General features: G+C 41.5%; 1 protein-coding gene and 1 pseudogene across 1 annotated transcript; one reads left to right on the top strand and one right to left on the bottom strand.

The window, feature by feature from the left end:
- The first annotated feature begins 73405 nt into the window (after window positions 1-73405).
- ATP6V1C1 (ATPase H+ transporting V1 subunit C1) lies at window positions 73406-110249 on the top strand. The gene is made up of 13 exons (XM_061123631.1): window positions 73406-73560; window positions 85376-85542; window positions 86761-86828; window positions 92773-92858; window positions 95535-95629; window positions 97303-97394; window positions 98679-98777; window positions 100636-100704; window positions 104822-104914; window positions 105007-105100; window positions 106515-106612; window positions 107804-107930; window positions 109324-110249. Exons 2-13 carry the CDS (start codon window positions 85411-85413, stop codon window positions 109417-109419), a joined length of 1149 nt encoding a protein of 382 aa, XP_060979614.1. The 5' UTR covers window positions 73406-73560; window positions 85376-85410; the 3' UTR covers window positions 109420-110249.
- Window positions 110250-123919: 13670 nt separating this feature from the next.
- LOC133042220 (small nuclear ribonucleoprotein Sm D2-like) lies at window positions 123920-124314 on the bottom strand (annotated as a pseudogene).
- Window positions 124315-144179: the final 19865 nt, after the last annotated feature.

The following is a 144179-nucleotide window of genomic DNA, read 5'->3' as shown; positions in this document are numbered from 1 at the left end:
CGGAGATTGAGGCATGTTTATAGACTGAAAGGAAAGTGCCTGGAGACGTGGTAAGAGTGATGATTAATGGAGCAAGGTCCAGGAAGATAAGGCCAAACCCTGGAGTTGGCAGTATGTCAGCAGTGCTGGGGGTGGGGGGAGGCAGCCAGATGGAAGTAGACGAAGCAAGGACTTAAGAGCCTCCAGCAAGCAATGCATGAGAGGCAGGCACAGCCAGGTGGAACCAGCTGACCGCAGAGACATCAGAAAGGGATATAGGGTAGGACCGGATGCAAATCGTGTTTTGGAAAACAAAGTTCAGAAGCTGGTAGACCAAAGGCTTAGGGGACTGTGTCCCACGTAACATGAATGCATTGAACTAGAAACAATACCTTAAACCAACTTCAGCTGAATTCCCGAGAGCAGCCTGACTTTTTCCTTTCCTCAAATCTTCACAGGAGTGGATGCTTGGCCTCAAATTAGTAACTTATTTATAATCTTTATTATGAGCCAAAAAGATTCTGGGTTTGCGATTGGCATTTAACAATTCTGAGTTACGTTCTGATGAGGACAGCTGCTTGCTCCCCGCATTCGCCACCTTGTATCACCTACTTTATACATGTGCTCAGCTCGCTGAAATGCCTCGGCCCCTGGACCTTCACACAGATGCCCGAGTGAGGCTGGGCCCGTGGGTGACCTGTCTTAACACCTGTGTCTCAGCCAGGAAGCTTCACAGCTGGGATTTAAATCCATATCTGCCAGACACTGAAGTCAAGAGCTCGGCCACCATGCAAACACACCTATTCCCCCGTCCTTCAGATGGATTTCGTTCTAAAGGGTCTTACAGGAACGGTAAGATGAAGAGCTTGTAAGATGCTCAGAAAACAGAAGGGATATAGTTGATGTCTTCATTGGTTTTTCTTCAAAATACATAAAATACCTTATTTTTAAATTTTAAGAATTTTTCTGCTAAATAAAATTCAAATGCTGATTTCAGATAAATTTTAAAAGGGTGATGTTGGGACTTCCCTGGTGGTCCAGTGGCTAAAACTCCACACTCCTAATGCAAGGGGCCTGGATTCAGTCCCTAGTCAGGCAACTAGATCTGGCATGTTGCAATTAAGACCCAGGTAGCCAAATTATATATGCATATAATTTTTGAAAGGGTGATTTTACTACACAGAATTAACTGTCACACCCTGACTCTGTTTTCTCCCAGACTTTCTATAGACATACGCAGTGTGTATATGTATATATGTGTGTGTGGATATATTTCTTCACATAAAGAGTATCTATCATAGTGAACATATAGACACATAGAAATATAGTTTCAACACCATTTTTGATGGCTGCCTTGAAATACTTTATAAAGGCTTATCTGTGCCACAAAGTGCTTGGGAAGATAAATGATCATAAATAAGAATGTCTTGCAATTTTCTTAATAGATACTGGGAGGAAATCTGTTCATATTTTTAAATAACTTGTATTGGGGTGCCATGACTGTTTAATGTGAACCTGGCTGATGATGAGAGATGGAGGGTGGTAGGGGAGAAGTGGTTAAGGGCACAGGCTCTCAGAAGCCAGACTGCCTGGGCTTGAATCCCAGCCCCCAGTTCCCCATTTATTAGCCATGTGACCTTGAGCAAGTTGCTTATTCTCTCTGTGCCTGTTTCCTGATCTGTATATAGGAGAATGATAGTACCTAAATGAGTTAGTTCATTCAAAGTGCTTAGAACAGTGCCTGGCTCCTAGTGACATTCAATCCATGTTTGTGTTTCAAAATACATTTGCTTGTATTATGTAAATATTCAAGTGACTGAGTCATTTCATCCAAAATACCCAGAGTTAGTTTGACACAGGTGAGGAAGATATAGAAGTGTTTTGGGTTGATGCCGGAGGTGGGAAATGAGAATCTGTATTTTTACAGAACTTTACAAGTGAGTGAGTTTTAGGATCAGCTGGGTTCACAATACACTGGCCTAGAACACTGGACACAAATGAACAGAAGTTGGATGGTGGGTGAGGTTGGATTTAGAAGAGTTTGAGATACCGCCCCCCACCGCCCAGACACAGTAGTCCTTTATTTGTAGTAACGCAGGGTGATATGAGATTTAAAACTGGAACTTTGTCAGCTGAGAATCAGTTGAGATAAAAATGGCCAAAGCCATGAAAAGGTGGAAGAAACCTGCAAGTAGAATAGGCTTCTTTCTGAAGTTAATCAGTACCTTTTTGGGTAGGGATTTTTTTTTTTCTTCTTTTTGTGCCATTTGGTTTGTATTCAGAGATATATTTTTGTTTATTTAGCATGTGTTGGGCACTGTGCAGTTTTTATGTGTGGTTTTTGTGCTTTATTTCATGTAGACTTCCAGGCCAGGAAGTTAGTTGTTTGGAGTATTGTTCCCATTTCACAAATGACAAAACTAAAATTTGGAGAAGTTAAATAATTTGCACATGGTACAATATCCATTTCCCCTTTCTTTAATAATACAGTACTAATTTTATTTGGGGTGGTGAAAAAACTACATTTCCAGTGTCCCTTGTAGTTAGGTGATCAAGTGCCTACATTCTAGCCAAGGAGATGCAAAAGGAAATACTATGTGGCCCTTCTGGGACGATTCTTTAAAGAGTATTGACTCTGTCATAAGATCCTTCTCCATTCCTTCTTCCTGAAGCCTGAAATGCAGATGTGGTGACAGGAGCTTCAGTAGGTATTTTGCAATTTGAAGATATAAAGCATGTATTAGCTGGTGATGGAAAAAGAAGGGACTTTGGTCTCTGATGACTGCAGAACTGCAGTACCCACCTTGGGCTGCCTGTCTTTGACTTATATAAAAGATAAATAAACTCCTGTCTTAACAAGTCCCTCTTAACAGGCAAACATGATGCTAACTATAATAATAGTTTGTGCTTATAGTATGCTTTATTAAAGCTAACTAAATGCCAGACACTTTTCTAAGTGGTTTGTACAAATCGACTCATTTCAATCTTCACAACAACCTTATGATGTAGGGGTTGAAACAGAGAAGGTCAGTGACTTGCCCAAGGTCACACGGTTGAAAAAGAGCCAGCAAATTCACAGCTAATAGGAATCAGACGTGGGAGTAAAACTCAGGTCTGTCTAACACCCAGGAGCATAACAATTATACTATTTGGCTTCTTTCATGCTCAGTATGATGTAGCAAGCTTTGTGGTTTTCCTGACCTAAACTTTACCTTCTGCTATAGTTCACAAAATAGAGGACTCCCAGCAGACAGCCATTAAAAGGAGGCCTACAGTTTCTCCACATGATCAAAACAGCCCCCTTAGGACCCATCTCAGAGCCCTAAATCTTGAGTAAAACTTCCATAAGAAATGTCAAAAAGCTAACTATTTTAAAAAAGCATTCACGTAATCCTGCTTGCCATTGCTTCCATCACAAAACTGTTTAGCTTTTTAAAAATATCAAATTGTTGAATGGAGGGATCCATCCATCCATCCATTCAACATTCAAGCACCTGCTCTGAGCCAGCCACTCTCCCAGGTGCTGGGACATTGCAAGACTGACCGCAAGGAGAGGAGAGTCAGGTAACCCACAAGAGAATACCAGGCACAAACAGGCGCTGCAAAGGAAAGAAGTGTGTGGGAGAGGAAGAGATACCTGAGCTGAGACTTGAAAGAGAGAAGGAAGTTCCTTGAGAGGAGCAGGAAGGGGTCTTGAAGGCTGCTGCTGCTGCTGCTAAGTCGCTTCGGTCGTGTCTGACTCTGTGTGACCCCACCAGGCTCTGCCATCCCTGGGATTCTTCAGGCAAGAACACTGGAGTGGGTTGCCATTACCTTCTCCGATGAAGGAAAGTGAAAAGTGAAGGTGAAGTCGCTCAGTCGTGTCCGACTCTTCGCGGCCCCATGGACTGCAGCTTACCAGGCTCCTCCGTCCATGAGGTTTTCCAGGCAAGAGTACTGGAGTGGGGTGCCATCGTCTTCTCCGCTTGAAGGCTGAGGGAACAGCAATTCCTTGGGGGTTGGAACGAGTGTGGCCTGTGGAAGGGATAGACAGAATCTCCTTGGGATTGGGACATGAAGCTAGGGAGAGAGGCCATGAGGTGAGGTCAGAAAGTCTGATGGGCTGGGTCATGCCAGGCGGGAAAGCCAGGTTTGGGGATTTTATTCTACATGATGGAGGATTTAGGATTCCTAAATTCCAGCCAGGAAAGAGAGTTTTAGGCAGTATGGTAGACATTTGTCACTGGCTAGCCAGCATTCAAAAGCCCTTCTCATTTTGGGGAATCACAAAACTAATGTGAGGCAGAATCCTAGCTCCAAGGCTTATAGAAGCCAAAGATAAAAGAACGTATTTTCTCTGCTCTCCAGCGGCAAACAGAATAAGGCCAAACCATGCTCCTCCTTGGGGCTCTGAATCATGAGGTCATTTATCAAAGATGCAAGGTCAGTTAGAAATCATTCAGGTGACAGTGCTACAGTCAGGAGGGCATGGGGATGAACGTTTAGGGGCAGCAGAGTCCAGCATATGGTGACCAATGTCCACTGGCACCTGGATGCCCCTAAGTGTCCTGTGAAAAGGAATCAGGGGCAAAATCCTCAACAAACCATTCTAGGAGATTCCTCCATACGTTGCTTTTCCATCTTCCTCTTGATGTTCCGAGTTCCAGTCACTCTCAGTAAATCCTTCTGTTAAAAGTCAGCCAGTGCTGGTTTCTGTGGTTTGAAAGCGAGCATCTTAACTAGTACAGCTCGGGTGTGATGCAATCTGAAGCCCACTTTCAAAAGATAACTAACCGCTAAGTGGCAAATGGATTAGAAGGGGTGTCAGTCAGGGATCAATCAGAAACAGTAATCACACTCGATATTTCAAATAGAGAGGCTTTAATATAAAGAATTGCTTTCACAGGCATTAGAAGGTTGAAAGAGGAAAAGGAAAAGAAAATAAAAAAGAAGACTGTAGTAATCCAGGGATTAATAATTGCAAGAAGCAGCTCTGACCTCCTAAGACTGGAGAACAGGTGTGTCACCTGTACAGAGTTGCTTGGCAGAAGGGCTCTAGGGGACTGGTGCTTGCATCTCTGAAGGAAACACTGTCCTGCTCAGATCTCTGAGGGGTTGCTGTCTAATTGGGGGCTTCCACAAAAGAGACCGCCACCAGGGACACAGCTCTGCAGGTGAGGGAGTGTGGCATGACTGCTACTGGCAGCTGGGGGTGCTGGGCCCAGTTGGGGTGCTGGGCGCAGTGGCGGTGCTGGGCACAGTTGGGGTGCTGGGCACAGTTGAAGTCTCTAGAAGCAGAAGCCAATTATATGCTGCTGTGGAGCAACCTTGAAAAGCAGGAAGTGAAAAACAAGAAGAGAGTCTCTTCTCTTTTCCCTCCACTTTTCTTTCTCCTTTTAATGCCACACACCTAAGGGAGAAGGAAATGGCAACCCACTCCAGTATTCTTGCCTAGAGAATCCTGCGGATGGAGGAGCCTGGTGGGCTGCTGTCCATGGGGTCGCATAGAGTCAGACATGACTGAAGTGGCTTAGCATGCATGCATGCATTGGAGAAGGCAATGGCAACCCACTCCAGGATCCTTGCCTGGAGAATCCCAGGGACAGAGGAACTTGGTGGGCTGTCGTCTATGGGGTCACACAAAGTCGGACACGACTGAAACAACACGACTGAAGTGACTTAGCAGCAGCAGAACCTAACAGAAAGCCAGCTTAGCTGGGAGGTGGGGAGATTTCCTTTGCATCATTCCAAACCCATATTACAGAGAAGAGCTTATCCTGGAAAACGTGAAAGAAGTGTTAGTCGTTCAGTCCCAACTCTTTGTGACCCCATGGACTGCAGCCCGCCAGGCTCCTCTTTCCGCGGGATTCTCCAGGCAAGAATGCTGGAGTGGGTTGCCATTCTCTTCTCCAGGGGATCTTCCCAACCCAGGGATCGAACCCTGGTCTATTGCATTGCAGGCAGATTCTTTACTGTCTGAGCCACCAGGGTATCCCGGAAACCAGGATAAATATCCAGCAGAGGAGCATCAGGTCCAGTTAAAAGATCACCGCAGTCACCCAGGAGAGAGAGGATAGCGGCATGGACCAGCGCACCAGCGGTGAAGATGGAACAAACAGGGCAAAAAGACAGCACCCACTGGGGCAGAGCTGCAGCTCCCGGTGTGATACTTGGTGTCACAAACGGATCTATCGATCCGTCGCAAGCTCAGTTCCCCTGGCCAGTGGACGCCTTGGCAGCTCGGGCGTGTCACACCTCACACCGCTGTCCGCACGCAGCTCCCACACTGGCGTGCAGGAGCGCATGCGCAAGGGATCCTCACGACCCGGGAGGAGACCGCCCTAAAGGTGCCGGCAAAGCCCCTGACCGCAAGCCCTGGCTGGAGCAGTCCAAGAATATGACCATCTGCAGTGTACTCGGGCCCTCACCCTAACCCCAAGGAAGAAGTGACCCAGTATTTGAGGAAGTTCGATTACTCAAATGAGTACTGTTCTCAGTTGCTTTGATATATGTGAATATCAGTCGGATCCAGAAACAGCAGGCCCTCCATCTCTAAGCAGCATACCCTCCTTTCAGTGGGCAGTTCGGTCTTCTCTGTGTGTGTGTTAGTCACTCAGTCGTGTCTGACTGTGTGCGACCCCGTGGACTGCAGCCCTCCAGGCTCCCTTGTCCAGGGAATTCTCCGGGCGAGGATACTGGAGTGGGTTGCCAAGTTTCATTCTACAGGTCTTCTCTCTACATTAGAACAGTTTCTGGAGCGACAAACACGTGTTCATATTAGTCATTATGATGTTAAATGAGAAAACAGATGGCAGGAAGTTGATTTGAGATTAGAGAGAAAATGGACAAGAATTTCCTCTGCGAGCTTAGATATGAATTTAATATTTACATTGTCTGTACACCTCCTAGATGTCTGATCTTTGGCAGCAGTAAGAGCTCAATTAGGGACGGAGAAGCACCCAGAGATTCAAGCCCAGAGAGGCTGCTAGAATGCCGAGACCTGACGGGGAGGGAGAGAGCTGCAGTCAAGGATGAGGGGCCACAAGTGGGAGCTAAGCCACAGGAAGAAACAGGTAGAGGGGGATAAACGACCTGCCCAGTCTTTCCACTTACTCTCAATCTCCTGCCGTACCTCCCAACCAGAAACCAGAGCGTCAAGGAGTCCAGATAGTGCAGTAGATGGAGATCAGCCTGCCAGGCGCAGGGAGATAGGGGCAAACAGAGAATATGCAACATATACATTTTAGACAATGAATGTTTTCTCTACTTCATTATATTTGTATAGCCTTGAACTATCTAAGGTAGTTTCATATCAATTATTTCTTTTTATACTCAAGAATGCTGTGATGATTACTTTTAAACCTCAACTTGACTACCTCACAGGGTGCCCAGATATTTGGTCAAACTTTGGGGGCTGCTGTGAGGGTGTTTCTGAATGAAATGAACATTTGAATCCATGAAGTGAGTGAAGCAGACTGCCCTCCCTAATGTGGGTGGGCCTCGTTTAATCTGATAAAGACCTGAACAGAATAAAAATGACTGACTCTCCCTCAAATAAGAGGGAACCTGACTGCCTTGGACATGAGCGTGAGTTTTTTCCCTGCATTTGGACCTTAATTGAGATATTAGCTCTTCCTGAGCCTTGAACCTGCTGGCTTTTGGACTAGAAATACACCATCAGCTGTTTCTGGGTCCTCAGCTTGCTGACTACAGACATGGACACTGATCAACCTCCATGATTGTATCAGCCAATTCTTTGTAATAACTAAATCTCTCTCTCTCTTTATACTCTTACTGACTTTGTTTCTCTGGAGAATCCTGGCTAATTCAAGTGCATTTTGATGTAAGCAGGGCAAGTATTATCTTCAGAAAAAAGCAAATACAGCATTTTGGAAACCTCAGGACACAAATTAAAATACATTAGGTTGGCCTAAAAGTTCATTTGGGTTTTTCTGTAATATGTTCTGGAAAAACTCAAATGAATTTTTTGGCCAACCCAATAGGGCTTAGCTCTCCTTCTTTTGCTATGCCTATTTAAACTGTGTTTACTCTGTTTATCAAACTCTCAATAGAGGCAAAGTTTTTATACTTTCTTCTAAGACAGCATCTACTCACTCACCCAAGTAAAACCTTGAAACTCCCTTACTCTCATTTCCATGTCCAAAATTGTGGCCCAACTTTCCAAATATCTCTTTAATCTACTCTCTTCCACGTTCCTCCACAATCTAACCCTTTTCTTCCTTGGAGTAATTATGTATTTGTAATTCTGCCTAATTACATACTGTGTGATTGTTCATGAGATTTGTCTCCTACACTGAGTTCAGGTCCACAACCCACTGTTGTGATTCCAGCTCTTGCCACACACAGAAGTCTCAAAATATTTGCTGTTAGGTTAACCGGTCTTCCTGTCAAATCTCTTACTGTCTCTAATCATACTGCCAAGAGTGAACTTTTAATATGCAAATCTGATCTTTCCACTTTTCTGTCTAAAAGCTCCCTTTGGTTTAGCAGAAGTTACAGTTATGAACCAGAGGCCTGTGAGCTTGTCTAAGGATGTTTTGTTTTAGCTCCCACAATGGTTTTTTTTTTTTTTTTTTTTTAACATAATTGCCAACTTTAAAAAAAATCCGATAAAAATCAGACATTCCAGCTCTTCCCAACAAGATTTGGCAACCTGGGTAAGTTTCAATGTCTTATGCTGACTTCTAGGGCCTTCCAACGGTCTCACCCTGCCTGCAGCTCCTCCTTCAGTGCCTCCTGGGCTCCAGATTCACGCAGGCTGTTTACAGGAGGTGATGTGCCTTCTTTTCTCTGTGATTTTGTCCTGGGAAATCTCTAAGGCCCTTCTGACCAATGTCCACACCTCCTCATCCACCTTTGGACTCATTCAGCCTACAAGACCCCACTTGGCTCACCTCCTCTGGGAAGGCTTTCTCCCTGACAGTAGTCATTCCTTCTTAAAGTACAACTCACTTCATTTTGGAATTATTTGTAACCTGTATGACCCCTTTCACCAGATTAAAGTGCCAATATAATCACATCTCTCCTGAGCATTAAATAAATAGCTCACAGCCGCCCTTCCCCAATCGCTGGGATCCCCAGTCGCCCACATTCAAGAAATACAACTGGAAAACCTCGTCAATGCCCTGGTACATCCCTGTTTTTCCACTGTGACAGATTCTGTTACTCTACAGGGTGGAGAGTGAAAGTTGATTTTGTAAAATAGTGTGTGTTTGTCTACTACTGAGATGATAGTCTTGCAAGTTAATATTCCTCACTGGCCACACAGTCCTCTGGGACAAGATGACTTCATTCCTTCAGTGTTGTCCTCAGATGGAAGTGTAGCTCTTTAACTTACAATCTTGTGCTCACTCTTTCTCTCAAACCCACCCTCCACACCAGGTTGGCTGGGACATGAGGGTCTGCCCGGGGACTCCCCCTTTGCTCCTGGTAAGTTCTCTCTGAGACTTTTTCCTCCTGTCTCACCAGCAGACCTCAATAAAGATCATCCCATTTATCAGAGAGGTTATAATAATAGCATTGAACTTCACAAAGGAGAGGGTCCTAGTCTCTATGCTTCTCCTCTCAGGAGGCTCCTTGTCTGCTATGCAAAAATATCCTCTTTCTCCACAGCAGACCAGCTCTATACACTGTGACACTTGAATTGTGATGCAATTGCACCAGAGGCCTCAGCTGATCCCACCAGGACCTGAGGGCTGGGGTGACCCTTCAGTGCCTGTCTCCAGTGGAGGCGAGGAGGCTGACCATTGTACCCTCTCAATGTTCAGTCATTAACCAGTCACGGCATGTAGACTACCCAACTCTGGAGGACATAACCTTGGAAGAAGCAGCTTCCATCTGCCAAGGGCAATTCCTGAAGGTAGGCTCATCCATGAGCCTTTAAAATGAACACACTATACATGGGGGCAAGTGTCTCAGGCTTAGCAGGGGGCCTGCCAGTGCACTAGTGTCCTCTCTACACCTGTCTGGGCACAATCGGTGTATTGCTCTGTCTCCTCCCCTGTACTCTAAGCAGAAACCAGGCATGCCCAAGAGTCCATGAAATAATGAATCCACTCCATTGGTAACCATCAGATAAATCAATAAATGCATACATGAAAGAGTAAATATTATACACTGTTGGTGGGAATGCAAACTAGTACCGCCACTATGGAGAACAGTGTGGAGATTCCTTAAAAAACTGGAAACAGAACTGCCACATGACCCAGCAATCCCACTCCTGGGCATACACACCAAGGAAACCAGATCTGAAAGAGACACGTGCACCCCAATGTTCATCGCAGCACTGTTTATAATAGCCAGGACATGGAAGCAACCTAGATGCCCGTCAGCGGACGAATGGATAAGGAAGCTGTGGTACATATACACAATGGAATATTGCTCAGCCATTAAAAAGAATTTATTTGAATCAGTTCTAACGAGGTGGATGAAACTGGAGCCCATTATACAGAGTGAAGTCAGCCAGAAAGATAAAGACCAATACAGTATACTAACGCATATATATGGAATTTAAAAAGATGGTAATGATAACCCTATATGCAGGACAGAAAAAGAGACACAGATGTACAGAACAGACTTTTAGACTCTGTGGGAGAAGGCGAGGGTGGGATGTTCTGAGAGAACAGCATTGAAACAAGTATACTATCAAGGGTGAAACAGATCACCAGCCCAGGTTGGATGCATGAGACGGGTGCTCAGGGTTGGTGCACTGGGAAGACCCAGAGGGATCGGATGGGGAGGGAGGCGGGAGGGGGGATCGGGATGAGGAACACATGTAAATCCATGGCTGATTCATGTCAATGTATGGCAAAAACCACTACAATATTGTAAAGTAATTAGCCTCCAACTAATAAAAAGAAAAAAAAAAAAAAAAGAAAGAGTAAATATTAGCCCAATAACTCTGTAATAAATTATTGGCTGCATTTATGTATAACTTTGCATATGCAAATTATTCTGCTAAAAATATATGTTATAAATATGTAAGTGCTGCAAGCAATAATTTTTAACAAAATCTGTCATCAAAATGAATTAATAATTTAGTGGGCACAAACTAGGAGCATGACCTTGCATTAGTCAACCTTCCTAGAATGCATCTGCCTTAATAATGGAACTATTTAAAGGTTTCAGAGCTGGCATCTTAATTCATCTCTTAAATTACTTTTTAAACCTTCTAGTGTGTTAGATAAATATCCACTCATCATGCCTAAAACCTGTTTTCATTATATAGAGTTTCCAAAGTTTATTGAGTGTTTTATCCTTGCTAAGAAATTTTTTGATCTTGGCTGTTTTTGCATCTCTTCTAATGTTTGTAATTTCCTTGCCAGTAGTCCAGTTTCTCATGGACATTTGTTGTTTTAACTCTCCAGAATAGCAGCTCCTTGCTTCTGGGATAAGCTCCACCAAATATCCATCTGACCCTAGTGAGTGGGAGCTGACAATCATAGAACCCTGCCCCCAGACCACAGTAATTGGCCCAGGGTTGAGCACACGACTCAAACTGAACCAATCATAGTTCTTCCCTGGGAATATTTTTTACTGTGGGGCTGGGGAAAGGGGAAGAATCTGGGAAAGAAGAGAGTTTTTCCCTCTTTGCTTGCAAAGTTGGTTGATAAACTGGGATCACGGCTACCAGAGGCCAATGCAAACCCCATGAAGGAACCTTCCTTCAACAGGAGAAATGACATCAACCCAAGGAAATAAACAGGGTGAAAGGTGGGGAGTCCTGGGACCTTTCAAATTGTTGGTTCCAGGAACTGAAATTTCAGAGACTATCTGTTTCCTAATCTCCACAGCTTAGCTCATCCTTCATTCTAAGAGATATCTCAGCCAGCTGCCAAAAATCTCCCTTTTAGCTTAAGCTAGTTTAAGTTGTATTTTATCACTTCTGACTCCAGAGAGTTCTCTCCACCCTCTACACCTCCTCTTCCCACACACATTTGCTAGGATCACTTTGTAGAATTCATTGTTTTTATGTGCTGTGCGTAGTCACTCAGTCATGTCCAACTCTTTGTGACTCCATGGACTGTAGCCTGCCAGGTTCCTCTATCCATGGGGATTCTCTAGGCAAAATACTGGAGTGGGTTGCCATGCCCTCCTCCAGGGGATCTTCCCAACCCAGGGATCAAACCCAGGTCTCTCGCATTGCAGACAGATTCATTGTTTTTATAGGTTAATCTGAATACTAACCTTGTAAACCTTGAGTTGTCAAGGAAGGTCACCTATACCAGACAGATGGATGGTAGAGATAAGAGCATCAACTCAAGAGTCTCAGGTTCATATCCTACCTTCATCATCAACCAGCTAAGTGACATTGGGTAAAGCATCTAAATTGTCTGTGCCTTAGTTTCTCATCTGTACAATCAACAAAACAATTGAAGGGTCATTGTGCACCTTAAACGGGATTACCTCTTTTTAAATAGGATTATATCTTGAAAGCCCTAGGACAGCCTGGAATATATTAATAACAAGAACTGAATAAATATAGCTACTATGGCCTTTTTCCTCTCTCTTGTCATTAATGTCTCCCATAGCACAATCACCCTGTGGGATTCAGTACATACTGATTCAATTCAGAACTTCATATTTCTTTCATTTTTACTTTCAGATTGTTAAAAAAAAATGTTTATCATTGACATTTCAAAGCCTTTCTGTTGGACCACATGCTACATCTTTTTCTTTTTGCCAGTGATTCAGTGCTGATTTTTGTTCTTTGGTATTTTTTTTTCTCAGTTTTTTGTATGTTGTTTTTAACAGTATCTCCTATTCCTATCCCCCAACAGCATTCTCCTCTGTCCATATAAAATGCTTCTTATTATTACCCACACACTGAAACATTCCTACTACGAGGAGCAATTTGCTGTATGTTTATTTTCTTTGGAATCCCCTCTCTTTTATAGAGGCAGGATTACTTATCGACCTATGATGGAGCTCTTCCCAGTTGGGTTAGGGCATGCTGCAAACTGCTGCTATCATCACAAGGCCTTGTAATAAATGCTTTTTTTCGCCAGGACACAAACCACAGTCAAAATGGTCTTCCTGAGTTCTGAAGGTCAAGCAATTAGGATTTTCTCAGGCTTTTAGAAGCGTGGAAGCAAGCCTTTTCCTTGGAGAGCATATGTCAGTCATTCTTTAGGTAAGTTGGTGGCACCTGGGGTCTAGTCCTGGCTCTGTGACCTCCTGTCGGGGTAGCCAACCTCTAGGAGACTCAACTTCCTTGTGTGTAACATGAGTTTACAGCAGAATTACCTTGACTCTGTGTGACCATTGAAAGAGTTTGGCAGCTTGTGAATTGTAAGGTGCTAAAAAATAGGAGATTCTGTTAATGCAAATGTTGGTAAGAATCCATCACAGATATAAAGCATGGGTTGGTTCTCTTTCATTTACTTTGCACAGTGCTGTGAAGAGCCACATTGAGGGTCTTCCTGAGGAAGATAGACAAAGTCAGGTGCTCGCATCCCCAGTCCTCTTGGAAGTTCCAGAGAAAAGACACATCGAGGAATCATTTCAGCTTGTGATCAGTTTTAAGAAGAGGGTTTAAAAGAAGCATAGAATAACCCAGGTTATACCCTCTTCAGTGGGCCTTCCCTGATCCCACCTTCACTGTCGTCCCAGCCAGGCCTGGTGGGGTCATCTGGAAACTCTCATTCCCCGCGTGGCTCAAGTGAGACAGAGTTTTCTAGTGCTCGCCTCCAGCCCCACACCTTTCCCCTCTGTTCAGTTGCTGTGTAGGCTCAGATTTTCCCTGCCTGCAAAGTGGGGATAGTTAAATCTATAGCACAGGCCTCGACAGGACAATGTGGGAACACAGAGAGGTGACTCACGCTGCCTGGAGAAGTGGAGACAACTTCACAGGGGAGCTAATTTTAGAGCTAAATCCTAGAGGCGAAGGAGGTGTGGCCCCCAGGTATAATATTGGAAAGGAACCCCACTTCCAGCCCCCACATAGAGGGAACAGCAGTGCGTTTGACAAAGGCATGAAGGAGCTTGCTCCCTTCAGAAAGCAGCGGGTAGCTGATCATGGCTGGAGTAAGGGCTGCTTGGGCGGGCAAGGAGCAGCCTGGTAGCAGTAAGCTGATGGCTGAGGAGTGGTCCACTGGAATCCCAGCTGGGCCCACCTGCAACCCCTCCAGCCCCATTGCTTCCCCTGAAGCTGGGAAGAGGCATCACTCTTCCGTCCCGAAGAATAGCTGATTTTGTCTTATGCTCTTTCAGACAACCTCTGATAGGAGTTAAAAAAACCTTTTGAGGGGAGTTTCCTGATCAGTCTTTGAAGCATTGTGGTAGCTTCATCTCCATCTCTTTTAACCTCAGCATCTAGCATGAGTCCTTCTGTAGTCTGTCTCTCCAGGGACAGAGGGCCTATTATGCAGATGAGACTCTGGCACCTTGCTGTGACAGCCCAGAGCTCCCAAGGTCAGTGTTCAGATCAGGGTTTTGGTCCTCTACTACTATGTACTGGCTGGAAAGGAGCCAGCAATTCCTCCCGGCCTCAGTTTTCACATTGGTTAAAGGGCTTTTGTGAGAAACAGATCATGTGTGGACTTCTCTGTCTTTCTCAGTTATATTATCTTAGTGAAAGACATCACCATTCACTCAGTGACTAAGACCAGAAACCAGGGGTGGTTCTTCCTTCTTCCTTCTTGCTAATACCCACCAACAGGCCCTGTCAGTTCTGCCTCCACTTCTACTTCCTTAGTCCCAGTAGATATCCCCTCTCATTTGACTATTAGACTTTTGCTGTTGTCTCCCAACTGCTTTTCTTGATCTCGTGTGGCCTGGGCTTGCAACAGCTTGGAGCGGGGTTTGGGTTCCCAGCCAGAAACTGAGGGTGGGTCAAGGTGGTGAAACCACCAGATTCTAGCCACTAGACCAGTGGTCAGTGATAAGGGGCCTGGCCCTTCAGCTTTGCAGAGAAGAGTTCCCACAAAGATGGAAAGTAGTGAAGTGAGTAATGCATTTATTAGGAGGAAGAGAGTACAGTACTTGGGAATAGACATACGGGCAGACTCAGAAGGAGGGTCTCTGAGTCATGCCCTTGTGGCAGTTTGAATTACTTTTATGGGTTGTTTTTTCCAGATTTCCTTTGGCCAATCATTTTGGTTTGCCTGGTTCACAGTCCCTATTTAGTCTATCTCAGGATCCTCCCATGTGTGCACAGGCATCTCTTAGGCAAGATGGGTTTTACTGAAGAGGCGTCTGGGTAGAACATCACTTGCCATGACTCCCCTTTGGCTTCCAAGGAGCCTTTCTGCACAAGTGTGGTTGGGGAGGTCTCTCAACTTCGACAACGAGAAATATGTGGTCTGGGCAGGGTCCAGCCTCCTTGCATTAATTGTCCTGATATTCTTGTCTTGGAGTTTTGGTCAGTAAAGAATGAATCTCCAATTGCTTTACCCTGGGGTGGGTGGGGTCATCTGACTCCTGCCTCATCCTTTCATTTATAACCTATACCCCTTAGCTAGGGTAATTGTTTTAAAATGTTTATCAGGGGAGTTCTCTGGCAGTCCAGTGGGTAGGACTCCATCCTTTCACTACAGGGAGCACAAATTTGATCCCTGGTTGGGGAAATAGGATCCCACAAGTTGCAGAAAAAAAAGTTAAGCAGATGTATCACACTGCAGCTGAAGACTCTCCCAGCAGTCTCCATCTCATTTTTAGTAAACTCCAAAGTCCTTATCTTGGCCTCAAGGCCCTGTGTGAGTTGGCCTTTGCCTTCCTGTGCCCCATTCTCAGCATGACTTACTATCCACCCCCACTAGCCTTTGGATCATTCCTAGAACATGCCCAGTGCCAATTTCTTTCAAGCCTTGAGAACTTGGTTCTTCCCATTCCCTCCGCCTGAAATACTTTTCCCCTGGGTTTTCATATATCTGGTTCCTTCTGGTTGAAATGTCCCTTCTTTGGGTGGTCTATCGTGTCCTCTTGTCTAGAATAGGTCCCTCCATTTTTCTCCATCGCAGGACTCCTTTCCTCATAGGTTACTCACAGCTTATCATTACTGATTTACTTACTTGCTGTCTCAGATCAGGCTCCCTTGGAATAGATCCTGAGAAGAGGGTTCAAGTGCAATGATTTATTAAAGAAATGCTCCCAGGGAAACAAGTAAGGGTGTGGGGGAAGCAGAACAGGGATGAGGAAGCAGGGAAATAAAGATGGAATTTCCATAAGGTAAAGTCCCAAAAATTTCAAATAAGGAAAGTCCCAGTCTCAACTCGGTCCCATAGGAGAGCCGTCCAGTGCAGGTCTTGCCTCTAAGCTTACCCCAACTTGAAGCAAATGAGCAGCATGTTCATATTCCCACTCCAATCAGTCATTGGCTAAGGGCAACTGGGGGTGGGGTCAACTCCCAACCACTTTTAACTCCTTCCAGATGCCCAAGAGAAGGCTGCTGGAGAATTGCAGGCATGACCATCATAGCAAATTCACACAGGAACCAGGGCAGAGGCACCCAGAAATAGTGTTAAGGGATCCCAAGGAGCAAGACTGGGGTATACTGGCTACACTCACTTATTGACTGCATCCTGTGCTAGAAAGGAAACCCCGTCTTCCTGTTTACTGTTCTATCTCTAATGCTATTTGCATAGTACCTGCCACATAGCTGGTAATCATTGCATTTTTTGAATGAGTGAATGAATGAAGTTTCTGGTATAATATGTGGCATATAGAGAATGTTCAATTAATATTATGGGAAAAAATTAATATTATTAGAAGCAACATGAGTCTGTATGCTTTTTCAGCTTGCTCTTAGGTTTCCAATCAATAGAGAGGGATATCTAGGCATATGGCTTCAGAAACATGGGTTATGTTTCTGAAAAAAAGAGAAAAAAATCAGCTCTGGGAAGAAAGAGACTGACCCTGGAGAAAACATCTGAGCTATTAATAAATAGAATCTCAAGTGTAGTTGAAGGCAAGTAATAGTGGTGGGATGGGGGGTGGTTGGTGCACTGGGAGCTGAGAGCTCCACTAGAGAGTCCATGGACCTAACAAAAGATCCCTCATGATGCAAAGAAGACCCTGTGTGCCGCCACTGAGACCAGTCAAATAAATAAATGAATATTTTAAAAAATTAACAGAGGATGGCTAGGTAAACTGGAATTTCAGATAAACAATGAATACTTTTTAATATAAGCATGGCTCACACGATACTTGCAACATACTTATACTGAAAAAAAAAATTGTTCATTGTTTATCTGAAATTATCTGAACTTTGTCTATTTTATCTGGCAATCCCACTTGAGTTGGGGTGAGGGACCAGGTCTTTTTGCCCTGTGTTGACTCATCTCTGGATTCAGATGCCCCAGTGAAAAGGGTATGACCTTGGGTAATGAGGCTCTTCAGCTGCGGCAATTTTGAGGCTGGCTGATAGCCGAGCGCTGTCTGCCTGCAGCCCGTTCAACAGCTGAGAAAAGAAATCCTTCAGACTTGAAAGGGAATTTGAAGAGACCGTCACAGTATCGACTGCAGAAACAGTCTTTTGATAACTTATTTACTGGAAGAAGATGGTGTTCACAAAATCAACCGGAGGGGTAGAGAATCAGTTTCAGGAAATAGCCATGAGAGCCAAGCAGCGGGTTAAACATGCCGAGGACACGCCACAGGAGCAATCTGAGATACTCGGGTGCTGCTGCAAAACCTATTTTCACCATTCAATGGAACCTGGACCCTGCTGCTGCCATATTGAATAGTGTCAGTCCTTTGAGATGACAAGTCCTGCTATGCATATCTGATTTGAGTCACATGGTCCACCTTCCAGCTTCTGTAGGGGCAGGAATTGTCCTACTTCCCATCCAGTAGTTCACAAATGAGGATTCTCCTAAAAAAAATTAAGAGTGTATCAGGGCTTGGTGCTTGGGAAAACATTAGGAGATGGCAATGTCTCTAAGAGCACCTCTTGGTTTGGATAAATCCTCTTCCATTGGCACCAAGGAATGTCATCACAAGACATAGAGAAAACCATGTATAATTACTTAAGAACTGATTTTTTCAAATAAATGTTAGTTGCTCAGTCATGTCCGATTCTTTGCAACCATGTAGGCTATAGCCTGCCAGGCTCCTCTGTCCATGGGATTCTCCAGACAAGAATACTGGAGTGGGTAGCTATTCCCTTCTCCAGGGGGGATCTTCCTGACCCAGGGATCAAACCTGGTTCTTCTGAATTGTAGGAGATTCTTTCCCGTCTGAGCCACCAGGAAAGCCCAATTTTCTCAAATATAAATGCAAATAGCAGGGGGGTAACTCTAAAACCTCCAGAAGCAGCAATGAATCTAATTATGTAAATACTTTACCCAAACACAAATGTGACTTTCCAGTCACAAGGAATGGAACAAGGAATGTAAGTTTTTAATATAAGGGACATTTTACAAATAACTGAGTTTGGAAGAGCATCATAGCAAAGGTGTATAGGAGCTTTTTCAGAACAGATCTTAATGAGTAGATGTGACTTGGTAGGGTTACTGGCCTTCACAAGTCAGTTCTGCTGATTCTGGAGTTATTTTTGTCTAACTTCATCCATGTATCCAGTCATCCCTCCATCATCCATGCATCCATCCAACATTCATTCAACAGATGTTTATTGATCATCTAATATAACAAACTGTCACAGAGGAGCCTAAGGAGACATGGCAGTTATTCTGGTTGGGAACCTGGAGCAGGAAACAGGACATTGAGTAAAATCTAAGAAAATCTGAGTAAGTTACAGACTTGAGTTAATAATAATTTAATATTGGTTGATTAGTTGTAACACATGTAGCATAATAGTACAATATGTTACTAATAGAACTGAGGTATATGTAAAATCTTCTGTAATCAAAAACCATTAAAAAATAACATTTATTTTCAAAAAATTCAATTATGACTCTTTTTTTTTTTCAATTATGACTCTTGATTCATCTTTTAAAAAGTGTCTTTTCTTGCTTCATTTTGGACATAAGAAACAAGTTTATCCCCTTCCTCTTTCCCCACAAATCAATGTTAACTTCTTTGTGTTATCACTTATTTCTTGGTGCTCATAAAATATGATATATATATATATATATATATATATAAAAAATACATAGTTATATATTTGTACTGGCAAATATTCACTTTTTAAAAAGTATATATTTATTTTTACTTATTTATTTTGGCTGTGCAGGTCTTAGTTGTGGCACGTGGAATCCTTGTTGCCACGTGTGGGATTGGGGATTTATAGCTACTGCATGTGGGATTCTAGTTTCTGGACCAGGGATCAAACTCTGGCCTGCTGCACTGGGAACTCAGAGTCTTAGTCACTGGATCCCCAGGGAAGTCCCTTTATGTGTGTGGGGGTTTTTTTTCACTGCGATGGGGCTTTGTTGTTACTGGAAGCCTTTCTCTAGTTGTAGAGCATGGGCTTCTTATTGTGGTGGCTTCTCTTGTTGTGGAGCATGGGCTCTAGGGAGTGTGGACTCTAGTTGTGGTGCAGAAGCTTAGTCTCCCCAAGGCATGTGGGATCTTCCCAGACCAGGGATCAAACCTGTATCCCTGCATTGGCAGGCAGATTCTTAACTACTGGACCACCAAGGAAGTCCTGTGTTATTTTTTAAATGAAATTATATTCACCTCTCTAGATCTCACTCAACAACAACCAACATGAAAATCTTTCCAAGTCAATGTCAATATAATTCATTCTTTTCAATAAATGAATACCATTCCTCACATGAGATGTACTATAACTGGTATATCAATGGACATTCATGTTGTTTCCAATATTTTGCATCAACAAATGATTCAGTGAACATCTTCTTTCTTTGGAATAACTTCCTTAGAAAAGGATTACTGTATCAGGCAGTCTATTTTTATTGTTTGATCTTTTATTAAAATTTACATACAGAAAAAATATACATTAAAATATTACATACATAAGTTGCATAACTTGATGAAATTTTGCAGTCTGAATCCCCTATGTCACCAATACCTCGATCAAAGTCCTTTTCCCTCCAAGCCCTGTGGCTGCCATAGATGGTGTCAAACTGCACTTGTCTGACCTGGGACGCAGAATCCAAAGACCATTCACAGCAGCCCAGAGGTGCCCTCTTTATCACTCAACTCTTCCTGCTTTTATGAAAGTGCATCATATTCCTTTGTGTATTTTCTTCCTAGCAATCAGAGCATTGTAAGCCCTCAAGAAACATTTGCTGATTGATTGTTAAAATGATAAAAACAGGTACCTTCTTCTTCTAAAAACACTTCTAAAGTTTCCTGGGGTTTGAAACTGGATGTTTTCTTGCATGCAGAGCCAGGCAAAAAAAAAAAAAGGTGGCATTTGGAACCAGAAGACTTGAACTCAAGCTTTACCTGTATGATATTGGAAAATAAACACGATGTCTCTGGGTCACATATTGTTTAACATGTAATAAAGAGAAAAAAGAAGATTAACAATTATTCCTACCTACATATTATAAATTTAGAGAATGTATGTAAAAAGCTGTTTGTAAACTGACAAATGTTATTTAAGTATTAATTAATATAACATCTATTAATCTCTTAATATGTGCTTTCATGCTAAATTGCTTCAGTTGTGTCCGACTCTTCACAATCCCTTGGACTACAGTCCACTGGGCTCCTCTGTCCATGGGATTCTCCAGGCAAGAATATACTGGAGTGACTTGTCATACCCTCCACCAGGGGATCTTCCTGACCTAGGGATCGAACCCACGTCTCTTAGGTCTCCTGCATTGACAGGCAGATTCTTGACCACTAGTGCCACCTGGGAAGCCCTTAATATGTGCATAACTATTCATTATTAAAATACTTCACAAGTTTTGTTTCTAATTCCACATTCAAACAAATACTCTATTCCTTGAAGAAATATATATTGCCTTCCTCTTGTTGATTAGAAAAGAAACTGAAAAATAGTTTTCTTTGCTACTTTATTTTTTTCTCACTTTAAAAATAGCAATCACCAGAAGAGGCTCCTAAAAGCTTAATAGATTTTTTAGCCACACCACCGTGGCTTGTGGGATCTTAGTTCCCCAACCAGGGATCAAACCAGGCCCTCAGCAGTGAGAGCTCAGAGTCCTAACAACTAGACTGCCGAGAATTTCCCAAAGCTTAACACTTTTTGTGGATGATTAAAGAGTAAAATTTCAGTGGCCTTCTGATTGGATCTGACCTTCTGAGGGCTAACCTCTTATGCCTGCCCAGTCAACCCCTCACATCTGCCTTCTGCATCTTCTTCCCATTGTGTGCATGCATGCTAAGTCGATTCAGTCACATCTAGCTCTTTGTGACCCTATGGACTGTAGCCTGCCAGGCTCCTCTGTCCATGGGTGTTCTCCAGGCAAGAATATTGGAGTGGATTGCCATGCCCTCCTCCAGGGGATCTCCCTGACCTAGGGATTGAACTTGCGTCTCTTATGTCTTCTTCTGGTGGGTTCTTTACCACGAGGGCCATCTTCCTAGTGAAAGCCCCATCTTCCCGTTACCTCCCTAGAAAGGCTATCTGTGCCCCCAGGTTCATTCAGCTATTTGACCTTGGGCTGTAGTAGCTGCCTGCTCCTTCCTCCCAAGGATCATTCCCCCATATTTCAGTTATTCTAATACCAGGTCACAATTTGTGATATGTACCTTCTGTGCATGGATACAGGATATTTACATAACATTTTAATTTTTTAATTGAGATATAATTGAGATATAAACTTACATTTTGTAAGTTTAGGGTGTACATGGTGATTTGATACATTTACATATTGCAATATGATTACCACTTTTGAGTTAGCTCACACACACCCAACACCCTTCTATCTCATCATATGATTATCATTTCTTTTTTAAGTGGAGCATACTGTTTTTATTTAATTTTGTTTTTTTTAAATATTAATTTTGCATTGGGGTATAACTGATTAACAATGTTGTGATAGTTTCAGGTGAGCAGGGAAGGGACTCAGTCACACATACGCATGTATCCATTTTCCCTCAAATTCCCCTCCCATCCAGGTTGCCATGAAACATTGAGCAGAGTTCTAAGTGCTATACAGTAGGTCCTTGTTGGTTATCCATGTTAAATCTAGCAGTGTGTACATGTCCATCACAAACTCTCTAACTATCCCTCCCCCACCATCCTTCCCCCTGGCAACCATAAGCTGGTTCTAGAAGTCTTGAGTCTGTTTCTATTTTGTAAGTACATTCATTTGTATCATTTCTTTTTAGATTCCAGATATAAGGGATGTCATGTAGTATTTCTCCTCTGTCTGACTGACTTCACTCAGTATAGCACTCTCTAGGTCCATCCATGTTGCTGCAAACCAGCATTATTTCAGTCTTTTTCATGGCTGAATAATATTCTACCATATATATATGTACTACATCTTCTTTATCCATTCTTCTGTTGATGAACATTTAGATTGCTTCCATGTCTTGGCTATTGTAAACAGTTAATTTAGCTTATTTTATAAACTTAAATATATCTGTACATTAATCCACTTTGTGTGCTAAGTCACTTTAGTTGTGTCTGACTCCTTATGACCCCATGGATGATAGTCCACCAGCTTCCTCTGTCCATGGGATTCTCCAGACAAGCATAATGGAGTGGGTTGCCATTAATCCACTTTGCCTGTATTTTATGCATATAAAATACATTTACTTTGAAAACTATATGTCACAGCTCTAAATGGAGAATAGTGTTACAGCTAACTGTAAACATAGTACAATAAACACAAAATAATGTCATTAAATTTCAGCTGGATACTGGGGGAGACCCTGAGCCCCCAGGCTGTTTTATGTTAAAAAGAAGAGTAATAAGCATTAGAAAAGTCTTAAAGGCAACTAGGACCTAAATGAGACTTCCTTCTTAAAGTCATCAGAGAAGAGTTAAAAGGAAATTTTGAGAGAGACTGCTAAGGCAGCCCACAGAATGGAGTCAAGTGATTGTAGCGCCCCTCAGTGGTGGGGGCAGCGGATGGATGGCCTTTGCTAGGACTAGAAACGAGGACAACACACCTAAATCTTAAAGGAAAGGGAATCCATAGACACTAGCTTTAAATCATTCATATAGTACAGCACACACACATACACACAAAACTACAGCACCAAGGCTGGAGGAGAGGAGAAAAATTAAATGACCCCTTTCCCCCTTGACTGCCATGCAACTCTGAGTCACTTCTTTAGAAAACAGGCATGAAAATATCCAATTAAAGTGCATTGCTAATCTGGTGGAGCATCAAGAACCAGGTGCTCACGTAACCGGTTCCCTATTCAGAATGAAAATACCACCAAGAAAAAGTCAGCAGGCGTAAGTGATTCTATGTCCAGCTTCCTACAGTTTCCTTCGTCTTGTCACCCATTACCTTTCGAAATCTTCCAGGGCAGGGGTTTCGCTTTCTCTAGCTCCTTTGATACTCCTTGCAGCAACCAATGACGTGTCCTGCAGGCAAGGAGTCTAGATTGATACTGAGATGTGTTGGCCAAAATCTTCAAAGCTACACGGGAAGTGGGGTTTGAGTGCGGGGTGGCGGAGTTGGGGTGGTGTTAAATGGGAGGACTCTCTTTAGGTTCTCTTTATTTGCCCAGAGTCATCTTGGGAGCACTCTAATCAAGCTCCTGCATTAGAAAAGCTAATCGACATTTGATGGCTGGCACTTGAGTAAATCATATGCATTAGCCTAAATTAAAGTGGAAATCTTCAGGGCTTTTCCCACTCTCTTTGGTAAGAAAGTGACCTAGTTAAGGGACAGGTAGCCAAGGCAGGAGGATCAAAGCCCACCTGGTTACCATGTTTGGGAGGGCCTTCAAGCTTAGGGTGGTTTTTCTGTGCTGAAATAATTAAAAAAATTTTTTTCATGACACAAGAAATTAGGTGAAATTCAAATTTCAGCATCCAGTGTCAGCTGTATTGGCATACAGCCACACTGATTCATTCCTCTATGCTCTCCTGTCACAATGGCAGAGCTGAGTAGGTGTGATTGAGACGGTATGGCCCATGAAGCCCAAGTATTTGTTTATCTGGTTTTTCATAGAAAAAGTTTGCTGACACCTTATCTAGATCATTAGTTTCTACTTTGGCTGCACATTGGAATCATTTGGGAGACAAAAATTACTGAAATTACTAATGCTTTGTCTGACAGATTCTGATTAAATATTCTAAACTGGGACCTTTAAAAACTTTCTATTGCTTAAAATGTGCAGCCAAGTTCAACAACAGTAGACCGAAACTGGTGCTTGTCAAACTGTGATGTGACATAAATTTCCTTGAGAGCTTGTTAAAATGCAAATTCTGATTTAGTAGTTCTATGGAGTGGCCTGAGATTTTGCGTTTTTGATAAACTCCCAGGAAGAAAGGGGAAAAAAACCCCAAACTCCCTATGTACACACTTCTATGTTTAAAGTGGATAACCAGTGAGGACCTAATGTATAGCACATGGAACGCCGCTCAGTGCTATGTGGCAGCTTGGGTGGGAGGGGGGTTTGGGGGAGAATGGATACATGTACATGTATGGCTGAGTCCCCTCACTGTTCACCTAAAACTATCACAATATTGTTAATCAGCCATGCTATGATGTTCTGTGCTAAGTCGCTTTAGTCATGTCTTTTTGTGATCCTATGGACCGTAGCCCACCAGACTCCTGTCCATGGCATTCTCCCGGCCAGAATACTGGAGTGGGTTACCATGCTCTCCTCCAAGGGATCTTTCCAACCCAGGGATCGAACCTCCGTCTCTAAAGCTGCATTGGCAAGCATGCTCTTTACAACTAGCGCCACCTGGGAAGCCCCTCACCAGTTACACCCCCATACAAAATAAAAAAAATTTTAAATGGTGGGGGGAACCCTTTTTTATGTGTCTTTTTGTTGTTTAGTCACTAAGTCACGCCCTACTCTTTGTGACCCCATATGACTGAAGCCCACAAGGCTCCTCTGTCCATGGGATTTCCCAGGCAAAAATAATACTGGAGTGGATTGCCATTTCCTTCTCCAGGGGATCTTCCTGACCCAGGAATCCAACCCGCATCTCTTGCATAGGCAATTGAATTCTTTACCACTGAGCCACCTGGGAAGCCCAATGTGTCTTTTAGGTATCTTTTAATCTACCTTTTTTTTTTTTAAACTTTTTATTTTGTATTGGAGTATAGCCAATTAACAATGTTGTGATAGTTTCAGTTGAACAGTGAAGGGCCTCAGCCATACATACACATGTATCCATTCTCCCCCAAACCCTGCACCCATCCAGAATGCTGCATAACATTGAACAGAGCTCGTGTGCTATACAATAGGTTCTGGTTAGTTATCCATTTTAAATGAGCAGTGTATATATGACCATTCCAAACTCCCTAACTGTCCCTTCCCCCCAGCAACCATAAAATTTTTTTCCTGGCTGCACCACACAACGTGTGTTTCTTAGTTCTCCGATCAGGGATTGAAACCACATGCCTTCCATTTGAAGTGCAGAGCCCTAACCAATGAACAGGGAAGCCCCTAACCTACCTTCTCTTAAAGGTAGGTCAAAAAGATGCCACAGAACAAATGTGGCTTATATCACAGATTTCAGCAATCTCCGGAGACTAGAAATCCACCCCGAATGCAGAAAGGAATTTTGACCCTTTCCCAGGAAACAAATGGTTTTGAATACCTGCCTTCACATGGATCCATTAAGACTTCTCATTTTTGCTGAAGCAATGAAAGAATAATTACAGCTTGCCTCGTTCACCCTCCCATTCCTTGGAGAAAGTTTTTGAGGAGTATGTATAATGAAGTCCTCTGTTGCTTAATGGCTTTGAAATTGTGGATTAACAATCGAACCAAGTCTGTGACTGGGAAAAGGGCTTCCTTGATTGGCTAGGGTGAAACATTAGGAATTAACTAGGAGGAATAGAATGTCCTTCAGGGCATGAAATGTTCTCAGTTAGCCTGAGTCATTTGAAAGCCCATACTAAGAAAGAAGACACTATCAGATTCCATGAAGACTTTTCTAACCTTCTCCACCCTTTGCTATGAAGAGGATTAGGAATGTGGAATTTCCGAATTTCTTTCCCTTATTTTATTGTTAAATTGGTGGATTTATCTTTTTAAATACTTTTGCCTGCCTAATTATCTAAGGATTACTGAGCGTTTATCATTTTAAATCTATTTAATATTGAGATCTACTTAATCTTCTGAAAAATGTGTTAAAACGATAATGATGTTTTCTACGGAAAAAAGTGTCAATTCCTCTTTCCTTGTCTTTGAAATGAAAAGCCATTTCAAGGAAATTATTTTGTTACAGCTCCAATATGCATAGGAGAAAAATCTTTTCTCCCTAAGTGTAGGCGATCTGCCTTTGAGATGCAGGTGACCTAACAGTGATTGAAAGGGCTCCTGGTGGCTCAGTGGTAAAGAACCTGCCTGCCAATGCAAGGAGATGCAGGAGACATGAGTTCAATTCCTGCTTCGGAAAGATTCCCTAGAATAGGAAATGGCAAACCGCTGCAGTATTCTTGCCTGGAAAATTCTATGGAAGAGAAGCCTGACAGGTTACAGTCTGTAGGGTAGGGAAGAGTTGGACACGACTCAACGACTAAGCACATACATGCAGCAGTGATTGAAACAATGACTCAGCCCTAAATTTCACCCTGCAACTGCTAAAGCCCATACAGAAAGGAGACCCCAGGAAGCCGTGAGACTATGGAATTCGGGAAGAAAGGTGGCTTTTAAGGGACAAGGAAGCTCATCTGGAAACATCCCTGCATTAGCCAGCATCCAATCAGGAGCTGATGCAAGTTTATACACACCCGTGCACCCTCCCCTTCTCCACCCCCAATTACTGCTCTTCTTGGAATCTCTTTAATCAGATGAAGGAAAATGATAGAGTGTTGAGAAGCAGAAGTTAAAGAAATTCATATAGTTTTATTGAGATATAATTCACATACCATAAAATTCACCTGTTGAGAGTGTACCATCCTGTGGAATTTAGTATATTTTCAGAGTTGTGCAACCATCACTACTACCTGGATAAAGAACATGTGGTACATGTATACAATGGAATGTTACTCAGCCCATTAAAAAGAGTGAAACAGCGCCATTTGTGGGCAACATGGACGGACCTAGAGTGTCATACTGAGTGAAGTAAGTCAGAGAAGGAGAAATATTGAATGGCATCCCTTATATGTGGAATCTAAAAAGAAATGATACCAATGAACTTACAAAACAGAAGAAGACTCATAGACTTAGATAACTTAAGAACACTTTTATCCCTGGAAAGAAACTCTGTGTCTCTTAGCACCTACCCCTCACTTCTCTCCTCTCTCTGCCCACTGCTGCTGCTGCTGCTAAGTCGCTTCGGTCGTGTCCAACTCTGTGCGACCCCATAGACGGCAGCCCACCAGACTCCTCTGTCCCTGGGATTCTCCAGGCAAGAACACACTGATCTACTTTCTGTCTCTACAGAATTGAGGAAGAAGGCTTTTGTAGCCAGAATCCTGGGTGCTGGTTTTAAAAGGTGGGACCCTCAGCTGCCTCTTTCACTCCTTCATTTCTCTGGGCCTGTTTCCTCAGCTGCCAGATGGGTGGCTCTCAGTCTTAGCTGCTTTAAGGGAGGAAAAGTTTTCCTCTACCCCTCGAGGTTCTCTTCTCTGGTCTAGTAATTAAATCGACATACAATTGATTAATAGGAGAAAAACAAATTTAACTGCATATGTAGGGGAGCCCTTGTAAGTATATGAGATCTAGGGACTTCCCTGGTGGTCTAGTGGTTAAGAAACCACCTTCCAACGCAGGGGAACCAGTTTGATTCCTGGTTGGGGAACTAAGATCCCACATGCTGAAGGGCAATTAAACCTGCCCAGTGTAACTACGGAGCCCAAGTACCGCAATTATTGAGAAACCCACAGTGCTACAATGAAAGATCCTGCGAGCCTCAAAAAAAAATCACCAATATGACAGCCAAAGACATGCTGGACCGTTGAGTCTCGTATGCCATCCTGAGCTAAGGAATGGGAAAGGGGCCTGTGACTTCAAGAGGAGGAGGATAGATCCACAGAATGATGAGTAGATATTTGGTAATCAGATGTTTGCCTGCCATGCAGCAAGGTCAGTCATTCCAGATAAAAGTTATCTCTGAGCCAGTACCCTGGTCTGAATCTTTTAGGTAGTTAATGGAGAGATAAAAGATTTTCCTGAGTCAGCAGAGTCTTGAATGCTGTCAGCTCGAAATAACCCACAAGCCACAGTGGTATATTTTGGAGTCTGTCATTCTGCTCCCCTTAACTGTAGGATCAGTTGGGGAGGGAATAAAACTCATTATTTTGTAATAATCTATAAGGTAAAAGAATCTGGAAAAAATATATATGTGTATATATATATATATATATATGCATATATTTACATACAAATGCATCAGTTTGCCATACACCTGAAACTAACACAACACTATAAATCAACTATACTTCAATTTTTAAAAATACTTTTAAAAATTCAGAGAAATCAGGGGGGTAGGAGGGGTGTTCGGGATGGGGGGACACAGGTATACCCGTGGCTGATTCATGTCAAGGTATGGCAAAAACCACCACAATATTGTAAAGTAATTAGCCTCCAATTATAATAAATTAATTTTTTAAAAAGAAAAAAACTCAGGGAAATAAAAAAATCAGTTGGGGACCTTTGAAAAAGTGCTGATGTTCAGTCTCACCCCCCAACCCTAGGACTCTAATTCACTAGCTCTGGGGTGGGGCTTAGGCACTGGAGATTTTTTTAATGCCCTGTAAGGGAGATTTACTCCAAGGTCTTGTTATCAAATGTGGTTCTGGGACCAGCTGGTGGCTTGTTAGCAGTGCAGACACCAAGGTCTCTCCCAGACCCACTGAGTCAGCATCTGGGCTTTAATAAGACCCCAGGGGGTTTGTGCGCACGTTGAAGTTTGGGAAGCTCTGATTTCTTGTCCTCCCTCCAGCTCTAACAGCCTGTAGTTCTGTGATCCCTGTTCCTGCCTTCGTGGGCCATCAGGTGATTTTCGTAATCAGTTCTCACAAACCAGAATTTACTCCACACTGGAAAACTAGCTCCCAGTTTGCTCACTGAACGGGATATAGGAATAGGATATTGGCGAGGTTTTACAAGAAGTTTGCTCAGTGATAACTAATTACACAGTAATTTGGAAGAACATCAAGTCATTTTAGAGTTGTTTTATCTGCTGTCCAGAAAAGAAAAAAAAGTATGTATTTAGGTGTCAACCTGTTGGCAATTTAGAAGTACTCTGTACTTGGCAAAGATCACGTTATCAGGCAGGTCAGGTCATTAGTTTCCATGTGAAGCAGTGTAAGCAGAGTTTCTTGGCCACAGCTGCATGTTAGAATCACTTGGGGAGCTTTTAAAACTACAGACATCCAGTCCTGCCCCATCCAGACCAGCTAAGTCAGAACCTTGGAAGTTTTTAAAGTTACCCAAGGTGATGACAATATTCAAACTTGAGAATCACTGATGTAGAAGTTGTTATGTTGTTTGGGATGTACGAAACACTGGAGGTTTTGTACTTCGCTAAGGTCTAGGGCTGTGTTTCCAATGCCTAGTGGCGATCTATTCAGTAAGCATGTGCTGAACCTCTTCATGTCTCAAGCCCCACCCGCAGGACTTGAGAGATGGAGCCAGGCACCTAGACAGACACTCAGAGAAGGTAAGCGCCTCAGCCCCTTGCTTGAGCATGCTCAGGACAATGGCGCCCTCTGCCCTGTATCCTTCTCCAGGGTTCCGCAGGCAGGGGAAAGTGCACTGACATTTTAAACAGGACTTCCCGTCTCTGCCTGTTGATTTAAGGAGGTAGGTCATTGGTTATGCAGATCTGACTCTTCCTCTTGGTCCTCACGTCCGTGATGATGACACTAAGAATTTAACCAGCCAACAGATGTGTCCTGCAGACTTCCCTGGCCTTCACTTCGGTGGTTAAGACTCCAAGCTTCCACTGCAGGAAGCACAGGTTCTATCCCTGGTTGGTGAACTAAGATCCCACATGCTGCATGGTGCAGCCAGAAACAAAACAAAACAAAACCCAAAACAAATATGTACTGAGAAGTTCCAATAATTTGGCCACATGACTCGAACAGCTGACTCATTGGAAAAGACCTTGATACTGGAAACGATTTAAGGCAAAAGGAGAAGGGGGCAGCAGAGGATGAGACGGTTCACATCACCGACTCAATGGACATGCATTTGAGCAAACTCCAGGAGGCAGTGGAGGACAGAGGAGCCTGATGTCCTGCAGCCCATGGGGTCGCAAAGAGTTGGACACGATTGAGAGATTGAACAACAACCAAAGAGGGGCTGACGGAAGAGGCCTCCAGGATCTGACTGATGAAATAAGGCATCCACAACGGAATAGTTCACAAATAGTGCAAGGCAGGATATCGTTGAGGGTTCTGTTGGTGGTAAAACTAGCAAGGACTCCAGAAATTCAGAGGAAGAGAAATTGGTGCCCACTGGAATAGTATGGAAATAGTGCGCAGCAGAGAGGGCTCATGGATTGGTGGGGGAGCGTGTTCTTGTGACTACTTATTACAGAGAATACTATTGTTTACATTTGCCATGAGCCAGGTATTGTGCTAAATGATTGCTATGTACTGTCTTATTTACTCAAGTGCGTAAGGTGAAAATCCTAACAATCTACACTGTATAGAGGGTGAGACTGAGACACAGAAAAGTTAAATAACATGCCCAAGATTACCTTGAATTTGGCATATACGGCTCCCAAGTCCATGTACTCTATCACAATATATTGAATGATAGCCACATAGCATCTATTAGTGTGTGCCAACAAGCAGGTTCCTAACATTTTACATACATTATCTCATTTAATTCTCAAGACCATGCTTTCTGGTGGACAATTCCATTATTCTCAAGTTCTGAGTAAGAGAATTTGAGCACAGAGGAGTTAAGTTACTTGCCTGAGGTCTAGGGTTGCCAGCTAAAATACAGTTAAATTAGATAAATAATAAATAATAGGCTAGCCTATATACTGAATAAGACTTACTCATACTGAGTGGAGTAGGAAATGGCAACCTACTCCAGTATTCTTGCCTGGAAAATTCCGTGGACAGAGTGCTCATACTGAAAGTTATTCATTGTTTATCTGACCAATTGAAATAAGTGTACTGTTTGCATATGTTCTTTTTTAAAAAAATTTTTATTTCCTTACTCATTTGTTTTTGGCTGTGCCGGGCATTCCTTGCCACACATGGGCTCTCTCTGGTTGGGGTGCTTGGGTTTCTCGTTGCGGTGGCGTCTCTGGCTGTGGAGCACAGGCTCTAGGAAGCCTGGTCTTCAGTAGTTGCAGCATATGGGCTCAGTAGTTGTGGCTCAGGGGCTTAGTTGCTCCGTGGCATGTGGAATCTTCCCAGACCAGGGATCAAACCTGTGCCCTCTGCATTGGCAGGCGGGATTCCTAACCACTGGACTACCGGGAAAGTCCACATTTGTTTGTTTGTGCTCAATCTGGCCATCCTACTGAGGTCACCCTGCTGGCAGGTGGTAAAGCAAGATTTAAATCAGGTGGTATGACTCTAGGGCCCACACGCTTTACCAGTGTGGCCGGAGCCGTGGGTCTCCATGAATACCAGCGTGTTTGGGGGGACGTGAGCTGGTTGCCTTCTTGGCTCTGAGGATTCGGTCGAGCAGGAGTGGGAAGCAGCAGTGGACTTTTCCACCCACCCGCTTATCCTGCTGCTGCTGCTACTGTCCCCACCTGCTGGTGGCACAAGAATGAAAGGAGCTGGGTGATGCCATCCCTGCCCTAGTAACAGATGCTTGGTTCTGATGCCAAATACAGAAGGAACAGGAAAAAATAAGAGCTTGCAAAAAACAAGAGACAGAGTTGGTATGAGATTCTGCAGACACTGTCACACCCACACCTTCCTTCTTAAAATAATTCTTATTTATGTGGCTGCGCTGGGTCTCAGTTGCGGCTCTTGGGATCTTCCATCTGTGTTGTGGCATGTGGGATCTAGTCCTCCAACTAAGGGTCGAAACTGAGTTCCTTGAACTGGGAGCATAGACCACCTGGGAGCTCCCACACCTCTCTATATATCACGGGACCACCCAAGGGAGTAAATACTTGTACACCGAAAACAATCATAATAACTTGTGGCAAAAGCACAGAGGCTGCAGTTACATGACCGTCTTGTGGACCATGGTTGACCAGGGAATAGAACTCACCAGGGAGCCTTCCAACCACTCAGCTCCCTGGCCACGTGGCCAGGAGTGTTGCTTGGGCCAGGAGGCCTGAGGACGGGTGACATCTCCAGGGTGAGTATTGAGTTCAGCCCCAGAACTGAGTGCCAAGGAAAGCTGGCTCAGCATAATAAGCAACAGGGGTGCTGCAGTTGCAGAAAACAAACTTTGTGATGGTTCAAGGGGGTGAGCGCTTTCCTAATTGAACATCAAGCAAATATAGAACAAATTTGAGAGCTTAATGGGACCAGTGTGATACTCAGGAAGAGGCAATAAGCATTAGCCATAAGAAGATATAAGCAGAAGCAGATCAGCTGTTCCCTACTGTGGAAGAACTGGGATTCATAAAAGAATTCGTCATATGTAAAAACCTCTACACACAGTTGTGTTTGATAAAGCTAGGCACTATATTGTATAGTTTACATTTAGTAGTGTTTTTAAATTATTTTATTTCCTTTTGTTGTTTTCCAGAGATCTGAGTTAAAGAGCCCCTTCAAGTTAGAATATACACAAGCAGTACTTGAAACGGCTGCATTGTGGCCCAAAGATGCCGAGCACTGGCAGTTTAGATCTCGTTTCAAGAGGATTTTGAAAATTTGTTAACCAGTTGCCTTACTCCCAGTCTCCCCGTCCTCCAGTAATTTCTCCATACCCGCAGAGCTAGAGTCATTCTTCTGAAGTCTGGAGGGTTTAGATCATGATCAATTATATAAAAGAGAAAATTGCAAAAGATTTCAATGTTATTGCCATCTCTTCTCAAACTGTGATCCAAATTCTTCCTTCATGATCTTTCCTTCCCATCACAGGCTAAACCCATTTTCTCTTTGTAAATTACCTGTTTAAACTGTGCAAGTGTCTCCATTTCCATCAATATTTTAGTCCTTTTTAAAAAAAATCTCTAATATTTAAAAAACATTTATTTGAGTATACTTGATTTACAATATTGTGTTAGTTTTGGATGTACAGCAAAGTGAGTCAGTGACATGTATACATATTTCTTTAGGTCTGGGGCTTACTTTCATTGAACCAAACTTGGGTCCTCTCACTGATACCCAGCAGAACTAATCTACTGACACCAAGGTCGTGGAGAAGGAAAGTATGGGGTTTACTGCAGGGGCAAGCAAGGGAAACTGGCAGCTCATGCTCAAAGACCTGAACTCTTTTGGGAGGATTTTTGAAGACAGTGTGAGGGACGGGGTCACATGATGTATGATCAGCTCAGGAGCACAGTTCTGCGACTGGCTGACAGTTAAGTAACAGGGTGATGTTTCAGGAATCTCAGTCATCAGTCTTCTGGTTCCAACTAGTCTGGGATCTTGAACTCTTGATCAGCATGCGGTTAATTTCTTCCACCTGGTGGGGGTTTTAGAATTTGCAGACCAACTCAAGGATGTGGCTCAGACTATTATCTATAGCCCCTGAAGAGGAGCTAAAGGTCCTTGACTATTTTATGGCTAAACCGTTATTATTTTGTCTTGCTTGACTGTTGTTTCTGTATTATTATTATTTTTTACTTCTCTGATTAAATTTTTCTTTTTGGAATTCAGGGAAGGCCTGGGAGTCTAAAGCTTTTCTACAGGCAAGAGGTTGGGGTGGGGGGAGTGGAGGAGATGGGGGGCAGTGGAAGAGATGGTGGGGAGTGAAGGAGATGGAGGGAGGAATGGGGTGGCGATGGGGGGGGTAGTCTGTCCCCAGGAAGACCCCACAGGATCCTGCTGTGTTTCACTATCTCACCCTCTGCAGGACAATAGCCAGCTAATCACCAGCCCTCCATGCCTTTACAAACGTTGTTCCTTTTTTTCTGGGCCCTTCAGTGATGTTCAGGCCGGAGCTGGCTCTCACTAGCTCATGCAACCTTGTCCCAACCCTGTTTAGTGACGTCATGTTGGTACCTTGAAATCTGCTCTAGCAGGAGGATTTACACCATGGAGATTAGTAAATGCTGCACATCAGGGCTTTCTCCCCCTTCCTGGAGGGCCGACTGTCACATTAACCACCATGTCATTGTCCTCTCCTACTTTTTCCCTGGAAAATTCCCATTTATCTTTTGAGACAGTGTGTTTCTTTGTGAAGCTTTCTTTGACTCCCACAGAGGAATGGGGCAAAGAAAGCAACTCCTCTGTGCCAAGAATCTGGGCTGAGTGCTTTACATACATAATTCTCATTCCTCTATTAAAACAATTGTGTCCCATTATAATTATTTGTTTGTGATTGCCCCTCTGATAAGTGCTAAGGGCAAAGATTGCAGTCTATATTGATGTTTCAAACCCCGGGGACTTTAAAAGTATCTTTTATAAGTGATGGATTCTTAGTGAATGTCAAGTATTTAATTAAGAACTAGGAGGAAGAACTGCGTAGCTTTGCTTTATCTGTCTCTGTTCTTCTAGAGAGGATTCACTTACATTACAAGTAAAACTAAGTATTTTACCAGGATCTCCTGTTGAGTGATTAAAAAAAAACTACAACAAACCAATTTATGCAAAGCTATCATCAGGGTAATACTTGTGGCCTGTTTGCTGATGTAGGTGGTGCTGTAGGAAATGATATCAGTCGCTCAGTCATCGTCTGACTCTTTGCCACCCCACGGACTGTAGTCCACCAGGTTCCTCTGACCATGAAACTTCCCAGGCAAGAATACTGGAGTGGGTAGCCATTTTCTTCTCCAGGGGATCTTCCTGACCCAGGGATTGAACCCTCATCTCCTGCATTGGAAGTTAGATTCTCTACCTCTGAGCCACCTGAGAAGCCCCAGGAACTGATATATAAAGGTGGAAATTTTAGGTCTATGGGAGGCAGGTGGGGAAGGCATTTTTTGGTTAAACCAGTCTTGTTAAACCTGCGAGGGCAGTGGAGGTGCTTAGCTTAGTACTGAAACAGAGTGGGACCCTACGGTCCTTGTCCACCCCCATCTCCCATGTCCTCTGCCTGCCTTTTGTCTGTAGAAAACTTTAGTCAAAGAATAAGTTTAATCAGAGAACTGCAAAGCGCTGAAACAAAGGAAAAGAGTCAGAGGAGACTAAATAATAATAATGTAGTCATTAAGCATAGTCAAGGACTATTAGTTCTTTCTCAAGAGCTATAGATAATATTCTGAGCCATATCCTGTGAGCTGTCTTACAGATACCAAAACACCATGTGGAGAAATTAACTACTTGATAACAAGGCTGTACCCTGGACATGAGCTGCATTCGGAGAACTGGCTGCAAATAAATGAGAACAAATGGACCCTGGAACTGAAGATTAACTGCACCGGAAATAGCCAAGATGATGCTGGTCAGACCATTGATGACCAGTTTGAAGATGACTGTTAGAGATGACCGTGCTGTTTCTGCAAGTATCCCTGTCCCCCCAACTCTGCCTATAAAAGCTCTCACCCCCTTGCTTGTTGGCAGGGAGATGGGGGGAGTAGGCCTTTGGTCGCCCACCCCCCACCCCCCACAGTTGCTGGCATCTGAAATAAAGCAAACTTTCCTTTCCACCAACCTGGCTTTTTTAGTGGCTTTTGAGAGGCAAGCAGCCACCCCGCCCCGCCCCACTCTTTCGGTAACAATGCCTGGCCAGAAATATGGACTTAAATAGTAGCGTCCACCACATCCTCCATCCTCATCCTCTTCTTCTCCTTCATCATCATTAGCCTCATATTCATAGAATTCAGCAGTGATGAACAGGGCTAAACTAAGCTAAAAAAAAATTCAACTGACGCGAAGCTGTATTTAGAAGCTCGTAATTCTCTTTGTTTCTGCGGAGCCCTATACCAAGGTCACAGGTGTGGAGCCCTATATCAAGGTCACAAGATAAAAATCTCTGGAATTGACCAAGCCCCATAGCAACTGTCACCATGAGCCTCTGGTTCTAAACCAACCAGTTCCCTGACCCCATAGGAGGAGGTAAAACGCCCACCCTAGGATAGCATCCTAACCAGTCATCTAACACCACCATTCCAGTAGGAATTTTCTCTGTCTTGAGGCTATAAAAATTGGCTGCAAGCCTGTCAAACCATTTGGCTGTCCCTTGAGCTGGCCCACTGTTCTAGAAGCATCTCCCACTGTAATAAACTTTATTCTCCTCTCGTTCAGCCTCATGTTTGGGAATTCTTTTCCAACCCATGACTGGACCACAACACTTTCCCCTCTTACTTTTCCTTAAGTTTATTAAAGCATCAAAACATTGTGAAGAAAGCTTTTTTCTTTTTTTCTGTGACTATTGGGATGCTTTGTAAATATGACTCATCTACTCTCACCTCCCAGTAAGTGAGCAGACAGTAAAGGTTAACCTGGTTTGAATAGATGCTGTGAGATGATTGGCTGAAAGGCACTTTCATGTAATTTATTCAAGTCAACTTAACTGAAAGGGAGGATGTAGGTAAATTATGTCACACCCATCCTTAAGGAAGCCGAAGCTGCAGTAGTTTGCTTGCTGTATTGTGATCTTACCACTGCCGTAATAAGTATTTGCAGCAACAGTATTCTTTGGCTTTTGTCTGAAGGTCAGACAGTTGCAGCAATAAAGATCAGAACAAAGATTACTGTGGGCCTTAGAAGGGGCTTCCCTGGTAGCTCACATGGTCAAGAATCCTACAATGCAGGATACCTGGGTTCAGTTCCTGGGTTTGATCCCTTGGAGAAGGGCATGACAACCCACTCCAGTATTCTTGTCTGGAAAATCCCATGGACAGGTGGAGCCTGGCGGGCTATAGTCCATGGGGTCGAAAAGAGTCGGACATGACTGAATGACTGACACGGTCACATTCAGAGGGGGCTCCAGGGAAGAGATGAGGCCTGGAGCTCAGGTGGAGATGGGTTATGAAGGAGGCCCTGAAGGAAGGAAGGAACTGGTGTCAGTGTCTGAAGCAGCATCTCCAGCTGTCTGTTTTGCAAAATGGCATTTGGCAAAAAGCATTCCAAGACCACAGAGGTTTGGAAAATGCTGCGTATACCATCTTGCATGTGACTCTGAGAACATCTGAAGTTAAGAGATCTGAATTGCTTCGTTTAACCTAAGTTTCTCAAAAGTGCTTGATTGTAGAATCTGCTTCGGGGAAATAACTATTAGCATCTTTCAGAATAGTCAAGTCCCACAGAAGCTTATTGGGAAGCGTTAACTTACAGGATTATGTTTCTGAAACTAGTATTTATGCCTCTTTTGTGGCCTCAAAAGAACCATCTTACTCCTCAGTTCTTGCTACCTCATGATCACATTTTCAGCAAAACTTCTCTTGTTTTATTTTTCCCCTTCATTTCCAACTCCCACTTTCCACCCTAAGTACCCATTTTCATGTTTCATGTATTTCCTTAAATATGCCTTCCCTTATCTTATAAAATATACTGTTTTTTGTGTATATGCTATACATTTTATTTTTTCTTGCTAACTTGTTTTTCTAATCCATTGTTATGTTTTAAAGAGCTAAGCTTGTTGTTGTCCATTAATCACCTTTGTTATCTTTATCTACTGCATGAGATTCCAAAGTACACAATCCACCCATTTTTACTCTACTCATGGACCCAAGTTTGGTGGCATCTTGAGTGACCTTGACATTGGGACCCTAGAATAGAGAAGAGATTTATCTGTCATATAAATCGTTTGAAGAGTTTTCTTCTTTAAATAAAAAACCTGGCAGTTTTGGCAAGGTGACCTGACCAAGTCCTAGTAATGATGAAGAATGAATATCAGAAGCAGTCTTCAGATAATTTACTAGAGCAGTGACTGAAAATCACCTAGGTCAGACTGCCCAATTCTGTCATCCAGCACTGTCAACTTCATGCAATTTTCAAGAAAATGCCTTTGACCTTAATGTGACTTCTGAAAATAGAACATCTTCTTTAAAATGTAGAAAGGAAAAGAAAAGGTCCTTTACAGATCTATGCAAGTGGGCTAGGGCTGAGTGTGAGCAGGCTGAGTGTGAGCGGTCTGCCCAGATGAGCAGGTCAGGGGTGCAGGGGGATTGGAACAAGGTCTCAAAGAGCCTCATGGAAAGCTCACAATGAGACCCTGACTTTCTGGTGCTTACCCACTCCTGGGATTACCTGCTTCCTATTTAAGGCACTAAACAAAGTATTTAATATGAGCCACAGCTTCAGGTGCTTACTGTGGAAAAAGATCACGGCAACTGGGTGAGTCAAGAGGAACGCCAGCTTCACAGGAAGCTAGTGTTGAACAGGAAGTATCATAGAGTTCAAGAACTTCTAAGCAATAGTGGCAACTCTTCCAAGTAATTAAAGTACCTGGAATTTGTTCTCAACCTCAAGGTTCACTTTCTTCACAGAGTGATTGTGAAACCCCTCCCAGTACTCTCCCAAAGTTCTGAAGAACCATGAGAATTGCATGTCCAGGCAAAGGGGATGACAGGACACATGGTTTCAGCCTAAACTGTAAAACGGGAGTCCCCAACCTCCAGGATCTCATGCCTGATGATCTAAAGTGGAGCTGATGTAATAATAATAGAAGCAAAATGCACAATAAATGTAGTGTGCTTGAAACATCCTGAAACCATCTCCACACACACCACCCCCCCACCCCCCCTCCACCCCCCCGTCCTTTGAAAAGTTGTCTTCCATGAAATCGGTCCCTGGTGCCAAAAAGGTTGGGAACCGCTGCTTTAAAAAACATATATAATGAAAATGTAGGAATTTCTTAAATTTCAACATTCTTTTGATTCCTGCCATAGCCAAGATTCATGAATATTATTGATAAAGAGACAATTGAACTTAGAGAATAAGTTTTGAGTATGTACAAATGGAGAGACATTGTAATTGGAATTAACAACCACCAACAGTATAAACTCTTAAAGGCAACGAGGCAGAATATGTTTACTGAGCAACAGGAGAAAAGGAACTGAGATGAACCACACAGAGAGACTTCTGGATGAGCATGTCTGAGGTTTTTTTTTACCGATTTACTACAAAGGAAGGGGGAGTTGATATCAAAAAAATGTCGATGTTATTTGTAGAGTTGCTTTCTATCCTTAACTCAGTCATTCAGCACCTAAAATACAGGAAACACGCAGCAAACATTTTTAGAATGAATAAATTTAAGTAACTTAAGTTATTGGATAGAGTTAATGTTATTTATGTACTTGTTTGTTTGTGTGCATTGGGCTTTCCTGGTGGCATTACTAAGACTTTTTTTTTTTTTAACTGCAGATGGAGGTTCACAGGGAAGTTGAGAAGAAGGTGCAGAGATTTCCCATATACTCCTGCCTACCCCACACAAAACCTTCTCCATTTCCAACATCCCCCACCAGAGGGGTACATCTCTTGCAACTGATGAACCCTTATGGACACATCATAATCACCCAAAGTCCATAATTCATCTTAGGGTTCATTCTTGGTGTGGTACAAATGTATAATGGTATGTGACCATCATTTTAGTATCATACAGAATATTTTTTCCACTCTAAAAATCCTCTGTGCTTCACCTATTCATTCCTTCCCACCCATGCAGCTCCCTCCCAAACCCCAGACAACCACTGATCTTTTTCTTGTTTCCATAATTTTGCCTTTTTCATAACGTCATATAGTTGGAATCATGCAATACATAGCCTTTGCAGGTTGGTTTCTTCCACTTGGTAGTATGCATTAAAGGTTCCTCCATTTCTTTTCATGGTTCATTTCTTTAGTGCTGAATAATATTCTGTAGTCTGGCTGTACCACGGTTGATTATCCAGTTAGCTACTGAAAGACATCTTGATTGCTTCCAAGTTTTGGCAGTGATGAATAGAGCTGCTGTGAACATTCGTGTGCAGGTTTTTGTGTGGACATAACTTTTCAACTCTCTGGTAAATACCAAACGGTGCAATTGCTGGGTTGTGTGGTAAGAGTATCCTTAGTTTGTTAGAAACTGCCAAAGCGTCTTCTGAAGTGGCTGTACCAAGTTCACTTTATTATATACATTTATAAAGCTGTAATGCAAAGAACCCGTTTAAATACTGATCATGTGAGCCACACCTAACAACTGTAGTCAAGGGACTTCCTTGGTGGTCCTGTGGTTAAGACTTTGCATTTCCAATGCAGGAGGCGCCTGTTCCATCTCTGGTCGGAAAACTAAGATCCCACATGCTGTGCAGTGCAGCCCCCCAAAAACCATAGCAAAATTAAAAAAAAAAACCACCTGTAGTCAAGACTAGTGACCACAGTAGGCAGCTAGCTTACAGGGGGTGGTCTTAACTAGGCATATTTTTGGTGAGATCTTTTGCATGTTGGATTATCCTAGGGGAGAAAAAGCCATACACTGGGCCTCGTATCAATGTTTGATTATAGGATTAGATTCATATGGTGTCTCTTAAATCACAGGAACAAACACTCCTCTGTCTCAAGAGTGAGATTTCCAAGTTCGTGTCCTCAGTACAGGACCTTTTGTTCTGTCCCAGTCTGCAGAGTCAAATGGGCTGCTCTGAGACTAGCCTCCGGGGTAACACCGTCCTCTGCCACATGTGCGTCTCTGCAGCCAAACAGCCAGGCTTGCCAGAGGTTCCGGCAGAACGACGCAGCAGCCTTCTGCTCCTTTGACGCATTGCTGATGCTTGTGGGAAGAGGGACAGATGCGAGGGCCTGGCTTCCAGCCCCAGCAACAATAGTAATGACTGATGAGGAATATTTATGTTATATATTTACTCGGATGCTTGGAAATGAGCTTTAGAAAAATCAATAAAAGTAACATAAACTGTGGGAGAAGATTGAGATTAATCAAGTCCTTGTCTTTGGTATGGAACAATAATTATCCCATAACGCTACCCATTTTAAAGGGAAAAAAAAAAAAACAGATTTTTTTTTAAAAACAGCTTTTTAAAAGTGTTTCTACTCAGGCAAAAGTCTAAAATGTGATCAATCTTCCTCTTACCATATATATGTATACATACAGACACACACACATACTATTACACATACACCTATATCTATATGAATACATGTATTATACATATAATCTATATGTATATACGTACACACATCTATTTCAATGTCTTATTGGGAATATAGGGAGGTAGAGAAAATGTAAGTTATGATCTTTGACCATTTCTGAGAAAGATTTTTGCCCTGAGGCACTCAGAAAGTTCCGCTAATAAACCCCTGCTGCTGGGTTACTTAGGGGAGCAGTCTGCATAGGGAGTCAGAACACCTGGACGTGCCTTGGCACAGTGCAACACAGAAGTTGTAACCTCGTGGGAGTCATCCCTTTCCACCGACTCTGTTTCTCCTTATTTATTTATTGGGCTGTGGTGCACGGGATCTCTCACTGCAGCGCATAGACTCTCCTGTTTTGGCACGCAGGCTCAGTAGCTGTGGCTCGAGGGCTTAGTTGCTCGGAGGCTTGTGGGATTTTAGTTCCCCAACCAGGGGTTGAACCCACATCCCTTGCATTGCCAGGTAGATTCTCAACCCCTGGACCACTAGGGAAGTCCTGAGGATTCTGTTTCTTTTGTTGCACGATGAAGGGCTTGGACTAGAGACTCCTTGAAGATTCAGCTCCATCTAAGACCTGGACTCGGACTCTCGACCAGTCTCCCTCCCAGGAGTATCTGAGTGAAGAACGTGTGGACCTTGGTGGTGTTCTTGGCCTCTGGCATCTGGTATTAACACTCTCCTTCCTTTAGGATGGGCGCTCCTGCCCTCGCTCTCTGTCCATGTGTTCTGAGTGGGGCTCTGACTGGGACTCCAGGACAGAACTGGGCATCAGGGCCCCAGATCCCCCAGGACTCATTATCAGGCTAATCGGAATGAATCCCAGGACTTCTTCTTTCTCAGGAGGAGACTTCATGTTTCTTTTTCAGATTCTTTTCCATTATAAATTATTACAAAATACTGAATACAGCTCCTTGTGCTATATAGTTCCCCAACTTCCCCAAGTAGGTCCTTGCTGGATATTTTATACATAGTAGTGGGTATATATAATAAAACTGTTTTGAATGAATTCCACTTTGGCTTCAGTGTTATACAAAAACTCTACTTCTATACAATTCCAACCCCTTTTGATGTTGTCAGCTCTATCACAAATTAGCTTTATACATTATGTGCCCATTAGCATATTAGCACCAGAGAATTGATGCTTTTGAACTGTGGTGTTGGAGAAGACTCTTGAGAGTCCCTTGTACTGCAAGGAGATGCAACCAGTCCATCCTAAAGGAGATCAGTCCTGGGTGTTCATTGGAAGGACTGATGCAGAAGCTGAAACTCCAATACTTTGGCTACCTGATGCGAAGAGGGTCATTTGAAAAGACCCTGATGCTGAGAAAGATTGAGGGCAGGAGGAGAAGGGGACGACAGAGGATGAGATGGTTGGATGGCATCACCAACTCAATGGACATGGGTTAGGGTGGACTCCGGGAGTTGGTGATGGACAGGAGGCCTGGCGTGCTGCGGTTCATGGGGTTTCAAAGAGTTGGACACGATTGAGCGACTGAGCTGAACTGAGATCTATGCTTACTGTTTTTGTTTTTGTATCTTAAATCACATAAGGGGAAAATGACTTATAAACAAAAAGTGTAATAATATTGGCTCTGTATTTACTTATGTAGTTATATTTACTGGTGTTCTTTATTTCTTAATATGACTTCAGGTTACTGTCCAGCATCCTTTCCTTTCTACTTGAAGGACTCCAGCTGGCATTTTTCACAGGCCAGGTCTATAAGTTGCACACGTCAGGACTTGGAGGTGTGAACCAGCCTGGGAGTGTCTGGGGAGGCACTTGGCAGTCTTTGCCCTAGAAGCCAAGATCAGAGTCAAAGTCCACCACAGGACCACATTCTGGGCTGGATTAGGAGAACTGTCATTTTTCTTTCCCTCATTCAGGCTTTGAACTAGGGGCAAAGGCCTCTACATTTGAGTCCTACTTCTGTCCCTAACCAGCCATGTGACTGTGGACAATGTCACCTTATTTGGCCTTTTTCCCTTATCTGTAAGTGAGGTGTTCTGGATCAAGGTTGTTAAACTTTTTCTGTAAAAGGCCTGAAAGTAAGTGTTTTACATATTTATTTTTATTTATTTATTTGGCTGCGTTGGGTCTTAGTTGCAGCATGCCAGATCTTCAGTCTTCATTGAGGCATGCAGGATCTTTTGTTGTAGCATGTGGGATCTAGTTCCCCGACCAGGGATCGAACTCCAGACCCCCTGCATTAGGGGCGTGGAGTCTTAGCCATTGGACCACCAGGGAAGTCCCCCAAAAGTAAGTATTTTAAACTCTGCCGGTCATAAAGTTTCTGTCATAGTCAACTCGGACATTGTAGTGCAAAAGCAGCCATGGATGATAGATAAATGAATGGATGTGGTTGTATTCCAATAAAACTCTCTTTACGAAAACAAGAAGTAGGCTATTTTGACCTTTGTCCCGGTAGTTTGTCAAACACTGTTTTATCAATAGATGGTCTTGGAGAGTCCTTCTGGCTTTACAATATAAAAGTTCTGATTATCTGCACTGCTGTTGTCAATGCCGTTTCACTCCTTCCCACATTCTTAGAGTATTTTCTTTACTAACAGTACAGTGATAAGACTCACTACCACCATTGTGTATCTATGGACCAAGCATTTTTTCATATCCATTCCTTCCAACAAGACTGTTAGGTGGAAAGTACTATAATCAGTATTTTAGATAAGAAGAAACTAAGGTAAGGGAGGTTTCCCAACAGGTCCAAGGCCACAGTGTTGGCAGTAGAAGGAAACAGGCTAAGACTCTAAAGTCTTTGCTATGTTTCAATCATCTCCTGTGGCCTAGATTACAGGTTTTTAGTACAGTAGAGAACACGATTTTCTTTTTAAAAAAAATTTTTTTTTAATTTATTTCTGGTTGTGCTGGGTTTTTGTTGCTACAAGGGTTTTTCTCTAGCTGTGGTGAGTGGGGGCTACTCTGTAGCTGTGGTGCGAAGGCTTCTCATTGCAGTGGCTTCTCTTGTTTTGGAGCACAAGCTCTAGGCATTCAGGCTTCAGTAGTTGCAGCCCCAGGGCTCTAGAGCACAGGCTCAACAGTTGTGGTGCCCAGCCTTAGTTGCTCCACTACATGGGGATCTTCCAGCATCAGGGATCAAGCTTGTGTCTCCTGCATTGGCAGGGGGAGAGAATACATCTTTTTTGATAGAAAAAAAAAACCAAACAAACCTAATTACACTAGTCTAAAGATTAAGCCACAGAAACTCCACCCTGACAAGTTTGAAATTATAAATAACTAAAATCATTATTTGCTGATTTAAAATGCTATCTCTCAAGATGCAAAGCTAGCAAGGCAACATGTTGATGCCCTCAAAAAACTCACCGTCCATCTGGTAAGGCATATGAAAGATTTAGTGAACAAATACAATTCTAAATTAATTACAGTAGAAGTACTCCTCTAAAACATTTTAGTTGATTTAAAAAGCTGTGTTAATTTCTGTGGTACAGCAAAGTGATTCAGTTTTATATGTATATATATATATATATATATATATATATATATATATACACACACATTCTTTTAAATATTCTTTTCCATTATTGAATTGCAGGATATTGAATCTAGTTCCCTGTGCCAGGACCTTGCTGTTTATCCATTCTATATATACTAGTTTGCATCTGCTAACTTCAAATTCCCAATCCATCCCTCCCCCAATCCCCTCCCCCTTGGCAACCACAAGCTTGTTGCACATGTCTGTGAGTCTGTTTCTCTTTCACAGAGAAGTTCATTTCTGTCATATTTTAGATTCCACACATAAGTGACATCATATGGTGTTTATCTTTCTCTTTCTGACTTACTTCTCTTAGTATGATAATCTCTAGGTTCATCCACGTTCCTGCAAATGGCATTATTTTATTCTTTTTTATGACTGAGTAATATTCCATTGTATGCACCAACATCTTCTTTATCTGCTCATTTGTTGATGGACATGTCGGCTGTTTCCATGTCTTTGATATTGTAAATAGTACTGCTATGAACATAGGGTGCACGTTTCTTTTTTAATTATAGTTTTGTCCAGAAGTGGGATTGCTAGATCAAATGGCAACTTTTTTTTTCGTTTTTTCAGGAACTTCCATAGTGGCTGTTTTCCATGGTGGCTGCACCAACATACATTCCCACCAACAGTATGGAAGGGTTCTCTTTCCTCCACATATCTCTAGCTTTTGTTATTTGTAGACTTTTCAATGATGCCATTCTGGCCAGTGTGCGATGATACCTCACTGCAGCTTTGATCTGCATTTCCCTAATAATTATTGTTACTGAGTATCTTTTCATATCAGTAGAAGTGCTTTTGATTACTCTTCACTTATTTCACTTGCCAGACAGACCAACACATCCCAGTACTGCTCTGCCCATAGCACCCTGAGTGCCTCTCCAGAGCAGTACCCTGGAGTCCTGCATTAGTCCCCTACAGCCTATGCAATAAATTGTTGTTTTTTAGTCACTAAGTTGTGTCCGACTCTTTGCAACCCCATGGACTGTAGCCTGCCAGGCTCCTCTGTCCATGGGATTTCCCAGGCAAGAATACTGTAATGGATTGCCATTTCCTTCTCTAGGGGATCTTCTCCACCCAGGGATTGAATCTGCGTCTCCTGCATTAGCAGGCAGATTCTTTACCACTGAGCCACCAGGGAAGCCCATGCCATAAATTACCACAAACATAATGACTTAAAACAACACATGTTTATTACCTTACAGCTCTGGATGTCAGAAGTCCACAATCAGTCTCACTGGGATAAGGTCAAGGTATTGGCGAGGCTGGTTCCTTCTGGAGGTTCTGGAGGGAGCATCTGTCCTCTGCCTTTTTCAGCTTCTAGAAACTGTCTGTATTCCTTAGTTCATGGCCCCTTCCACATGTCACTCTGAATTCTTACTTCTGTAGTCACGTGTACTACTAACTCTGACTCTCTCTCTCATAAGGATCTTTGTGATTATGTTGAGCCCATCCAGATAATCCAGGATAATCCCTCATTGAAAAATCCTTAACTTAATCACACCTGCAAAAATCCCTTTAGTTGCAACATTAAGCAACCATATAAGTGAACACTCACAAGTTCCTGGACTAGGACATAATCATTTTGGGGGAGCCATTATTCTGCCCCACAGGCTCCATGCCCCAACTTCTCCTCCCACAAGTGAAAGTTTTTTTTTTTTTTTTGGAAGATTTTTTGGCTGCGCTGGGTCTTTGTTGCTTTGTTGCTTTCTTTAGTTGTAGCAAACCGGGGCTACTCTTTGGTGGCTTCTGCGCTCGGGTTTCTCATTTGGGGGCTTCTCTTGTTGCAGAGCATGGGCTCTAGAGCTCGGACTTAGTAGCTGTGGCGCCCTCAGGCTTAGTTGCTCTGCAGCATGTGGGATCTTGCCAGATCAGGAATCAAACCCATGTTCCCTGCATTTGCAGGTGGAGTCTTATCCACAGGGCTACCAGGGCAGTCCCCACAGGTGAACTGTACACTTAACAACAGTTGGTTGTGTCTGCTTCCAGACCAGTTTTTGTGCTTGTTCTTCAAACTGCCTAATTCAATGAAAAAATTATGAAGCCAATGAAATTTGAGCATGAAAAAAAAAGTTAGAGTGTCTGTAGAAGACACATTAAAGTGAGTCATTTAAAAAATGTGGTCAAATTAGATGTGGCTGGGAAATCTGTGAAAGTTTGAGAAAAAATACATTAAGCAACATGAATAGGGATGGTTTATGTAAGAAAGAAGCAGAACATGTCTCAAAGGAGACCTACTTGAATGAAAGACTAGGGTTCACATCAAAAAATTGGTCAACAAATGTGTCTTTGAAGGTTTTCATTAAACACTTAAAGTAAGTATATTTAAATTATGATATTCCCACTTTAACCAACATTTTAGGTTATCTAACTAATCTCTCACCAGTGTTAATAAAAAGAATTTGACTAAGTGTGATTCAGAGTATCAGAGATGACATTAATCACTTAGAGTTACAAAGATTTGGGAAGAAGTTTTAATTAAAAAATGGAACTTAACACTTTGAAAGTTGTACAGGATTTGAATAGGTGATTGGGGATGAACAGGTGAAGGCTCCTGGGATAAAGCAACATACAACTGCAGGGGCAGAAATGAGTAAGAATGGTAATTTCAAGCCATGAAATAGAACCTTGTTACCCTGAGCCTGCATCTAATTCCAGCGGCGTCAGCAACACCTGGGAGCTGGTTGGAAACTTGACAATCAGGCCTCTCCCCAGATCCACTGTGTCTGAATCTTCGATTTAACAAAATCCCCAGGTAATTTATTTGCACAAGCTCCAATACTTTGGCCACCTGATGCAAAAACCTGACTCACTGGAAAACACTGATGCTGAGAAAGACTGAGGGCAGGAGGAAAAGAGGGTGACAGAGGATGAGACGGTTAGATGGCTCCGCCAACTTGATGGACATGAATTTGAGCAAACTCTGGGAGACAGCGAAGGAAGAGAAGCCTGGCATGCTGCAGTCCACGGGGTTGCAAAAAGTGCGACACAACTTAGTGACTGAATAACAGCAACCTGTGAGAAGGACTATTTTAGAGAGGGCAGGAATCTTTCTAAAGTGCACAAAAGAGTTAATATGGGCCACACAAAAGAGAATGGCAACTCAGTTTATTAAGCACCTGCTGTGAGCCAGGTCATGTACCAAGGGCATTGCAAGCCCTGTCTCACTTAATTCTCAAATGTCCCAGTCTTCTAAAGAGTTGACCTTTATTCTCATAACGAAACAATCTTCTCTGCTCTCTGTGATCCCTTCAGTTGCAGTTGGCGTAAAGAATACATGTGTCTCAAAATCTTCAAATTACCGCTTAAATAATTCAATGTATAAAATATTTTGACATAATATTTTTTTTTCTCTTTATTCCCTGGGCTGCAAACTCTAACAAGTGGGGATAATCTCAGATGCCTTGATAATTTCAACCAAGTGAGAAAAGAGAAGCAATTTAAAATCACTCTAGTTAGGAAAGAGGTGAAAAGATAAATAAAATTAGCAAGAAATACATAGTTAAGTGAAATTTGGGAATGATAAATCAGATCAAGACAAATCTTGGGGAGTTGGGGGTGGATTCCGGGTACCCCCACAATGCTGCATGCCTCAGCAGTTTATGCCCAAGGAAGCACTGAGACCATCTTCCCTTTCCTTCCCAGACTGGAGAAGATGAGGTTCTTGTACCTTCTGGCTCCTCCCTGAGGTCAGTGCTCTACTCACACTGAACAGGGTAGAGGGGATATCAGCAGTAACCCAGGCATTAGGTGCCCTGGAGAGCCACAGACGTATGAGCTTCGCTCATTGGGGTGGTTTCCAGTGGATGTCCCTTTCTGATTAAACTCCGTTCCATAAGAAAAGATTCAGTGGGTCTCCACCAAGCTGTTCTCTTCCTACAATCCAGAGGTGGCAGACAGAGCATCCGTAAAGCTGCCCCAGGGCCGAGAGGCAGGCTGAGTCCCAGTGCTCACTGCCAGTGGGCTTAACCCCAGGGCTAACCTCACTGTGATGAGGCTGGGGAGGCGCAGGGGGCCAGCAGGGGAGGGCTGTGAGGGGCAGCCCATTCCCGCAGACTTTCTCAGAGGTCCCGTTGTATTCCAGAACCAGAAATCTGAGCATGGAAGAAGTGGGTGAGCCTTGGAGAAAGGGAAATGAGGATCCTGTGTCTCTGCAAAGAGCTGGAAGCTAAAAAAAATCAGGTTGCACATACTTACTGACCATGAGTCAATGGGATCTTTCTTTGCCAGCTACCAATACAGGCTGAAAATGTCTTAAATCCAAGAAAATTTCCTACAAAGCAGGGGATCTTCCCTGCCTTTACTCACTATCGCCTGAATCCCTTCAGGGAATATAGTGTGTATCTAATCAGCCTATTTAAAAATACTTTGAAAGTTCTACATAAAGATTAATATATAGTATTGTTTTTACATTCTTTAAAAATTTATGAGACATAAAATTAATATACAGAAACCTGTTGCACTTCTATTCACTAAAAGCAAACTATCAGAAAGAGAAATTAAGAAAATAATTCTATTTATAACTGCATCAAGAAGAATGAAATACCTAGGAATAAATTTAACCAATGAGGTAAATGACCTGTACTAGGAAAACTAAAAGACACCGATGAAAGAATTTGAAGATGACACAAACGGATGGAAATATATACATGCTCGTGGACTGAGAGAATCAATATTGTTAAGATGACTATACTATCCTAGGCAATCTATAAATTCAATGCAATTCCTATCAAAATACCAATGGCAGTTTTTATAGAACTAGAACAAATATTTCTAACGTTTTTATGGGAACACAAAGCACCCAAATAGTAAAAAACAAGCTTGAGAAAGAATAAAGCTGGAGGCATAATACTCCCTGATTTTAAATTATATTACAAAGCTATAGTAATCAAAACAATATGATATTGTCACAAAAACAGAGGCACAGATCAATGAACAGGATAGAAAACAGAGAAATAAACCCAAACTTGTATGGTCAATTAATTTGTGACAAAGGAGGCAAAATAAACAATGGGGAAAAGACAGTCTTTTCAATAAATGGTGTTGGGAAAACTGGACAGTTACACGTAAAAGATTCAAACTGGACTACACACACCACATTAATTCTCACACCACATTAAAAAATAAGCTCAAGATGCATTAAAACTTTAAATGTAACACTTGAAACAATAAAATTCCTAAAAGTAAACATAGGTGGTACAGTCTTTGACATTTATCTTGGCACTATATATATGTATTTGGATCTGTTTCCTCAGGCAAAGGAAACAAAAGCAAAACTAAACAAATGGGCCTACATCAAACTATAAAAGCCCTTGCACGGCGGAGGAAACTATCAAAAAGATGAAAAGGCAGCCTACTGAATGGAAGAAGATATTTGCAAATGATATATCTGATAAGATACTAATATATAAAATATACAAACAGCTCATAAAAGTCAACATCAACAAAACAAAAACAGTTTAAGAAATGAGCAGAGGGCCTGAATAGACATTTTCCCCATGGAGACATGTAGATGGCCACAGACACATGAAAAGATGTTCAGCATCACTAATCATTGGGGAGACGCAAATCAGAATCATGAAGAGATATTACCTTACACCTGTCTGAATGGCTATCATCAAAAAGAGAACGAATAAGGACTTTCCTGGTGGTGCAGTGAATCAGAATCCACCTGCCAATGCAGGGGACGTGGTTTCCATCCCTGGCCTGGGAAGATCCCACATGCCTCGGAGCAACTAAGCCCATGCACCACAACTATTGAGCCTGTGCTCTAGAGTCCGTGAGCCACAACTATTGAACCTATGTGCCCCAGTGACTGAAGCCTGTGCACCTAGAGCCCAAGCTCCACAACAAGAGAAGCCACCACAACAAGAAGCCCCCAGACCCACAAGGAAGAGTAGCCTCCACTCGCCACCACTAGAGAAAGCCCATGCACAGCAAGGAAGACCCAGGGCAGCCAAGGAAAAACAAACAAAAAAAAAGACAACAAATAACAGATGCTGTCAAGGACATAAAGAAAAGGAAGTTCTTGTGCACTGTTGGTGGGAAGGTAAACTGGTGCAGTTACTATGGAAAACAGGATGGCAGTCCCTAAAAAATATAAACCAGAACTACCATACAATCCTGCAATTTCACTTCTGGGTACTTACCTGAAGAAAACATAAACACTAATTCAAAAAGTTATATGCACTCCAATTTTTGTTGCAGCATTATTTATGATAGCCAAGATACAGAAGCAACCTAAGAGTTTATAGATATATGATATACAAATGGATAAATAAGATGTGAGATATATGTGTGTGTGTATATATATATATATATCATACATGGTGGCTTCCCTGGTAGCTCAGTCAGTAAAGAACCTGCCTGTAATGCAGGAGTCTTGGGTTCAATCCCTGGGTCAGGAAAATCCCCTGGAGAAGGAAATGGCAACCCACTCCAGTATTCTTGCCTGGAAAATCCTAGGGGCAGAGGAGCCTTGCAAGCTATAGTCCATGGGGTCGCAAGAGTTGGACAGAACTTAGCAACTAAACCACCACCATAACATACATATATGGAATGTTACTCAGTCATAAAAAGTTAAAGTCTTGCCATTTGCAACAAAATGGATGGATCTAGAGAATATTATGCTTAGTGAAATAAATCAGACAAAGACAAATACTGCATGAGCTCACTCATATGTGGAATCTAAAAAAGCAAAACAAACAAAAAAATGCCAAAGCTAAAATAGACTCATAGATTCAGAGGACAAAACAGTGATTTCTAGAAAGGAAGGGGTTCAGAAAGTGGGTGAAATTGGTGAAAGAGATTAAGAAGTATAAACCTTTAGCTATGTAATAAAATAAGTCACAGGGATGTAATATACAGCATAAGGAATATGGTCAATAATATTGCAATAACTGCATTACTAGACTTATCATGGTGATCAGTTCATAATATATGAAAATATCAGATCATTATGTTATATACCTGAAATTAACACAATATTGCATATCAATTATATTTCATATTTTAAAATTTACCTAAGTGATATCATAGTATATATATTCTGAAACTTTCTATTCAATGATTTGATATTATGGTTGGAGATTTGTAGGGAGATCTGGTATATTTTATAAATTATATATTATATTTCATCTGTTTTAACTAACTGTACGGTATTGTAACTATTATTATACCACAGCTTATTTATCCTCTTGGGGCATTTAGTTCCAACTTTTGCTATTTCAATTTTTCACTATTAAAATTCTTATACTTACATATTTGTATTTTCTCCTTGAGCACAAGTGGGAAATTTCCTCTGAGATTTATGTCTAGACATTTTGCAGTACATCTTAACATTTTTTTCCCTAAAGAGGGAATTAAAATATCTGCCGAGTGCATGGAACAGCTGTTTGGAAGAGGTAACTTCATGAATGGGATTTTCCAGGTGGCACTAGTGGTAAAGAATCTGCCTGCCAATGCAGGAGATGCAGGAGACACAGGTTCGATCCCTGGATTGGGAAGATTGCCTGCAGGAGGACATGGCAACCCACTCCAGTATTCTTGCCTGAGAAATTTCATGGAGAGAGGAGCCTGGCGAACCACAGCCCATGGGGTCACAGAGAGTCAGACACATTGAATGACTAAGGGACTGCATGCATGCATTTCAATGCATGCACACAACCTCATAAATATAAAAATGCTTTGTAAATTGCTCACATTGCACAAATATACGGCATTATCTTTCACAACTTAATACAGTGGTCTTTTCAATGTGGGTTACTGGAGATCTTATATTTAGAGGACTATCAGCTTTTTTACAATGATAATATCTTTATTATCAGAGAATGAAAAAATTTTAAATTACTTCTAAAATAAAACTGAGGAAATTACCTGGTGGTTACAACTCTGTACTCTCATTGCTGGAGGCTGGGTTCAATTTCTTGTTGGGGAACTAAAATCCTTCAAACCTTAAGGTGTGGCCAAAAATAAATAAATCAAAAAGAAAACAAAATTGAAACATGAGGATCACAAAATACTTTTAAGTCAACAAGTTCTCCAGATATGAACACATATTGTCGGAGGTCAAGTTCTCTGGAAATTGACACTGAGATGGAATTCGGGGTATAAGATGTTTACCAGGGCTTTAAATATACGCAGAGAAGCAGGATTGGGCAAAAATTGAACTGTGATGTAGCGCCACAAAGTCTTCAACTTGGTCAAGAGCCTGGAAGTGCATGTTGCTCATTAGTGACCCGCGACAGAGTGACAGGGCTGGGTCTTTATTCGCCTGCCTTACTAGGTCACTAGACAAAGGTGTGAACTCAGGTGAGGTGTCTCCCTGCAGCTGTGGCAACCCTGACAACTAGAAGTTGTTTACTGACACCTCTCCCTGCCGTGGGGCAGCATGTCCAACCTTTCTCGAAGGGAGGTCCTGGGTTATGCATCGTCGTGTCTACTGTAGTCCACTCCTTGTGCTGTGGGATTCATTCTTCAAGGGCATTTTTCCAATAGTGGCCTCTCTTGGTAAGGTGTATTTCTGAGGGATAAATTCTGCCCCCCATCTCTGGCATTGGTCTCCAGCTACAGCTGACTCACATACCTTCCCTCCTTCACTATCTATTCTCTATCTTCCTCTCCCTTGGCCACCACCTCTTCTGGCCTTGGAGTCTTACCCAGTAGCTTGACCTAGGCTCTTGTCACTGAGGGGCCTGAGCCCTGCTCACCAATCCCTTCTCATGCCAGGCTCTTCTACCTGTCCATTTACAGTCACGATTAGGCAATGGAATGCTAAGATATATTCAAGGAGATCATCTGAGTTCTACACATATTTCTCCTGCCCATTGTGTAATAGTAGCCTGCTAGGCTCCTTTGTCCATGGGATTTTCCAGGCAAGAATACTGGAATGGGTTTCCTTCTCCAGGGGATCTTCCCGACCCAGGAATCGAACCTGGGTCTCCTGTATTGCAGGCAGATTCTTTACCGACTGAGCTATGAAGGAAGCCTAATAATAGCCTTACCCTCTCCTGATGACCAGGGTCAATTATCTCTGCCAAAATGGTGACTTCTTGCTTGCTAGTACCTGGACACAAGAAGCCCAAAGTGCCTGGGCAGCATCTGAAGCTTATGATTCAATGCACTCCTGCTGGGTCTCCTGGAACAAGCGAGTGGTCTTTGGGGCCAAGGACCTCTAACCCTGCAAAGTTTATGGGTGTGGGGACGGGAAACACAAAATCCCCCAGAAGCAGTCATTGGGAACAATAGTAAGTGAGGTCATTTGGACTTATTTATTTTTCCTATTGGGGTCACAAAGTCATCTGAAGACTTCAGTTCAAGGTACACATATTTTTCTCTGGAGGCCACATCCTCACAGAGAAAACTTTCAGAGTTGACCCTTCAGCCCTGTCTTCAGCAGGGTGTTCCAGGACCATCAGACTGGCAGTTTCCGGGTGGTACGATCCGTGGAATCCAGTCATGGCCCCTTTCCACACCTCTTTTCCTACTGAGTTGATCTCCTGGTCTGACACAATACTATCTGGGATCTGGTGCTGCTGACTCACACACTCTGTAAGTCTCTAGACAGTGGTGCTGGGTGAGACTCTGCAGGAAGGAAAGCAGAGCTTGTACCCAAAACCTATGGGAGCAAACTGCCCACCTTTCCAAAATGGAAAGGGCCTAATGTGGCAAACTTTCTGTTCAGGGCCAGTTGGTCTCAATGAGAAACAATGTCTCATCAGGGGCTGGTATTGGTCTCTGTTGCAGGCACATTAGACATTGGATAGTAGCAGCTAGGTCAGTCATGCTAAGTGTTGGAAGAACAGTTAATTCTGACTTTGCACAGTTCCAATAGACACAAACCTCCTTATCATGACTTAGTTATATCACATCAGTCCCATAACAACGTGGTTCAAATTTCAGTTATTACAGTGTATTGTGTGTGCGGTGCTAAGTCAATTCAGATGTGTCCAACTCTTTGCAGCCTCATGGACTGTAGCCTGCCAGGCTCCTCTGTCCATGGGATTCTACAGGCCAGAATACTTGAGCGGATTGCCATGCCCTCCTCAAGGGGATCTTCCCGACCCAGGGACTGACCCCAGGTCTCCTGCATTGCAGGCAGATTCTTTTCTGTCTGAGCCACCAGAGGAGCCCATAACCGTGTATCAATCATACATAACTGCATAGGGTACAAAGCTCCCTGTTAGCTCTTTGGTTTACGAGTCACTATGTAAATTGATGATGTGTATCATGATTGGGAATCAGTCACATCATTTCTTTCAAAGTTGGTTGGTGACTGGTCACAGCACATCTTTGTTCAGCTCACACAACATAGCTAAGCATCTAGTTGTGTTTCCTGTTTCTTTGTAAATAAATCCATGTGACAGTTTATAAGAATGAACACCAGAAAGAGGAATTGGCCAACAAAGATAAAAGTGCAGCAAAAAAATCCAAAAAGTGGTAACAAACTGCAAGTGAAATTTGAATGGAATGAAGTTGTAGAGAAAGCAGTTGACTGTGGGAACTTGGACACACGGCCCTTTGGAAGACCTTACATGGGAAGCAGAGGAACTCAGGGAGGACAGACCTAGTGAGGTAACTGAGAGAGTGGTTGCAAATAAAGATGAAGATGTTACAGAGGAGGTGGACCTCCAAAAATCTCATGTTGAAGCAACTCTTGGAAAATTTTCACAGTATCAAAAGCGTAAAAGATCATATGTTGGAAACTGATCCAGACTTAGTAAGGTATGCAATTCTCCATAGAGGCATAGACAAGACACTCTCTCCATATGAAAAATAACGTAACAAGAACATGAGAACTGTCCAAACTAGTTCTGTTAACTTTACTTAAGAATTTTCAGTGTTTCTAATATTTTAAGTTGTAGCGTACGAAGCAAATATTAGTTGCCCCGTTGTTTTTCACTTCCCTATAGTAAATCTGTTTTAATATTCCATCTGCAAACCAATTGAAGAACCCCGAAAAGCTAGAGAACAAGCCTAACAGCATCCATCTCATCTGAGACTGAAAAAAGTCACTTATTCATACATTTTTGGAAAAAAGCCATTCTTCTCTATTACTTAAGATGAATACTTACAAAGAGGATAGACGTTTATGTTTCCTTCTTTTGCAGTCTCCTAGTAAAAAAAAATCTTGAATGATTTTTTCCTTTCCAGTTTTGTTGGAAAAGCAGAGTCATCCAGTAAGCCCTGTTACTAATATACAGTTAAACTGTACAAAATTAAACACATCCCACATGACTGTCATGAGTTCCTCCGAAAAGTTGAATCATATATACAAGAGCAATCTACCCCCCCGGCCCAGAAGAATAACAGAGACATGGAGAACGAGAGGAAGTCTTGCTGCTAGAGACCCAGCAGGAAGGGAGCTTGGAGGCTAGCCATGACCTAGATTCCTATCATGCTGAAATAATAAAATGATTTCAGTCAGCCCACAAATGTTTACTTAGCATCTTCAGTGTTGTCTCTAAGGTTGCACACGGTTCCGAGGGGAAGCTGAGGTATCCATATGGAAATAAAACATAGGAAAATCAGAACTCTCTGCTGTTTCCTTTAAAAGGCTTCTCCATTTTCAAGGTCACCCTGGCAGATGCTGTCAGTGTGGTTCTGGGGGTGCTTTCCACCAGCAGCCAGACCTTCTCTGCCATTGCTTTACCTGTTGCTCCTAAGAGAACCAGCTTTCCCTGGTGATTCTTCCCCCTGCACAACCCCCAAGAGCAACCCTTAATCAATGACTGACAGACATGAGGATATAAACGTTCCCTCCCCTTTCCTCTAATGGAACAACGCTGAGATGTGACCCAGCCCCTCTTCGAATCACCTCTGCTCCGTGTCACTTCCTTACTTGGTCCTCTTTTCTTTCCTGCCCCACTTCCTAACTCTCCAAGTGATTTTTCCTGAGAATACTCCCTAATGTGTCATTTTCCAATGGATATTCCTTGTCTCAGAATCTGCTTCCAGGGACTACAAATGGAAAACCATCAATTCTGTAATAATAAAAATAATTATCATTACTTATTATTGTTATTGTAATCACCCTTTTCTGACCACCTTCTGTGTAGACCACCTTCTGTGGGCATCAGAGAATCACAGTTAAAATCTCAGATCTATTACCGACTCTTTTGATTTCAGACATGTTATTGAGCCTCTCTTGTCTAAATTTCCTCCTTTGTAAAACATGCAAAATAACCTCTCTCTGTCTCTCCAGGATATGAAGTGCCTCTTTTTATATGGGTGTGGGTTGGGGGCCTGGCACTCAGAGAAGCGAGCCAGGTCAGTGCTTTGGTATCCAGTGAGGCTGCAGCCAAACGACCTGCCCACGTGGCTATCACTGATGGCGGGAACCACAGAGTGAAAAAAATTATTTCCAAACCTGGCTGATCAGTGGGACCAGAGAAGTGGCATTTTTCTGTATCTCTCATGAAACTAGAGCCTTGACAGTTTTGTAAGCACCCATTGACACCTCGGAGAACACAGCTAGGTCAGCTCCCAGAGAGGGTGGGGGATTGGTAAAGGACACAGTGCACGAAGGGCAGAAGAAGGTGAAGGGGAGGGAGTGGAACAGGCACAAAATGTAGCATTTAAGCCTGACAGCGAGGAGGAAAGGGGGCCTAGACCAGCGGCTAAAGATGCCAGAGTAGGATGGGATGGGAACCGGAAGGCCTAGGGCATAACTGAAATAGATGGAACTGGATGGGGACTCAACACAGAAACACACCCAAGGTAGAGAAGCTTCCCCCAAATTTTCACTTGCTTCCTAACTGCCAGCCAATATGGTCAGAAACTTATGGCTAAAAAATTCACAACACATCCTGTCTGTGTAGGAAGAACCTTCCCTGGCCAGCTGCGATGACTAGAATTGCTATGATTAACCAAGTCATTTGATTAAGGCAAGATTTCTTAACCTGAACCCACATTCCAAGGACCTTGAATTCAGGGAATGCATGAACTTGGAGGAGGGGAAAATTGAATTTTTATTTTCACTCTCGTCTAACTGAAATTTTAATTTTGAATGTAGAGAACAAAACTTAGCACTACCTAAGACTTGGTCACTGATAAAAATCATAGATATTTTCATATAATATTATAGCTGCTGTGACTATTTCAAAACACTATGTATACTCATCCTACTTTGACATTAAGAATACCTTTAGGACTTCCTTGATGGCACAATGAATAAGCATTTGCCTGCCAGTGCAAGGAACAGGGTTCAATCCTTGGTCCGAGAAGATTCCACATACTGTGGAGCAACTAAGCCCGTGCCCCAAACTATTGAGCCTGTGCTGGAGAGCCCGTGAGCTGCAGCTACTGAAGCCCACTCGCCTAGAGCCTACACTCCACAATAAGAGAAACCACCGCAATGAGAAACCCAGGCAACAAAGGAAGTGTAACCTCCACTCACCACAACTAGAGAAAGCCCGTGCAAAGCAACCACAACCCAGGACAGCCAAAAATTAAAGGAAAAAAACAAATAAAAAGAACACGAATAAACCTGCCTCTAGACCTTATTTTCTAATGTATTCATAAAGAAGAACATGTATGTTTTCTATTTCACATTTTAAAGCACAGTTTGAGAACAGTATTTCAATATGATTGGTTTCCTTTTTATTTTATGCCTTTGAAACCATTACTCTGTTCTGAAAGGGGCTTCCCAGGTGGCGCTAGTGGTAAAGAACCCTCCTGCCAATGCAGGAGAACTAAGAGATGCTGGTTCAAACCCTGGGTGGGGAGGATCCCCTGGAAGAGGAAATGGCAACCCACTCCAGCATTCTTGCCTGGAAAATCTCATGGGTAGAGAAGCCTGGCGGGCTATAGTCCAGGGGGTTGCAGAGTCAGATATGACTAAAGTGACTTACCACACTCTTCTGAAGAGGGGTCCATGGAAGGAGGGAAAAAAAAATTAAGATACTGCAAGTCACAGATAAAAGCTCTCATGAGTGATGGTTATCATTTCAACATTCATCAGATGAGCTTCATTTCCCAGTGAAGTAACAGTACTACAGAAAAAGTGAATATTGATGAGCAAAAGAGATGAGAAAGAGATGCAGCAGAGGACAGAGCTGGGTGTTGGCCCCACATCCAGGCTGTCTTCCGCACCCTGGAAGGAAGTTTTAAGAGAAAGCCAGAGGATCTGTTGCCACAACAAACAGACAAACGACAACCAGCTTTCCGGCTGCCAAGTCATTTTGGATTGAGGGATGGGTCAGTCAAAAGGTGGGTGTTCATTCAAAATACAGAATCTCAGACCTTAAATTGAGCCTGAGGATCTGTATTTTTCTTTAAGAAAATAATTTTTATTTATTTATTTCTGTGGCTCTGCTGGGTGTTTGTTGCTGTGTGGACTTTTCCCTAGTTGCAGAGAGCATGGGCTTCTCACTGCGGTGGCTTCTCTTGTTTTGGAGCACAGGCTCTAGAGCATTCGGCCTTCAGTAGCTGCGGTGCACAGGCTTAGTTGCCCCGTGGCATCTGGGATCTTCCTGGACTGGGGATCGAACCCATGTCTCGTGCATTAGCAGGTGGATTCTTTACCACTGAACCAGCAAGGAAGCCCAGATCTGTACTATTTAATAATCATCCCAGGTGATCTGGGGATAAAATGTAAGTTGGGGGTCTTGCCTACATCAAAATGTTGGGACAGAAGAAAATGCTGTGACTTTCCAAGAGTAGCTCATCTGTCCTTGTCATACTAATTTATACTCTTATATTCCTTGAGAAATGGAGATTACAATCCCTGTGGTTTATAATCCAGCCCCTTGCTGGGGCAGGCAGTGACTGGGGGCCAGGGCTCCATTTCTAGGAATTTTAAATCTTGTCTTTCATAAATGTGTGATGCCATATTTTTCAAAGCAGTAGGTCACACTTTACTTGGACGAAATGAGCTGTTTTAAGTAGGTCTGCGTTCTAACCACTCTTCTCATCTCAGTGAAATATTTACTTATTAACATATACTTATGTAAATTGTAACAGACACTTATGTAAATCATACTTAGGTCCTAACCTTAGTGTAACTGAATGCAGTTTGGAGATTTGGGGGGAAGTGCTGAGAAGTAAATCTCTTTGAAACAGCAGGTTTCAAAGAGAGATTTCTATTGCTGATTTCCCAGAGTTGGAATGTAAGGACTGTGATAGATTCAGCTTGAAAGCCATGTATTTAACATTTCTCTGCAGTAACTGTCTCTTAAATTGCCTTTTGGTTTGAGAAGCAGCAAGAACAAATACAGCACGAAGGGGGAGTTTTGTTGTTTATTTTAAAGGGGATGAAAATGAATGAAGAGCTTCTGCTCACCAGGAAAGAGCTTTCTCTGTTTAGACTCCCACATGATTTTGTACCTCTGGTCACACCGGAAAGTTCTTTTTTTTCCTAATGCTGTCTGAGTTCTGCATTTTGGTGCCCAGAACAAGGAAGTGTGGGATATACAAGACACACACATAATAGATATATAAAGAACAAGTGGGCTTCCCTGGTGGTTCAGTGAGTGATAGAGTCAGAGCCTGAACCAGGATAGTGGCTAGAAGAACAGAAGGAAGGGGCATGTGTGAGAGAAATTATGCAAGAGGACTTGTTAGGACTAGGAGCTAAGTGAAAATCATAAAGAAAATAAAGAGGATCTCAAGGTCTTCATCTTGATAAAATTATGGTATCATTTCCAGAAAAAGAAGATGGTTTACAGATGTGAATTGGTGGTTCTGACTTGGAACACATTGCTTTTGATTAGAGTGAAATATCTAGGTGAAAGTGTCCTCTAAGCAGTTGCAACATGGGAGGAGTAAATGGCTGAAACTCTCGCTGAATGGAAGAAATGGAGAATGGAGTGTTCATTCTTTGGAAAGACCCCTCTTTTGTGGGTGGAGGAGGGAAGGAGCCATTGAAGGAGAGGGTGGACAAGTTGGATGAGCGAGAAGAAAAGCGATGTAATAAGCAAGTGTCAGGTAAGCCGAAAGAGGAGATAGACTGAAGCCAAGGAATAAGGGGTGGTCAACAAGAGAGAGGACAGGACTTCCCTGGCGGTCCAGTGGTTCCTCTGCGCTTCCACTGCAGCAGGTGCAGGCTCAATCCCTGGTCAGGGAGGAGCCCACATGTGGCAGAGTGTGGCAGGAGATAAAAAAAAAAGAAGAGAACAGTGTCGGCCACCAGATATTTGTGGGGCCCACTCTCATTCTCCTTACCTTCCTGTTTCTGGATGGCTCATAAGGAGGTCATGGGGGCTTAGGAGAAAGACGGTAGCTCTGTGGAGCAAAGACTATAGGTCTTACACTTGTGTTTTTATTCATAAATAAATCTGATCACGGCCGGTGGCACCATCTTGGAATATAGCAAATCCACCATCTTGATTTTTCACATCATTGTCAACATCATCGTGAACTGACATTTTCTGAGCATCAGTGAGGGTGCTTTGGCTGCAAGTACAGAAACACATACTCAAACCAGTGTTAACAATAAATTGGAACACTGAGGTAGACAACCAACAATGCTTGGTTGATCAGTGGCTCAACAAAGCAAGGACCCAAGTTATTTCTATTTCTTTTCCCTGCTATATTCAGTGGAAGCTTTTTCCTCAGGGAAGTAAAAAGATAACTGTAGCAGTTCCAGGTATCACAGCAGAAGTCCATTGTAACTCTTTGGAGGAAAAGAGAGACCCCCTTTTCCTGTCACTTTCTTCTCTAGCAGTGAGGAATCCTCACAGAAGCTTCCAGCCACCTTCCCCTCATGCCTCACTGGCCAGAATTAGGTCACTTACAAATTCACAACACGGTCATTGGTGACGGAAATGGCACTGCCTTCAGAGGCAAGAGACCCATTTCTCACCATTTCCACTGAAACTGCTGCCTATATGGTAGGGTCCCTAAACAAAACTGAATTCTGTTAGAAAGGCGAAAGGAGTTGAATGGGGGGTACGTTATCAGCCTCTGGGATTACAAAGAAATGTTTACATAGTACAGTGTTGGACTCGTGTAGGAACCTAAACATATTGGTTACATAAAAATTATATAGTATTACACTCTAAGTCTTAAATGAGTAATAGAGCCAGGCCATGGAGGTTCAGAAGAAGGACTGCTAATGGGTTCTAGTTCAATGATTTAGTAAATATAGTGTTGGAAGTGTTAGTTGCTCAGTTGTGCCCGACTCTTTGCGACCACATGGACTGAAGCCTGCCAGGATTTTCCAGTTAAGGGTGTCGGAGTTGCCATTAGAGTTAAGGAAATTGGCTTGCCATTTCCTTTTCCAGTTGATATTGGAGTTAAGGAATTTGGCTTGCCATTTCCTTCTCCAGGGGATCTTCCCAACCCAGGGATCAAACTGGGGTCTCCTGCACTGCAGGCAGATTCTTTACCAACTGAGTTAGAGGTTCTATTAAATGCAGATACTCAGACCACAGCTCCCAGAATTCATATTCAATGTTTTTCATTGGTCTCAGTTATTTGAATTTTCCACAGGAATCTTAGGAATTTCCAGGACAAGCTCTATTCGTGTTAGGCAGAATAGCTCTAAGGGTGTGGTTGTGGCAAGTAGGCAAAATTAAAAAAAAAAAATTTAATGAATCATCAAAGTAAACTAGCAGTTTACTTTCTGATATTGTAAGGTGGTTGCTAGGATCCACAGTTCTTATCAAAGAGTCATGTGTACAAAGGGAACTTATGCAACATTTCCCTTCTGGGCCTAAAACTGACTGATGAGGAAAGGGTGAGTATGTCTTAGCAATTAAACAGTGTTTCCAAGTTTGAAGATACCTGTTTATTTTAGAGTACAATCACATAGAATTATCAGGGTGCATATTAATAAAGAATGGAAAACATTGACTCATGTTTATCCCTCCCCAACCCCAATTTTCCCACCTTAAATTTCTTTATAATTTATCATACCCCACAAACTTATAGGTCCTGGGAGAGACTAGTCTTTCCTCCTTGATTGAAAAATTTATGTTTATGGAAAGAAAATATTCGTTTGCTACAGCTTTTCTTTAACTGTCTAAAGTGAAGAAATGAAGTCTAAATTTCAACCAACAGCTTCACTCATGCTTGCTTTCATGTTGCCAATGCCATTTTCATTTATATCCCATTAATATTTATCCCCCTCTGTTAATTCACCCTCTTACTTCTGAGGTGTAGTCACTCCCTTTGCTTGGGGTGTACATGTGTACATGTTACGTATTTTATTTTCTCAAAGAATGCACTCGTATTGACACACCATTTTGGATTGGATATTTGTAAAGCCTAGTTGGAAAATGTATAAAATTATCATAATCATTACAACATTTATATGTAGCAAGTCTAATTTCAAAATCAGGTTAGGAACTTTATATTTTTTCCAGGATCATGAGGTAGTGGAGTCAGGAAAGAAAAAAACAAAGATTTGGTATGCCATGGTGGATTTGGTGGTATCATATAAACTAGATTTGATATTTTTTTTACTATTTTTTTTAACCAGTAAGATCACTTCATATCCCTTCATACAGTATTAGCTATATCTATGTGCTCTGTAAGTAAATCGATGCATTGGGGGTATTACTAATGTCAGGGATTGTTTTGATGCAATCTGGTATTTAGTGATACTTTAACTGTTTTCTTTCTTTTTTTTTTTTGCTTTTGATACTTTGACTTTTGAAGGTGAAAATTCTACAAGTTTTAAGTGTTTGTATGAGTAGAAAATAGGTTATGATCATTCACTTGCTTCTTAAGACACAGTTTGTGTTCAGCTTCTTCTTAAAGAGGGTTTTTAAGGTGGACCATTTTAGAAGTCTTTATTGAATTTGTTACAACATTGCTTCTGTTGTTTATGTTCTGTTTTTTTGTCTACAGTCACATGTGGGATCTTAGCTCTTAGATCCCTGACCAGGGAAGGATCCCTCAACCCGTTCCCCTTAATTGGAAGGGGGAATCTTAACCACTGGACCATCAGTGAAGTCACATGTGCAGTTTATGAGGCAGGTATCTTCTGGAGTCTCAGGGCTCTGTTCTCATCTATGAGACCAATAAGCAGGGAGCAGATATGAGGCCCTCCAGGTCCCCATGCTGAGATTAATCCTGTGCCTGACTGGTAACTGTTTCAGTAACTTGGCTGCAGCCTTTTTGAGATTCAACCCCCTTGTTTATGTTCCAGTTCTCTTCATAAATAATAATGATCATTATAGCTAGCAGTTTGTGGAAAGTCACTGGATGCCAGGGACTTGCTTAAATGCATTATCTCATTTAATTCTCCTAATAAGCCCATTGAGGGGTATATAGATGAGAACACCCAGAATCATACATAATAGCGAGTGGTAGACCCAGGTCCAACGTACTTGTTACATGGAATCCCTGCCTGATATCCAGTCCCTCTAAGATTGTACTTCACAATCCTCCTTCTCTTTATCCAACTCATGCTCACCCCTCACAGTCACAAAACTTTCACGGCCCCCAAGAGGAGCAGTTACACCAAGAACATTTTGTCAGATGCTAATTCATATTAAAAGCACTGTGCCTCCCCACCCCAACAAAGTGATATTATGATATTAATTGTATTTTTCAAAGCCATCCCCAGCCTGCTTGAAGTTTTCTACTTTGGAATTCAGGTCCCATATCACACACGCCTTTGGGAGCAGTACAGCTCAGAACTGAAATCCTACTGTTGAACTTAAGTCCAAGAGCCAAGATGTCTAAGCAATCTAAATATCCATTGACAGAGGAATGGATAAAGAAGATGTGATTCTATCTCTACAATGAAATATTACTCAGCCATAAAAAAGAATGAAATTATGCCACATGGAGTAACATGGATGGACTTAGAGATTATCATACTAAGTGAAGTGTGGAGTAAGCCAGACAGAGAAAGACAAATATCATATGACCTCACTTATACATGGAATAAAAAAAAAGAAAAAAATGAGCTTACATACAATGCATAAATAGACCCACATACATAGGAAAAAAGCTTATGGTCGCCAAACAGAAAAGGGAGAGGGGAGATAAATTAGAATTATGGGAGTAACATATACACATTACTACAAATAAAATAGATAACCAACAAGGACCTACTATTCAGGAAGGGGACAATTCTCAAATTTTGTAATAACGTGTAACAGAAAAGAATCTGAAAAAAATAGCTATACATACGTATGTATGTATAACTGAATCACTTTGTTGTCCACCTGAAACTAACACAACACTGTAAATCAACTATATTTCAGTAAAAATGAATACTAAAAATTAAAAATAAAGAGCAAGGGTACTTTTGGACTCACGGGCCTCTCTGGGCGTCTCCTGGATTGCCTGTCCATGCGCGCTGCTGAGACGGCTTGCTGTGCAGTAGGCCCTCCTGACCGCATGGCGGCGCCACCTGACGGCTCTTCCTGCCTCCTCCGGACACCAGGTTCTATCACTTGACCCTCCCTTCCCTCACACCTCAGCTCCTACCCGTCCAATTCTTACAACAGTCCGCTTTCTCTCCGGTTTACCCTTCGAATCGATTGACTCCCCTGGGCCTGCAGAGTATCTTCCATTTTCCTTCAATTAATAGACAAAGACTGACTGATTTGACCACGTTCTCTGCAGATACCAGCCTGACCTCTGACCGCAAATGTATCTTACACAATTGTTCGAATAAATCATTAGCCCATTTTAGTTCAGTTCAACATATATTTATTAAACAGGAAACTGTTCCACATATTCAAGGAGGTGAGTTGGTGGAGGGCAGAAAGTGAAAGTGAAGTCGCTCAGTTGGTTCCAACCCTTTGCGACTCCATGGGCTGTAGCCTACCAGGCGTCTCTGTCCATGGAATTTTTCAGGCAAGAGTACTGGGGTGGGTTGCCATTTCCTTGGTGGAGGGCAGAGGGGGTTGTCAAAAATGTGAGGGGTTTGGGATTTCACCCTGGTTTGCCAGCTAACAAGGTAGTCTGCCATATTTTCATGGATGCTGACATAAGACACAAATCTCTTAGGTCAGTGAAAAGGGACTTTATTACTCCGCACACAGTAAGTGGCATGAGCATACTCATATGTATGTCAGTTCCCCTGCCTCGATTCCTACAGGATGGATGTGGACAGACAGACCTGGATGCCCAAACACACAGTGGGTTCCATCACAAAAGAGGATCCTGAACTTAAGAGAACCCATGTCTCTCAGACTAGACAGCACGAAAGCTTACCTAGGCAAATGTACCAGGGAAGATCCTCTGGAGAAGGAAATGGCAGCCCACTCCAGTATTCTTGCCTGGGAAATCCCATGGACAGAGGAGCCTGCCAGGATACACATGGGGTTGCACAAGTTGGATACGACTGAGCGACTAAACCACCAGTAACAGTGAAAGATGATGACAATAGTGAAAATTGAATGTGGGGTTTATGGGAATTCTCTGCTATCTTTACCACCTTTCTATCAATCTAAAACTATTCTAAAATAAATTGCTTACTTTGCCTTTGATTTGGACAGCGGGGGTACTATTAATATCTCTACTTTATGACATTGTTTGTTATACAAACACTCTTGAAAAGAGAATCCAGACAAACAGCAGAAATGCGAGGAATCTATGAAGCATTGTCTCTCAGCAACACCCATTGTTTCGACACCATCTTGGTTTCTGGTGAATTTTTCCCATAAATAGCCACTCTGCTGGATGCTCTGATTAACTGACAGAGACTGGGCAACAAATCTGTTCAATTTGTCTCATATAGCATCTTATTAAGGTTACTGTGATCAGGAATCTAGCATCATGAGGAGGCCTTCCTGTAGTAATGACCTCAGTTATACCCCCCAGGGTCTTAGAATCAAGCCATTGGACAAATCCCCCAAACTACCAGGGTCTTAGTTAAGAAAAGTCATGGGGCTCTCTCCATAAGTTTCTCTATTTATCTCTCCCCTTGGCCCAGGGCATTAATATAAGCATGGCAGGATTTATTAGCAAGCCTAGAAGCAATCCTAGACTATGCCCTGGCATAAGAGGAAGAAGTTTAAAGCGATTCTACCGTCTATAATATCCCTGGCCAGTAATCTGAGTCAGGGACAAATTTTGTACTGTTTTTTTTCAAATTGGATGACTTCCACTGGAGGAATAATTGGCCACAGATTGTGCATAAATAATGAGTCAGTTATCCCTTTGGGAAGCTCTTCCAGGTAATCAAAGGAAGTTTCATTGGGGGCTCTCAGTTATTTGAGAGCTATGTGATCTACTAGTGGTAGTTCCTTAAATACTTGAAGGTCTCTTACAATCACCTATAAGGTGCAAGTCACCATGTTTTGGGGAGGAAGTCAAGATAACGCTTAGTTTCCTTGCAAGTGATACAGTCCTGGGAAGGCACATGGTAGCACTGGAAAGACAGGGTGGCTTACTATCGGTGGTGGCCCTCAGCTCAGACCTCCACTGTTCAAAGGACACGGGTTGGCAGTATCACCAACATGGCCTCTCCACCAGCTGTTAAATCTTGGCATTCTCAGGTTGCTTTGAATAGTCAGGTCTGGCCTTTGTTTATGGAGGAACTGCCTGATTGCAGTCAGACTAAGCTCTGCTGTTTATCCATGTCACCAGGGTGGTGGCACTTTTTCCACCCCAAGGAATGACTGAGCAATGGCTGTAGGAATGGGGTCGGGGAAGACAGCTAGAGGTGTGGACAGGGGTTTTGTGTGGGAGGTGCAGGAGTTGGGACACCCGTTGCTATTTCAGATAGATGTTTTGGATAAGTTAAGGAAAATGGGGGTCAAACTTCAAACTGTGTTCAGAGTCATCTGGCAGGGGATGGCAGACCCAGCCAGCAGTGATTTAAACCACCATGCTTGCAAGAGTTTAGCAGAATCACGCTAAGATGTTTTCATTCCGAAAGAAGGGTCCAGGGACAATTCCAAAGGACAAAGGTCCTTGGGGTTCTTGCTCCCCCACCCTGGATGACCTGCTGAGGTCTAAGGTGTTTTTTGCACAGGTGGTGGGTTGCTGTTCTCTGTTCATCATCACATATTCTGTGTGTCCCATTCCAGTAGCTGTACCTTCACCTCTCCCCAGTCATTCCCTCCTCTTACCAAGATCTTTCATTTCTGAGTCAGGCATGAGAGAGAAGGCATTTATAAACTTACAGTGACTTGATGACATCCCCACTTTGGCTCATGAGCCACTGTAGACAGAGCTGATGAGCAGTGTAACGAACCAAATGGTCACTATCCGTATGCTATCATTGTTGTTTGACAGGCTGTGGAAATTTCTGCCTGTCCTAGACAAATATTAGTACCAGTCATTACAAGGGGCGGACCTGAGGCTAAGTGCCAGAAATGTAGGAAGAGAATACTATAGCAACCATGGCCGCATTTGGAGTCTTTGAAATGACATGGCCTGCAACCACCTCTCATTTACAGGCAATTATAACTCAACCCCTGGTGGCTCAGACAGTAAAGAATCTTCCTGCAATGCAGGAGACCTAGGTTAGATCCCTGGGTTGGAAAGACCACCCTGGAGGAGAGCATGGCAACCCACTCCAGTATTCTTGCCTGGAGAATCCCACGGATAGGGGAGCCTGGTGAGTGACAGTCCATGGGGTTGCAAAGAGTCGGGCACAACTGAGTGACTAACAGAAGATCAAGATTAAGCAGAAGATCATTTATTGCTCAGCAGACCATACAATCTAGCCTACAACAGAAACTGTACAATTGGGTTTACTATCAATTTCCATGGACTTCTTGCAAATTCCATTAATTGACCTATGCAATGCTCATCCTTTGTTTTTCAAAAAAGTCTGTCTTTGATATATCCCATCCTTGTCACCAACACTATCAAGAACTGGGAAGGGTTTCAGATTTTACCCAACAAGTTAGCCTGGCCTGTCATGGTTGCTGGTAGTGGACACAAAACCCATGGGGTCAGAGAGAGAGGATTTTTTTTAAAGTCTTATTTATTTATCCATTGACATATAGTTGATTTACAATGCTGTGTTGGTTTCAGGTATACAACAAACTGATTCACTTATATATACGCATATATATATATATATATATATATATATATATATCTCCTTACATATATGTGTATGTATTTTCAGATTCTTTCTCTTAAAGTTTATTGCAAAACATTGAGTTCCCTATGTTATACAATAGTTCTTTGTCAGTTATCTATTTTATGTATTGTAATATATACATATTAATCTGAATCTTCTAATTTATCCCTTATCCCCTCCCCTTTTGGTAACTATGTTTGCTTTTATGTCTGTGTATCTACTTGTTTTGTATGAGAGTTCACTTGTTTTTTGTTTTTAGATTCCACATATAAGCAACATATTTATCTTTGTCTGACTTACTTCATTTAGTATGATAATCTCTAGGTCCATCCATGTTGCTCCAAATGGCATTATTTCATTCTTTTTTATGCCTGAGTAATATTCCACTGAATATATGTACCACATGATCTTTATCCATTCACCTGTCAATGGACATTAAGTTGCTTCCACATCATGACTATTGTAAATAGTGCCGCTATGAACATTAGGGTGCTTGTATCTTTTCAAATTATGGTTTTTCTTCTGGTATATGTGCAGGAGTGGAACTGTAGGAACATATATTGTTTGTCAAGAAACTGGGACTCTGAGAACATCCTGGGTCTAGTACTAGCAGTCTCCGCCTCAGCACTACTGACATTGTGGATCAGATGATTCTTTGTTGTGGGGCTGTCCTAAACATTGTAGGATGTTTACCAGTATCTATGACTTTTGCCCTGATTTCACTAGATACTAGTAGCATCTCACTCCCCACAGGCTATGACAAACAAAAACACCTCCAGACATTGCTGAACATCCCCTAGTTGAGAACCACTAGTCTAGTGTATCTTATTATTCTTGGCTACGCTCTGCAGCTCGTGGGAGGATCTTAGTTCCCTGACCAGGGATTGAACCCAGGCCCTTGGCAGTGAGAGCACAGAGTCCTAACCATTGGACCACAAGGAAATTCCTTAGCATATCCTATTCATTAACCCTGAGCATTTAACTCTAAAAATTCCAGATGTATCAAATAATTTTCAACGCTTTACCTTCAGAGTAGGCTTAGTTGTTCAACTAAATCTTTAATGCTGATGATGAAAACAGATATTATGATGTAATGAACATATTTTACATAAATGTTTTCCTACCTTTCCCCGTTATTTCCATCCTTACATGGATGAAAATAGAATGAGCATTTTTAAGGCTTCTCATCTATACTGTCAAATTGCTGACCATAAAAACTGTACCAGTTTACAGAACCACTAGTAGTATAAGAGATTCTGTCTTATCATACTCTCACCAGCATTGGCTATTATGTATATACTACTATCTTTGCTAATATATTATTCACATTTATTTTTATATATTATTTATTTTGATAAATATTTATATGTATGTTATCTTAATTTATATCTTTGAGCACTAGTAAGAGTGTGCATTTCCCCATATGTTTTATTTCAGCCAATGGTATTTCCTTTTATCTCAATTTTTTGTGCTTTTTGCTCGTTTCCCAGTTAGGGTCTTATTATTGTTCTTATTAATTTGTCTGAGCTCTTTACATATTATTAACTGGATACCATAAATTTTTACCAAAAAAAGTTCATGAAAGCATTTGAGTTCATTAAAGGTATGGGCAGATGGCAATGGATTTACATTACGGCAATTAAAATGATCTCAAATGGGGTTCTAAGCAGACCTAATTTTACAAGTTCTTTATCATGTTGTTTTCTTTCTTCTCTGCTCTCTATGCCTTATGCATTCCTTGCATGCCTTCACCTGCTCCTCCTGTTTCCCTTCCTTTCCAATCTCTATTGGAAACTAGTTTAGACATGGTTTTGTTTCTTTGTCTCCATGTACCCAAGCTCAGCTTATCTTCAACTCTGCTAGTTTATCTAAGTGTTTTCCTAAACAAGGACACTTCCTTTTCTAAGAGGAATATCAGTTCTACCTTTCAAGATATTACAGTTGTTGCTGTTCAGTCGCTTAGTCATGTCCAACTTTTTGCAACCCCATAGACTGCAGCATGCCAGGCTTCCCTGTCCTTCATCATCTCCCAGAGCTTGCTCAGACCCATGTTCATTGAGTTGGTGATTCCATACAACCATCTCGTCCTCTGTCATCCCCTTCTCCTCCTGACTTCAGTTCAATTCAGTTCAGTTGCTCAGTCGTGTCCGACTCTTTGCGATCCCATGGATTGCAGCACGCCAGGCCTCCCTGTCCATCACCAACTCCCGGAGTTTACTCAGACTCATGTCCATTGAGTCAGTGATGCCCTCCAACTACCTCATCCTTTGTTGTCCCCTTCTCATCCTGCCATCAATCTTTTCCAGGATCAGGGTCCTTTATAATGAGTCAGTTCTTCACATCAGGTGGCCAAAGTATTGGAGCTTCAGCTTCAGCACCAGTCCTTCCAATGAGTATTCAGAATTGGTTTTCTTTAGGATTGACTGGTTTGATCTCCCTGCAGTCCAAGGAACTCTCAAGAGTCTTCTCCAACACCACAGTTCAAAAGCATCAGTTCCTCGTTGCTCAGCCTTCTTCATGGTCCAACTTTCACATTCATACATGACTACTGGAAAAACCATAGCTTTGACTATACGGACCATTGTTGGCAAAGTAATGTCTCTGGTTGTTAATATGCTGTCTAGGTTGGTCATAGCTTTTCTTCCTAGGAGCAAGTGTCTTTTAATTTCATGGCTGCAGTCACCATCTGCAGTGATTTTGGAGTCCAAGAAAATAAAGTCTGTCACTGTTTCCATTGTTTCCCCGTCTATTTGCCATGAAGTGATGGGACCAGATGCCATGATCTTAGTTTTCTGAATGTTGAGTTTTAAGTCAGCTTTTCACTCTCCTGTGAAAAATTATTTTGATTCCTATTGTGTGACTAATTACAAATACTTTCCCCACTTAGTTTCATTGAAACATTTATCTTTTTCCTTTGAAAAAATTATGAGGAAAAAATAAATCTTCTCTATGCATTTTTTTTTTTCAGTGCTTTAAGCTTAGAAGGTGCTTTAGGTACGTGGAAATGCAGGAAAAGGTGTGTCATGCCTACTATACATACTTAGATACCTATGATGCTCCTATGCATAGTAAGGAAAAGCAAGCATCCCCAATCTTTGTAAAACACATTCCCTTCCTATCAGAAGCCAAAGAAAGCAAGCATACCATGCTTATTTTAAACATGTTTGCTAGATGTTTTAAATGAGACATGCTAGGTCTGATGATAACTGGAGGTAACATTTATTGAAAAATGCTTTATACTGCCTCTCAAGTATAACATGGTGCTTAAAACACTGCAAAGTGTTCAGACGTCAGAAATAGATGCACTTGAATTTAAAAATTAAGAAACAGACATAAGAATTCTGCCTCAGGGCCACACACAAAAACCAAAAGGTTTCAAACGCAGACCCTAATTTTCACTGCCTAAAGCAGCTATCACTAGTCTCACTAGTGGGTGTTTAAATTTTAATTAATGAAAGTGAAATAAATTTTAAAACTCAGTTTTTCAGTCACAATAGCCACATCTCAAGTGCTCAAGAGCCACTTCCGTCTAGTGGACACAATATGGAAAGCACAGATTAACATTTTCACCACCAAAGAAAGTTGTATTGGACAGACAGAGCTAACAAAACATGGCCTTTGGGCACACGTTATGATGCCAAATAAAGCCCTTGGAATTTCTGAGGAGTTTCCAAAGCTGTGTTACAGAACCGGTTGTTGGAATTGCCTGAACAGCATCCAAAATTAGTGAGAAGCATTAGGTTGAAGATAGGTTGGTTGGTTGGTTATTACTTTTTATTCAGATGTATTACTAAGGCTCTAAGAAATTCTGTGGTGAATTTCTGCAAGGACATAGGCCCACCCCTATCACGTAAATATTATTGCCTCCAGTTTACAGGTGAAGAAGCTGAAATTCACAGGCCTGTGGTCACACAGCTCCTCAGCAGCGGAGCCAGGATTGAAAACCAGATATGTCTATTCCCTTGTGCCAAACAGCTCTGTGATCTCTAGCTCTTCACCTTCCCTAATATAAAAGTACTGAATTAAAAAATAAAAAAGTTTTTGATTTTTAATGCATAGAGAAGATTTGTTTTCTCCTCATAATTTCTTCAAGGGAAGAAGATAAATGTTTCAATGAAACTAAGTGGGGAAAGTATTTGAAACTAATTGCACAATAGGAATCAAAACCAAAAACTGAATTAAAAAGTTGTCTAAAAAAAAAATTCTCTAACGTTTCTAAACTATGTTCTGAACCAAAATAATACCACCTACCTTCCCAAGCTAATGAAATATGCACGGCTCAGGAGAGCGGCTTGCTATCTCTTTTTCTCCCAAAGGATATGATTTCTCCTGTCCCTGCCTCTGCCCTGTAACCTTGTTTGGTTTTCATTTTTATCTACTGTGGTTCCAACTATCCGATGTTTATCACATGCCTCATAGACGCCCGAACTAGATTATAAACTCTCTCCTGCAAAGAGTGATTCACGCCGGTAGACAATCCTAAGAAAATGAGCACAATGACGAGTGCATAGTAAACGCTCTAAAGACATTTACGGAATTAACTCGAAGTGGACTGAAAGGAAAAGGTGCATCAGAGGCTGAAGGGAACTCTTAAGGATATTACTCAGAAAACCGGGCTGTCCGAAGAAAATCCTGAGTGGAGAAGCCTGGAGGCAAAGTCCGAGCCGCAGAAACTTGAACAAAACCGGGATAACCTTAACGATGGCAGCGATGAAATGCATAGGTGGCGGACGGGACTCGGGCGGAACTCCAGAAGCAGAAACCCCACCCACCCCGGAAGAGCTCCGCCCACTCAGACTCCAGCTCCCGGGGAGCCTCCCAGCCCGGCTCCTCTTCCGAGGGCTCGGCCGTGGCGGCTGCGCAGTGGCGCGCGCGTAGGCGGAGCGGCGCACGTAGGCGTGGCGGCGCGCGCCGCGGTCAGCTGACCGTCCTGGCTGGCACGTGACTTGCTCCGAAGGCGCCGGGGTCGAGGAAGCCGTGAGGCCGGAGCTTAGGTCGGGGAGGGGATGGAGCGCTGAGCCGTTAACGCCTGCCAGGCTGTCCGCCTCTTTGCCTGTTACTGCCTTCACGTCCTCGTTTGACACTTCCCTGGGTCAGTGAGCGATGGCTACCCCGCCTCGGGAACCCCGGCCGGGCTGAAGCTCGCGCTGCGGTCGCCGCTTGGGAGGGATGGGGGCGGGCGCGGATGCCGAGGCTGTGGCGTTGGAGCCGCCGGCTGGGCGGCCGTGTCTGGTTTCTCGGCGCGAGTTTGTCGCCGCCGTGGGCCTGGGTTCTGTCTCTAAGGGGAAGGGAAGGAGGGGAAAAGAGAAAGGGCCCTAGGGGCTGTTCTGTGGCAGAGGCAGACATAAACACTGCGGGTCTGAGGCGTTTCTCCTTGGGTTGGGGTCACAGCGAATCCTCGCTCAGGGGGACGAAAGGTAACAGAGTGGCCCAGACGAGGATCCGGGGTGGTGTGTGTGAGGTCACAGCGAGCGGTACAGCTTCCCCTGGGCGTACGTGCTTGCGAGTAAGGTGATGGTAATGTAGAGGGTCTAGGAGACCCTCAGCGAGGACGCAGGGTCCCTGTGACAGGGGAAAGAACGGGATTCCAGAGAACTCAGAGCGGTTTTTTTTTTGTTTGTTTGTTTGTTTTTAATTAGAATGGGGGAAGAGTAGGCAAGAAACCCTGAAAAGAAACTGAAGGAGTCACACAGGCAAATTGAATCACCAGAGAAACAGAGGAGCAAAGGGGAGAAAAGATTAGATTGTGTTTGCACCCCTCACTGAGTGTCATTGTAGCTACCCCCCCCCCCCCAATAGCCCCGAAGTGCACAGGAGATGTTGGATCATTTGGGGGTTGGGGAGACTCTTGTGAAGATCTGTTTTGATCTTCCAAACTTATACTTTGGTGCTGTCATCTACTCCCGAATACCTTTTATTGAACAACAGTCACAGAAATTACATTTTTTAAAAAAAATTATTGTGTTTTTAATTGCGCTGGGTCTTAACTTGCTGTGAGCCGGCTTTCTCTAGTTGCCGCGGGCCGGGGGCGGGGGGAGTCTCTAGCTGTAGTGTGCGGGTTTCTCAAGTTGTGTGCATTTTCGTGAAGCACAGAGCCTGTAGAGCGCTGGCTCAGTAGTCGTGGTTTAGTTGTCCTGGGGCATGTGGGATCTTCTCCGGCCAGGGATCGAACCCATGTCCCCTGCATTGCTAGGCGGATTCTTCACCACTGGGCCGCCCCGGAAGCCCCTTGCATGTTTGTTTGCTTCTTACAGGTCTTTGAGAGGAAGTAGATGAAAATGCCATTCATTGTATAGACCGGGACCTATCTAGATAGACTCTTGGACCTAGAAACAGATCAAATGATGTGTTTTAAGTCTAGCATAACTTATACTGTCTTCTGACTGCCAATTACCTGCCCAGTACTTAACCACAATCTCTCTAGAGAGAAGGGTGAGTTTCTCCTAGTGCATTCTTACCTTTGATTCAGCACTTTCAGTGAAACTTGAGTAGGACAGCTTCAAAGGGATTCTGCAGAGGTGGTCCGTGCTCTAAAAACCAGTTTTTAGTTAGCTTGGGTGAAGCTGTTCAGTTTACAGTTCAGCTGGAGGAGATAATAAGCAGCAGGGTGGGCAAAAAGTGCTCAGCTTGTCAATCACGGTTCTCTGGCAACTAGCACGTCTCAAATTGTGCTGAAGAGGGAACCTCGGGATTGTGTCTCAAAACTCCCGGATCTTTTTCTCTTTTGGTGTATCTTGCAGGGACTAGATAAAATCTAAAGAAACTGTACTCGGGGTCTGACTAAAGTAAATGCTGAAAGCTAGATGGTTTGTGTAATACTGCTTTTAGAACTGGGCAGTAAATGATCGCTTTTATTTTTTGATATGTCTGTCTTTGGAGCCTTATTTACATTAGTTCTGTCTATCTAAAAAGAAACATTTGGGCTTCAAAAGTGTGATTCTCTGATTATTTACACAACTTTCGAAATAATTGCATTGGCGGAAGAACAAAGCTGGAATGCCAAAATAAACCTTTGACAAAGGGTCTCCTTGTGGTCCCCCAGTCCCTAAGTGATCAGTCGTCTTTTAAGCTTGAGTCTGCTCAGGGGGATCTGCAGTTTGCACCGAGTGAGTGTGTGTGCTCAGTACTTCAGTCATGTCTGACTCTGTGACCCCATGGAAATACATACCTCTTAGTTGAATTTTGTTCTGGTACGTGTTCTGATCTGCCAGAGTAAACCTTTTGCACTCTTCGGATATGCAACTTTATACCTTTTTATTTACAATCTAATTCATGTTCAGCTCACATTTCACTGATATTTTAAAGACGTAGTAGAAGCCATTAGCATGGTACTTTTGAAAAGACAGCTCAAGCGGTGAAACTGGGCAATCTAAATTTTCCTTTCGACATGAGTGATCCTTCGAACTAGAAAATTCAAACTGTATTCTTGATAATGAAGCAAAATTCTGTTCCACGGGTGTAGCAGATCTGGCATATCTGCTGTATATTTATTGATTTCCAAGAGGAGTCCTTAGGGCAGTGGAGGAGAGGTGCTTTGGTTCCATCATAGACCAGAAGATGCAACCTTAGCTCTGTATTTGAAAATAAAATGCTAGACAGATGTAAAAATGGTGTTGTATAGAAAGAGGTTGATGTATCTTTTAAGATACTTTATGCAAACTATCCATGGATAGGAAGTTATTTGTAAATAAAGGTGGTTAACAGGTGGATTGACTTAACTATGACAGTTGTTTTTGTTGTTGTTGTTAATGAGCTAGCCTATAGTTCAGTGTTTCTCCGTGGGTGCTGTTGGCATTTTGGACAGAACTGTCTCTTGTTTGGCCATCAGCCGCTAAATGGTGGTAGTGACCCCCATGTTGGGACAACCTAAAATGATCTCAGAGATTTCCAAACTCCTCCTGGAGGAGAGAGGTACCATTTGGTTGTACAACACCCTATGCAATGGCATCCTTTGTCTGTTGAACATATACCTGAGTGCTTCTTACTGACAGGCCCTCTACTATATGTTGGGGATATAGAGTTTAAGAGTAGTGTTTTAATAAACTTGCTTGTAAAATGTATGTAGTCACTAGCTCTGTGACCTTGGGCAAGACATTTCATTAATTGCCCTCTCATCTGCAAATACGGGTGGTGATACCATCTTCCTCGAAGGAATCAAGTACAAAATTGCTTAACATGTTGAGTGCTGATCACATAGCGCATATTCAGTAAGTGGTTGTCATTACCAGGAAACAGGATCTCAAGCTTACTTGAGTGACGAATTGGGGAGAGCAGACTTGTTTCAAGTCTTTGGCTTGTTGAATTTCAGGCTAGAATACATCCTCTTAGAGATATTAACACCTTCTGGTGAAAAATGTGGTGTTGTGATTCAGTCACTATTATCAGATACCAACCTGAAAGAGAAGGGAAGTAACATTTTGGGAGACAATGAGTGTAGAGTCAGGGAGTTCCCTGGCATGGAAGGAATTGTTTGCTCCCTGGGAAAGTGTTGAGTTGCCTGTGGCAGAGAGGAAACGTCTGGGGGCTCAGAAGGTTCTGGTGATTCCTTTCAGTAATGGTACAGTGCCCTCCTTGCCTGTCTATGGATTCAACTTGCTTTAGCAGAAATTGCAAGAGGTTTTTTTTCTTTTTTTTTTTTAAACATTGTGTTATATGTTGTTATCTTTCTGGCTTGTTTCTGTTTTTATGATGGCATCTATGCCTAAGTAGGGCTTGGCTTTTGCAAATGTATTTCTGGCCATATACAAAGATGTAAAAAAGATGGCTGTTTATAAAATACATCCACTAAAGTTCTTTCACATTTCAGGATATTTATGGCATGAAGTTCAGGTAATCCTTAATGTGATTATAGGCCATCTGTAAATGCTGTTTCAGTTGAAGACAAAACAACACAAAAGTTAAGAATGATTTAAAGAAGGTGTGTGTCCTAACAATTTTAAACTTACATGTAAATCACTAAAGTCTCCCTTGGGAGGTAAAATTCCTTGTTGTTATTGGAAGCTTTTATTTAAACAAGTTTTATTGTGAGCAAGCCCCTCCAACAATCCCAGTTAAGATGTTTCCTTGTTGAAGGATAGAATTTAGCATTCAGAATCATTCATTCATTCAGAAGTTACCATTCAGGTAATTCTTACCTTTTATTTGTGTGGTATTAAAATTTCAGGGGAAGAATGTAGCAACCTTTGAAGATGGATGGATTGTGGCTCTTTTGCACTCTGATCAGTTCTGTTCGAAGTTGATGTGTCACAGTTGGAAGGCTGTGTGATATTTCATGATATCTGAGGTATTCCTCCTTGTGCAGGTTGAAATAAGCCACTTTAGTGAAAGCTTGGTATTTTCAAGGACTGAAAAAGGATGTTTTTTGCATGTAGACCAGCACCAGTCTTTCTTGTGAAATTTAAATTTACTGTGAAAGGTGGTTGCATTTCAGAGACTCAGGCGTTGGTTTCTTGAAAGCAGTTAAATATTGGAGCACTTACTGGGATGCTCTATTTTTTCGTGGTTGCCCCTGTCTTGGGTCAGGCTCTTACCTTCATCCACAAAAAAAGTGCTAGTATCTGTTTGGGTTTATTATCCTCACCTCTTGTGTTACCATGATAGTTGTTATTTACTCGTCTTTTGGGGTAGGGGTACACTGCAAGGCATGTGGGATTTTAGTGCTCTTGAATCCATGACCCCTGCAGTGGAAGCACAGGCTTAACCACAGGACTGTCAGGCAAGTCCCTACTTTACTCTTTTTATTTCGCATCCTAATCACTTGTGGTCGGAAAATAATCCACTGCCTTTAAATTCTTAGAAGTGGATGATACAGTAATGAAATAAACAGGCTCCAAGCTTTGAACCCAGGATTTTCTTTTCTTCTCTCCTTTCTTTCCTTCCATTTTGGAAAAGACTTGTTACTGTTTAAAGAAAAAGCATACTTATTGCAGTCAGACAAGATCGACGTGTTTAAGAAATTTGACTAGTGTTTCTCTTGTGCTTCCAGTGCATTCTGCTTGATTTTTTTTATCTTATCATGTGCCTTGTTTTCTTTCTACTCTTGGAGGAGGGCATGGCAACCCACTCTAGTATTCACGCCTGGAGAATCCATGGCCCGAGGAGTCTGGCAGGCCACAGTCCACGGGGTCACAGAGAGTTGGACACAACTGAAGCAACTTAACACGCACAGCCTCCCATTACCTCGAGCAATTTTTTTTTTAATTAAAAAAAAAAAGTTGTGGCACCCTAGCTCCCCAGTCAGGGATCGAACTCCTATCCCTGCCGCTGGACCTCCAGGGGAAGTCCCTAGAGCAGTTTTTTTAGCCTTGGAAAAAAATTTCAAGAAGTTTTGGGAGTGAATCAGGACTCTACACTGTGGTCACAAAACCACCTATTTATATATATGGCATTAAAATCCTCTATATTCTCTCCTACACAAATGAAATAAAATTGTGTTTCTTGAGCAAAACAATATAGTTTACCCAGATTTTGTTTTGTTCTGTACTTGATTTCATATATCATTTTGCTTTTCACTTATTTTTTAAATTCATAAGCCGCCGTAGAAAGCATTGTAAAGTGGGTTGATACATTTAAAGTTTCTACATTCCACAGAACAAAAATAATTTCTGCATTATAGAACTGACAGTACTGTGTGATTCTTGATAGTGATGATATGACATGTAGCCATCTTATTAAGGAATGGTTGCCATTTCATGTAACATTTACTGTATAATTCACTAAATAATCATGGAAATGCTTGTTTTACTACAGTGGTTCTAAAACCTGACTGATCATCTGATTTACTTGAAGGACTTAACAAGAAAATTAAAAAAAGAGTCCTAGGTCTTACCCGGTGTAGATTCATGGAATATAGGAGCAAAAAAGGATCCTGGATGTGGGAATCCAAACCTCTCATTTTGCAAAGGAAGACATTTACGCAGACGATGACATGCAAAACTGGGATTAGATTCCAAGTCTTCATATTCTCAGTGCAGTGCCCTGGTGATTACATTGCGTTTCCTGAAGCTGGCCTTTGGATTCTTTGTGGCTGCAGTTCCCAGTGAGACAAAAAGACCTTGATCTCATGCTTCAGGCACAGGTACAGTCCAGCAGAGAATGACTAGAGAGCTTTAAACTAGACAGTTGGCAGAGCTCATGGTGCTGAAGGGCTTTATGAATACCTTATGAATACCTGGGGCATCCTGAGGAATCCCAGGAAGGTCAAATCTTAACTGGTAGGGCTAAGTTAGCACCAGAGTAAAGATTTCGACCTAACCTAACAAAGTATTGGGCTGGCCAAAATTTTCTTTTGGGTTTTTCCTTGAGGTTTTACAAGAAAACCCAAAAGAATTTTTTGGCCAACCCAATGTAACAACCAGCCTTGAATGAAACATGCTAAAAGCTTAAGTAACTTAATTGACTGTCAGAACAAAGCGCAACATACTTTTATTAATATTTATTTTTTTGGTCATACCAAGTGTCTTGCAGATCTTAGTTCCCTGATTAGGGATTGAACCTGGGCCCTCACCATTGAAAACGGAGTCCCAACCACTGGACCACCTGGGAATCCCCTGTTTTTTTTTTGGGGGGGGGGGGACTTTTTTAAAGCATAACATTCTTTTATATATTTTTTAAATTAGGTTTTATTGGAGTAGAGTTGCTTTACAGTTGTGTTAGCTTCTGCTGTATAGCAAAGTGAATCTGCTCTATGTTTACATACATTAAAACACAACATTCTTAAAAGAAAGAAAAAATCCAGTGATCAACAATTTAATGTTGTGAATTACAGATATGCCCAGGGATTTAATAGAAAACATGAACATAATGAAGAAAGAAGTTTTAAAAGACTGAACTTCTAAGGCTGAAAAATACACTGAGAGTGAAAAATTCACTTCTTGAGACAAATAGCGGATAACTGTGAAGAAAGGGTCAACCAACGAGATGTAGCAAGAAAGTTTATAAACTGAAGTGTAGAGAGAAAAACAGTTGGGGAAAAAAAGAAAGGAAGCTCAGTGACCTGTGGGACAATGTCAGGTGGTTTAATATACATGCCATTTCTGTCTCAGAAAAGGGAAAGAGAAGCAGGAAAAATTTTTGAAGAAAATGAATTTTGTCCTGAATTGTTGAAAACTCTAAACAAAGGTTCAGGAATCTCTCTGAACTACAAGCAGGATAAATCCTTGTGACCCTGGGGTAAGCGAATCATGTAAAAGAAAAAGTTGATAAACTGGACATCAGAATTGAAAACTTGTAAGAGCACCATTAAGGCAAGGCAAGGCACAGAATATATGTTTTATACACACACATCTCTCAAAGAAATTACACCAGGATCATATGAAAAACTAGCTCAGTAAGGTCAATGGAATTTAAAAAAAAAAAATGGACACAATATTTGAATAGAAACTTCACAAAGAAGAGATACAACTGACTGATAAGGTGAAAAGATCCTGAACTGTAACCATCACGGAAATGAGAGCTACAACCCACTGGAATAGCTCAAACTAAAAAGGCTTACAGCACTAAGTGTTGGTGGGCATGTGAAACAGCTGGAACTGTGTATCTTGCTAATGAAATGCAAAATACTTCATCTACTTTGGAAAAGTTTGGTGATTTCTTGTAAAGTTAAATATGGATTAATCATTTGACTCAGAAATTCTACTTCCAGATGTTTATCTAAGAGAAGTGAATATGTATTTTCACAAAAGCTTTGAAAAGGAATGTTCTTTGTTGTTAGTGGCCCCAAACCGGTTACAATCCAAATGTCTTATCAACAGGTGAATGGAACCACAAACCATAGTACATTCATGTAACAGAACACTTAAGAAGTAAAACAGAATGAATCGCTACACAGGACATGGACAAATATCAGAGCCATGCTGAGCAAAGGAAGCCAGATACAAAAGAGAATGCAGTGTGGACTTCCGTTTACACTGGAATTCTAGATCAGGCCCAATGAGCCTAGAGTGCGACAAAAAAACAGATTAGCATCTGCCCAAGGTCAACAGTGGGATTGGGATTGACTGACCCTACATGTGAGGGAAGGGTTTGGGAAGACAGAAATGTTTTTAACTTTGGTTTTGGTGGTGGTTACACAGGTGTATGTGTTTGTCAAAAACTCATCTAATGTGCTCTTGTGGGTACATTTTATTGTATATAAGTGATATTTCAGTGAAATTGATTTTTCTTTTAATGTAAAGGAAGTAAAGGGGACCAAACCAATTTATAAGCAAGGTACTTTATTACTTGTTTCATCTTCACTGTTATGTATTCATTCAGGAATATTCAACACACAGTTTTTGAGGTTCTGCATACCAGCTTCTGTGCCAGGACTGAGAATACACTTGTGAACAAAAACTATTATGCTTTCCACCTCCTCTAATGTGCAGTTTATCTGGCAGAAAGATATCAATAAAAAGTGTCTCTCAAGGAAATACTGAAAAGGTGCTATGAGAACATATAACACATTCATGCTTAGCATATAAGCATGTGATATATGACGCTCATGTGATACATGACATGATAATGCACTATAATATATATATCATAATTTATGAGGCACTTTCTGTGCCTTGGTTTCTTCTTGTATAACTACTGTCCATCCAGTATGCTAAATGAGTTAATCCATATAAACTGTTTTAACTGGTGCTGGTAGGTAGGAAGTGCGCAAGAAGTATTGGCTGCTATCTTGATGACATTTGACAATTATGGTTGTCCAGTATTGCAGGCTACTAGTGTGCTAAGGAAACACTGAAGTAGGACCAGGTTTGGGGGAAGAGATTAGGAGTTTGACTAGAAATGTGTTTTTGTTTTTTGAGATATTCAGGTGGAAATATCTTGTAGCTGAGACTTGTTGCGTATAGCTCTGGATGCACAGAGGAGCCTAGGCTGGAGCTAACAGTTTGGGAGTGTTCAGCATCTAAACTGGAATCTAAAAAAGACCACCCAGAGAGCAACCGAATGCACACATATAACAGGGGGCCTTAAACCTTGATCTGAGTTTTGAGGAATGCCTTTTAAATCATTTTCTCTTTTGTTTAACATGTGATTTGCCTATGTTAATGCCTGACTTCCAAAATACAAGAAGAAACAAAGGGAAATAATTAGGCATAAAAACCAGTGAGTTGAAGCAGTCAACAGAGGTAGAAGTGTCCAGACTTTTTGGGCAGGTTTGACTGTTACTGTGCAGCTCAGAGAGGAAGGGATATGTGTTTTGTAACATGGATTTCTTTTTTTTACCATCCCTTTCTCCCTGACACACACACAAATATGTTCCTCTGCAGAGATTAGTTTGTTGGAACTGAGCTTAAATTGTACTTAAATTTCAAAGAGAAAATTTTTTATGTGACTTGTCTAAGTGACCGGATAACATTGGGCATTGTTTAAAAAATAAAGAATTTGTTTAAAAACAGGGATTTTGCAGAAGACTTACTGATGCTTTTCTTATGAGCATTTCTTACATTTATCCTTAGATACTTCAGTAGCTTGTCTTTCCCATCAGGTTCCTCTTGTATAGTTAGTTTGCTTTGACCAGAGGATAGAAGAAATGAGGCCATTGCTTTGCCTAAAGTACCTAGAGGTTCTTTCTCAATCCCTCTTTTTTATATTTCTGTATTCACACTTAAAATAATGAAAGACAAAGGCTTAGTTACTTGCAGCTTTACCAATCTTTAATGTCTATGTTACTCTAGGGTTGTTTTCTGAAAGACTCTTAAGTTTAAAAAAAAGTTTAAAAACATTTAAATATTTCTATGGCTCTTATTTTTTTCCCCTCCAATCAGAATTTTTGATTGGTTCAGAGTCACTGGTATATTTCATTTTATCATAAAACAAGCATTTATAAAGTCCCTGATGTTGACAGGAATTGTATATGCTGGGCTTTCAGGGCGTTAGAAAAGAAGGTATGATTTTGGTCCTTCAGGATTTCCCAGTCAGGTGGAGAGGAAAAAATGTTATGAAAACAATGAAGCAGAATAGTGTGATAACTGCATTATAGTGGCATTGATAACATAGTAAGTAAACAAGATAATTCCTACTTGGGATACTGGGAACAGCCTTTGAAGGCCAGAGGGGACTCTAGTTCTGTTTAGAAATAACATGACATTATTTCTTTCAACCCTAATGAAAACTCAGTAAGTTGGGCAGGTCTTTTTTTATAAATGAGAAAATGTGATCCTCTTTCTTATTTCTTGAAATCTTTTGAAAACCTGTTGGCTGAAAAAGAGTTTCTAGAACTCTTAAGTGGTATGATAGTGACATCTACTGTAATAGCTCATATTGTTACAGTCTTTGAAGAAACTGCAGTTCAGATAATTTAACAGTGTCATAAGGAGGACGTTAAAAATTGATTCTATCACCTGCCGTTTTTCGAGGAGAGGAGGTGTAAAAATGTGTCATCAAAGACTGGTTTTCTGGCCAGGCTGAGTGCTTTGTCTGGGCCTGCCATCACTATAAAAGCTCTGTTTAGTTTGTTGGCCATTTGAGAGAGTGTAGTTCTTAGTGCAGCTTTTTTTTTTTTCCAGTAATGTTGGAAAAATCATCTTAGAGTAGGATTCTTGAGAGATTGATTTAGTACCAGCATTTATATTTTTACCAGTCTCATCTCTCTGAATATGTTTTTTAATTTGTAAATGGAAAGGATCATATGTATCTTACAGAGGTGTTAGGAAGATTGAGATGACAATGTATAAGACATTTAGAGCAGCACCTAGTATATGGTAGATGCTCTTAAAATGGAAGTTAGGAAAGAAACAAGTATATAGAATGACATCTGTGATCACCTTCAATTGTGAAATGACTAGGTAGGGTTAATTACAGTGGGCTTCTAAAATTAGGAAAGTCCATTGTAATTAACTATCATGCTTTACATTTTAAAGGAAGTTTAAATTTGCAGAGTTCTTTCACATTCGTTATTTGATTTATTATCAGGACAACTTTGTAAGACAGTTAATCTTCTATCTAAGACTCCAAATTTCAGGAAAGGTTTAAAAACAAGCTGTGGTAGTAGAAAGTTTATGTTGGTTATAATGAAAGCATATTAAAGTAGAAATAATGATACTGTTATATCGAGTTCTTTTATATTTTGTGTTTTCCTGCTTTACCTACTTACATTCCCAAGAGATTTGGCTTTGGGCTTTGTTTTTCTGTGTGTGTGTGTGAGAGAGAGAGAGAGAGAGAGGAAGGAGGGTAAAGGGGAGAAGGAAAGAGAATGGGGAAGAGGGTTGTGTGTTTAATGGAACTCTGGAAAGTGAGAGCCACAGCCTCCTACTCAGATCCAATAGTGTTGTATGTTATGCACCCCTCCCAGGCATATTTTAAATAAAAGACTGATTTACAAGGCTGCTTGGCAGTATTTTTGTATGTGTGCAAATTTGTCAGCGGTTGATGGCCATTAAGTATATGCTAGGGATTGAGATTAGTTTGACTAGGGATTAGAATTTGGCTGACCTTGCAGGATTTGCTAAACCAGATGTAGCTAATTTATTTGGTGGCTACTGTTGAAGTACATTGATTCAGTTCTTTTTCAAAGGCGAGAGTTATGTGTGGTTTTTCACTTCCTATTTAGGTTTTTTATTTTAAAAATTTAAGATAAACCCATTAATTGGTGACTCTTCAACTTCTTTGGGGGATTGAAACTGTTGGTGGCTGACATTTTTGGTAGTCTCCCTTCTTGACTAGCTCCCATTTTAGGATGTTGGGTAATTTTTTCAAAATTGTGTGCTTCATGTGTTAGGTCTTTATCATCACTTTTTCCTAGTATCGTAAATTTCCCATTTTTATGGACTTATATCCAGGTAAATAAATTTGACTTTGTTTAGGACTGTATGCCACTGTTGAATCAATTTTGCAACAAGCTGTGCTGATCACTCTGAAATAATTTAGAAACAAGTGGTAGTAAATGTATTTTTAGTTTGTTTTGTTTTACATTTCAGAGCCTTAATTTTGGAGGAAATATCTGGTAAACAACATGACTGAGTTCTGGCTTATATCAGCTCCTGGGGAGAAAACATGTCAGCAAACATGGGAGAAATTGCATGCGGCAACTACAAAGAACAATAACCTTGCAGTTTCTTCAAAGTTCAACATTCCTGACTTAAAGGTAAACCTGTGCTGTGCAGGGTAGTTCATTGTGAAGGAAAGGACAGCTGTCTCTGCTTTCCTTTTGGTCAAAATGAGATACCCAGGTTCTTTCAAGAGAAAGCTCTATGGATTGGCGTAATTTACAACTTACCTTGTTCTTTCTAATTTTCAGATTTTAGATAACAAGGAAATTGAGATTTTTTTGAAGAAAATTACTAAAACAAAGTAACATTTTCCCCTAAACTTTTGTGCTTTTCTAAAATATAATTTAAATTTTAATGAGAAATCTTATGAAACTACTTGATGTGTTAACTTTCACAAATAAGATTTTTAGAAGTGAGAAATCTTAGGAATATGTATTATTAAATATCACAGTGAATACATTTTTCTGTTATTCATGTAATACTCACTGATACTGTAACTTTTGCCATTGCATCTCTCTATTATTCTTGGCAAATCTAGTTATTTAATGCAGTTTATCTATTTAACGTTTATTAAACATCAGTAACCTAGCAGCTTCTAAGTGAAGCAGACTGCCAGTAATCAGTTGACTGAACTTTTGTAATGGATGGAAAAGATCATGATATTTATATTTTGCTGGTTAACCAAATGAGACAATTATACACAGCACTCATTTAAGAAATACTTAAAGCCCCTTGATACACTCCTATAGACTGTGGACATTTCTTCTAAAACATGCTCATTTATACATACATGGTTTTGTGTACAAATTAAATTTACAGGGAATTCTCTGGTGGTCCAGTGGTTAGGACTCAGAGCTTCCACTACAGGGGACGCAGATGATCCGGGGTCTGGGAAATAAGTTCCTGCATGCCCTGTGGCATGGCTAGTAATAATAAAGATTCCTTTAAAAAAAGAGACAAAAAAACCCAAATGGAACTAAAGACCCTCTGATGCACAGCCGTGGATCCGTGTTTAAAAGCCACTAAGGTAAACCACAGCTTCAAATGAACCCTCCCACTGGGCAGGACAAGTAGAGGCACGGGCCTGCTCTTGTGGAATCTTCACATCTAAATGGTTGTCCTCATAAATTAGAGGATTATCTTGTACATATAAATAGCTTTGAAATGTCTTGCATTTTTTAACCACACTTGAATTTTATGAAATAAAATATGGAGAACTTCAGATCTGCAGGCCTTTCAAATCATGATGCTATATTACCTTGTTTTTTTAAAAAAGGATGAAATCTAAGTAATAAAATATATTTCCCTTCTAGGTTGGCACACTTGATGTCCTGGTTGGTTTGTCGGATGAACTGGCTAAACTGGATGCATTTGTAGAAGGGTAATGTATTTATTTATATACACAGGCTAGAGCAGGATGAGAGTGGCTATTATCAGGCTCCCTCGGATTGCGTTTATTATTATATATATACATACTTTGCTTATTGGAATGAATTTAGAGATCAGTCAACTTTAGTACCTTTTCATCCCCCTTCTGTTATCATAAACATCCTGTTCCCATTAGCAGTTATCCCCTACCCCCACTACCCACTAATCTGCATTCTGACAATATAGATTTGCTTTTTGTGGACATTTCATATAAATGGAGTCGGAAAATACATGGTCTCTTGTGACTGGCTTCTTTGCCTTATAGTGTTAGTCACTCAGTTGTGTCTGACTGTCTGCAGCCCCATGGACTATAACCTGCCAGGCTCCTCTGTCCATGGATTTCCCAGACAAGAATACTAGAGCGGGTTGCCAGTCCCTTCTCCAGGGGATCTTCCGAATCCAGGGATCAAACCTTGATCTCCTGCCTTGCAGGCAGATTCTTTACCATCGAGCTTCCAGGGAAGCCCTTCTTTGCCTTAGTGTAATGTTTTCAAGGTTCATCCATGTTGTAGCATGTATCATTTAATTTCTTTCTATTACCAAATAATACTACATTGTGCAGGTAGACCGTATTTTATTAATCCATTCATCAGTTGATGGACATTAAGGTTGTTTCCACATTTTGGCTCATGTGAATAAATGCTGCTGTGAATATTTGTGTATAAGTATTTATATGTTCATGTGTTTTCATTTCTTTTGGGTATGTACCTAGGAGTGGAATTGCTGGGGCATACGGTAACTGTATTTTCAAGATTTTGAGGACCTGTCTGATTGTTTTTCAGAGTTGGCTGCACTATTTTACAGTATCACCAGCAGTGTATGAAGGTTGTGATTTCTCCATATTCTTGAAGAGACACTCGTTACTATCCATCTTTTTGATTATAGCAATCCTAATGGACATTAAAGAGTATTTCGCTGTGTTTTTGATTTGCATCATGGGGTCGCAAAGAGTCAGACACGACTGAGCGACTGAACTGAACTGAATGGCTAATAATGTGTTAAGCATCTTTCCATTTGTTTGTTGGCCATTTGTGTTTCTTCTTTGGAGAAATGTCTGTTTGGATCCTTCACCTGTTTTTTAATTGACTTATTGTTCTTTTGATTATTGACTTGTAAGAGTTCTTTATATAGTCTGGATACAACTCTCGTATCAGATAGGACTTGTAGATATATTCTCCCATTCTCTGGCTTTTCTTCACTTTCTAGGTGGTGTCTTTTGAGGCACAAGATACTTGATTTTGCTGTCCAATTTATATCTTTTTTGTGGCTTATGTTCTTGTCCTTGTATCTTAAGAAACCATTGCCTAATCCAAGGTCACAGTTTTGTGTCCATATTTTCTTCTAAGAGTTTTATAGTTTTAGCTGTTACATTTAGGTCTTTTTAATTCATTTTGAGTTACTTATTGTATATGGTGTGAGGTAGAAGTCTATCTTCATTCTTTTGACTGTGAATATCCAGTCATCCTAATGCCATTTGTTGAAAAGACTATTCTCTCTTTGCAGTGAATTGTCCTGACACCCTTGCAAAAATCTGTCGAACATAAATGTAAGGGTTATTACCATTTCTGAACTGTCTTTTGTGTTCCATATTCCTGTCCTTATGCCAGTACCACATTGCCCTCTTTACTGTAGCTTTGTAGTTAAGTTTTAAAATCAGAAAGTGTGAGTTCTCCAAGTTTATTTTGTCTTTTCAAGATTGTTTTGGTTATTCTGGTTCCTTTCATTTCCATTTTAATTTTAGGAATACTGTGTCAAATTTTTGCAAAATGTCAGCTGGAATTTCAGTGGGAATTGTGTAGAATCTGTGGATAATTTCAGGAGTGTTGCCACCCTAACAAATTAAGTCTTTGGTCAGTGAACATGAGATGTTCTTCCATTTATTGGAAGATTTATTTGGTGATGCTTTTGTGTTCAAAATTCCGTTACATTAAAAGATTTTTCTAGACTACAGGTTTAGTTACTTAGGAAATTCAGTTCCTGTGTATTTTAGCTGAAGGTGATCATGGGATCCTTAATAACTTTCTGTATCTTGATTAATTGACAGAATCAATCTACAGTCCATTCGAGTCTTGACAGACAGAGCTTTTAATACTTAGGGCTTAGGTAAATAGGTATAGTTAAAAAAAAAAAAAAAACAAGAATTTTGGTGAATCTTAAGAAGTGTATATCTGATTGAAGCTTTAAAGGAACAGGCTTGAATGGAGGGGAACTTATTCTCCAAATCTGTGCAGAAGGCTCTTCCCTTCTGTGTTGTTAGACTGTTCTGAATTGATAGAACCTGAGATGCACTGGCTCTGCTAATAGAGGCTGAGGTGTTTCAGAGAGATCTTTCCACATAACAGTGTGTGCTAAGGAAATAAATAGACCTAAAGATGTACTGGGCTTCCCAGGTAGTGCTAGTGGTAAAGAACACATATGCCAATGCAGGAGATGTAAGAGATGTGGGTTTGATCCCTGGGTGGGAAAGATCCCCTGGAGGAGGATGTGGCAGCCCACTCCAGTATTCTTACCTGGAGAATCACCGTGGACAAAGGAACCTGGCAGGCTGTGGTCAATAGAGTCGCACAGAATTGGACACGACTGCGGTAACTTAGCATGCACACACACAAAGATGTACTCCCGAGGTGAAAGGTCAGTTCAGAACCAGTTTTGCTGTTGAATTAGGCAAGAAATAATGAAAACCTCAAGTAATAGGAAGCATTAAGCAATAAAAATGGAGAAGAGAGGATGAAAGCAAAAGTAACAAATTTGCTGTTAGGGCTAATAATTCCTTGCATATGTATAGAGCAAATGTGAAAGTAATTATTGATGATACTCTCAAAAAACTGACACATGGTAAGAATTGTCTCTTGGTTTCTTAATGTAAGTTTTTAATTAATAAAAGGGTTTGAGGAAACTTTCTGTGGTTGCCACCTTGAGGTGATTGTCCTTTCTGCTGTCCCACCTACCTCATTACAATGTTCAGTCGATAAGGAAAGAGACATTGGGAAGGGAGGCTCCTGGAAATATAATTATCAACACTTATTTGGAACCTTATTCATCACCTCGATAGCTTTCTCGATTTTTCTTTAAATCATCAGCAGGATGTCCTGAATATAGTATAAATTGGCGCACATTTTTTTAGGAAATTAAGTGTCACGCAGATGCAGTTCTTGTGCACTGTTATGCAATCTTGTCCTTATCAGTCTCCCTGAAAAATTTGAGGAATTTAAAAAATCATATAGTTCTTAATTAGACTTTGGTAGAATTGATAGATGCTAGCTTGTAGTGTTACAGTTTTTTAAGTTTGAACACTGTGGTGGTGTAGATTATACTTTGTACTTTTTCAGTGGTCTAACCATTAGAACTGTATTTTTTTCTTTTTAAAGGTGACCATATGTCATAGCTACTCTTGTAGAGATGCAGAGGGAGATTGTGAATTTCTGAGTTATGTAATGTTAAGTTGATAAATTTGATATCAGACAGTTTTACACGCTGAACTGTTTTCTGTGGTAAACCTGCACTTTTTTTTTTAATTGAAGTATAGTTGATTTGCAGTGTTGTGAACATGTGCATTTTGAATGTTCATAGTACATGGTTCTGTTTGCAAGATGCTCCTCAAGTTATATGGGACTAATGGTTCATCTTGGAAGGAATGGGTGAATTTTGGAGATACAGCCAAGTGTGTGTACAGATCCCAGGTTTAAGCATGTTGAAGACTTATAGTTTACATCATTTTTTTTTCTGAATTTGTTGCACTTTCTTAGGATTGAGGTCGTTCAGCTTAGGTTTGTCATTCACATTTTGTCCTTCTATTGCCTTTTCCTGGCCCTTCTTGGTTCATGTTGCAGGAGTTTCTTAATTTGCCTTCCAGTTTACACTCCCTGCCATTAAACACAAAAGTCATTAGAGAAATTGTCCCAAGTCCTGACCATGTTTGTTATGCCTCTTCCTGCTGACTGCCATCAGAGGTGATCCACCTGCAGTCTGACCCCAGCCTGCCTTCCTAGCCCAACCTCCCTTTCTCCCCAGCATGACACTCTAGACTGTCTGGGTCCTTTCTCATTCATTGCTTTTCTCTCTCTCTCCAGATCTTGACTCATACGATGCCCTGTGGCAAGAATATACATTCTTCATGTTTAATCAGCCTTTCAAAACCATTCCTGTCCTTCACTGCCCTGCTCTTGATCCATTATGCCTTTTTGATTATAGTCGCTGGAAGTGAAATCTTTTTCCTTTATGCATCTCTGTCTATAACCTGGTCATCTCAGATGTTACTCACCACAGATTTGCTTTGAATTTAGTCATCTGTCTTTTTTGGTATTAATGTTTCTCCATTTCAATTTTAAGCATTGGGAAGCTAGATGGTTTTGTCTTATATACTTAGGCATCTTTTAATTTCATGACTGGTGATTGCAACCATAAAATTAAAAGATGTTTACTCCTTGAAAGGAAAATTATGACCAACCTGACTGCATATTAAAAAGCAGAAACATTACTTTGTCAACAAACGTCAGTCTAGTCAAGGCTATGGTTTTCCCAGTAGTCATGTATGGATGTGAGAGTTGGACTATAAAGAAAGCTGAACACCGAAGAATTGATGCTTTTGAACTGTGGTGTTGGAGAAGACTCTTGAGAGTCCCTTGGACTGCAAGGAGATCCAATCAGTCCATCCTATAAGAGATCAGTCCTGGGTGTTCATTGGAAGGACTGATGTTGAAGCTGAAACTCCCAATACTTGGGCCACCTGAAGGGAAGAACTGACTCATTTGAAAAGATCCTGATGCTGGGAAAGATTGAAGGCAGGAGAAGGGGGCGACAGAGGATGAGATGGTTGGATGGCATCACCGACTTGATGGACATGAGTTTGAGTAAACTCTGGGAATTGGTGATGGGCAGGGAGGCCTGGTGTGCTGCAGTTCATGGGGTCGCAAAGAGTCGGAGAGAGCTGTGCAGCTGAACTGAACTGAACTTGTATATCCCATCCATGGCCCATAGGTGGGCAAGGAACGGGGAAGGAACACAGAACATCAGAATCAGGATGACAGGTTTCTGTCACTGCTCTGCCAGGAACTGGTTTTGTGACTTTTGGAACTAAATCACTTATTGTCTTTATACTTGGGTGTGTTTACAAAGTAAAGGGGTTGACAAGTTGATGCGGAGTTGCTTCAGTAGTTTGGCACCATGGTTTGTTTCCTCTTTAGCACTGAGCAGGAGGTCCCGTGGACAGAGGAGCCTGGCGGCCTGTAGTCCGTGGGGTCACAAACGAGGCAGACATGATTTAGCAACTAAACAACATTAAAACGAATCTCAAATAGTAGATGCTCAGTAAGTAGGTAATGAATAAATAATGTAGGACTGCACTGTTGCTTGTATTCTGTTGCCTCTCGGATCCCTTTTGTCCTGAGGGGAAGTACGCATCTGATGAATGCAGGCTCCTGCTTCCCACTTTGTTCTTGCAGGGCGGTGAGATCTGTTGCACACTCCTTCAAGCTTACCCTCGCCAACATTCCACTACTTTCTTTCCAGACTTGATGAACATATTGCAGGTGGTCTCCTTAAAACTACAGTTACTCAGTTGAGTTTTACATATAATAAAATCTTGGTTCAGTTTGTCCTTAACATTATTTTAAAAGTTAGGCCCAGTTTTTTTTTTTTTTCCCCATTTATTTTTATTAGTTGGAGGCTAATTACTTTACAATATTGTAGTGGTTTTTGCCATACATTGACATGAATCAGCCATGGATTTACATGTGTTCCCCATCCCAATCCCCAGGACCAGTTGTTTAATATTATTATACAGATGGTGTAATGGAAACAGAGTCAAATTCATGTGTTCATGGAACGTGTTCATTTTGTAGCATGGAATTTAGGTTGTTTTCCTGAAAGTGACCACTGATTTTTTTTTTCCTCCTAAGGGTGGTTAAGAAAGTGGCTCAGTATATGGCTGACGTATTGGAGGACAGTAAAGATAAAGTTCAGGAGAACCTGTTGGCCAATGGAGGTAAGCTCATGTTTCATGATTTGATACTGACTTCAGTAAAGTGAGCGACATAAAAAAGATCTATAGATAAGGGTATTAAATGCAGTAGAAAGCCATTAAAATAGAATTATTATTAACAATTTGATTATATTGCCAGTTGCATTCTGTCCTCTGAAACACCTCTCATAAGACAGTCCTAAATAATATATAGTGTGTTTTTTTTTTTTTAATATGAATCCTTCCAAAAGCAGTATCATAAGGACTTACCTTAGTTCTTTCCAGGATCTACCTGTCAGTTCCACTTAAAAGAGTGTTTCTGAGTTATGTGTCTCAGCATTGTTCCAGTTGAATACTTGAAGTTTTCTCTAGCTTTTTGTATTTAATTGCGCCCAACTACAGAAGCTTTAGAATAAAAATTATTAATCTTATTTCAGAGTAATGCCTCTTCCCCTCAAATTTCATATGGCATTTCTTTAGTACCCATAGAATAGTCTACTACTGACCTGTCAATAGCTAGAAACTAATATTTACATAAAGTTTACTCTGTGTAATAATAGCTTTATAAAGATGGTTTCAACTGCATCATTGTCACTTGTCCTTGCATTTGTTGTTTTCTCCTGAAATATCAGTTTAGCATGTGTTTCATTTTCAATTTAGTTCAGTTCAGTCCCTCAGTCGTGTCTGACTCTGTGACCCCATGGACTGCAGCACGCCAGGCCTCCCTATCCATCACCAACTCCCAGAGTTTACTCAGACTCATGTCCATCGAGGCAGTGATGCCGTCCAACCATCTCATCCTCTGTCATCCCCTTCTCCTGCCTTCTATCTTTCCCAGCATCAGGGTCTTTTTCAGTGAGTCAGTTCTTCGCATCAGGTGGCCAAAGTATTGGAGTTTCAGCTTCAGCATCAGTCCTTCCAGTGAATATTCAGGACTGATTTCCTTTAGGATTGACAGGTTGGATCTTTAATGATATGTCATTAAAATAAGAAACAGTCCTTTCCTCTCTTTCTGTCCTGTAGCCTACTGTGATAGGTCACTATGATAAATTAACATTTGTTAGGTAGAGCTCTGGGTTATCATAGGATGGTGAGCCACAATTCAATGAATGACCACAGGGGAAATAGAGAAATTTATTACTCACAGGTCCTGGAGGGAGGGGAGCAATGCAGGGAGGTCAGGGCGGTGTGCAGACAGGAAGAACAGTAGGACCTGGGGCACATACCTTTATTAGGATCCATGGGTGGAGTGATTTGGGATTCCCAAGCCAAGTCCTAATTGGTCAATTCAAACTAAAAAGGGGAATTTTGATTAACTTTGAGGAGCCCTATGCATGCTCAGTCGTGTCTGACTCTTTGCAACCCCATGGACTACAGCCTGCTAGGCTCCTCTGTCCATGGGATTCTGCAGACAAGAATACTGTAGTGAGCTGCCATTTCCTGCCCCAGGGGGTCTTATCTAAAGAGTCCACTAGCAGGAGAGGCCCTGGGCAGCAGGGGAGAATGCTTATCAAAGGTTGGTATCAGAAATCAAACCAGGAGCTGAGCTTACACTTACTTGTGATTGCAGGCTGTTATCTAAGGCTGTTAGCCAGGAGGGCTGTTATCTAGTGTGATTTCTAGGGCCCTGCTGACTACTTGGCCACGTAAGATGGATGCCAAGGCAGCAGTATGGAGGTTTGGCCAAACTCTCAATGGTCACTGTATTTTAAATTCAGTGTTTTCTCTAATCTCGTTTCTTTCCCTTGCAAATCATAGATGTTCAGTAAGTACTTAATCAGTTAAAAACAGTAAGTTATTTTTGCTCTCTGTTAAGATAGCAACCCTGACCTGCTTACTGTTTCTGTTAATGAGTGGCTGGGGCAGAAGGACGGGAGTTAGATGTGTTAACTTGGGTGCCTTTGCTGATCTCCAGGTACTTGATGAACTAGGGCAGTCAGTCTACTTGGCAGAATGGGGAGGTCATAATCTAGGGGACATTGCATCCAAAGCTGTTTATGAAAATACCAGATATGTTGCTGACTTGCTGGTATTCTGTCAGGAGAAGTTGAGAAGAGAAGATATTTTCATATGAATTACTTTTGCCAGTTAACTATAATTGACATTTGAGTTCTCTGACCTTGATCCCATCAGGCTTGAGGGATAAAGTCATCTTGACTACCAGACTTCCAGGGAATTAGTTGTTGAGTTTCTCTTTGGCTTTGCATTTTTTATTCTTTTCATTTGAAAGTGAAAAGGTCCATGTTTTGAATATTACTGAAATACAGACTCCTAGAAACAGTCATCACATGGTTTTAACAGACAAGTTCATTTTCAGTTTGTTTGGGTAAGTTGCAAAGAAATAACATACTTTTGTCAAATTCTTCTTATTGAGACACTTTGCAGTAGCTTCTCAAACTCTGTGTCTCTTTCACCTTCCCATGTATCGTGGGTATGTACATATTCCATTTATTAAGTCATCAAGTTAGAAGGAGCGTTTTAATATATATGTTAAATTTTGAGTAAGGAGAAGAGAATTCAGTCAGATTACAGGTAAAAATTTTGATTAATCCATGTTACCTAATACAGTCCCACATTTATTTAACCTTCACAAATGATGTTATCTTTACTGATTTCTTAATGCCAATTTTGGCATTACTGTGTAGCAAACTATAAAAAATTCTATTGCTTCTCAGTAATTAATTTCTTCCCTTATTTCAGTTGACTTGGTTACTTATATAACAAGGTTTCAGTGGGACATGGCTAAATATCCAATCAAGCAGTCCCTGAAAAATATTTCTGAAATAATTGCCAAGGTAAGATAAAAAAATGACACAGGTAGGACACATTGATTGATAGTGATTCTATTTATTTTATTTTATAAGTATTTAGCTATTAAGTACTCTAGGTTTTGACAAGGCAACTTAATTGTATGTGACTCACTGCAACTTTACTTAAAAAAGAAAGTTGTCAGAAAAGAGTAAAACTCTCCCATGCACATTATCCACATGTGTAGTTTGTTTTTTTAAGTGGTTAAGTTAAAGGTTGCATCAACAATGTTTGAGTAAGAAAAGTAACTTTAAAATTATAAATTTTAAGCATAACTGAGATCACATAGAATTAGAAATTGGAATTGATTAGAGATTTACAAATCATTCAGATATATGATAATGGTCACTTAAGTATGTTTACGTACAGTACTGATTCAGATTAAACTTTAGGGGTTCTCTGATGCCTTCTGACGTTCAGTATTGATTCCCTACTCAGAAAAATTGCCTGTATTCTCGTACTGAGTGATTTTATGAACGGTTTCAGGGAGTCCACAGGTGTTGAAAGTCCATCCATGAACTCACTAAACTAAGAGTCCCTTTTACGTTGCAAAGTCCTTGAGCTTGAGAGAAAAATGTAAAAGTTTTACCTGAAACTGTAATGAGGCAATAGACAAGGACCTGTTCACTGTTTGACAACATATCTATGACCTGGCTAGGATGAACAGTACAGTTTAAATCATTTGGACAAACTTCCTTAGCTTCAACTGACTTTATTTGTACGTTGTGCCCTGCGGTTCAGTTCAGTTCAGTCACTCAGTCGTGTCCGACTCTTTGTGACCCCATGAGTCGCAGCACACCAGGCCTCCCTGTCCATCACCAACTCCTGGAGTTTACTCAGACTCATGTCCGTCGAGTCGGTGATGCTCTGTGGTTAAATGTAAATAAATAGTCTATCAAGGATTTTAACTCAGGGTCATATAATTTAATGAAAATGAGTAGTCAGATAATATAAAGTGGTGTTCTTATTATGACTGAGCATTATTTTCTTTTAATCCTTATGAAGGATTTAGTCTGATACTATTATAGATGAGGAAACAGGCTCAGAGAGGTGAAGTGATTTACCCAAGTGCCACACAGCTGATAACGGTAGAGCTAAGTTGAAATTAGTTCTTCAAATGTTAAATCTACTGCTTTGTGTTTTCTCCTTAAATTGTTAGTAGTTTTAATCATCTTTTTGAAAAATCAGCTTGTGTAACATTTATAATTAAGTTGAAGCAAAATTTTAATATCATTGCAAAAATGTTTTGTGTAAGAATGGTGGTGTTATAAACAGCAAAACTCTGTATGATTTCGTTCCTTTGGAAATTAACTCTTTAGACTTGTGTATTAAAACCTTTTAATCAGTAGTGTCTTTAATCAATGTCCTAGATTTCATTTACATGGTTTAAGAATACGGTAACAATAATGAAAATACATGTAGACTAAAACATTATCTTTAGTAGAAAAGATTATATGAAAGTTCCCATAGTTACTAAAAATGAAGTAGGGTTATTTTTTTAATGACCTTTGAAAATAATGCCTTTAAAATAATAGAATATTCTTACATCAGGAACTAGTGGTGGGTTTGTTTTTTAAAGTTTAAGCACAACTACTTTAATTGTATTACTAAAGGCAGATTTAGGAAGATTCTCCCTACTTCTCTTCTTTCTTCTGTAAAGGGTGTGACTCAGATTGACAATGACCTGAAATCTCGAGCATCCGCATACAACAACCTGAAAGGGAATCTTCAGAATTTGGAACGAAAGAATGCGTAAGCATGTCAACTATACATGAATAATTTAGAATTGGAGAAACACTGTGGCACAGGGGTCCCTGACCTCTGAAATCTAATGCCTGATAATCTGAGCTGGAGCTGATGTAATAATACTAGAAATAAAGTGCACAATAAATGTAATGGGCTTGAATCATCCTGAACCACCCAGCCCCGCCTCCCTGGTCCATGGGAAAATTGTCTTCTGTGAAACTGGTCCCCAGTGCCGAAAATGTCGGGGACCATTATGTAGCGTACACTGGATAAACTGTTGTTGGGGTTTTAGTATGTTCCAGTTTGTGCCATTTCTATAGTCAGATGGTGTTTTTTCACTTCATGGAGAAAAACTCATTAATTCAGGCTAGTCAAAACAGATGTGAGGCTGATTTATTATGCTCGTTTCATACATACTACTGAGCTGGGTCCTGGTTTATCCTTTATCCATCTGATTTTTCACTGTAAAAATTAAAACAATTAAAAGTTAATTGTTTTAAATTAAATCATAATTTAATTACATAGCAATTATCTGCTGCTTAAAAGAATTCTGTAGGAAAATCCTTTTTTATGTAATTCTCATTCTTTGATTTATCTGTTTTCCAATCTGTTTCCATTTTTATCTCTTTTTATGTTTCAATTTTTTATGTTAGGTTTTCTTAAAATAGAACACTCTTCTTTTGGTTGATCTCACTGTAGTATGACTACCCCAAGTGTTGCTTTAAGCACTTAACTCTTCAAGGTATACATTCGTATCCCAGAGGCAGAATTGACTTGTCCTGTCAGAGGTACAAACAGGGCAAGTCATTTTCAGTGTGAAATCTACTGGGCGACCAAATGAAGACTTGCATTCAAAGAGTTGATTGTTGGGCTAACTAACCAAAATTAATACCCAAGGAGAGGGAGGAAAATCAAAGGTTGTGCTTAGATGATACAATTTCATAATTATGGTGAGGTAGACTTTAATTGATGCCTAATGAGTAACACTTTCCCAGTCAAGACATTATATATGTAATCAAGAGAAGAGCTGAGTTATAATAATTAAAACAAACACAAAGGGAGACACTAGAGGCACATTCTGATAAAAATTTGACATTTCTTTGGGTTTAGTTATGGGAAATATTCAGTTAAATTTTGGCTTCTTGATATATCATATAAAAATGTTAACTCAGGCTAATCCCTCTCGAGATGTATGTATAGTATATGTACCTATACTTAGCCTGCTATATCTTTACTTGTGTTACGGAACCACATAATTATCAGCCTAATGATCTTTCTCTTATTCCTTAGAGGGAGTTTGCTAACTCGAAGTCTAGCAGAAATTGTGAAGAAGGATGACTTTGTTCTTGACTCAGAGTATCTCGTCACATTACTGGTCGTAGTTCCCAAGTATGTCTTTTCATTACAGAAGGTTTTTACTTAATTAAAATACAAGAAAAATGTTAGTGTCTGATACTGTAATTTGAAGTTTTCCACAAAACCCAAGTGTAAATGGAATATCACCTTGTCATTTGTTGTGTCAACCAACATATACTCATATGGCACATAGAGTGGAATTTAGTTCGTAACCTTGTAATGGAGATGTCAGTTATAAATTGAGATTCTAAATTAAGTTCAACTTAGTAGAGTTGACCCATTAAAAAATTAAATAATGCTAAACTATTATATTTTTTAAAAAATACTATTTTTAGATATTTCAAAATAGGAAGTTCTTTGTTTTTGTGAAAAATCTTTATGATTGATTAGGATGAATTAAGCTCTCTAAGAAGTAAAGGATTGGATTAGATCAAAGGTTAGCATATCTTTTATATAAAAGGCCAAATAGTATTTTACCCTTTGCAAGCCATATGGTTTGTGACACAGCTACTCAACTCTGCCACGTCAGCTTTGTGGTTGTAGCTGAAAGCAGCTATCCCCAGTGTGTACGTGAAGTGATGTGGCTGGTGTCAGTAAAACTTTATTTACATAAACAGGTACAGGTTATGGGCGTAGTTTGGGTCAGATAATTCTTTGAAATCTCCTCTAGATTAGGCCTTCTGTATTAATTAACATTTGGGCATAGTTAATCTTGATAAAATGAAATCTTTGGAAGATTAGAATTCTGTATGTGTGGGTGGTGGAAAACACTGTTAATGGTTTCATTTCTAACCTGCACTGAAATCTTCCCATCAGGAAATCATTGGGGGATCCCAACTGGCATGGGAGATTTGGGGACTCTTCTCAGCATTATTCATAAAGTCTTCTTTTGCTGTGCTCTCCATTTTTATCTGGTTAGGAAACTGGGAATATAAGAAAATGATGCCTCCTGGAAAGGGGTGGGAAAGCACCTCTGTTGAATTTACAGCGGCGACAGTATCATCTGATTTTTGCCTTTCCCTGCTTACTGCAGAAAAGAAAACACTGATTATTTCTGAAAAATTTCTCTGTATTTGTGTTTTTATACTATGCAGGGAAATAACCTTTGCCCAGGTAAAAGATTTGTCTTATGTGACCTTTGTTTAAAATTTGTGTTTAAGACAAGAACTTTTCTTAGTTTTCTGTACACTGTACTTGAAACCTAGGGTTGGACCTAGGGTACCTTGTATAATGGCTTATTTATTATCCTGGCTACAGTACCATCAATACAGTTCTTTATTTTTTATTGCAAACATAATCCTCTCTTGCCACACCCACGAAAGCCAGTGGTCTCTAGAGAAGGCTGTTGCACGATGATCGTGGCAGCTTGGTTTAACGTCGCTTTTTGGCTCAGTGCTTTCTGGTACCCTGCGCTTTCAGTAAACGTGCTTTTACCCAGCGATTCTTAATGGCCACTGAATGAAAATGTTAGTGATTTCAGCATGGCTTCTCTCTTTTCCCTCTCTCTCTCTCATTTCTTTCTCTTTCTTCCTTCTTTGCTTGCTTCTTTTTTTTTTTTTAGTGAGGTGATATAAATTAACCCTAAAGTTTGAAAATAATTTCAGATCTCCATTTTGCTTTGTTTCTTTTCCAAACTGAGTTCTAGGGTGTGCCTCTCTTGCAGTAGTTACTGGATGTAAGAGATGGTGAGCTGTGTTTCCTTCTTCCCCACTCAGTGGATTTGAATTCATTCTCTGTAGGAAACTTGATTTTTCTTTTGTTAGGTAGATTTGAGATATACTTATTATAGTTGAATTTCCTATTTGTCTCATAATTTTTTTCTCTTTCTGAGTTTGGCAGGAAGTAGGACTTGTTTTTCTCTTCTAGTAACTTAATTGTACCTTTTCTGCAGGTTAAACCACAACGACTGGATTAAGCAGTATGAAACACTAGCTGAAATGGTAGTTCCAAGGTCTAGCAAGTAAGTAGTAGACTTAAAGCCTGCTCTTTCCTAGAACTCCTTTGATAGTTTGGGTGTTGGATTAGGAAATATCTATCTTTTCTTTGTGGTAAATTTTATAGTTTTGGAACCATCTTTTTCACCTAATAAATGAATTATATTAACTTTAGTTATTATAATTTTAGACTTGGAAGGGCTTTTGCACAGTCTCACCAACCCACTCATGTTGATAGATGGGGAAGTTTGAGGCCACAGAGCTGAAGTGGTTTGCCCAGAGTCACATACCTCATAAGTGGCAGAGCTGTAACCAGAACCCAGGTCTCCAGTGTGGTACTTTTTCTGCTAGACAACCTTCTCAAGATCCTTCAGTACTTATCTCATACCTACTGTGTGTTTATAATTCCCCATTTGTCTTGTCAAGGAAGTATACCAAAATGTCTGCAGATGTTTACTATCACTTTCCAGTGAGCATAGATTCTGCCTAATCTGTACTTTCCTTTGAAAAAAAAATATTAAGCATTTTTGAACCTAGGGATTAATATTCATTGTCTAATTTGATATCTACAACAGTTCTGTGAAGTGGTTTGGGCAGTTGTTACACTTTTTCTCGTAGATGAAGTAAAAAATGCAGAAGAGTTAAGTTGTTGCCTAAAGCGTATGGCCTTAAAAGTGTCCAATGGCAAAGTTAGGACTAAAAATTCAGGTCTTTTCACTGCAAGTTGTGCACTCATGACACTATAGCATATCATCTTTTCCTGTATTCTGCCTTTCCACGTGAGATACGTGCCAAGGAAATATAAGTACAGTGTGTATGCACCCCCAGAGAATTCTTTTGTCTGTATATCCCTTCAGAGATGTCAGCATGATGAAGGGAAAGTCTGGGACGTAGTGGAGAAGTGGTGTTAGTAAGGCCAGGCCCATGAAATATTTTCTTTCCCAGTTTCATTGTGTCATATGGGAGGTAGTTTAGTATAATGGAAAGAGTCCTGGACCCAGGGATCTTGAGTTCTTTTGCTGGTTCTGCTACCAACTTGCTGTGTGACCTAAGGTAAGTCTTTTCACTTCTCTGGGCCTCATTTTCTTTGTAAAATGAGCATCACACATTATGAGGTCCTTTTAGGACTTGGTGAGATATATAAAGTAGGGGTTCCCTGTTGGCTCATTGGTAAAGAATCCGCCTGCCAATGTGGGAGACATGGGTTCAGTCCCTGGTCTGGGAAGATCCCAGATGCCATGGAGCAGCCGAGCCCGTCGCCACAACTACGAGCTCGCACTTTGCAACTAGTGAAGCCTGCGTTCCTAGAGCTGGTGCCCTGCAACAAGAGAAGCCATCTCGGTGAGAAGCCCGAGCACCACGAGGAGGAGTAGCTCCTGCTCGCTGCAGCTAGAGAAAAGCCCTCGCAGCAGCAAGACCCAGCACAGCCGAAAAAATAAATAGTTTTGGAAAGGTATATAAAGTAGAAGGTGATATGAATCTTATTGTTTCACAGATGTTGACTTTTTTTTTTTTTTTTGAGAACAAAACCACAAACTTGTGCTCATTGTGAATTTTTTTCCCATTTTTGGGGAGTGCTTTCCATTCACACTGGCCCTTCACATGGTAAACTGAAGATTGAGGTTGTGTCTTGATACTAGTTTTCCTCTGACGCTGTTTATCCAGACAGATGACACATTAAACCTTGTTCTTTGGAGACCGTTAAAGCCACAGAGATTGACCTGACATTTGGGGGGCGGGGGTGGGGAGGAGGAGGGTGAGGACGCCGTGCATGTGGCATGTCCCCCTGTGCTGTGGTGAGCCCGGCCTGAGTCCAGGGGAGTGGTGTGTAAGCCCAGGTTTACTCGGGAGGAAGGACTTTAGAAATATTACTTCAGAGATTTACATCTTTTGAAAATCACTTTAGTAGTTTAAAGGAAAAAATTTCAGATGCTGCCAGTTGAGTATAGGCAATACCTATTTTCTGAATGACCCCAAGTGTCCACTGACCACCTGAGCACCTCCAGCTCTTCCTCACTCAGTGAAAACATCTGTTCATCTATTTATCAGTTCTAAAGACTGATTTCAGATCACATCCTTGAAAAGGTATTTGAGTAGTCATTGAGAAAGGGCAGTAACTCAGCCAGCCCTTAAGAGGATGGTTAGTTTATGTGAGGCAAACAAGTTTTAGTGAGTCAGTCTGAAATTTTATACACTGTTTAGGAAAGAGCTCTATGACCTAATGCTGGATTTTTTGCTTATCCTAATAACTAACATTTTTGAGTAATTACTATGTGCTAGTTATTGTTCTAAGTGCCTTATTTTAAAGTGAATTTTAAGTAGCAACACTGTCACTTGTTGCTTTTTGACACAATACTTGAGTGATTTACTCTTGGAAGCAGTGAAGATGAAAGTGGACTTTTGAGGAAGAAGAATAGATTGAAAAAGACCATCTTCAAACCCAAAGAAATAATTTCACTTAAACACATAAAATCTAGCTATTTGCAAAATGTTCTCCATAAATCTTGAAAGATTGGACCATGTGAAATACTGCCATCATTGGGTGGCTAAGTGCAAAGACATGTATAAATGCCGCATCAGAGTTGACACAGCCAAAAAAGTGGAGGCTGCTTCTTTTTGTTGGAAAAACTGTTTAAAAAGAGGTGCTTTTCTCTTATAGCTTCATAATTACCGCTTAGCTGTTTGTCTTTCTACTTTTGCCTGTTCAGATAAACTGGTTGGGTCAGATCAGTGGTTGACTCTGGCCTTTTCTCTGTTGTGGGAAACAGCACCACAGACTGGGTGGTGCTTCGCAGAAACTTCTTTGTTCAGGGAGCTAGAGCTCTAGATGAAGCAGAGGATGCTAGCAAGGAAGACCTAGAAAAAAAACGACACTAGCCATTGGGCAGAGAAAAGTTTCATCTGTACTTTGGAGCCGGGGTTGCAAAGATAATTTATGAAGAAAAGCAGGAAAGATGGCTTTGGCAGTGAAATGGGTCAGTTGATTGGAGCAGAGCAGATGGCAGGACTGAGCCTTGGGAGAGAGGTAAGAAGAGAGTAGAAGAACTCATAAGCTCCAGAAGCACTGCCACGCTCGTGGGTGACTGAAAATGCCATGAGACAGCTGAAAAGCACTGACTTAGTTTCGTCTTGGCTTGGTTACACGGGTGAGAATACACTGTTACTGCTTGTACACAACAGGAGAACTGAATGCAGAGAGTTTGGAGCGTCAGACCTGCAGCTCGCAGACTGTTATCCCCACTTGGTTTCTGCATGCTGTCCCCCTTGGTCTCACCCTCAACCTCTAGAAAGGGTTTACGTCTGATATCTTAAACTGTAACTCAGCCTTCTTTCCATCTTTTTCATTGCCACCGTATCTGCCATTGTCCACACCTGTGGTCCCCACCCCTTTGTTTGCATGGGCCTTCAAAACGGCAGAGGACAAAGTTTCAAAGATCGGCTGAGATTTTATAAGATCAGTTTAAGAGATGAATATGATATTGGTGGCATATTGTTAGGATCTGAGATTGCCTGTCAAGTTGGATTTGGCTCTGTTTTAATCCCAGTTTGCACATTACTGAGTCAGTTCTGGCAAACCTGAGTATCATTAAAGGTTTTTTTTAAATTAAGTTCTGCCCACTTGGTAGCTGCCTTGCTTTGGATCTGATGGGCACCGGGTGCAAGAACTAAGCGTAATGGTCTCGAGAGGGCACATACTATAAGGGGTGGGCCAGGCCTCTGGGGGCAGGGCCGGGGAGAGGAGGGGAGAATTCAGATTCCAAACGAGAAGAGGGTGTTTAGCCACGAAGCAGGGAGAGTCTGGAAACCAACCAGCTGCTGGACAGTTTGTCCTTGGCTGGCCTGCTGCTGATAGATTCAAAATCATGGTTCTTAGAGTTTGGAAGCTTTTCTTGAGTTAATGCTTAATTTTGTTGGTTAGGAAGAAATGTACAAGGGGCCCATTAGGACTGTAAATAAAAACATAAAGACTGAGTGTCCTCAGTGTTTGAGGCAGTACAGACGAAAAGCACTGAGGGCTTCGGGAAGGGCTGCCATGCCTTTCCATTTGTTCCTCCTCCTCCCCCTGTTTCTGAATTCTGCCCTCACTGTGAATGTGAGCAATGAATGTAAAGCTTTAAATGGACTTGTCTTGTCTTTCTCTAGTGTTCTCTCAGAGGACCAAGACAGTTACCTATGTAATGTCACCTTGTTTAGGAAGGCAGTTGATGACTTCAGACACAAAGCCAGGGAAAACAAGTAAGATTGTTATTTAAATTTTTTTAAAAAATTTGTTAGATTACCTATACTTCCTGTGGACAATTTTGGTTTTCTTTTTTTCCCTAATTTAGATTCATTGTCCGGGACTTCCAGTATAATGAAGAGGAGATGAAAGCAGACAAAGAAGAAATGAACAGGCTTTCTACTGACAAGAAAAAGCAATTTGTATGTGTTTTTAATATTTAATATTATCAGTGTTAAGCAGAAGAAAAACTAGTACTGCTTTTCTTTAAAAGAAAAAACTTTTCTGATTTTGATTTTAGTTATTTTTTTCTATTAAATAGTCAAAATGAGTTTTCTTTAAGCAAGCTGAGATCTGTGAATTGTTATCTTAAAATGTATATTTTAAAATTAATCCCTCTAAGTCCATATCAAAAGCTAATTTTAAATACAGTGTTTTGATTAATGCCCCTATAGTGAGGGGTCATTTTAGTTAAGTAATTGTTCTCTCTTTTCAGTAGGAAATTTCATTTTCTTGAGGCAGATTTTTTTTTTTTAATGCTGCAGTCTTTTACTGAAGGAATTTGTATTTAAACCATTGGTGACTTTAGTATGTTCTTGGCACAGTGGAGAACTGGGATGGAATTGTGAGTGAAAGATAACGTTGACTTTCTTGCCATCCTCAAGTAAAATACATAATAGAATCATTAAGAAATTAGAACATAATGATCAGGTCTTGGGGATCTAAGTCAACCCCATGATTTTACAGATGAGAAAACTAATACCTAGAAATATTAAATGACTTACTACATAACTATTTTTCCTTGTTCCTGAGAAATTATTTGTAATTAAATTCTATTTTGAATGTATTAAATGCTTAACAGTATTGGATAGTAAATTTAGATATTTATACTTTGGTTTTCAAATCTATAGGACACTTCTATATTCTGTATCATTTTAAATGACTTTCACTAAAGTATATGCCTTTTTGAGAATTCCCTGGCAGTCCTGGTGGTTAGTACTCTGCACTTTCACTGCAGGGACCATGAGTTTGATCCCTGGTCAGGCAACTAAGATTCTGTAAGCTGCACAGCATCGCCCCCAAAAAGAAGAGTGTGCACACACACACACATGCACTGCACACACACGCCTTTTTCTGTGTGGTGAGTAGAGTCAGTGGATATTTGTATCTACTGAGGTTACACAGTAGTAGCTAACCTTTTCATCTAATGTAAGGTAAAGTATCCAAGATATGAGAATAATGAAACATTTTTAAGGTCAATTGCAGTGTGATTAGGGCTTCCCTGGTAGCACAGCTGGTAGAGAATCCGCCTGCACTGCAGAAGACCTGGGTTCGATCCCTGGGTTGGGAAGATCCCCTGGAGAAGGGAATAGCTACCCACTCCACTATTCTTGCCTGGCGAATCCCCATGGACAGAGGACCCTGGCGGACTACAGTCTATGGGGTTGCAAAGAGTTGGACTTGACTGAGCGACTAAGCACACAGACACATAATGTGATTGAATTCTCCTTAAGATTCTCACTGGATAGTCACTCCTTTAAAAATACTTGATTTATCTGATTTCTAACTGCCATTTTCAAGACCAAATTTGTCGTAATTCTTTCTTTCTTTCTACAGGGACCACTGGTACGGTGGCTGAAAGTGAATTTCAGTGAGGCGTTTATTGCGTGGATTCATGTGAAAGCTCTGAGGGTTTTTGTTGAGTCTGTTTTGAGGTAAAGAAAGCTCATTGAGAAACTTGGAACTAAAGAATGTGTAGATCCCTTGGCATTGCACCTCTTTATTGAAACACAGTCTGCTAATAGGACTTTGATTTGGGGAAACCAAAGGGCTACTCATGAGGGAGAGATTGTCAGTATGATACTGACATTTATGACGTGCATGTTGGTCTTGCCCTTAATACCGAGTTGAGAAAAAGATCATGCTGCTGTGCTCTGGTTCTTTGCATATGCTGTGCTTAAGTTAAACATAGGTTATGAATATTAGTCAGTGTTTGTTTAAAAGACCTATCACATATTTTACATGTAGTTTGATACACAGTATACCTTATTTGAAGTCCTCGTTTGATAGTAGCCTAAAATATTTTATTACTTTGAGATACTTAAAATCTCAACCATCTTGTGATGCTCTGTACATGTTGCTCATATTAGAAATAGTTCAAAATACTTATCTGCCATCATGCTATTTGTAAATTTCTTTGAATTTCCATAGTAGATGGGTAATCTCATGCTTTTTTTTTTCATGTTCTTTATTATCATGAAGGAATCAATAGTTGACTGTCCATATTCTTGGGTTCCAAATCCATGGACTCAACCAACTGTGGATTGAAAATATTTGAACAAGAAATTCCAGAAAGTTCCAAAAAATAAAATTTCAATTTACTGGGCACTAGCAGTGATTTACATAGTATTTGCATTTTATTTACAACTAATTACATAGCATTTGCATTGTATTATAAGTAACCTAGAGATGATTTAAAGTATATGGGAGGATATATGTAGATTATATGTAAATCTTACACCATTTTATTTAAGAGACTTGAGCATTCTTGGATTTTGGTATTCACAGGGGTCCTGGAGCCAATTCCGTGCATATACCTAGTGACACTGTACTAAGTTTACACATTATCACTGTCTGCTGAGGATGGTCATAAATTACCTTAAAAATTGAAGAGTAATTAAAAGTAATTCCTAGTAGACAGTTGGCTCTCATTTTAAATATTTCTAATGGACAGTGAGGACCAGAGAAGTTGTGAGTTTCTGAACTTGTAATGGTGGATATTAAAATAAGGCCCCCTCTCCCCATTAACAGTGATTAAAGAAGAGTATGAGAATATTTGCTTTTAAACAGAAAATCTCTGCATATGTTTGCTTGTGTTACATCCTGTGTTTCTGCTTCCTTATAAGGTATGGCTTGCCAGTGAACTTCCAAGCAATGCTCCTTCAGCCCAATAAGAAAACAGTGAAGAAACTAAGAGAAGTATTATATGAATTGTATAAACATCTAGATAGCAGTGCAGCAGCTATTATTGATGTAAGTATTTATTAGTCTGGTAGAATAGGAACTGGATGAATTTCAGAAAAAATTATTGGAGGAAGATGTTATTTAATTGCTTTAAGATTCTCAATTTGTTAGTAAATAATTTACCTTGCTTACCCCATTTTGTAGTAGTTACTTCTCAGTATTTCTAAAAGCCAGTCATTATCCTGCTGTAGATCTGATGTTTATAGTTGTAGAAATACACACACAAGCAATGATACTAGTTGTTTACAAGACCTACAAATTGCAGAGAGGAAGAAAATAAGTCATTACTGTAACTTTATTTGGTAGAAGTAGCAGAGTCAATAGATGAGCATTTTTGAGGGAATTATCATTTCTCTAAAATGGTGTATATCTTTTTTTAAAACAAAAGTATGAACATTTATGCATACAAAAATGTGTGCTTTTTGTTGTTGCTGTTGTTTAAAATTGTAGCAGGCTTTTATATTTCTTGTTTCAAATACCTTGCTGATATTTTTCCTCTAGTTTAGAATGGCAGTATTTCACATGTGCATTAGTTAGAACCCATGGGAGAAAAATCAAGGTTTTTTAATGGAAGAATATGCAGGAAATGACTCTAAATTTTCATGGAATTGTTGATAATATGTGAACTCTTACTTAAGCATAATTTCATACCAGTAAATTCTTATAACATGCATACATACTAAGTGGTATCAGTAAAAATCACAGTTGGTTTCTTTTTATCCATCATTTTATAAGCCTTGTATCTCATAAACTCAATACCCCAAGCCTGAGACTAAACAAATAATTTAGTAAGTGTGTGTAGAAAAGGACGGTGGAGTCACGGTTAAACCCACACAGGCTCTGAGGGCGGAGTGCTTGGATCTGGCGTTACTGCTCACTTGCTCTGTTTCCCAGGGCAGGTCAGCCTTTCTGAGATGGTTTCCTTATTTGCAAAATGAAGTTAACAATGTCAAACTCAGATTAAATTAGGAAAAATGTATAAACTTAGCCCAGTTCATTAAGAAGGTACAGGCATACCTCATTTCATTGTGCTTCATTTTATTGAACTTTGCAGCTGCTGCACTTTTTACAAATTGAAGGTTTGTGGCACCTGCGCTGTCAGATGATGGTTCTCGTTTTTTAGCAATCAGGTACTTTTCAATTAAGATAGGTACATTGTTTACTAAGACAAAAGGCCATTGCACACTTAGTAGACTATAGTAAGTATAACCATATCATTTATATGCAATGGGAAGCCAAAAAAGCCATGTGACTTGGCTTATGGTGACACTTGCTTAACTGCGGTGGTCTGGATCAGAATCTGCTATCTCCAAGGTATGCCTGTGAATGGTAATATTTTTTCTCTTTTTCTTTCTTCATTTCTCTAAGTGCTTAACTGAATAATCATATGATTTTTCCATAGGCTCCTGTGGATATTCCAGGCTTAAACCTGAGTCAACAGGAATACTACCCCTATGTGTACTATAAGATCGATTGCAACTTGCTGGAATTCAAGTAAAAGGAGCCCTGCAGACAGCCCTGTCCTCGTGTGGGTGTCGGGGTTTGCTGACAGACACGGGCTGCAGTAGGGCCGCACTTCTAACTCTTTTACCCCTTGCTTGCTTCTCACCTCCTCTCCTAGGCGCCTTCTCTAGTAGCAGTCCATTTTGCAACATTTTCTTTTTAAAAGGAAACTGTATGTCTTGTTTCTTTTTATTGATCAGGTCTGTAAATGTGTACTGAAAAAAAAAAATCAGAGTTTATTTATGAACTGAATAGTTTATTTAAAAAGAAAGTCTTTCCTCATCCATATTGTGGTATGCATTAATTCCATTTGTTACTATTGTGACAGAAGCCTTGTTTACAAGGAAATGGTGTAAACAGTTATGCCATTTTGTTCACTGTATTTAGTAGACATAATTGTTTAATAGTTACTGAATCGTGATGTAAAGAAATGTGACAATATTCAGGTATGTGCGTTCTGAATGTTTCAAATTACAATCTCTGAGCACTGTTGACACCCACAGGAGAGAATAAAATTACCTGTGCAAAGGTGGGTTGTGGTGTGCCTAACTTCCAAAGAGTACGGTTCAGTTTGAGAGCTTAATAAACGGTGTCATAGCTGACTCCCTGTGCCATTTTCAGGATTGTGCTATATATACCAAGAGGTGACCATCGTGGCTGACTTGTGTGATGATTCAAGTGTGCCAAATCTGGGTCAGAGAGCACCAATTGGAAGATTATTTTTGAACATGTGATGGGGTATTTATATTTGCACACTAGACTTTGGGGTATCTCAATTAGGAAGTAGGGCCAGTTTTGAATAAAGTTTAGTAGAATTCTGCTTTAGTCATTTATTTTAAGTCCTTATTTTATGTGTGTTTTTTAAGATTGTTAATTTTGCCTTCATCTTGACATCAGTGTTATTTTTGATACAGTTTGAAAACAGGCATGGCTAGCCTTACAGATATCTGGGATGAGACGTAGGTTAGTGTCCTGAGTGAGCGTTTGGAAGCAGGTTTTGTGGCTGTGCTCCCTTTATTATGCCCCACAGGCTTGTAAGTGAAAGAGGTTTTTACATTTTAAGGGCATTTCTAAACTATCATAGTCCATCTAGAAAATTGGCCTCCTAAATCTGTTTGGTTTCAAAATTGTATATTGTTAAGTCAGAAGTAATGGTTAACTTCAAACAAATCCAGACTTCCATAAAGTAAAACGTGAGGCCACCCCTCCAGCCCCCTCAATTTCTTCTTTGCACGGAAGTTTTTACATAGTTTCTCAGGTTTTCTCCTATATCTCTGTAACATACATATCCACACACGGTTTATTTTTAAACAAAAGTAGGATCATACCACACATACTCTGTCACTCACTTTTTTGCTTACCTAGTGTTCGTTGTTGTTTGGTCACTCAGTCGTGTCCGACTCTTCAGAACCTAAGATTTCTGACCGCCTGGCTCTTTCTCTTCCTCCCATGCCCCCAGTCTCCAGTGGGCACTGAATGACTGAGGCAAGCACATTCCATAATCTCTTTTCAAGGTAGACAGTGATGTGGAAAAGGCATGGGGTATGGGTCATCAGATAATGAACTGTGTCACTCTTTGCCCAGAACACTTGGATGATGTGTCCAGGTGTTCCGTGCTAGTTTTTATAGCCTACGTTCTTCAGCCTGGAAGTTTTTTTCCTACTTGGTGGAGTCGCCCTTAAGCACACACTGTGTTCTGGATGGAGCTTTCTGAATGAGCATCTATCAAGTAGTACCTTTAAAGTAATACTGTGTATGTAACGGATACTCAGCAGATGTGAACTTTGCTCTCACTGTAAATGGCCCCAAATGTTGGAAATTAACATACACACAAGGTTAAAAGGGCTTCCCAGGTGGCATTAGTGGTAAAGAACCTGCCTGCCAATGCAGGAGATATTGACTTGGGTTCTGTCCCTAGGCCAGGAAGATCTGGAGAATCCCATGGACAGAGGAGCCTGGTGGGCTACGGTCCATAGAGTCGCAAAGAGTTGGACAGAAGTGAAGCGACGTAGCACGCACACACAAGGTTAAAAATTGTATACATAAATGTTATGGAACAGCTTATAATGAAAACCTTGCTGGCCTTTAGAAAAAATGTGGTTATTGTTTCCTGTTAACATTAGTAAAAGATGGTTTGTCCTAGAAAGTCTGTAACAGTATTATGTTCTAGAGGAAATCTTGTCTCTAAATTGAAGTTTATGCATTTCAGTATTGTAAACTTTTTTATGGTCTTTATTTTGCTAGCATAGATAGCTTTATTTTAATATATGAGTGTAATTCTGGCCTTTTTAAAAAAGGGTAATACGACACATCATAACTATTTTATTTACTGGCAGATTTACCCATAGAATATTCTTCGATCCGAGTCCAGTGACTTGTGAGAGGAAAAAGGAAACAGAATAAAACCATGGAAGTGCTTGGCCCGTGGGATTGTTTAGCTAGTTAAAAAATGAAACTGAGGAGAAACAGGACAACACCCTTCATATCAAGAATGGTCAAAATAACGCAAGAAGAAAAAAGTTTACAACAGAGCAAAAGGCAGGCAGCACACACAAGCGACATTTCCTAACAGTTGCTCAGTATTGAACTTGATGATATCCACAGTGGTTCTTTACCTGCAGAATTTAATAAAAATGCGAACTCATTGCTAAATTCTCTAGAGCTGTGGTTAACAGTCTGAGGAGTACACCTGAGGAATTACCTACAAACACAGGAGGCTCAGATGCTAGTGTCAGCCAATTGCAATCTGAGGCTGCCTTTTAAAGATTCATCTTCTGAACCCCTCCACCCAGATGGGGTTGTTGACCTAAAATTTGTGAGCTTCTCGAGGTCTCATTCAGATAGTGATTCTTCTCTATTTCACACGAACCACACTTAATAGGATCATCATGGATAAGTCAGCTTTTCCTACCCTGTTGGCCAGACCGGCATTCTACGTCTACATGGATCAGGAGAAACAGAAAGCTCTGCCTTGGCCAAGACTGACCAATGTTGGTGTCCATTGCCCTTGCAAGGCCATTGAGTATCAAGTTGAAATTTGGAAAGATCATCTAAAATGATCAAAGTCCCATTTTTAATCTTTTAATGGAAAATCCATTGTGGGTATGATTTATCACTACTTAAAAAGTGTAAAAGTACAGCCATAACAGAGTTTCAAAGAATGGTTTCTATAAGTAAGCAAAAAAAGGATATCAAAATTGAAAAATAAATTGGATACAGCAAAAATTTTCGTTGTTTGACCAAAAGTGGAGTAAACAGTATGCACAACACTGCCTTAAACCTGAAAGTAGTGGTTGTTTTCTGTTTTTAACTAGAGGATAAACAAACTAGAATGTCAAACCTAAAAAGCAGTTCTCATGGGTCTCACTATTTCTTAGGTATGTAGATGACCTTGTTGAATAGTTGTGTGACAAATCATTCTTTTTTTTTTTCCATTTATTTGACAAATCATTCTTAATTATGTTTTTCACCAAAACTGGCCAGATTTTATAGTGATTGGTATACATATTTGGGCTGATTCTCAGAATAATTACATGTCAGTTAAGGTTTTAATGTGTTGCTAGAAACAATTTGTTTTTTAAAAGTTGAGACCACACAAGTATTTTGTTTTAGCACAAGAGGGCACTCTGGTGCCGCTGAAAAGCTAACAGTCTCTTCCCCCCCTTCACTGCCCCTCAGGTTAGTTGTGAAATACACAGTTAAGCGAAGCCCATTCTGATTTGTTATATTTTGTTACAAGTATTTATTAATGTAAAGGTCTTAGCAAAAGATGACTCGTATTCATTTTGTGAGTTAATCCAGCCGTGTGTGTGTGTGTGTGTGTGTGTGTGTGTAGAACCCAAAGACCTTTCAGGTGACAGAGTTTTCACCAAAAATAAAATGAAAAAAATAGGGATGTCTGTGTGTGCCTGTATAATCACTTATGTAATAAACAGTTATTGTGCATATACCATACACCAGGCATTGTTTTAGGTACAGGGCATATACCTAAATGATGCCGGGCAGTAAAAAGGCACAGTGCCTGCCTTGGTGGGCCTTACAACAAAGGCATCTGGTGGCAGCCTTGCTTGACAAAGTATAAACTCGGCAAACCCAAATAAGAAAAAGTATTTCACTGATCTGTGAAATCCAAAATCTGAAAACATAGTTAAGGATATCGGTCCAAAAAAGTCAACCTTTCATTTCTGTCAGTGGGTACAGAATATACTAATTTTTTTCTTTTTTTTTTTTTTCAGATCTGACCACATGGTTGGTCTGGTTCAGCACTGTCCAGGAGATTTTCCTCTGGTGATGGACATTCTGTGTCTCTGCTACCCAGTGTGGTAGCGTCTATCACACGTGGCCACAGGTCACTCAAAGTGTGGCTGGGGTGACTGAGGGACTGCCCTTGTAATCTTACTTGAATTTAGTTAACGTGGACAGCTACAGGTGACAAGTGGCTAGCGCACTGTGTCAGGCTGGACACACTCGAGTGATGAGCTGCTCTGCCCTTGATGTTCTAACATGCCGCCTGTCCGTTGGCTCTCTCTGTCTCTTAACTGGCAGAGCCAGCCCAGCCTCTTTTCACTTTGATTGCCAGACTTGATTTCCCAGGAGAGCAAAGGCTCACTTGCTGGGTCATTGTTGATGGGCCTCAGATTGCTACACGAGACAGCTTTCTCTTTGATCACAAAAGACAGCTACGTATACTTCGTGCCTTTCTGTGCATGGGGGTAAACCAGTTGCAATATTGAAAGACCAAAAGCTGTTTCTGATGGGAAATATTGAATCAGCGGATTGAAAACACAGCTGGGTGGCTTTAACGGGAGTGTAATTTCTCCTGTCAGTCAGCGCTCACTCAGCACTCATTGTGTGCAGAGCGGCTGCCATGCCAGGCTCTGGAGGGAGACTTCGAGGGGACGTCCAGTAAATGTTCTTGAGGGACATTATTTGTCTCTGTTGACTCTTTGAGGGATTTAAGAGGTTCATAAAACAGTGAACAGCTCAGGTCTTCAGCAAGAAGTCTAGCAGTTTACAGGGTGGCCTTGGAAAGAGGCAAAGTTGTGTACAGAAACATCTCCCTTGTGTGCGGGTGGTTTTCACCAGTGATGTGTTGTCACAGATTTTGCCTCCTTCTTGAACCCAGTGGTAGGACAACTGGCCAAGGGAGGAAAGAGTGACATCCAAACCCAAACCTCCACACCCGCTTACCCCAGCCTCTCACACCCACCTCTGCTCCCTGTTCTCTGCTCCTTGCCTCTCACCCTTTGCATCCAGGCACTCCAGCATTTGGGGGTTCCTCCTCCCCTTCTCCACCCCCAGGCCTCCCTCTTCCAGCATTTTCTCTTGACAGCCTCCTAACCAGCCTTGTCCCCAACCTTGCTCACCCTCAGCGCTCCCGAGCCCTGCTGCTAGAGGAATGTCTGCTCACAGATCTGAAGAGCTCACTTACCACAGAACAATGTCCCTTTGTGCAAAATGGATGCTTTCCTTCTTTTTAATTTAGCTTCTCTGTGTGCGTTCTGAAAGCAGAAGATTATTTTATTATTGTTTTATATTTGTTTTCAACTTGACTGGAGTCTCTCTGATGGGGAATTTAGGCCATGGGTGCTGGCAAGGAATGCCCCAGTGGTCTGTGGTCTCTGCTGGCCACTTGGAGCTGGACTTACCTGCCACGTTCAGATCTGTGTGCTCTCTTCTTGTGTGATCTTGGGCAGCCTGACATCCTGGGTTCTGAACCCATTTCTTTACCTGCACAAGAGGGATAATTAAAACAACACTCTAGGATTATTGGGAGAATTAAACCTCCATGGTGTGTACCAACTTCCTAGTAAGACACATGGCACAGAGGAGGGGTTTAACTTGTTAGCTGCTGTTTTTATTGTTAGTATTATTCTTTTTTATGTTACCTGATGTTTGTTTCTTTTTTGTCTCTTCTATATCTCATGTGAATTGAAATCAGTTTTTCTCTAGCTACATATAGTTTGAAGGCAAATTCCCCCATTAAAAACTCACCAGGATCATATGACTGGAAATTCTGTTCCAAGGCATAATCCCCAGAGAATTGGAAACACACATCCTTACAAAACCTGTACATGAAAGTTCATAGCAGCATTATTTAGAGTAGCCAAAAAATGGATACAACACATGTGCCCATCAACTTATGATGGATGAGTGAATAAATTGTGGTACAGTCACACAATGGAATATTACTCGGCCATAAAAAGGAATGAAGTTCCAATCCTCAACATGGATGAATCTTGAAAATATGCCAAGTGAAGGAAGCCAGACATAAAAGGTCATGTATTTGTGTGATTCCATTTATATGAATGTCAGGAATAGGCAAAGCCAAAGATCCAGAAAGACTGATGGCTGGTAGAGACCAGGAAGAGGGAGGGATTTGGGAGTGACTGCTAATTGTACACAATTCTTTTAGGGGTGATAAAAATAGTCTGAGATTAGATAATGGTGACAGTTGCATAGCTTTATGAATATATCAAAACCCACTGAAGTGGTGGCTCAGACAGTAAAGGATCTGCCTGCAATGTGGGAGACCTGGGTTCAATCCCTGGGTTGGGAAGATCCCCTGGAGAAGGGAATGGCAACCCACTCCAGTATTTTGACCTGGAGAATTCCATGGGTAAAGGAGCCTGGCAGGCTACAGTCCATGAGGTCGCAAAGAGTCAGACATGACTGAGGGACTCAGCACGGCACAGCACACTGAACTGAACATTTTAAAAGGGTAAATTTTATGATCTATATATTATTTCTAAGTTTTAAATGCCTGCCAGGTTTTAACATTTTCAAATTACATACAAATTCCCTCAATTCTTTTCTCATATGTTTATATCAATGTAGCTAAAAAATTAATATGAATTCCCCTTTATGAAAGGTGTGGAGTTTTACACTTCAAGGCTTTACTCCTTTCTGTACTCTCGCTATTTATTCTAAGGTTTCATGGCCTTTTCTGTCAGTGTCTTTATTTTCCTTTGTTCCACTCATCCTAGCAGTTGGACTTAGCTGCAGCAGGCTGCGGGCCCCTCCCCCACTACCGGGTCGTCACACATCTGTTTCAGGGAACTCTGCTATTGCCAGTTGTCATGACAACAGTCAGCACTCCTTCCCAGCAGTGTCTGAGAAAGTAAGCTATGTGAGGATTAACTGGCCTGATGGTCTCTCTCTGCTGCTTTACTACATGTCACTGACACTCCTCTCCACTCTCTATAGAGAATATAGATACACTCTCCATAGATAATATCTCTAGTTCATTCATCTACCAGGAGATTTCCTGGTGGCTCAGACAGTAAAGAGTCTGCCTACAATGCCGGAGACCTGGGTTCGATCCCTGAGTTGGGAAGATACCCTGGAGAAGGAAATGGCAACCCACTCCAGTAGTCTTGCCTGAAAAATCCCATGGACAGAGGAGACTGGCAGGCTACAGTCCATGGGGTCACAAAGAGTAAGGACACAACTGAGCGACTTCACGGTCTTTCATTGGACAACCCTTCCCTGAAGGTACACATTATGGGTTCCCTGAGGGCAGAATCCATTTCCTTCAGCAAATGTTGACTAGTTGTGAAAACCTGGCTGTGACAAAGCAGTCTGAAGAAGGAGCCTGCCCATCTGGAGCTGACCTGGTGGTGGTGGAGAGGCAAAAACACATCAAGTATAGCCTTTCACCTCTGACCTTGTGAGGTGATGAGAGAGTGACCTGGGCTGAGAAGGGGTGAAGACAGCTGCTTTAAATAGGGTGGTGACTTGCCCTAGAAGATGCTGGGCCTGCATAGAACTAGGGAAAGACCATCCCTAGCTGGAGGAAAAGCAGATGCCAAGGTCCCTGCAGGGAAGGCACTCAGAGGGTTCGAATAGCAAAGTCAGCACAGCTTCTAACCAAGAGCTTAACCAGTGGGGCGTGTCAACAGTTTTAAGCCAGGTAGGGTCTTACAGACCACGGCAGAGAACCTAGATTGAGTTCTCATAACAAAGGGAACCCACCGTAGGGTCTAATTGACATGTTTCAAGGGCCCCCAGCAGCACTCTTACTTATGTGCTTGTCACTGTTTCTTACATCATGTTTGTCACGTTTATGGCCAGTGCTGGGTTCATCCAGTACATGGATTTATTGAGAACTTTCTACACCAGGAAGTATGTTGGACTTTGCACCCCAAAGCTGTCCACCCCATCACTTTTTAAGAGTGCTTTGCGAACAGACTCAATGCTATGCTGCAAATGTCCATGGAGATCCCAGGCAGAGTTTAGTAATTTATGAACTTTACTATGAATTTCTGCCCTGATTTCTTCAAACTCCTAGTCATCATGTGTTTATAAAATTACTTGGCAGTTTAGATCCTATTGGATACATAACCAGCTAACTCCGCAGCTCTTTGACAATAGCCAACCTATGACAACAGGGGTTGTGGGGGTGGAGGACACTGTAGTTTCCTTCTCATTTTCCCAATTTGTCTGTATGTCTCATTTCCATATTCATGATGGGGGGAAGTTGTCTTTTTGCTTCAATCCATTATGGCCTTTTGCTGGGAAACAAGAAGCTATGATCTCTATTCTTTACCTTAATATCGAAATCTATCAGACCGACTTCTCTGGTGGTTCAGTGGCTAAGACCACTTTCCCAATGCAAGGGGCCCGAGGTTCGATCCCTAGTCAAACAACTAAGATCCCACATGCTGCAACTAAGAGCCAGCACAGCCAAGAAAATAATTTTTTTTTTTTTTTTACAGTAAATAAATCTATCATATAAATGGTTGCCACTCTAACCTCTCTCTCGCCTCTGCCTCTTAAGTCATTTAAGGTATTCCTCTGGCCCAGCTATTATCGCATTCCTAACTCTTTCAGGAAGCACTGCAACTTCAGAGAGGTGTGACTATTGGGAAAAAGGAATTGATTGCTTGAGAATAGCTAGTGTTAGTTCTGGAATGGGGCCGTCTAATTAGGTACTTCAGTTGAAGGGAAGTGTGAGCTTTTCCCAAAGTGTTACAGATTTTAATTGGCTGTTTGCCCTTGCATCAGAATTCCTTTTCTAAAATAAATGATTTGGAAGGGTCTTATCTTCAAACTCAGACACACAGCTTCAGTTCCTCCTCCCTGGAAAAGTTAACTCTCTAGTTTAGTCTCCCCAAACTCATCAAACCCCACATTGAAATTGTGAGGCCCCAATAACATTTATCAAGACTTCTCCATTTTTCCTCTTTTTTTTTTCTTCCTTCTTTGATAACTTTGCCTATCTTTCATGTCTTATTTTGTTTGGTCACAATCTTTTAACATTCTGGTTCTCTTTTGATTGTTTTACCTTGGTAATTCTTCTGTTTATTCTGTTTTCCTTTATTCTCCCTTCATTTCAGAACCCCTTTCCAATGAACCTGCTTTTGCTCCTGTAAGGAACAGTTTGCATGTTGAAAGGCTTGCCTGAAATTTCATGATGCTAAGCAGCCCTTTCAAATCCTCTCTGAAACTGAGGGGGATGAATGGTAAAATCATGCAGGGAGACTCTACTCTAGAATATTATAGTAGAGTATATATAGAGTATATAGTAGAGTATTTGGGGGGATTCTCCAGAGAAACAGAACCAATAGGAAACTCTGTGAGATTTATTATAATGAATTGGCTCACAGAGTTATGGAGGCTGGAAAGTCACAGATCTCCAGGGCTGATGTCATAGTTTGAGTGCAAAAGCCAGACACTGCCGTAGAATGAGGAAGAACTGATATCCAAGCTCGAAGGCCATCAGGCAGGAGAACTCTCTCTGACTTGTGGGAGGTCAGCCTTTTGTTTTATTCAGATCTTCAACTGATTGGATGAGGCCCACTCACATTAGGGAGGGCAGTCTGCTTTACTTGGGTCCACCCATTTACATGTTAATCTCATCCAAACACACCCACACAGGAACTCTCAGAGTTGACTATTGTCTGGGTAACCAGTGATCCAGTCAAGACAATACATAAAATTAATCCCCTATAAGCAGCTCTTCCTTTCTCAGTAACCACACAATCTTGGGTTTAGGGTTATTAGTTGTTTGATGTATACAGATGTTGAACCAAAATAAGAAGGACTGGAATGTCAGTCCAGAGTTGGAACATTATTTTTAAGTTTTATGCCATTCTGGTTTCACAAGCTCCTTATGTACCCTTTACCAGATTGTGTACATTCTCTTTTTATTGGTCTCTGTCTCCCATTCCTCACAGGAATTGTTCCACATCTTCCCATTTTCCAAGGTTCCTTCCCAGCTCCTGCCCCTTGGAACTCTGATTAAGATCTGGCCTCTCCTTTCACAGATGGGAGAAACCGAGAATCAGGTTCATTGCTCTCCCTAAGGCCACATGGCCACTGAACAGTCAAGCTGAAGTTTTAATTTGAAACTAGTGGGCTTCTTAGTCCCAAGAAGGCTCTTGGGGCCCGCTGGATGGGAGGCATCATGCTAAGTGTTAAATGTCCTTGCTTTTTCAACACCTCTGGACTTCTCCCTGCCTTTGTCCTCCCCATTTCTGGAAAGGTAAGTCCTGTTTCAACCAGTATTTCCCTGCCCCTGCTATCTGCAACACTCGGCTTGATCTTACTGTCAGTCACTTTGTGCTTCTAATTTTTTTTCTTTCTTGTTTATTTTTCCCCTTTGTCTTATATAAGTGTAATTCTGTCCTCTTAACAAAAAACTCTCCCTTAACCCTATGTCCTTCTAAAGCTACTAGTGATCTCTTTTTTTTTACTCTCCATTCTTTTATTATTATTATTCCAGATAAGCCCTCAGTCTGCCCATCCATGGAAAACTATTCCTGGCAAAGTCCTGGAGAACATCCTGTTTCATCAGATGTAGTGGCTGCTCTATTTGAGTCCACAGCATTTGTCCCCATTGACCGCTTCTTCCAGAAACTCTCATTTCTCCTCTTTTCTTGCACTATTTTCCTCAATTTCGGCTCAACCCTTCTCTCAATGGTTCTCTCAATTGGTTGTGCATCAGAATCACCTGGAGAGCTTGTTAGGCCACAGGCTGTTGGCCCCAACCCAGAGCTTCTGACTCAGCAGGTCTAGGATGGGGTCTAGGGTTTGGCATCTAATGAATTCCAGGTGATGCTCATGGATTCCAGATGCTCCAGAAACCACACTTTGACGCTGATTTTGCTGGTTTTTCAGAATGTTCTCTTTTTGTGAGCTCTTCTTAGTGTCATTTTATTTGGGGTGGTTGGATGTCATCACCGATTCAATGGACATGAACTTTGGCAAACTCTGGGAGATGGTGAGGAACAGGGAAGCCTGGTGTGCTGCAATCCATGGGGTCGCAAAGAATTGGACACGACTTGGCAACTGAATAACAAAATACATCTCATAGATTCTGGATCATTGATTTCTGAAATTCCGTCTCTCATTCCCACTTCTCTCCAGTCTGGCAGGTAGGTGTCCTTTAAGATTCTCTCCAGTATTTCTTGGAAGAGGCACTTTTGGCATTTGGGATGTGGCAGTTCTCTGTTGAGTGGGGCTGTCCTCTTCCTTGAAGAACGCTTAGTGGCACCTAGCCGCTGGAACAACCACAGCAAGCATTTTGTAACTGTGTGAACTTAGGCAACGTAATGAACCTTTCTGAGTCTCAATTTCTCAGATCTGTGAAAAGAAGTTAAGAACTCCTTCACAAGGTTATTGTGATTAGCAGTGAGGAACACTGAGCTCTCTTCTCTGACACAGATGGGCACTCAGCAAATAATAGCTCTATGGGCCTGATAATCTCTACCTCCTATCACGGCAGCTGCCCACGTCCTTCTCACACAGTCTTGGTGCTCCAACCCTTGCTCATACTGCTACAAAAGTAGCTTCTAAGAGGCGGGGTTTAAAACGCAGAGATCGCTTTCTGCTTGGGCATCTTCATGCATCTCATCACACATACAGTAAACCTCAAGTCCTTAGCCTATGAGTAGCCTACATATCCCAGAATCTCTCCAAGTGAGGTTCAGTTCAGTTCAGTCGCTCAGTTGTGTCCGATTCTTTGCAAACCCAGAACCGCAGTATGCCAGTCCTCCCTGTCCATCACTAACTCCCAGAGTCCACCCAAACCCATGTCCATTGAGTCAGTGATGCCATCCAACCATCTCATCCTCTGTCGTCCCCTTCTCCTCCTGCCCTTAATCTTTCCCAGCATCAGGATCTTTTCAAATGAGTCAGCTCTTCACATCAAGTGAGGTTCAGGAGGCTTCTTCTGGATTCTAAAGTACCTCATTCCTTTGTAACTTAATGAGGTAAATAGTCACCATTAATAATAAATGACCTGGCAGAAATTTCTTTTAGCCTAGATTTCCTATTGCAAAATACAGCGAGAAACACTTAGAATCATGAGGGTTTTGGATCTGTCAATAAAGGATCAAGAAGTCATACAGATGGAAGAATTCAGAAGGTGAATTTTCTGAAGTCGTGTCTAGGGTAGGCACACACTTTGTTGTGTAACACTATAGTTACATGTATCTATGAATCATTATAAATTGTATTAATCACATAGAATATGAGCTTAATAACAGAAATATCTGAGCTGAACACACATGACATGCATTGAAACAAGGAGACTTAACTGCCCCTCCTCCTGCTTCTTTTCCTGATCCAGGCAGCTCACTTTACTTGTCCTCTCTGGGAGCTATGTTAGATGTGGCTACATCTACTGTGGTGCAAGACTCGTAACTGGGCCCTGGAAGAGCCTCCGTGTAACTGGGAGAATAAGGTACTGACATAATCTTGTTCCCGTATGCCTGGAGCCAAATCAATTTAAATCTGTCATCTCTTTTTTTTCACAAAAGAGAACACACAAAATAATCCTTAATCCCACATATCTGTGTTGTTTTTGTAAAACATCACGGTACAACCTCAGTGACCATCAACAGACAAATGGATAAAGAAGAATATTCCACTGTGTGTATACACACACACACACACACACACACACACACACACACACACACACAATGGAATATTATCCAGCCATAAAAAGAATGACATCTTACCATTTATGATAAAGTGGATAGACCTAGAGGGTATTATGCTAACTGAAGTAAGTTAAAGAAAGACAAATGCTGTCTTTCACTTACATGAGGAATCTAAAAAACAAAACAGGGATTTCCCTGGTGGTCCAGTGGTCAAGAATCTGCCTTCCAACACAGGGGACATGGGTTAGATCCCCTGCTGGGGAAATAAGATCCCACCAGGCCCCAGGGCAGCTGGGCCTATATGCTGCAACTACTGCGCTTGTGCACTCCACAGCCTGCGCACCACAACTGGGGCGAAGCCCGGGTGCGACAAAGGAAACCCCACGAGCTGCAACCAAGATCCTGATGCTGCAACCAATGCAGCTAAATAAATGCATATTTTTTAAAATAGTAAGAATGAAAAGGGACTTCCCTCGTGGTACAGTGGAGGAGAATCCACCTGCCGGTGCAGGGAACACGGGTTTGACCCCTGATCTGGGAAGATTCCACGTGCCACAGAGCAACTAAGCCCCTGTGCCTCAACGACTGAGCCCACGTGCCGCAACTCCTGAAGCCCAGGGGTCCTGGAGCCTGTGCTCCTCAGCCAGAGGAGCCACCACAACGAGACGTCCTCGCATTGCAACAAAGAGCAGCCCCCGCTCACAACTAGAGAAAGCCCTGCACACAGCCACCAAAAATAAAACAAAATTTTTAAAAGCAGTAAAAAAAAAAAAAAAAAGAAAGAAAGAAAAACATTAACAAAATAGAAACAGAATCATAGATACAGAAAACAAGTGGTTGCCCTCAAAGGCCTGGGAAATCTTTTTCTGGTCGGAGGGTATAAATATCTGACCCATACTCACGGTTTTCCTATGCTCTGAATTTTCTCAGGGCCTAGGCTTTTAAAACTAAAATCAGACTCTTTATTCTCTCTCTTTCCATCATGGTATTTTTTAATTTACAAAATAGTCTAGATGCCTAAGTGGGGCAAAATCCAAGAGGATGTATATGTGTATGTTGCAATGGAGGGCAGTGGTGGGTGGGGGGAGGCAGTGATGTTGGTGGAGGGGATGAGGCAGACAGAAGAAAAAAAAAACAAGAAAACAGTATCATTTACTATTTTAAGCCTTGCATCCGTTTTAAAACTTCAGCCTTTTTAGAGATGCTTGTGATAAACTTTCATAATATTTCAAGGAGGACATGGGTAAAACTCACAACATTTGAAATTTTTAAGCTTTGACCCATTATGATCTGTCAAAAAGATAGAGCCACTTTCAAATCCAATAAATACTCTTCATTTGCTTCAGCCATTTAAGAAATGTTTTCAGAGCCTACTGTATGGCCGGGCCTAGGTGCTAGAATATAGTAGTGTGCAAAGACGAAAGAAATCCCTGTCCTCGAGGATTTTACTTTCTGGAAGGGGAAAACAGACAACCAAGAAATCAAGTAAAACAGAATGTAGGAAGACGATAAACACAATGGAGAGGAATAAAGCTGGAGATGTGGGGGAAAGGTTGCAGTTTTAAATGGGAATATCAGTGTTCCTTAGTATTTTTGTTTGTTGTTTCACAAACAAAAATGAGGGGGCAGGTTCTGACGGCGGGGAGGAAGCCCCTCCTTGTCAGGGATGAGTGGGTCTCACAGGACCACGAGGACCCAGCACAGGAACATCTTTGAGATGCAGCGGTCCTTGTCGACTGGCTTGGACTTCTTGCCCTTGCCACCGTTGGAAACCTCCGCCCACCTCTCCTTTGCGTTCTCCAGCACCTCGTTGCAGTGCCCGTTGGAGGCCTTCACAGGGTCCAGGAGCTTCGTGTTGTTTCAGCATTGATGGGCACTTGGGTGTTGTTCTTGACCAACTGTGTGAGCATGGAGAGTGGCCTCGAGTTAACCTTCTCCTCCTCCCACTTCTGCAGCTTCTCTGGGATCATCTCATTCCCAGGTTTCTTGAGAAGGCCCATGGGTGGTGGTGGTGGTGGCCACGCTCTCAGGTCACTTCTGTCTCCTCTGCGTTTCCTTGGCCTCTTCACTGCCTATTTCAGACTTTGATTTCTAAAGGGGAGGAGGCTGGGTGGCTCCCAGGCTCCATCCTTTCCTTAGAGAAGAGCGGAGTGGGGACAATGAGGTGTCTGCCATGGGGGCCTGGCTGGTCTCCATGCACCAGAGTCCCCAGGGTGCAGAAGGGCAGTGAGAGGGGGCTCAGCTCTTTGGGAGGTGGTGACAAGGCTGGAGGCTTCTATCTGGGGAAGAGACTCGAGAATACTCTGTAAGTATCAAGAAATCTCAACTTATCCCGCTCTTGGAGAGCATCTCCTGTTATTATGGAGAGGGCTGGTTTCCTCGGGTTCTTCGCCATATGGGACCTGTTATGTGTTAGTCCCTCAGTCATGTCCGACTCTTTGCGACTCCATGAACCCCATGAACCCCACCAGGCTCCTCTGTACATGGGATGTTCCAGGCAAGAATATTGGAGCGGGTAGCCATTCCCTTCTCCAGGGCATCCTCCCAACCCAGGAATGGAACCTGGGTCTCCTGCATTGCAGGCTGATTCTTTACCATCTGAGCCACAAGGGAAGCCCTCTGTTGTCTTGGGTTAACCAATTGTCCTGAGTCTTTTCAGGACTCCTAGAAGGCTCCTAGGAGTTTTGACAATTGGATGGAAAAAAAACAAAACAAAATCAGATAGTTAGGGCTCCCCTGACAGTAGGGGGTTCCAGTTATCTATGTGTCAAAAATAAAACAAATGTTTTCATTGTAGGAGATTTGTTTTCATAGCGTTATTGGATATAGAGTTTAAGATACATGCATAAATATCTTTTACAAAGGATATCTTAAAGGGCTGTCATTGTAAGAGGTGCTTAGAAAAGGTAAGATGAGAGTTGTCACTCACAGATATGTAGCATGAGATAATTATTGAAAATTTACTGTATCATTATCAACATTTATGGAAGGCCTAATAAGTGTCTGCACTAAGTGGTTTTCATTCATTATCTCATTTAATCCTCATAACAATGCTGGGATAATCATGTGTGTGTTAGTTGCTTGGTCGTGTCCAACTCTTTGTGACCCCATGAACTGTAACCCTCCAGGCTCCTCTGTCCATGGGGTTCTCCAGGCAAGAATACTGGAGTGCGGGAGAACAAGATGGTGGAGGAGTAAGTGGACATGGAGTACATCTCTCTCCACAGATACATCAGGAATACACCATCAGACACAGAAGTGCATGCAGAACACCAGCTGAGAGGGACAGGAGTACCTGATCAGCAGAAAAGAACATATACAACCACACAAATCTCAGTAGGATAAAGGAACTAGGGGGAAAAACAGGAGTGTTAGTAGGACTGGACCTGCACTCTGCGGGTGGGGGAACTGAAGCAGGGGTCCGATCCCCACAGCAGGGCTATTGTCTGAGTCAGAGGAGAAACACTTAAGGTTGAAAGTTAAACAGCTGACCTGTGGCAGCCTAAACAGAATGAGAATCAGACAGTCCTTGCCACAGTCATACACACACCCCAGAGAGGGACACAGATCCCCTGAAAGGTGGGGCGGCTGGGAGCTGGAGTTTAGGGATTGTGGAGGAATCCCAGGGCCAGGGCTGCTGTTCACTGCGGAGAGATGGATCGAGGGGCTGTGAGGGAGGAGATTGTGGTGGGAAATACCTGTGGAGGAAAGCCAGGCAGCCTCAGAAGCGATACTGCTGAGTCACGTGTAGGGGGTGGAGCCATCATCATAGCCTCTCTCTCCCCACAAGCCTGCATCAGCAGCTAAACAATAGAAAGGCTGGCCCATCAAACACCTGATGTACTGAACCACAGAGTAGCACCCCACCCAGGGTGCCCCTTTAAGTGCCTGATGAGCCGACCTGCAGAGTAGGACCCCAGCCAGGGGACCCCTCTGTGTGCCTGATGAGCCAAACAACAGAAAAGGACCGCAGGCAAGGGAGCCCTCTAAGTGTCTAAACCGGTGGAGATAAAGACTGGCCAAAGAGGCCTTCTGATCACCAGCTACAAGAGGCTCAAAAAAGACTCTGATAGGGCCATAACTCCTGCAGCAGAGGCAGTCTGTGTCCCTGCACAATTGGCGCCGCCAGGGTCCCCGCAAGCCAAGCAGCTGCACCACCTTCACGCTCAATTCTCACTGGGGCAGAGCTGCCACAGGCAAGAAAAGTCTTGTGTCTGTGCACACAGGGTTGCTTCCGTTGTGTCCGACTCTTTGCGACCCTGTAGACTGTAGCCTGCCAGGCTCCTCTGTCAGGGAGGTTCTCCAGGCAAGAATACTGGAGGTTATTGGCTAATACTGGTTGCTATACCCTTCTAGAGCACTGTATTTCCTGCTGCCCTAGCCACCAACCCCTCTGAGGACCTGGTGCTGCCAGAACCCCTGTGACCCAAGCAGCTGCACCACCTCCACGCCTGGCCCTCTCAGGGGCAAACCCAAGTCCTCCAGGGCAGCCTCTGAAGCAAACCCTAGTGGACGACCCACCCACAGAGATGGAAATAAAATCACAATTGAAACCCAGGGGTGGTGTGACTAAGGAAGAAGACCCAAAACCTTCCCACCAGCTGTACAAGCTGCAGATTAAATCCATACAGTCAACTAGGCAGACTGTGTCTATGGAATATATAAAAGGATATTGAGAGCTCCCACAGGAGAAAATGCACTAGTTCTGATAGCTTTGGACATTGGAGGCAAGAACACACAGGAGTAGGACCAGACTAGAATCTGAGCGGCCCCCACAGCAGGGCCAGAGAGCAGCACAGTGTTGGAGGGCTTCCTAGGGAGGTGAGGTGGACTGTGACTCCCAGCGAGCGAAAGGACTCGGACAGCAGTGACTCAAGAAAACCGATTAACAGATTCAATGCAATCCCTATCAAGCTACCAACGGTATTTTCCAGAGAACTAGAACAAATAATTTCACAATTTGTATGGAAATACAAAAAACCTAGAATAGCCAAAGTAATCTTGAGAAAGAAGAATGGAACTGGAGGAATCAACCTGCCTGACTTCAGACTATACTACAAAGCCACAGTGATCAAGACAGTATGGTACTGGCACAAAGACAGAAATATAGATCAATGGAACAAAATAGAAAGCCCGGAGATAAATCCACGAACCTATGGACACCTTATCTTTGACAAAGGAGGCAAGGATATACAATGGAAAAAAGACAACCTCTTTAACAAGTGGTGCTGGGAAAACTGGTCAACCACTTGTAAAAGAATGAAACTAGAACACTTTCTAACACCATACACAAAAATAAACTCAAAATGGATTAAAGATCTAAATGTAAGACCAGAAACTATAAAACTCCTAGAGGAGAACATAGGCAAAACACTCTCCGACATAAATCAAAGCAAGATCCTCTATGACCCACCTCCCAGAATATTGGAAATAAAAGCAAAACTAAACAAATGGGACCTAATGAAACTTAAAAGCTTTTGCACAACAAAGGAAACTATAAGTAAGGTGAAAAGACAGCCTTCAAATTGGGAGAAAATAATAGCAAATGAAGCAACAGACAAAGGATTAATCTCAAAAATATACAAGCAACTCCTGCAGCTCAATTCCAGAAAAATAAATGACCCAATCAAAAAATGGGCCAAAGAACTAAACAGACTTTCTCCAAAGAAGACATACAGATGGCTAACAAACACATGAAAAGATGCTCAACATCACTCATTATCAGAGAAATGCAAATCAAAACCATAATGAGGTACCATTACACGCCAGTCAGGATGGCTGCTATCCAAAAGTCTACAAGCAATAAATGCTGGAGAGGGTGTGGAGAAAAGGGAACCCTCTTACACTGTTGGTGGGAATGCAAACTAGTACAGCCACTATGGAGAACAGTGTGGAGATTTCTTAAAAAACTGGAAATAGAACTGCCATATGACCCAGCAATCCCACTTCTGGGCATACACACTGAGGAAACCAGATCTGAAAGAGACACATGCACCCCAGTGTTCATTGCAGCACTGTTTATAATAGCTAGGACATGGAAGCAACCTAGATGCCCATCAGCAGATGAATGGATAAGGAAGCTGTGGTACATATACACCATGGAATATTACTCAGCCATTAAAATGAATTCATTTGAATCAGTTCTAATGAGATGGATGAAACTGGAGCCCCTTATACAGAGTGAAGTAAGCCAGAAAGATAAGAACATTACAGCAAACTAACACATTTATATGGAATTTAGAAAGATGGTAATGATAGCCCTATATGAAAAACAGAAAAAGAGACACAGAAGTACAGAACAGACTTTTGGACTCTGTGGGAGAAGGCGAGGGTGGGATGTTTTGAGAGAACAGCATGTATATTATCTATAGTGAAACAGATCACCAGCCCAGGTTCAGATGCATGAGACAAGTGCTTGGGCCTGGTGCACTGGGAAGACCCAGAGGAATCGGGTGGAGAGGGAGGTGGGAGGGGGGATTGGGATGGGGAATACATGTAAATCTATGGCTGATTCATGTTAATGTGTGACAAGACCCACTGCAGTGTTGTGAAGTGATTAGCCTCCAACTGGTAGGAATAAATGAAAAAAAAAAAAAAGAAAACCGATTATTATCTTATGTTTTGACTTATTCTGTAGATTCTTTTGGATTTTTTTTTTTTTTCTTTTTTCTTTTCCCCCTCTGTTGTAGTTGTTGATTTTACTGGCACTATGAAGTCTAATTAAGTTTTTGAGCCTTTTCTTTCTCAGTCACATTTTTTGTTGTTATTATAAACCTCTGCCTCTCTATTGGACTTTTGCAGTTCTGTGAAATTTTCCTTTTTTTTTTTCCTTTTCTTTTTTAATTTTTTAAAAAAATCTATTGTTATTTTTTCTACATTTATTCCTTTGTTTGCTTTTCCTACTGTTCTTTTCCTCTTGAAGTTAATTTTTTAATGTATATAAATCTTCTTTATCTACCTCTGTTTAACTTTACATATCTATTCTTTCTTTCTTTTCTTTCCTGTCCTCTCAACATATTTGTTCATTTTATTTTCATTGCTTTATTCCCCAATTGACACCTTGCTTTAGTTTTGTTTTCCAGTTTGTGCTTTAGTGAGTTTTGTTCTTAACTGGTAGATATAATTTTTGGTTTCCTTTGTTCCCTGGGTCAATCTATTCTACTTTATTTTTGTTGGACTGTTTTGATTTTGCTTATGGGTGTATATGTATATGTGTATATCCAGTCACACTTTTTATGGTTATTATAAACCTCTGCCTCTACATTGGGCTTTTGCAATTCTGTGGCGTTTTCCTTTTTTTTTTTTTTTTTTCTTTTTCCTTTCTTCTTCCTTTTATTCTTTTCTAGTTTTTATCATTTTAATTTTTTAAATCTATTATTTTTTTACACATTTATTCCTTTGTTTGCCTTTTCTACTATTCTTTTCTCCTTGCAGTTAATCTTTAATGTATATAAATCATCATCATCCACCTCTATTTAACTTTGCATATGTATTCTTTTTTTCCTTTCCTCTCAACATATTTGTTAGGTTTGTTTTCATTGCTTTATTCCCCACTTGGCACCCTGCTTTAGTTTTGTTTTCCAGTTTGTGCTTTAGTTAGTTTTGTTCTTAACTGGTAAATATAACTTTTGATTTCCTTTGTTCACCGGGTCAAACTACTGTATTTTATTTTTGTTGGACTGTTTGACTTTGCTTATGGATGTATATGTGAATATTCCATTATTTTAATTATCATTTTCCTGATTTTGTAACTGCCATTTGTCTAGGGTTCCTCTTTGGTTTCTCGTTTTGGGGTATTTGCTTTAATCTCACTTAATGCCATAGCAAACCACTTGTGGAATCTTCGTTCCTGACCAGAGATCAAGCCCTGAGCCTTTGAAGTGGGAGCACTGACTCCAAGACCCTAGACTACTTCCTTCTCCTGGGGATCCTCCTGACTCAGGGATTGAACCCAGGTCTTCTACATTGCAGTCTGATGCTTTATGCTCTAAGCCACCAGGGTAGCCTGAGCTAACCCTTAGGGACTATCAAATAGTGAGAACTCACACAAAGGAAATCACTTGAAGCAAGACCTGGCATCACCCAACCACCAGTATAACCTGTGCAAGATGCCTCATCTAAACAACAAACAAAACAAAAATACAAACCCAATCATCAGCAGATGGGATTACCACCTCACTCAGCCTTGCCCATCAGAGGAAAAACAAACAAACAAAACAACAAACAAATTCAGCACAAATCTCATCCTATACTAAGCTTACACAAACAACTGTACCAAACTTAGGAGGACAGAAACCAAAAGGAAGAAAGAATTTAACCCTGAAGCCTGGGAAAAGGAGACCTCAAACACAATAAATTTTTTTTAAAAGTAATGAAAAGGCAGAGAAATAATACACAAATGAAGGAACAAACTAGGAACACTGAAGTCCAAATAAATGAAGAGGAATTAGCCAAACTACCTGAAAAAGAATTCAGAATAATGATAGTAAAGATGATCCAAAACTTTGAAAACAGAATGGAGAAAATGCAAGAATCAATTAACAAAGACCTAGAAGAATTAAAGAATAAACATACAGAGACAAACAACACAATTTACTGAAATTAAAAATATTCTAGAAGGAATCAGTAGCAGAATATCTGGAGCAGAAGAACGAATCAGTGAGGAAGATAAAATGGTGGAAGAGCAGAATAAACTAAAAAGAATGAAAAGAACTGAGGATAGTCTTAGAGACCTCTGGGACAATATCAAACACACCAACATTTGAATTATAAGGGTCCCAGAAGAAGAAGAGAAAATGAAAGGGTATGAAAAAATTTTGAAGAGATTATAGTTGAAAATTTCCCCAAAGTGGAAAAGGAAATATTCAATCAAGTCCAAGAGGCACAAAGAGTCCCATACAGGATAAACCCAAGGAGAAACACACCAAGACACATACTAATCAAACTAACAAAGACTAAACACAAAGAAAGAATATTAAAAGCAGCAAGGGAGAAGCAACAAAAAACAAACAAGGGAAACCCCATACGATTAACATCTTATCTTTCGGCAGAAAATCTGCAGGCCAGAAGGGAATGGCAGGATATATTTAAAGTACTGAAAGAGAAAAATCCACAACCAAGATTATTGTACCCAGCAGGGATCCCATTCAAAATTGATGGAGAAATAAAAAGCTTTTCAGACAAGCAAAAGTTAAGAGAATTCAGTACCACCAAACCAGTTTTACAACAAATGTTGAAGGGATTTATATAGTCAAGAAATAGAAGATAAAAGATCTACAAAATCAACCCCAAACAACTAAGAAAATGGCAATAAGAACATATATATCAATAATTACTTTAAATGTAAATGGATTAAATGCTCCAACAAAAAGATGCAGACTGGCTGAATGGATACATAAATAAGACCCATATATATGCTGTCTACAAAACCCACTTCAGATCTAAAGACACTTATAGACTGAAAGTGAGAGGATGGAAAAATATATTCCATGCAAATAGGAATGAAAATAAAGCTGGAGTAGCAATCCTCATATCGGACAAAATAGACCTTAAAATAAAGAAGATTACAAGAGATAAAGAAGGATACTACATAATGATCAAGGGATCAATCCAAGAGGAAGACATAACAATTGTAAATATCTATGCACCCAACATAGGAGCACCTCAATACATAAGATAAATACTAACAGATATAAAAGGAGAAATTGACAGTAACACAATAATAGTAGGAGACTTTAACACCCCATTCACACCAATGGACAGATCATCAAAACAGAAAATTAATAAGGAAACACAAGTCTTAAATGATACATTAGATGAGATGAATCTCACTGATATCTTCAAGACATTCCATCCAAATGCTGAAGAATACACCATCTTCTCAAGTGCACACGGAACATTCTCCAGGATAGACCACATCTTGGGTCACAAATCAAACCTCAGTAAATTTAAGAAAATTGAAATCGTATCAAGCATCTTCTCTGATCACAATGCTATGAGACTAGATGTGAATTACAAGAAAAAAACTGTAAGAAACACAAACACATGGAGATTAAACAACACGTTTCTAAATAACCAACAGGTTACTGAAGAAATCAAAAGGGAAATAAAAAAAACTTCTAGAAACAAATGACAATGAAAATACAACTCAAAGCCTATGGTATGCAGCAAAAGCAGTTCTAAGAGGGAAGTTTATAGCAATACAATCCTACCTCAAGAAACAAGAAAAACATCAAATAGACAACCTAACTTTATATCTAAAACAACTGGAAAAAGAAGAACGACCAAAAAAAAAAAAATTAATAGAAGGAAAGAAATCATTAAGATCTGAGCAGAAATAAATGAAAAAGAGATGAAAGAAACAATAGTAAAGATTAATAAAACTAAAAGCTGGTTCTTTGAGAAGATAAACAAAATTGACAAGCTTTTAGCCAGACTCATCAAGAAAAAAAGAAAAGTCAAAACAACAAAATCAGAAATTAAAAAGGAGAGATTGCAACAGACAATGCAGAAATACAAAGGATTATAAGAGACTATTATGAACAACTATATGGCAATGAAATGGATAACCTGGAAGAAATGGACAGATTCTTAGAAAAGTTCAATCTTCCAAGACTGAACCAGGAAGAAATAGAAATTATGAACAACCCAGTTACAAGCATTGAAATTGAAGCTGTGATCAAAAATCTCCCCAAAAAACAAAAACCTAGGACCAGGTGGCTTCACAGGAGCTATCAAACATTTGGAGAAGAGCTAATGCCTATCCTTCTAAAACTCTTTCAAGAAATTGCAGAGGAAGGAGTACTTCCAGACTCATTCTATGAGGCCACCATCACCCTGATACCAAAACCAGACAAAGACAACACAAAAAAAGAAAATTACAAGCCAATATCACTGATGAACATAGATACAAAAATCCTGAACAAAATTTAAGCAAACAGAATTCAGCAACACATCAAAAAGTTCATACACCATGACCAAGTTGGGTTTATTCCAGGAATGCAAGGATTCTTCAATATACACAAATCAATCAATGTGATACACCGTATTAACAAATGGAAAGATAAAAACTATATAATAATCTCAATAGATGCAGAAAAAGCCTTTGACAAAATTCAGCACCATTTATGATGATAACTCTTCAAAAAATGGGCATAGAAGGAACCCACCTCAACCCAGTAAAGGCCATATATGATAAACCTATGGCAAACATTATTCTCAATGGTGAAAGCATTCCTCCTAAGAACAGGAACAACACAAATGTGTCCACTTTCACCACTATTATTCAACATAGTTCTGAAAATCCTAGCTACAGTAATCAGAGAAGAAAAAGAAATAAAAAGAATCCAAATAAGAAAAGAAGAAGTAAAGCTCTCATTGTTTGCAGATGGCATGATACTGTACACAGAAAACCCTAAAGACAGTATCAGAAAATTACTAGAGCTAATCAGTGAATTTATCAAGGTTGCAGGATTCAAAATCAATACACAGAAATCACGTGCATTTCTATATACTAACAATGAAAAATCAGAAAGAGAAATTAAAAATCAATCCCATTCACCATTGCAACAAAAAGAATAAAATATCTAGGAATAAACTTACCTAAGGAGACAAAAGAACTGTACACAGAAAATTATAAGACACTGATGAAAGAAATCAAAGACAATATATACTGATGGAGATATGATATTCCATGTTCCTGGGCAGGAAGAATCAATATTGTGAAAATGACTATACTACAAAACACAGTCTACAGATTCAATGTGATCCCTATCAAATTACCAATAGCATTTTTCACAGAACTAGAACAAAAAAATTCATAATTCATATGCAAACACAAAAGACTCTGAATAGCCAAAGCAGTCTTGAGAAAGAAGAATGGAGCTGGAGGAATCAACCTTCCTGACTTCAGATTATACTACAAAGCTACAGTCATCAAGAGAGTATGGTACTGGCACAAAAACAGAAATATAGACCAATGGAACAAGATATAAAGCCCAGAAATAAACCCATGCACCTATGGGTACCTCATTTTTGACAAAGGAGGCAAGAGTATACAATGGGGCAAAGACAGCCTCTTCAATAAATGGTGCTGGGAAAACTGGACAGCTACATGTAAAAGAATGAAATTAGAACACTTCCTAACACCACACACAAAGATAAACTCAAAATGGATTAAAGACCTAAATGTAAGACCAGAAACTATAAAACTCTTAGAGGAAAACAGGCAGAACACTCGATGACATAAATCAAAGCAAGATCCTCTGTGACCCATCTCCTAGAGTAACAGAAATAAAAACAAAAGTAAACAAGTGGGACCTGATTAAACTTAAAAGTTTTTAACTTAAAAACTTTTGCACAGCAAATATCATAAGCAAGGTGAAGAGACAACCCTCAGAATGGGAGAAAATAATAGCAAATGAAACAACTGACAAAGGATTAATTTCCAAAATATACAAGCAGCTCATATAGCTCAATACCAGAAAAACAAACAACTCAATCAAAAAGTGGGGAAAAGACCTAAACAGACATTTCTCCAAAGAAGACATACAGATGGCTAACATACACATGAAATGATGCTCAGCATTGCTCATTATTAGAGAAATGTAAATCAAAACTACAATGAGATATCATCTCACACCAGTCAGAATGGCCATCATCAAAACATCTACAAAAAAGAAATGCTGGAGAGGGTGTGGAGAAAAGGGAAAGTTCTTGCTCTGTTGGTGGGCATGTAAACTGATACAGCCACTACGGAAGACGGTATGGAGATTCCTTAAAAAACTAGGAATAAAACCACCATTTGACCCAGCAATCCCACTCCTAGACATATACCCTGAGGAAACCAAAACTGAAAAAGACACATGTATCCCATTGTTCACTGCAACACTACTTACAATAGCTAGAATGTGGAAGCCACCTGGAAGTCCATCGACAGATGAATGGATAAAGAAGTTGTGGTACTTGGAATATTACTCCATGTGGTACAATGGAATATTACTCAGCCATAATAAAGAAATGCCTTTGAGTCAGTCCTAATGAGGTGGATGAACCTAGAACCTATTATACAGAGTGAAGTAGGTCAGAAAGAGAAAGATAAATATCATCTTCTAACACACACATACAGAATCTAGAAAAATAGTACTGAAGAATTTACCTACAGGGCAGCACTGGAGAAACAGACATGAAGAATAGACTTATGGACGTGGGGAGAGGGGAGGAGAGGGTGAGATGTATGGAAAGAGTAACATGGAAACTTACATTACCGTATGTAAAATAGATAGCCAATGGGAATTTGCTGTATGTCTTAGGAAATTCAAACAGGGGCTCTGGATCAACCTAGAGGGGTGGGATGGGAGGGAGATGGGAGGGAGGTTCAAAAGGGAGGGGATATATGTGCACCTATGGCTGATTCATGTTGAGGTTTGACAGAAAACAACAAAATTCTGTAAAGCAATTATCCTTCAATTAAAAAATAAATTAATAAAAAAGTGAGTAAAAAAAAATAAAGAATACTAGAGTGGATAGTCATTCCCTCACCCAGGGGATCTTCCCAACCCAGGGATCAAACCTGAGTCTCCTCCATTGCAGGTAGATTCTTTACCCCCTGAGTCACCAGGGAAGGGGATAATCATAAGTGTAAGTAACCATAGACAGAGTCATAGTCAGCAGCCCAAAGTCACACAGGGCTCCTCCCCAGGTTTGCTCTCTGAGAATCACTAGAACTTACTGCTGGGAAATCCTTCTTTTCCTTGTGAATAGTCACAAGTATCCTGGAAACCAGTCAAGCCTTTATAGGAAGTCTCTTGTTCTGGACTTGGAGAGACAGGGAGAGAATATTCACAGTCTGGGGTAGAAAGAAAAACAGGAAATGGTCTCATTTGCTTTGAAATCTGAAACCAGATGTCAAGTGTTCAAGTCATTTCAGCCGGAGTGGAGTTTTGTCTCTGTTCACTTGGCCACTGCAGGCGTATGTGGGGAGGAGGGTGGTCCATGTTTTCAGACCCAAAGCTCCTTTTCCTCTCTTCTTGGTTCAGGGTTAGACCAGGAGGCAGGAAACCTGGATTTCAGCCCAGGCTGCTCTCTGGCTCCTGAAATCTTCATTGTCTTGAGTGTGGAAGTGGGCTGGGGGGAGATGGCGCCACCTCCCTCTGAGCTCAGGTTGGCGTGTAAACGTGCTGCACGCACGTGCAGCATCACTGTTGTCAGGAAGATGCAGGGGGAGAGCTGAGGCCCTTGACAGAGAGTAGCCATGCGCAGGATCCACGCAGCTTCCTTTTAAGGGGCCTGAGTGAGGGAACGGGTGTGCTTCTGAGCTCGGAAAACTCTGCAAAGGTATATTTTTGAGACTGATGCAAAATCCCAGGCAGTGACGTTCTAGTGACTCAGCACAGTGGGTGGAAGTGATTTTAAATAATGACAGTATCAACCGTCTTCCTCCTCCTGCTCCTCCTGCCACGGAACACAAACTCTCTGGTCCTGCACCCACTGAGTCAGCTACTCTCTGCGGGCCTGAAATGTAGGCAGCACCACACGTACGTCATGATGCAGCTCTCTGAGACGAGGGGGGAAAGCCCATGAGTGCAACGTCCTTCCGTCTCCTCCCCCCAGTCCCAAGCCCAGATAAACAAGCGATGATGAAAAGGTCACCTTGTACGTTCCCCAGTTTTAAACAGACTTTTCAGAGCAAAGTGAGGTGTAATTATAGCTGCTACCATCAGAGACGAGGGCACTTAAGTTAATTAGTAAGGGAGGCCACCCAATTTTGGTTAGAAGTTGGTAGTATTTTAGAGAGAAAGAAACTGCCGTACTTGGATGGGGCAGCTTACAGATGTCTTTCAGACAGAACAACAGGGGGACTGGCTCGAGAAAGAGGACACAGGTCATGGCCAGGTTTGCAGCTTGTGAGTTTCTCCATGACCAGCACAGAGATGGCCTCGTGGACCCCAAAACGGTGCCCAGTCTCAGTGTCCTGGTGACACTGACCTGTGTCCTGGTCTCCACTGGAGACCCCGGGGCCTCCGGAGGCAAGGGGCCAATCAGGGATTTTTCTGGGGCTTTGGAGGGTTGGCACAGACCCTTGAGCTAGCAAGCAGGAGGAAAAAGGAGGATGGTTTCTTAGGAGAAGAGACCGACCTCAAGAATAAAAATGAACTGGAAATGGAAAAGATGGGAACCAAAGCGAACACTCAGCACGGAGGCCATCGCAGGAGTTGGGTGCAGGGGTGGGAGCCGTGGGTTCATCCCTCACCTCACTCACCCCCAGACTCTGAGTCTCTGAACTGGGAGATGCATGATTGTAAGAAACGAATATTCACTGGGTACTGTGAGAACATTTAATGCAAATAAAAGCAAGAGGTTCCATCCTCTCTGTTAAAAATAATGGAAGAGATTTCCTTCTCTTCCTTTTACTTTGAGCACTGCCTTCAGAAAACCTGTCATTGTCAGGATCTCTCTTCTTTGAAAGATGTAAATCCTTTTGAAGACTATATTGGCATTTTGTCCCTTTTATGACCCAGAGATGTCTTCATCAGGCACCTCTTTGAAATGTGAATGCCAAGGGAGATGGCTCCTATCTCCCAGCATAGGTGAGTTGCAAAACATCCTCCTGTCATAAAGTAGAAGTTTGTTTTTCCTTTGGATGGAGTCACATGGGTAACACAGATGGTCACCCCAATTACCAGGTAAAGTTAGGATGAGCTGTGTGAGACCGGTGGTGCTGGCAAGTCCTCTGACTTCAGGACTAGTGGGGTTTATCCTGAGAACCTGTGTGTAATGGGTTGCATCTGCATGGCTCTCTAAAAGGGTGAGATTTCTTTCTGCTTCTGTAATTCTTGATGGATTGTCTGTGCAGTGCATCACATTCCGGTCCAATGCTTATTCAATAGCAAAACCTATTTTGTTCTCTACTACCTTTGGGAAGAGAATTTCTGGGTTGGGAGAAGATTTTGCTTTTAGCTTCCTTGGTGGCTCAGACGGTAAAGAATCTACCTGCAATGTGGGAGACCCAGATTTGTTCCCTGGGTGGAGAAGCTCCCCTGGAGAAGGGAATGGCTACCCACTCCAGTAGTCTTGGAGAATTCATGGAGAATTCCATGAACAAGAGGAGCCTGGCGGGCTGGAATGCATGGCGTCACCAGGAGTTAGACACCACTGATCCGCTAGCACTCTCACTTTCATACTTCCCCAAAGAGTACCTACAATATACGTGTTACGTGCCTGACCTCCTGAATTAAGTCCATATTTCTAAGTACAGTGTACACCACTTGGCTTTTTACAGCTGAAGTTCTCTCAAAGGACCCAAAATTTTCCAAGGGATGATCTTAAAGCTCAGTGAAGGATCAGATATTCATTTGTGGTGGTTTCAGAAGGCAAGAGGCTTGTCCAAGCTCATGACAACTGGAGAGAAACAAGAGATTATTAAATTCCTGGACTCCAGGACTCTCCGCTGCCATATCACCCATCCCTAAAAGCCCACATCATTTGGGTTGTCACTGTATTGCACTCTTATATAATTTCTTTTATAGTCACTTGCAATATTCAAATTTCCCCCAAGTTCCTGATCATGGTCTGCTTCATCATGTTCAATGAATTCTTGAAAATAAAAAAAACACTTTGATCCTCTTCTAGCTAGGTGTGTGAGAGAAATGAGTGCATATTTCCACATTGTAGCAGTTTCATTCATGAGAACCAAAACCTGGACACCACCCAAATGGCTATCCACAGGTGAGTAGGGGACAATTGTGATCTTTCTGTACAAGGAGTCCTGCTCAGCCATTAGAATAAATAAATGATAAAGGCGAGTCCTTAGTAAGTCTCAAAAACATTACAGTGAGCCAGAGAAAACAGCTCCAAAATCACTATATGTTTTCCACTTAGGTGAAATTCTATAATAAACCAAACTAATCTATAGTAAGAGAAAGCATCTCAGTGGTTGCCTGGGTGGAAGTAGACAGATCGACTGCAGATGAGAATGAGGGAACTCTGGGTGATGGTGGATATGTTTTATGTCTTGATTAGGATGGGGGTTGCACAGGTGTATCCATTTATCAAAATAACCTGAATACGTAAAATCAGTTCAGTACAGTCACTCAATTGTGTCTGACTCTTTGCGACCCTAAAGACTGCAGCATGCCAGGCTTCCCTGTCCATCACCATCTCCCAGAGTTTGCCCAAACTCATGTCCATCGAGTTGGTGATGCCATCCAGCTGTCTTCTCCTCTGTCATCTCCTTCTCCTCTTGCCTTCAATCTTTCCCAGCATCAGGGTCTTTTCAAATGAGTCAGTTCTTTATATCAGGTGGCCAAAAATATTCATTCCTTCCAATGAATATTCAGGAGTGATTTCCTTTAGGATTGACTGGTTTGGTCTCTTTGCTGTCCTAGGAACTTTTAAGAGCCTTCTCCGACACTACAGTTCAAAAGCATCAGTTCATTGGTGCTCAGGTTTCTTTATGGTCCAACTCTCACATCCATATATGACTACTGGAAAAGCCATAACTTTGACAGTATAGACCTAAAATAGGCATTGGAAAAGATCCTTATGCTAGGAAAGATTGAAGGCAGGAGCAGAAGGGGTCGACAGAGGATGAGATGGTTGGATTGCATCACCCACTTGATGGACCTGAGTTTGAGCAAGCTCCAGTAACTGGTGATGGACAGGGAAGCCTGGCGTGCTGCAGTCCATGGGATCGCAAAGAGTTGGACATGACTGAATGACTGAACTGAACTGAATTATATATAACATACACTTCAGTCAGGTTTCTTCAGGAAAAAATCATTTTCCCCTTTATGCACAAAATTTGAAATTTAAAAAGGTGCAATTTTCTGAATCAATCAAGGTGAACTGGTCCCTATGAAGATGGGAGCACGGTCCTCCTGCAGGGCCCTCTGAATATGTCACAGGCTTACAAGGGTGTTAAGGTTATCCTAGTCCCCAGTCTCTGAGAAGTAAACAGGAGCCTGGCTCGCAATAATGCTCAGCAGGGAGGGAGGGGTGTGTTCCCAGATCCCTTCTCTGGGGAAAGCCTGCCCTGTCAGAATAAAGCGCAGCCCACAGCTAGCAGGGTTGTTGATGAATCATGAGGCGTTTATAGGAATGAAAGTTCTGTGATTCACACATGTCAGAGTTGATGGGAAAATTAAGGGCTCCCTTCCCCAAGGAGGGGGGATCGAGAACTCTCTTTAAATATTACATTTCTTTGGATAAAAAACTAAGTCACTTCAGCTCCTCCCCACTGATTCATTCGGGAGAAATACCTGTCAGGTTTTATGTCTGGTGAAGTCAAATCCTTTCCCTGAACAAGGTAGTGTAGGGTGTAGGGAGATCACTTAACTCTTGTCAGGGTTTTTTAATGTAGAGAGAAAACCCACTTCTCGGTCACTCGAGCTAGGTGAAGGCAGGGACATCATCCTTCTCTGACCGGGTTACCAGCCTCAGTCAAGGGTCAGGCAGAGGAAGATGGGCCATAATGGTAATTCAGTGATTTAAATAGACGTCATGAAGCCGGAGAATATCTCTAGGATCCCATTCTGATATCTGGGCTTCGCTGGTGGCTCAGACAGTAAAGAATCTGCTGCAATGCAGGAGACCTGGGTCTGATCCCTGGGTCAGGAAGATCCCCTGGAGAAGGAAATGGAAACCCACTCCAGTAAGCTTACCTGGGAAATCCCATGGACAGAGGAGCCTGGTGGGCTACAGTCCATGGGGTCACAAAGAGTCGGACACGACTGAGCAACTAATGCTTTCAGAGAGATTATTAGAGGCCTTTGAGCATTCATCAAATTTCCATCTGTCTTTTTTTTTTTTTAATTAAAAAAATTTGGGGAGGGGGGCTCTGTGCTGAGTCTTTATGGCTCCCCGGGCTTTCTTCAGTTGCCGTGAGCTAGAGGGGGCTACTCTCTAGCTGCAGGGTCTCGGCTTCCCAGTGAGGTGGCTTCTCTTGTGGAACACAGGCTCTAGGGTGCCTGGGCTCGGTGGTTGCGGCCTGTGGCTCTAGAATTCGGGCTCAGTGGTTATGGAGAATGGGCTTAGTTGCCCCAATGCATGTAGGGTGTTTGTTCCCTGACCAGGGATTGAACTCATGTCCCCTGCATTGGCAGCTGGCAGGCGGATTCTTAACCAGTCAACCACCAGGGAAGTCCTCCATCTGTGTTAAGTATGGGCTTCCATGAAGGTGTGGAGGGAAGAAAGTAACAGCAGAGATCTGAGTGATGCATCTGTGAGTCCAAGGAACACCAAGGACTTCTAGCTGTCCCCAGGAACGGCAGGCAACAGTTTCAGCCTCAGAGCATCAGAACAAACCAGCCCTGTGGACAACCTGATTTCAGGCTTCTAGCCTTCAGAACCGTGAGAGAATACATCTCCGTTGTTTCAGCACCCAGTTCGTGGTGCTTTGTTCCGGAGCCCTAGGAAGTGAATACAGGAGGCCGAGCAGGAGAAAGAGCTTCGTGCATCCGAAGAAAGGGCAAAAGGTTGACGTGTCTGGAGGTGCCGAGTGAGGAGAAGGCCATCATGGTCCGCTCTGGCTGGGCTGCGGGCTGCAGCAACCAGCATGCTGGTGACTGTCCCCAGGGGGCCTTCGGGGGATCTTTCCAGGTTTTCATCATGGAAGGAACATTCAGATTGAGTCACAGGAGCTGGGATCAGCCTCCCCTCGCTCTGCTCGGACTGTGTAACTCACATTTCCATTTTCACTGTCTGTAACACAAGAGGATGCTCATGACTTGCTTCGTCAGTCCATCTCTCAGAGTGCTAGCTGGGAACGGCGGATGCTATTGGAAAGTCTGCTGTGAACCACGTACCAGGGTTTTAGATGTAACTAACTACTCCTGTCGGTTACTGAGTTTCATCAGAGACCCGGCCCGCCACCCCCAACCCCTGCAACAAAGGGAAATGAAAATAGGGAGCTGCTTGTCTAGGCCTTACTAAGAGATTGTGAAGTCAGTGTTGAGACTGTTAATTCATCACCTGCCTGGAGACTCCCTAAGACAAGGCTGGGGCACCCAGTAAGAGACAGGTGGGGAGGGGCTCTCTAGGGTGAGAGCTGCACAGGAATGGGTGGGGGGCGTCTCCCCTCACACCTCTGACTGTCTCTACCCCCCACCTCCATCCCCACAAGAGTGCTAAGTCACTCCAGGCGTGTTCCACTCTGTGCAACACCATGGTCTGTAACCCTCCATGCTCCTCTGAACATGGGATTTCCCAGGCAAGAATACTGGACTGGGTTGCCATGCCCTCCTCCAGGGGACCCTTCCAACCTAAAGATGGAACCAGCGTCTCTTACGTCTCCTGCGTTGACAGGAAGGCTCTTTACCAGTTGTGCCACCTGGCAAGGCTCGAAGGAAGACAAGTGAAATTCTGAGGCTTCAGAGGCCTGCAGAGAGCTCCACAGGTACCCTCTGGAGTTGGAGGGACAAAGGGACTGATGTTGCAGCCACATTTCAAGCCACAAAGGCAGAGCCTGGTTGGAGTGGTCCCCTAGGGTGGTGGGATGAGGAGAGGGGTGCATGGCAGTGAGCTGCACTCAAGGATGTGGGGCTCAGGAGCGAGTTTCCGTGGTGGTGGGAGGACCTGCAGAAGTGCGCTGGCGTGGAGTTACCTTGAAAGGGACTCAGCCCCAAAGGACCACCTGCAAGGCAAGTGACCCCAGCAGAGAGACTTGGGGTTGGGTGGGCAGCAGAAGCCAAGGCTGGGGGCTAAGTGGGCATCTTGAGGAACAGCACTAATGTCAAATATGTCCCCGCAGAGGGATCCCCTCTGGACTGCAAAAGCTCCCCATGGGAGAGAGTAAGCACGTGGGCAGGACACCCCTACCCCCACCCCAGGCACTGGTTCTGGGGCCCTACACTGATCAAGCGCTCCCCTGGAGTGCCCTGTCCCCTCCCCATGCTCCAAGTCTGGAGGGGCCGGAAGAGGATATGAGCAGGGGAGGAACAGGGGAGACGTCCACTGAGTTCCTCCTCCCTTATTCTGAGTTTCTTAGCCTGAGTCAAGCCTGAGTTGTAACTTGGATATGGGGTTGTTGCCTTGAGATAGACTGAACTGGACTTCCCAGTACCTGCAAAGGGAGACTATTCATTGATAAATAGAATGACTGGAAAATCTCTGGGACTTTACCTCGAATTCATCTGGGGACAGAGAAAAACAACTGGACCAGCAGTTGCTTAAAAACGCAGTGGCTAGAAAGAGTCAAGATGTTTTTCTCTTTTTTTGGTTAACATCTCTTGATTTTTAATTGGAGGATAATTGCGTTACAATGTTGTGCTGGGTTCTACCACATAACATTGTGAATTAGCCGTAAGCATACATATATCCCCTCCCTCTTGAACCTCTCCCATCCCACCTCCCCACCTCTCTAGGTTGCCACAGAGAACCGAGTTGTGTTCCGTGATGTATAGCAAAGTCCCACTAGCTCTCTGTTCTACCTAGGGTACTGTATATGTTTCAATGCTCCTCTCTCAATTCATCCCACCCTCTTCTTCCCCTAAAGATGCTTTGCTGTTTATACCATACTGAATCTTACTCTTTTAACAAAGAGCTTATAGTTAGATAAGTTAACCTGAGAAACTCCTTTCCTGGAAATAAAAGAATCAGCAGAGCCCACTCTCTTTTACTGTCGATAAATAAACATTCACATAAGGGACATGTATTTTTTAAAATTTTTATTGAATAGTTGATTTACAATGTTGTGTTAATTTCAGGTGTATAGCAAAGTGAATCAAGTATACCTGTACATCTATCCACTCTTTTTTAGACTTTTCCCAAATAGGCCATTACAGAGTGCTGAACAGAGTTCCCTGTGGTATACAGTAGGTCCCTGTGTGCATACATGCGTGCTCAGTCACTCAATTGTGTCTGACTCTTT

The sequence above is a fragment of the Dama dama genome, chromosome 21 (assembly GCF_033118175.1).
Source record: "Dama dama isolate Ldn47 chromosome 21, ASM3311817v1, whole genome shotgun sequence".
NCBI classification, from domain to species: domain Eukaryota; kingdom Metazoa; phylum Chordata; class Mammalia; order Artiodactyla; family Cervidae; genus Dama; species Dama dama.
Note: the sequence above shows the minus strand (reverse complement) of the source record. Positions and strands in the feature narration are given on the sequence as shown.

Coding starts and splice junctions, on each gene's coding strand:
- ATP6V1C1 (XM_061123631.1), top strand. CDS start 85,411: ATGACTGAGTTCTGGCTTATATCAGCTCCTGGGGAGAAAACATGTCAG. Junction 100,705..104,821: donor GTAGTTCCAAGGTCTAGCAA/GTAAGTAGTAGA, acceptor GTCTTTCTCTAG/TGTTCTCTCAGAGGACCAAG. Junction 104,915..105,006: donor CACAAAGCCAGGGAAAACAA/GTAAGATTGTTA, acceptor TCCCTAATTTAG/ATTCATTGTCCGGGACTTCC.